The 129776-nt window shown below is 43.3% G+C and overlaps 1 protein-coding gene across 1 annotated transcript; it reads left to right on the top strand.

Annotated features, from left to right (window-relative positions):
* The first annotated feature begins 8484 nt into the window (after nt 1-8484).
* On the top strand, nt 8485-118233 carry sh3yl1 (SH3 and SYLF domain containing 1). The gene is made up of 10 exons (XM_084312614.1): nt 8485-8563; nt 49997-50107; nt 50627-50740; nt 55084-55148; nt 67761-67873; nt 88528-88656; nt 102819-102963; nt 109906-109999; nt 113109-113144; nt 115838-118233. Coding segments are annotated over exons 1-10 (1026 nt in total). The 5' UTR covers nt 8485-8562; the 3' UTR covers nt 116056-118233.
* The last annotated feature ends 11543 nt before the right edge of the window (nt 118234-129776 follow it).

Genomic DNA, 129776 nt, shown 5'->3' with positions numbered 1-129776 from the left:
ACTGAGATGTTTTGGTGAGTTCTTTGTTTTTTTGTGGAAGTAGCCCTTCTTAAAAATGCATGAACATTCACTGATAATTGGTCTGTAGTGGAATCTACAAGGTCTACATTGCCGGACCATGTAGAATCCGGACCTTGTAGACTGACATAATTCTGTGCATAGTTTAGTCTACACAGGCCATATTTCAAATAATCAAAATCTTACTTCATTCATCTTAAACATTCTTGATTTGGGGGATTGGTAGTTCCCATGAAATCTGAAGTTGTTCAAACGACAACAGCGATCCACCTTGAATTAAATCACACTGTGTTGTAGGGGTGGGAATCACCAGTTTCATCATGATACGATACGATATCGATTCTTTGGACAACGATACGATATTTGCCGATATCACAAAGTCTCTCACGATACAATACGATACGATTAGATTCAGGTGCCTGCGATCGATATGAGATGATATCATATGCCCATTTAACACAATCAGTAACATTTAGATCAACAGAAAAAAGGTAATGAAAATATCATTTGACATTTGTATTTTTGAGCTCTTCCAGACATTTAAAGGAAAATCAATCTATTGTTTTTAATACAAATAGACCTCCTGTTCACTGTAAAGTGCCACGTTTTGATATATTGAGCTTTAAACTTTAAGCTACATTTTTTGGAACTCAAAACTCACAACCTCCTTCTCCCAAACCGTTCCTACAACAATTTGTTGATGTTGCATGATCATGTATAGGCCTACATTTATTATGTATTATATTGTTTATGTTTAAATAACATTTAAACATCAAACTCCTCTGACCTCATCTGGTCTTTCCAAAGACTCGCGCACACACACACACACAGAAAGGGAGAATGCTATGCTGTAACATCTACACACACGGAGCTACTGCTGTTGTTCTTGGGCGGATATGAGACTCGCCACAGGATTTTCAAAATAAGAGTATCGATATGAATCGATCTTATTACATCGCATCGATCCGATTCGATTGTTGATAATTACATCGATGTATCGATCTGGATCAATGTATCGTCCCACCCCTACTGTGTTGGCTGCGTCACAGTCACGAAAGGGACTACTTAATTCATTAATCCAATCCACTTTATTTATAGAGCACATTTAAAAACAACAAAGTTTACCAAAGTGCTGTACAAGTCCCACAACATAAGATAAAAAAAAAAAATTATTAATTTTTTTTTATTTGAAGCTTCGAATTAAAATCGAAGCTCGGCCCCGAAGCTTCGATTGCCAAAAATAATTAGAAGGTCAGCCCTAATTGGAACACAGGAGCTGAGCAGAGCGGAAGCTCGACAGATGTACCCGCTGAGGCCCCCCACAACCATCAGAACCGGGGAGGAACCGAGCCCCCTGGACCCTCCTAGAGGGGGACGGGAGGGAATCGGATCCGACTGTGCGAAGAGGGTTTAGCACCTCAAAACGCACAGGGTGAGCAGATCGTGGGACTTACCTTCACACAGAAGGACCCGCGATCACTCAGGCGCGCATCGCACATGCCACCAGGGAACGGACGGGAAGCAAAACACCCCTGTCACAGCCCCCAACATCACGGGGTCAAAGGTCAAGAACCCAACCCCGTGGCAAGGCCGTAGCAGCGGAGCGCAGAGGAGGACCCAGCCCCAGAAACAGCCTGAGGGCCAGGACCCCCCGAAAAAGGGGGCCCGGTGAGGCCAACGATGCCATAGCATTGGGACCCCACCAAACGGTCACTGGTGACACCACCCCCCACATCGCCAGCGTATCGGACAGGGCCCAATCCAAGAGCAGGCCCTTCCCCCCTACGGCATGCTGCCCTGAAGCACTCCACAAGAGGCTACACCCCCACAACACTGTGGGGCCAGTCGGCGCACCGGGGAGACAACCCCCAAAGAGGTTGATCCCTCAATCCAGGCAACAGGCCCCAAGAGCATAACTTGACCTGTGCCCGGAGCACTGCGGACTAGACAGGCGCCTAATGGGTCTACTGTGAGAACAGCACCCCGGCGGAAGGGGCGTTCGGTATGCTGTGCACCATGTCGCAACCTCCACAAACCAGACCCCTCCAGTGAGGTCGAGGTTCAAGAGAAGGCTGACACGATTGGCAGACGTCATGAAAGGTGCGGGGGCACACTCGCGGGCAGACGGGGTCAAGCAGGCCTCAACCCGAGAGTCGACTCTGCTACCAACACACCGGGGAACCAACCACCCCCCTATGTTTAGTTTAACAGGAGGCAGTTGTTCCTTTAACCCACGAAGAAAAAACTCAGAAAGATAACTGCACGTATACACCGGCTATACAGGCAGTACAAGTGTTTCAGTTTTCAAAGGGGTTAACCCAGGCCAACAGGTCGATGAGAACGAGTACGGACCTGGGCCCGGCGGACTGGGACCTACACAGGCATGCCAGAGGGGTTCAATAGAAAAAAGCTCCTCGACAGCCCCCTCCCATCCCTGCCCAGCAGGGGGAGGGAGGGGTGAAAACAAATGGAGAAGGACCAGGCCCCTTAGCACAGCGCAAGGTACAACACAATATGGACCAAGCACATCACTGTGAAGGGCAACTCGTAGTGTCATACGTAGTGTCAACACACACATCCATGATATCAATCCCTGTGACGCCCGGTCATTTTCCCCCCGGAAAAGCACAAAGTCCTTCGGGGTACCAGAACAGCAGATCTGCGCCCCGGCAGACAACAGGTTAACTGACCTGGTCCGGCGCGACCAGAACCAGTCCCGTGTCCTAGTCACGCCGCCATCCCCAGTCCTAAGAGGGGGGTAGGTACGTGTGTCGATCCAAAACATCACAGAGGGCGCCACCAAGATGGTCAGTACGTGAATGCACTGCACCTGGTGGCCCACCCCATGGGCGTGAGACCCCTCCGCCAACGGGTTTTTATACAAGGCTTTAGGCTCATCTGCGAACTCGTCACCCGCATTTTAATACCTTTACCAAGTAAAGAAAAAAACAACAGACGTTAAAGAGAGGGTCCAAAGACCTCGGTACAAGCTACATATGTGATTACTTCTGTAGGCTAACACTCAACCTAGTTGTGGACTCGATGCCATGTTTCCCAAACGTAACAGAATACACACAACCCCCTCAGATAAAAAATTTAAAGTTCACTCTTACTACTGCAAGAAGAACGCCGTCTTTTATGATGAGAGAAGACAAGTCTTTTGACCGAGTGCTAGCCACAGGCCTTGCTAAGCACACATATATATAGCGACCAGAAAACAATTTTCAAAGAAAACTGCCCCACTCCCTAAGCAAGCACACAACCCCACAGCTAGGTGAGGGTTATACATAGTATCCCCAATATATAGTGAATAAACACACGTTTTGTAACAAAAAACAGTCCCTCACCAGGAGGGACTTTTTATTTAATAACAAAATTATATGTTGGGGGGGTAAACAGGGGAGTCACTAGCGCCGCCTGCCGCGTGCAGCGTGCTGTTTGCCCCCACGGGGAGCCGGCCCGGAGGGACGGTGCTGGGGAGGCCCCTGGTCACGTCGATCCCTACCGTACCCTCCGGGCGTGGGACGACTGGCTGCAGCGGTCGCGGCACTCCCTCCACTCCTGGCCTTCTTGGCGGAAGGCCCAGCAGTGGAGGCGGTGACAGAGGCAACGGTCGCGGCCCTCTGCCAGCATTGCTTCTTCCGGACATCACCGGTGGCATCGGGTCGGGGGAAATGGGGCTGGAGCACGGAGCGCTCCTCCTCCATCTCCCTGCAGGCTGCTGTCATCTGCTGCATGGCCGACCCGAATAATCCAGCATCGGAGAGGGGGGCCGTGAGCAGCGGAATCCTCCTCTGGTCCGGCACCCGCGCCTGCTCCAGCCAAAGGTGGCGCTGGATGAGAGTGGCCAGGGCGCGCTCCTTCCCGGCGGCTATCGCCTGCAGCTCGGTAAGGTGCAGGATGGCTCCAGCCACCTGGGCGTGAAGGTATCATTGATGGTCATCCAGTACCGACCCGCCCGCCATCAGCCCCGACATGTAGCGCGCCAGCTGCGCGATGTTGGAGGTCGCAGCCAGGCTCTGTCTCGAGGCGATGTACACCTGGTCACTCCACTATGCCAACTGCCTAGCCGATTTCCCCTGGGGAACTGGCTTCCTTAATGGCTCCCACACAATTTCGGGACAAAGTATGGCTGCCATCGGGCTATCAAGCCGAGGCACCCTGTCCTTAAGCCCCTGGACCAAACCCACCACCCGCGTGACGCCATTAGCGACTGCGGCGGCCGCCATGAGCTCGGGGAACAAGGCAAGCAACTCCCCTTGCATACCATCCTCCACGTCACTCGTGTCCCTCGCGTACGGGAGGCTGCCTCGGCCGCCAACGTCCGACGCGGCAGATAGCTGGGCATCTTGTCTCTGGGTCGGAGGTTCTAACCCAGCCCTGGAGTACAAGGAACCCCAAGGAGACGCAGCACCCCCTGCCACTCCCCGAGGGGGAGAGTGATACGTCTCTACTGGGGCTTCGAACAAGAGAGCTCCCGCCCCCTCCATGTAATCCTCAGTTTACATCGGAAATGGAGAAGAGGCAAGAGAACTCTCGCTCGGCCCCAGCACAACACTAAAACCAGGCCGTTCACCCCTGCTGCTCGCCGCCTTACGACGAGAGCGAGCCGAGGCGAAGAGTCTGCGACGCAAATCCTCGGCCACCAGACTGTCCACTGGCGGGGGAACCAGGGCCGGAACCCGGCCATCTCACAGGAGATGGAGGCTCAATGGCCCCTCGGCGAGGCAAACTCACCACCGGGCGCTGCCCAGGCGCACCTGGCTGCCACGACCACGGAGCCAGAGACGCACGGAGAACGCTGCGATAGTGAAGCGCTGGTGGAGGGTAACGTTGTGAGCGTCTAGACCCTCCGACGGCGGAGACATTATCTCTTAGTTTTTTCGTAAATTTGCGAGAGAGAAAAAACAAATATACAATGTCAACGTAGCTCCTTTCCAACAACTATTTTGGCACTAAACTTAGAGTGGTGTGTTACAGACACTTTTCTGTGGTGAAAATAGGGAAGGAGCTGATGGTGTGGCCACGACCCCGCTTATGTAGAGGAGCGGATGTGGGTGTGGCCAGGCGGATGGGTGTGTGCATGTGGAGAAAATTATTCATTATTAGATTGGATAAAGGGATAGTTCCAATAGAGCAGAGCGTAAGCTATACGATAATATAACTGGGCCTTCTCACAGAGACAGAAGATGACACCTACTGTACATCCTCATCCTATTCATAGTATTCCATTACATCTGGGTAGGCAAACAACAGGTCACAACAGTTTAAATGACAACCATTTACATTTAGTCATTTAGCTGAACGCTTTTACCCAAGTCAGCAGGAGGGGGTACATCTCTGGTGGCAGGGTCAATGGTATTGTTCATCTAGCAGTGCCAAACTAGAGTGCTACACTAGTGGTATAGACATATTTAGCATAGTAAGTAGTATAGATATAGTAGAATAGTACATAGTAGATAGTAGTATAGGCATAGTAGCATAGTAGGTAGTAGTATAGATATAGTATAATAGTACTACATAGTAGATCGTAGTATAGGCATAGTAGCATAGTGGTATTGGTATAGTAGCATAGTACATAGTAGAGATAGTAGCATAGTACATAGTAGAGATAGTAGTATAGGCATAGTAGCATAGTAGTTAGTAGTATAGATATAGTATAATAGTACATAGTAGATCATAGTATAGGCATAGTAGCATAGTGGTATTTGATATAGTAGCATAGTACATAGTAGAGATAGTAGTATAGACCTAGTAGCATAGTAGGTAGTAGTATATGTATAGTAGCATAGTAGGCATATAGTAGCATAGTAGATAGTAGTAGAAGACAGTAAGAACACAAGAACAAACAATATATATATATATATATATTAGGGATGTCCGATATTATCGGCCTACCGATATTATCGGCCGATATTGGCATAAAAATGTGATATCGGAAAATATCGGTATCGGTTTTCAATATATTTTTTTTTAACCTTTATTTACCCAGGCAAGCAAGTAAGAACAAATTATTATTTTATTTATTGTCAAAGTATGCATAATGTTGTGTTAATTACATGACAAGAGATATGTAATGTTAATTACCTGAAATGATTCAGTTTTTGGGGTGGGGGGGGGGGGAAACCCTGCATATATCGGTATCGGTTGATATCGGTATCGGAAATTAAGAGTTGGACAATATCGGTATATCGGTATCGGTAAAAAAGCAAATATCGAGCATCCCTAATATATATATATATTCAGATATAGATTGAAACACTAAGTGTGTTTTAATCAATGGCAGGAAATTGGTAGTAGTATAGGCCTTGTTTATAGGTTAATAGTAGTAGGCCTTGTTTATAGGTTAATAGTAGTAGGCCTTGTTTATAGGTTAATAATAGTAGGCCTTGTTTATAGGTTAATAGTAGTAGGCCTTGTTTATAGGTTAATAGTAGTAGGCCTTGTTTATAGGTTAATAGTAGTAGGCTTTGTTTATAGGTTAATAGTAGTAGGCCTTGTTTATGTTAATAGTAGTAGGCCTTGTTTATAGGAACTTAGGCCTTGTTTATAGGTTAATAGTAGTAGGCCTTGTTTATAGGTTAATAGTAGTAGGCTTTGTTTATAGGTTAATAGTAGTAGGCCTTGTTTATAGGTTAATAGTAGTAGGCCTTGTTTATAGGTTAATAGTAGTAGGCCTTGTTTATAGGTTAATAGTAGGCCTTGTTTATAGGTTAATAGTAGTAGGCCTTGTTTATAGGTTAATAGTAGTAGGCTATCCCCCCTTGGTGGATTTATTTGGTCAAATCAGTTGTGCAATAGTCACTTTTGGTGAGTTGTTTCTATACAATTCAGTTATATGACATTTAGGTATGACACAGGACTACACAAGCATTTTTAGTATAGAAATGTGTCAACAGACTAAAGCAGGGAACCACAATATTTTGCATACGAATTATGCAGAATGTAATATCATAACTGTCTATTACTTTTCTTGCAATTGAGCCAATTTTCCTTAGGTACGGTTTTGAGGTGTGTGTTCAACAGAATGTAGTATCAAAAACACATTCACAAAAAGTATGGGTTACTGAATGCTGAACTGCACTGTTATAATCACTAAGCCATTGTAAGACCTTACCTGTGTCCCTGTATCACTTGTCTCTGCTGCCCTTTGATAAAAAAAAACTTCCCTATGTCCATTTTCCTTTTTTTGGGGCATATTTCAGTTAGTCACAGCAAAAGTCACCTAGTAAAAGTGAGATAATTGACAATATCAAAACATGCTAGGGCTGTACCGAATAGTTTGAAGCTTCGTTCATAATGTTGACATTCAAATTCTAAATCAACATAAAAAATTGTAAAAAAAAAAAAAAAAAAAAAAAAAATTGCCAAGGTATGGCGAGTGCCATACCTTGCCATACCAAATGGACGCCCCTGCATCAGGGTCCCCCATTTTCAATTAATCATAACATATCATGACATACAGATAGACAGTACTGCTACATCTAGACATTTATGACATACCAGATCTACAAATATACAGTAGGCCTACTGTTTATGAGCTGCTCATACACATTCTTAAACAAAGTTAGGATAAACACAATAAAGATAAAAGCTTATTCAATTGTTTTTATTTATTTATTTTTACTAATATAAGTCTCACTGGGGGAGGTAGGCCAGCCTAAACAAGTTCGTTTTGGACTGGAGTTCCTTCTTCTCTCATGTAGTAGGGTACAGACACTCTGCCCAGAAACAGACACGACAAGAAGAGGGAACATTTTGATTGACATACTTTTACGTGCACTTGACAACACTCACCCGAAAGTCCTGCTTCATTCCATGAATGAATGAAAACTTTATTTAACAGATTGCAGAATGGGTACAATACAGTACGGCTCAATACACACAATTGTTAAGGGGATGCAGACCTGAGAAAGACGTTTGTCTTGTTTACATCATCAGGGTCCCCCATTTTCAATTCATAGTGACATTTATGACATACACAACATACACGACATACATGACATTTATGGCATAGGGCATATTACATTTGTGATATATACGATATGCTAATATACAGTACAGTTACCCAGAGATCCTAACAGAAAATATGTATATTATGATGGGGAGGAGACTGTACATTCGTGCCCGCGCCCACCCGGGAATAACAACAACACAACGTGAACGCGCAGCGGGTCCTGGCACCTGGGCTGCTGCGGCGCGTCATCCCTCTCTGGGCTGACCTGGACAATGCCTGTTGAATGGATCACTATACCTATTCAAATGAAGAACTTTCTGTGCTAGTTTGGGCTTTTTTTCTCTCGCAGTTTTTTTCCTGTGTGTGTTGTCGACCTGGACTCGTGTCATCCTGATTTAGGCGTTACCTTGTTTACCTTGTGTGTGTTGGGGTCCTCAGGGCACCCAGCGAGGGAGTCAGGGGGGCGACAGGTGAGTCGGAAGTGTCAGCTGTGATTATGACGCGGAGCAGCTCACCTGTGTGTCTCAGGTCAACCAGCGGACGGACACACAGGCACAGCCAGAAGAAACACGCCTCTTTGAGTGAACAGTAAGTGGGAAATGCTTATATACTTTCTTATTATACTGTAGACACAGAACACGATGTGTTCTAAACACGTTTTCATTGCGTATTTGTTTGTTTCTTTACGCAAACGGCAGTTGCTTGGTTTTTCTTTTTTTCGCTGTGGGAGGGGGGAGGGGGGAGTTTGATTGAATCAATCAAAGGGGAGGGGGGAGGTGATTTCCTCGAGCTGTTTTGATTGATTGAAAATTGTATGAACAGATTGCAGAATGGGTACAGTACAGTACGGCTCAATACATACAAGTGTTAAGCGGATGCAGACCAGAGAAAGACTTTCGTCTTGTTTACATCAGGGTCCCCCATTTTCAATTCATCATAACAATTATGACATACACGACATACAGATACACAGTACTGTTACATCTATACATTTATGACATACCAGATTTACAAATACAGTAGGCCTACTGTTTGTGATACATTTGACATAGAAACTGTACATTGGAGGAGGTTGGGTAGGTGGGGGGGGGGGATGTCAGTGATGATGTCATACTAGAGCAGAGATGAAAGGGAATGTTCTGCTGTTTTATACCAACGCGCCTCTCATTGCACTAATGAAATGGTATCTCTGCCCTGTGTGGGAGTTCACAGGGGGATGAACTCGTAGACTACTGTACTTTTTCCACTAGTGGGGGGGGGGGGGGGGGGGGGGGGGGGTCATTTGCTGGAGAATCACATTATCTGACGTCATATGCTAGGCTATTCTGAGTTAACAGAATATTTGCATTGTCTCTAAAGGAGTATCAAAAGCACTGGAGAAGTAAACAAAAAACAACTCGCCGCCGCCACCGGCTTGTCTATGTGAGTGTAGGCTCGGTTCAGCAGGGAGATGACACAGCATCCAAACCCAACCCCCTACAATGTACAGTTCCCACCCCGCCTACCCCCCACCCAACCACCTCCAATGTACACTTACCCCCCACCCCACCTACCCAACCTCCTCCAATGTTCAGTTTCTTCCCCCTCAAATGTATACTCTCTTTTTAGATTATTTTTGTACTCGTAAACAGTACTGTATATTTGTAGATCTGGTATGACATAAATGTGTAGATGTAGCAGTATTGTCTATCTGTATGTGATGTATGTCATATATGTTATGATGAATTGAAAATGGGGGACCCTGATGTAAACAAGACGAAAGTCTTTCTCTAGTCTGCATCCCCTTAACAATTGTGTGTATTGAGCTGTACTGTATTGTACCCATTCTGCAATCAATACAATCTTCAATCAATCAAATCCTCTACCCCCAGTCGGGGCTGGTAGGCGAACTGGAGTGGGTCTAGGTGGGGTTTAATCACCGGGCGGAGTTGCTCCAGGTCTAACCTCTCCATGGTCTTCAACTCTTCATTATGTGAGAGGTTGTTGTGTCAGGGGGGCGGGAGGCAGAAACTACCCGGTGCCGCCGTGTCAAACCTGTTGCAAAACAGGTTTAGCTCATTAACCCTGTCCATGTCTCCATCCACTCCCCTTCCCCCCCGACGGTTTAATGCCGGTTATGGTCTGCATTCCAGTCCAAACTGATTTGATGTCATTATTCTCGAGTTTCCTCTCCAACTTCCTCCTGTAGTTATCTTTGGCCTCTCTGAGGTTGGTTTTCAGAAGCCCCTGAACTCTTTTGACCTCCTCCCTGTTACCTGCGTTGAAAGCCCTCTTCTTCTCGTTCAGTAGGGCTTTGATGTCCTTAGTGACCCATGGCTTGTTGTTAGGGTAGCAGATAACAGTCCTTGAAGGGACATTGGAGTCCACACACAAATGTATGTAGTCTGTGATGCACTCTGTGAGCCCACCAATGTCCTCTCCATGGGGCTCATAGAGTGCCTGCCAGTCTGTGACCTCAAAGCAGCCCTGTAGTGACCCTTGGGCCTCCTTCGACCCTGTAGCAGTGTAGCACGTTGGGATCCTAGTGAACGAAAAGTGCACTACAAATACTATTGTTCTTGTGGGGCCAGGCCATTTAGGGATTTAAAAACGGTTAAAAGTAATTAAAAATCAATGCGTTGACGGACGGGGAGCCAGTGGAGTGAGGCCAGGACTTGGGTGATGTGCTCACGCTTTTTAGTGCTGGTGAGGAGTCGGGCAGTTTTGGACAAGCTGTAGGCGGCGGAGTGAGTGAATTGTTAAGCAAATTCAGTCTGCAGACTAAATTGATTGATTGATTGAAGTTTATTTCAAATATGCAACAACAAACAAACAACAAGTACAGATATAGCCATATGCCATTCAAATATATAAATGTATTAAAAAAAACGGTAGCACTTTATAATAACACCCTGTTATAATACATTTATAAGGTATTTGTAGATAATGAACTAATCATGAACAAACCATTTATATACATTCATAAATGATTATTTAATCATTTATAACTATATTTGTATAACATTTACAGATTAGTTCTACATTATTTATAACTCATTATCAACATTGTTTGTACTTGATTTGTTCATCATTAAATAATGTTGTTTAATGTGTAGTAACACATTTGTAGATGCTTTGAAAAATAGATATGAAAAAACTACTATAGTGTATCTCCATTTATTTTTCATGTTCAACAAATGATTTGTTAAGACATTCATAAAACATCTATAAATCATTTGCAGATGCTATCGTGGGGGCCAATCTAAAGTGAAGCCTATTCATCATTAACAAGTGTCTAATACAGTTAATTATTTGTTTACTTTTTCATCACATGTTACAAATGTTGTAGGCAGCTTTCGGATACACCCTTCTTTGTGACATCAAACAGTGACAGAATTAGGACTAAAGATAAATGCAATTTTATTAACATATAAAATACATGTGCATGACATATAGTGTAACATCGGGGTGCACTAGGACCCAGGAGTACCCTGGCCAGGTAGAGTATCTAGAGAGGAAGTCTCACGCGAGCGAGACTTGACGTCACGTGTGTTGCCGTCTGTTTGAATGGAAGCACAAGTTATCCGTGCTGCGTCTATACTTTTGCTTTTAATAAGGTATGAGCAGGTTAAACACCTTTTTTTGTTGGTAAATCTATTCCATCATTTCCGACCTACAAACAACTCTTATGTTGTGTAGACGTTCGTGTAGATGTGGTGGCCGCTAACGTTACATTTGTTCCTAATGTGTGCTCAGTGATGATGACACGACACGACACAAATAATTATTACTCTTGTGTGTCGTGTCGAACAAATGTAACATGTATTTTATATGTTAATAAAATTGCATTTATCTTTAGTCCTAATTCTGTCACTGTTTGATGTCACAAAGAAGGGTGTATCCGAAAGCTGCCTACAACATTTGTAACATGTGATGAAAAAGTAAACAAATAATTAACTGTATTAGACACTTGTTAATGATGAATAGGCTTCACTTTAGATTGGCCCCCACGATAGCATCTGCAAATGATTTATAAATGTTTTATGAATGTCTTAACAAATCATTTGTTGAACATGAAAAATAAATGGAGATATACTATAGTCGTTTTTTCATATCCATTTTTCAAAGCATCTACAAATGTGTTACTACACATTAAACAACATTATTTAATGATGAACAAATCAAGTACAAACAATGTTGATAATGAGTTATAAATAATGTAGAACTAATCTGTAAATGTTATACAAATATAGTTATAAATGATTTAATAATCATTTATGAATGTATATAAATGGTTTGTTCATGATTAGTTCATTATCCACTAATGCGTTATAAATACTTTGTAAATGGTATACAAATATAGTTATAAATGATTTAATAATCATTTATGAATGTATATAAATGGTTTGTTCATGATTAGTTCATTATCTACAAATACCTTTATAAATGTATTATAACAGGGTGTTATTATAAAGTGCTACCAAAAAAACACAAGTCTAACTAAATTGTCATTACATATTTGAAAAGGAGTGGGAAGAAGTATACACTTATTTAATCTAGGGCTGTCACGATTCGTCGACCATGTCGACGTAATTGATGATGACATTTTGTCTATTTGCATGTATGCATGATCGATTCATCGTATTGTTGTTACTTGTATGCCTTTTGCAGTGGAAATGGCAGACGTTCAAAGTCATAACATGCGCAGTGTATAATCTTACTAGTGTGCAATGAATCACGTTCAAAATATAAATAACTTCTCTTAAACCACTATTCGTGATTCCGTCTAGAGCCAGGACTCTCATTTGATAACTTCTGTGTTTCACTCCAGCTTTAAGGGAGGGGCTGAGCCTGATACCCCACCTTATTTTAGAAGCTATGATATCTAGCTCTTCAGCCCTGCGTTATACAGCCTGTGATAACTCTGCTTGTGAGTAGTGCTGTTTCCATGTAAACTCCCCAAGCAACGGGTCCAATAAATGCGTCTTAACACGTTTTACATCCTCTCCATTCTTGTATGCCCACGCGTTGCGGTAAAAAAAACACGTAACTAGCGTTAGCTGATAACTAGTGCTGTCGGGCGATTAAAAAAATTGATCTAATTAATTACAGGATTTGTAATTAATTAATCGCATTTTAATCGCATAACTATTTTAGGCCTGATATTTTATATTCTATAATCATATTTCAAATAGCATGTGTCCGGATGGCAGAATTCAGTACTGTATCTACAAAACCTTCTGTTTAATCATCTTCCCTTTATTCATTTGCTTAGATTTTTCAGGTCTGGTACATTTTAGCATGGTGTTATTCACAGTCAAAAAAAAAAGAAAGTTGAATTGATATTCTCATTTGGTTCATTACAATTTACTCAAGCCTAGTAACAGACACAGTATTTCTGACACTGGGAATACATTCCCTGAGATCCATAGATGTGCCTAGAATCAGATACCAAGAACATGCAAATGGACCATTTAAAAAAAGTTTGTAAATGTTTATTCTACGTTCTTATAGAAGTAGTGAGATTAAAATGTTTTACATTTAATAATTTTTTTTTTAATTTTCATAACGCGATGGACATGGATTAGGCTCAGTGTTTCCCCTACCATTGCTTGGCCGGGCGGCCCGCCCCGCTAACGGGACCCCCCGCCCCCCCTGAAAAAAGTATAATAAACAAAAAATGTATTAAAAAAATGATTTATTATAATTTTTTTATATATTTTTTTTATTAAAGTTTGCTTTAATCACAGTAATGTTGGCGAGCTAGCTAAATTATACATTGGTTTTCATATAAATCAATCTTCACTAAGACTTTAAAACGGTGTTTCTATACAATATTTTCCTTTTTTCTGATGTTTCCTACATAAGTTAGTAGAGGGTTGAAATGAATATATCGATGATTTTTTTTTTTTTTTTTTTTTTTTTTTTTTTTTCATTATTTCATCACAGTAAGGGAAGGCGCAAGACCAAAAGCGACATTCTATTGTATTAGAATGAAAATGTTAGATCCTATGGCAATTAGCATAGGAAGATTAGGATTACAAAGCTCAGTTTGGGCAATCCGGTGGCCTAAGGGAGGGAGTCATACGCGGAGGATGTGTTTTTGGAACACAGGTCTGTACGACTCTCTGGGTGAGGGGAAAATAGGGGATTTTTATTTGTATATATATATGTTTTTAAGCTCGGCTCTCACCGGGACCTCAATAATTGGATGTACATCTATTGTAGCTTCGCACTCCAGAAGCATTACCAAAAACTACACAAAAACATGCATAGATTATGGCTAGTTTGAATATAATGATATGGAACACTGGTGGGATAAACAAACAACACAAACGCAAAAGCGTGCTCACACTGATGAAAAAAGAACATGTGGACGTGGCTCTACTAAGCGAAACGCACATTTTAGAGGAAGACATAGATACGTTAGCGGATAACACATACCATAATATTAGTCACTCTTCTTTTTGTACGAGAACTCGAGGTGTAGCCATAGTCGTCAGACGTAAGTTAAATATCGAATTAAAGGGGGTATGGTCGGATGCGGAGGGGCGTATAACTATAGCTAGGATTGTACACAATAACAGGAAAATAGCGTTGGCAGCGGTATATGCCCCAAATTTGTACGAAGAGGGTTTCTTCACTTCACTAACCGATGAAATGTTAAACCATCCCGAGTACTCATTTATAATAGGTGCGGATTTTAATGCCATTTGGAATCCAAGGATGGACAAATCTTACCTTGCCTTTTCCAGCGAACAAAAAAATTCATCTAAAGCAGTGGTTCCCAAAGTCGGGGTCGCGACCCAAAGGTGGGCCGCGAGAAGCCACGGGTGGGCCGCGAGATGATTTAAAAAAAATTAAAAAAAAATTAAAAAAAATTAAAAAAATATATTTTTTTAATTTTTAATTTTTAATTTTTAATTTTTTTTTGTCAGGCCACTGCACTTAGAAGCAGGCCAGGACAGTGTTTCTAGTTGTATTCTAAAATGTGACTATATGGTTTTATATTAACTTAATAAATAAACAAAAACGTAAAATCTACTTATTTCAACGAACATTTCAAACTAAATAACAGATTATGCACATAAAACGCTGAAAACAACCGAAGCAACAATAGTATTTTAATGAGGCTATTATTATTATCATTATTATTTTGCAACAAGTTAGCCCTCTCATAAATAGCACATATAAATGAATAACTAACTTGAACTAACTTAATAGGATTGAAGTGATATTTGGCTTAAAAAATCGGTCGCCTGGCAAAAAAAAAAAAAAAAAGGCCTGACGATGTGCATTGGGCCGCGGCTCTCTGACGCCTTATTTTCTGGGCCCTGGCCTGAAAAGTTTGGGAACCCCTGATCTAAAGCACTAAAGGATTGGTCAAAGACTACAGGGGTAAATGATTTATGGCGTTCACTTAATCCCACGACCCGAAAGTACTCTTGTCGATCGGCGAGACATAACACATTATCCAGAATTGATTATGTCTTTGCATCCCCGAGACTATTTGATAAATATGAAGTGGAAATGATACCCAATGCACTATCAGATCACTGTTATTTACTCCTAAAAGCTACATTTGGTATACTATCTTCCCGGGCCCCAAGATGGCGTTTTAATTCGATGCTGCTTAACAACAAGGAATTCATTACACAACTCAAAGAAGCTCTCACAGTATTCCTACGGGAGAATGCAAACGCGGTGCAAGACCCCAGAATAATATGGATGTCGGTAAAGGGTATGATCAAGGATTTCACTGATAGATTTTCCTCCATAATGCGCAAGAATCAATGCACAAAACTGTCTGAACTGGAAACGCTTTACTCAACGTTATTTAATTCTTTAAAATACAACAGCTCAACTAGACTAGAAAATCAAGTTAACGTACTAAAAACAGAGATCAATGCCATATACAGACAACAATCGGAAATGCAAATATGCAGCACAAGACAACAGCAGTACTCCCAAGGTTCTAAACCTAGTCACCTATTAGCCATGCGATTAAGAATTAATGCAAAATTTGCAGATATAACTGCCATTAGAAAACAACAAGTACTTGTAACAGACCCCAAAATAATAAACGATACATTCAAAGAATTCTACTCCGACTTATATAAATCAGAAACGACCTTTGATCAAAACAAAATGGACACATATCTTAATCAAATTATTCTCCCTAAACTCTCGGAGGATGACGCTAAACAGTTAGAAGCACCGATCACACTAGAGGAACTCAAGAAGGCCATATCCGAAATGAAAAATGGTAAGGCTCCTGGAAGAGACGGTATCCCATCAGAAATGTACCTTTCTTGTTGGGACGTAATTGGACCCTTATTACTAAATATGATCTTATACTCAGTCAAGGAGGGGAGCTTCCATAAACACGACAATATTGCACTCATTTCAGTCCTTCTCAAAAAAGACAAAGACCCCACCGAGTGCGGTAGTTACAGACCCTTAAGCCTCCTCGGAACCGATGTCAAACTGTACTCTAAGGTATTAGCCATCAGATTACAAAAGCATATGACGTCTTTAGTTCATCCGGACCAAACTGGCTTCATAAGAGGTCGCCTGATCAATGATAACATAAGACGAATACTGCACGTACTAGATGCAGACAAAGAAGACACCATACCTAAGGCGATGCTGTCCCTGGATGCTATGAAAGCCTTTGACAGGCTGGAATGGTCGTTTCTATGGGCAGTATTAGAAAGGATGGGGTTAGGAAAAGGATTCATTGATATGATTAAAGTATTATACAAAGACCCATCGGCCATGATTACAACAGGTACATTCATCTCCAAAATCTTTCCGGTATCACGCTCAGCCAGACAGGGTTGCCCTCTTAGTCCCGGACTATTCGATCTATCATTAGAGCCTTTAGCACAATATATAAGACAATCCCAATCCATAGAACCAATCGTAATCAAGGGCACACAACATAAAATTAGTTTATATGTGGACGACGTAATATTGTTCATGCAAAGCCCCAACACCACATTGCCTCATCTACTCAAGCTGATAGAGAACTTTGGTGATTTATCGGGATTTAAAATAAATTGGCCGAAGTCGGCTTTCCTTCCACTTAACACCCATGCAAAAAAAGACACAACCCTCCCAGGTGAGATACCCATGGTAAAACATTTTAGATGCTTGGGTGTGGAAATATTTCCCACCATAAGACAAACGGTGAAGCACAATTACACAAAAATACAGAACAAAATCAAAGACGACCTGGACAGGTGGGCAAAACTTAAAAACTCAGTACAGGCAAGGGTATCAATAGTTAAGATGGATGTACTACCAAGAATCAACTTCATCAGTTCAATGCTACCGTTACCCCCTCCAGAGGGTTACTGGAAAAGATTACACTCCTCCACATACAAATTTATTTGGAATAACAAACCACCTCGCATAAAAAGATCCACCGCACAGAGAAATAAAGCAGACGGTGACATGGCAGTTCCAGATTTTTTCCAATATTTTAAGGCTTACACATTAAGACCATTGACAATATGGTTTGATCCCCAGGCATTGGTATCCTGGAGAAAATTGGAAGAAAACATAGTAGCCCCACAGAGACTGAAGGACATAGCACACACTAAACTACCAATCAAGCACTGTGAGCGGAAATTTGGCCCCATAATTACCCATGCAATCCGGACATGGCGGGAAACACACAAAAAATATCCTAACCCTCAAAAATGGCATAATCACACTCCCATATTCAATAACAATGCACTCTTAATGGAAAAACGTCCTATAAGATTCCCTATATGGGAAGAGCAAGGCATACACTCATTAGGGGATATTTTTAATAACCAGGGTTTTTGTATTTATGGAGAAATATGCACAAAGTTTAACCTCACCGAGTCCACATGGCTTTTTTACATACAGTTACGCCTATGTTTGAGGTCTCACGGTGTTCCATTAGACATACCAGTTGAACACCACAGATACCACAAATTCTTCTATGAAAGAGAAACATTGAGAGGTTTTGTATCAGGTTTTTATTATCAATTACTAACGTCCTCGTATGAAACCCTCCAACTAGACACTGTCTGGAGGAGGGATATACCAGACCTGGAAAGTGACTTTGATTGGCAAGAAGCATGGGCAAATGTCCGTCTTACATCAAGGAACCCGGACCATCAACAAATCAATCTTAACTATATTCACAGGACATACTTGACTCCTATAAGACTGAACAGAATGGGCCTGAAACAAGACTCAAAATGCTCCCAATGTACAAATGGAGACGAAGGGACATTTATGCACATGTATTGGGACTGCCCACCAGTTAAGGCATTCTGGAAAGATGTGACCCATCAATTATCAAAACTCGTATCTTGGAATATACCAGTACACCCCTCTGTATTGCTATTGAATGATGTTTTTGAGTTTGCAGTAAATCCACAGCTAAAGAGATTGGTTTTATCGGGTATCACAGTAGCTAAAAAACTGATCGCATCACGCTGGTTTCAACCGGAAAAAATTTGCCGGAAGGTTTGGTCTCTTACATATCTCGATGTGATTTATCAAGAAATATCTACAGCAAGAATTCTGGGTCTCAACCAATCCAAAATGTCAATGTGGTTAGAAGTGGTGGAGAGAATAAAAGCTAGCTTATAATGGTAGTGTCTGGTTAGGAGTGAGGGATAATGGAGGTACTATCCAAGGAGGGGTCCGGGAGGGGGGGGTTCGAGCTGGAGCATATGTGTGTAGGGTTTTAGAAAATAGGTATTAGGGATATATCCTGTATAAGGCATTTGTATAATTGGTCATTTCGTTGGATATACACTGTATACGGTAAAATATTATTATAGACTTTTTTTTGTTTTCTGTTTCTGTACTTGCATGTAATTTTAGCCACCTTGACTGTTAGTTTCATTATGCATTGTGTGTTGAGTACTGACTTTTAATAATTTTTGTTTTGCAATAATAAAAAAACTAAAAAAAACTGTGGTGCGGCACGGTCTACGGAGACGCAGAAAAAACCTACCAAATCCATTCCGAGACAGACTAGCGTTGCGCGTAACAAGTCGCAGTCTCTCTCTCTCTCTCTCTCTCTCTCTCTCTCTCTCTCTCTCTCTCTCTCTCTCTCTCTCTCTCATTCAACTAACGTTACACTGTCTATAAAAACGAACTCGATAGTTGATTTATGAACTGGATAGCTCATACAAGCCATTCTCCCTTTCTGTGTGTGCGTGCCCGTCCCAACTCTGGTCTTTGGAAAGTTTGATAGTATTTACTGAGGATAAAAGTAAAGTAAAAGTGCGACGTTTATAGCAGCGGAAAACGTTTATTTTGTACATTATCTAACGTTAACACAAACCTAAACTAACGTTACAACTAACCTAAAGTTAGTTTAGGTTCGTGTTAACGTTAGATAATGTACAAAATAAACGCTTTCCGCTGCTATAAACGTCGCACTTTTATTTTGACAACCCCAGAAAGGAAGTCATTATATATGCTTTACCATCCTGATCTGTGTTAGCTCCGGTTAGCTCAGAGCGTCCGGTATAACAATACCAGCCATTGGATTACTGTTTTCTAAATTGGGGAGGCTTTTAATCGTCAAGGTAAGAGGATTTCAAGTCATGGTATCCATAAACTTCAATCGGTTCGGATCCTTTGAATGAATGAGAATGTCAACAATCACGACGACACGTTGAAATCACTGGCTGCGCTCAGAGAGGAGTGGTTGGGCAAAAAATAGTTCAGAGTATTTGCTTATAAAACGTAATTGTCTAATTCAATTATTTTTTATTTCTCCACATGGTGAATACACAGGTCACAACATGTTTACATGAACGTTTTGGAGTTGTATTTGGAGTGTATTCTGCAATCTGTTAATAAACTTTTCAATCAAACTATACACTGTAAGGGAACGCCAGGCTCCGGCCCCGCCTCACTTCCAGTGATGAAGCTAAGCTACAGTATGCTAACGGAGCGACTGTTCCCTAAGCTAAATGCACGCACAGAGACAAAAAAGGTATGTATCTTCTTGTCTAACTCCAGGGAAGATGTTAAATAAGCTAATTTCCCAAAATGTTGGAGTTTTCCTTTAAGGGGATGCAGACCAGAGAAAGACTTTCGTCTTGTTTACATCAGGGTCTCCCATTTTCAATTCATCATGACATACACGACAGACATACATATAGACAGTACTGCTACATCTATCTATTTATGACATACCAGATTTGCAAATACAGTACTGTTTGTGATACAAAAATAGTCTAAAAAAGAGAGTATATACATTTGATGTAGAAACTGTACATTGGAGGAGGGTGGGTGGGTGGGTTGGGTAGGCTGGGTGGGGGAAACTGTACAACTGTACAAGAAAAACTGTACATTGGAATATCGACGAAACCATACTTGGTTCTAAGAAGAGGGTCTCGTGTATTCTTGGGTTAGGTAATTTACTGTACATTGGAGGGGGTTGGGTTGGGTTGCGTGTATATTTCCCCTAACGGAGTTGCACTTCCGTGTTCGGTTTGCGCGATCTGATTTGCCACTGACGTTTTTCTCTGTGCCAATCACGTTACTCCTAACTGGTTAAGCTTGGCGACTCTTTTGAAGTCGCTCTCTTTCGAAGTTGGTTAGGGTTAAGGTTAGGGTTAGTTGGTTAAGGTTAGGGTTAGTTGCGTAAGGTTAGGGTTAGTTGGGTAAGGTTAGGGTTAGGGTAACAGCCTGCTGGCGTGATTGTTAGGAGTAACGCGATTGGCGCTGAAAAAAGGTCAAAGTTGGTTAGGGTTAAGGTTAGGGTTAGTTGGTTAAGGTTAGGGTTAGTTGGGTAAGGTTAGGGTTAGTTGGGTAAGGTTAGGGTTAGGGTAACAGCCTGCTGGCGTGATTGTTAGGAGTAACGCGATTGGCGCTGAAAAAAGGTCAGTGGCCAATCAGATCGCACAAACCGAATGCGGAAGTGCAACTCCGTTAGGGAAAATATACACGCGGTTGGGTTAGGACATTTACAGGGGCCAGTTTCGAATTGCAGTCTCCCGTTAGGTGTTCTTAGAGAGTGGTTTTGAAAGTGGGTAGTGATTCACATTCCTTTACAGCTTTGGGTAGGGCGTTCCACATTGATGTGGCATAATTGCAAAACGTGTTTAGTCCCTTGTTTGAGCCGAATCTGGGTTTAACATGATTTGTGGAGCTCCCTCTGCCGTGTTGTGGTCGTGGTATTCACTGGTTGTGGTCGTGGTATTTATATTACACCCAAATGAGCTTTATATTGCAGCCTTTTCTAGTTCACCCAAATTAGCGTTATATTGCTGCATTTATTTTATAGTACATCCAAATGAGCTTTATAGTTCTTTGCTAGGTTTGATCCATTTGATTTCTCTGCTGAGCAGGAGAGTATCCTCTCCTCTCTGGCTCAGCCTAGTCCTGTGGACAGTTGTCCCCCTATTGTTATCTCTACTGAAGAGGTTCGTCAGGAGTTTAAGCACATAAAGGTTAGAGCCATATGAAATCTGTTTAATTTTTTTCCAAATTCCATTTTATTTTTTTCCAAATTCCGTTGTTTCCGTTTTACTATTTCAGAATTCTGTATTTTGCTTTGTACGCTCATTTTACCATCAGAAATAGTGTCTAATAAGTGGGAATGAATAAATGTCCACAATTTAATAAGATATAACGGTCCATTTAATAGGGCTGTCTTAAATACTTCGAAGCTTCTTTCGATGGGAATTGGATTCGAATATGAAAATAAAATTGTATTAAAAAAATATATATTTATAAATGATATATTTTTTTATTTATTTTGCAAAATCAACTCTGCCTCTCTTTGTTAATTACAACAAGCAATGCTGTTTGTTATTTAAGATGAGGTCGGACTCGGCACTGACAGATTTGTGTTCATTGTGCTGCTTTTATAAAGCCTCAAATGACGGCTTACAATATTTCATGAAAGCAAAGTGTTTTGTTTGTCTAAGATTTTAAAAGGTTTAAACTTTACAGCACTGACAAAGTTAAACAAAGTGCTGTACAAGTCCCACAACATTAAAATAATAATAAAAAAATTATAATAATTTTTTTTCTTCTTTTTTACAGTTGATTCCATTTTTATTGCTCAATTCCGTCCGATTCCGTGAACGCGGATTTCATATGGCTCTAATAAAGGTAAACAAGGGCCCCGGGCCTGATGGTATTTATCCACGCTGCACCCTCAAGGTCTGTGCTGACCAGTTGTGCCATGTTTTTCAATCTCTTTTTTTTCTATCTCTGTCTTCATCTGCTCGTCCTGTAATGTGGTTAACATCATGTATTGTCCCTATTCCTAAAAAGAACAATGTGCGTAAGAGCCGCCTCACTAACCTGAGACCTATTGCTCTGACATGCCACATCATGAAGTGTTTTGAAAGGGTTGTGCTGGGCCACCTCAGGGAGCAGGTGGCACCTTATTTAGCCACCTTGCAATTTGCATACAGAGAGTGTAGGAGTTGACGATGCACTGATTTTTATGATGCACCAAATGTATAGCCACTAGGGCTGACCTTCGAATTATCTTTTGGAATTCGAAGCTTTGGGGCCGAGATTCAATTTTAATTCGAGATAAAAAAATATATATATATATATATTATACATTTATTATTAATATTATTATTTTTATTTTGTGGGACTTGTACAGCACTTTGTTCAACTTTGTCAGTGCTGTAAAGTTTAAACCTTTTTAAATCTTAGACAAACGAAACACTTTGCTTTTATGAAATATTATAAGCCATCATTTGAGGCTTTATAAAAGCAGCACAATGAACACAAATCTGTCAGTGCCGAGTCCGACCTCATCTTAACACTTTCAGTGCCGGGCCGTGTTTTCCTTTTTACCCCGTTGATGCCACGGTCCACGGCCCATGTAACGTTAATATCGCCTAATCTATGTTTTAAATGATGCTATGTGTCTAGTCTGCCCATCGCTTATCAAAGAATCATTTTCCAGTCAACATTGGCAAAGCAGATTGTGTTTTTATCGCTTCGTTTCCTTTTTATAGCATTTTGAAAACCACTCGGTTTCGAAGAAAAAACAACACATTCCATGATAAACGCCTTTTACTGGAATATTCCAGAACGTTTGTCGGTCTATTTATGAATCGTTTTCAAATAAACGCTAGATGGTCGATAGTATATGTGTGCGCACGCACGCTCGTGCCGTGCGCTGATAATCGCTGCTATTATTTCCTCATGGCTTTTACAGTGAAACAGCCATATCACATATAGTGGAAACGCTTATATCTCCATGAAAACGAGTCTGATTATCCTAACACTGATAACATAGATTCCTTACCTGACATCAGATGGTATCCAAATGGTATATTCCAATTCCTGATCACCATTCGAAAAAATCGATAAGTATATTGATCCAACGTGTGTACAGTATAACCCATGATCGCCGCGGCTCAGATGCTCCAGAATGAACTCTGGTAACTCCGGCTGCATCACTGGACTGGAAAATGTGGACTGGAATATTTTTTTCCCCCATCCATTTTCATTGAGTCCATTCCAAAAGGGTGATTTACCATCTGGGAGACGATAGGGGGCGCTTTTTTCACATCTGATCGCCGGCGGCCCCTGGATCTCCAACGGTAGGCTCGCGTGATGCAATATGATTTCAGATCGCTAAAAAAATAAAAATAAAAGAATTCAGAGAAAAGCCGCGACGTGGCTTTCAACGTCACAATCGTAAACCCGAGATTAGCCGTGAGTGGCGCTCAAAGTGTTAACACATTGAGTGCCAACGACGAGATTAGTGATTAGTGCCAATGATGAGTTTTCTAGTTTTTTTCTCGTTTTTGCTTTTATTATCAATATCTTCACTTTTCATCCATCCAGCCTGAAGTTGGGAATGGGTCTGAGCTCGAAAAGGGCAAATACCGCCGCCTATCGTCTCCCGGATGGTATTGCACATCATTGGATTGGGTGGGCATGTGCATCAGAAAAAAAGTCCGGTCCGGGGTTTTCCCTTCTCTGGCAAGCAGTATCAAGTTCAAGTTTCTTTATTAGTTGTCATACAGAAGTACAGAATACTTTTATACAAAATGCTTCTTTCTGTTTTGCTCCAGAGACTGTGCTAGGCAAAAATAGATAAGTATAAAATAAGTATAGCAAGTAAAAAATAGAAGTCAAGTACGTAGACAAAAATTTTCAGTATATACATATATACAATGCTCTATGTAGAGTAGAAGTAGCTGAGTTACCATACAATATACTATACAGTGCAAAGCAGAAATGGGATGAGGTACAATTTAGGTACAATTTACAGTAAGGTGTAATGAGGTATGGGTTGTAGTGCAAATTCTTTACCAATAAATATAAAGTGTGCTTAGGTGTTCTAAAGTGGGTGCTGCAGTGAGTTGTATGTTTAAAGTGCGTGTGGATGTGTGTGCTGTGAGTGCATTTGATGGTTGTTACATAGTGTTATTGTTCGTTGAGCATCCTGATGGCCTGGGGATGGAAGCTTCTTCTGAGTCTCTCTGTGCTGACCGCAGCAGTTCAAAGAGGCAGTTGTTTGGGTGGCTCGAGTCTTTGATAATTCTCTTAGCCTTGCCCATGCACCGCTTGTTGTAAATGCCCTGGAGAGTGGGAAGCCCCCCTCCAATTGTGCGTTCGGCTGAACGGGCCACTCTCTGTAGTCTGCTACGGTCTTGTGCGGTGCTCTCACCACCTGGGGTCTGCCCGTCAGGAAGTCCAAGACCCACTGGCAGAGGTCATAGTTCAAGCCCAGGTCTGTTACCACATTCACTGGGGAGGCTGGGAGCAGCTTTCGATTATGTGTTTTGGACTATAACGTTGGATCAATAAACACGATCAATATTTGGAATGGCGATCAGGAATTGGATTAATCTTTTTGCAGAATGTAGAGTTTCCTGTTCCTTCGCTCTCCATGTTCAATGTAGAGGGTTCTGTTTCTTCGTCATCAGTGTTGTTCAATGTAGAGGGTTCTGTTTCTTCGTCATCATGACTCTTATCTTATCATATGTATTTATCCATACAAAGAACGCCTGATCCGTTTTGTTTCTTTTATGTGAATAGTTTATTTACAATAAGTGAACCAAACTTCTCCTCCATTACAAACACCACAAACACTCCCAGCTGTGACACACCATTTTCACCCCTGTGCGCACTGACAGCTGACTGATGACAGCTGACAGCTAGATATACGTGCTTGGCTTCCCGCCACTGCGTCATACCGTCATGTCTTTACGTACTGCAAGTACAAGAACAAAACACAATACTTAGAATAGAGTTGCACCACATTTCCAATACAACACATGCATATGAACGTCTAGGCTACTCACTACAAAACATAACAACCATAACATATGATCCCATTTTCAACATATGAGAACATATATCTCAACACAGAACATCTGATGTGAGGTAAGGACTCTATTTTACCAGTATTGGGTTAATCAGATGTTTTTTTTCTCAGCCATCGCAGCGTGTCTGTGTGTGTGTGTGTATGACGTTAGCGCTGACCAGCTCATGGATAATAGATTTTTCAGCCCGCTTCTCTAGCGTGCATAAGTACACATATACTATCGATAATCTAGCGTTTATTTGAAAACGATTAATAAATCAGCCGAAAAATTACAACGTGTTTTGTGTATTCCACTAAAGAGCTATTATCGCAGAATTTCTCTGGAATTACTAGAACTCTCAAACTATACTCGTATTCAAAACGGTATAAAACGGAAATGTACCATGAAAAAACAATCAGTTTCGTACATGTTGACTGCAAGCAAGTCATTGATAAGCGAGGGGTGTTTTAGACCCATATGTCAACAATGTTTAAATTCCCTGATTGTCAGTTATATTATCGTATAGCTTACGCTCTGCTCTCTAGTGGAACTATCCCTTTATCCAATCTAATAATGAATACTTTTTCTCCACATGTACACACCCATCCTCCTGGCCAGTGGCCACACCCACATCCGCTCCTCTACATAAGCGGGTCGTGGCCACATTAACAGCTCCTTCCCTATTTTCACCACCGTAAAGTGCCTGTATACACCACTTTAAGTTTAGTGCCGAAATAGTTGTTGGAAAGGAGCTACGTTGACATTGTATCTTTTTATTTTTCTCTCTCGCAATTTTACGGAAAAAAAACGAAGAGATAATGTCTTCACCGTCGGAGGGTCTAGACACTCACAACGTTACCCTCCACCAGCGCTTCACCACGCCCGGAGGGAACGGTAGGGATCGACGTGACCAGGCTGCGTGAATATTAAAGGCAACCAACTTGTGTTCGGCTTTTCTCTGATTGGCCCCGCCCCCACGCGCAGGCAAGCGGCAGCGTCCCACGTCCCAAATGAAATCCAAGGAGCAAGCGGCAGCGCGGGCAACCAACTTGTGTACCAACCAACTTGTGTTCAGCTGCTGTACCAACCAACTTGTGTTCAGCTGCGGTAGCAGTGGAGCGCTGCTGACTGATTATTATATTTCGCGTTTTTAACAACCAACTACCAGATTCACTCGTCACTGTACATCAATTTTTTAGATGAATGATTGTGGATATAATATAGAAAACACATCATTATGATATTGTCAGATGGCGCAAAATACAATGGTGAGTGAGAAATATATCTCCAGTGATAAAACCCAGTGCTCTATGTCTCTATGATACACAGCGTGGATGGGCTTTCAGAGGGAGAGGCATGCATGTACATAATTTCACCATAATCAAATACAGACATAATTGTGTGACTTGACGCAGCAGCGGCGCACGGAAGCCGGGGACAAACCACCGCGTCGCCCCGCTGGCGCTTCAGCAGCCTCCACGGGCGAAATAACATATAACGTTACAGCGTACAGTTCCACACTGATGTACAGTGACACCCAGCAGAGTTTCTAGTTACAGTAGTGACGCGTGAATCGATAGTCCTAACAACAGTGTTTATTATTAAGAGTCAAGATAGTCCGCACAGTGTTTATAGTCCTAACAGTGTTTATTAGTAAGAGTCAGATAGTCCTAACAGTGTTTATTATTAATTAACGTCATAAACCACATATCCTTTGTAGAAGCCCTTCAATGACAGCACTCTCATATTTTGCGAATGCATATACTATATCTTACAACTGTACGCTGTAACGTTATATGTTATTTCGCCCGTGGAGGCTGCTGAAGCGCCAGCGGGGCGACGCGGTGGTTTGTCCCCGGCTTCCGTGCGCCGCCCGCGGCTTGACTCGGTCCAGCTCCAGCAGCAGCAGCGGCCGTGCTCCGTTGTAGGAAGCCCTTCAATGACAGCGCTCTCATATTTTGCGAATGCATAAACTATATCTTAAATTATGGCTATGTGTCTAATATGGCTGTCGCTTATCAATGACTTCGCGACAGCCATATTAGACACATCGCCATAATTTAAGATATAGTTTATGCATTCGCAAATATGAGAGCTCTGTCATTGAAGTGGGTGGTGGCAGCGTTACTAACGGTAGCGATTTTTATTGTTTTGTCATGACCAAACATAATCCCAACATAGATAGGAGGTGTACTGTATGTCAAATGTCGGTCATGTGGTGGAAGAGTTTAGTACAGTCACACAACAGAACACCAGTGTTTCTAGTAGATATGTTTATTAATATAAATAAACACCTCTGTCTGAACTGGTTCGACCAGCGCGTTGGTTCGCACAGCGCGTCTGCCGCGTCTCTCAGCGGATAAGGGCGTGTGCTAGGGCGGTCACGTGGCCGTGTGGCCAATCAGAGAAACGCTGAACGAAAAGCTGAACACAAGTTGGTTGCCTTTAATATTCACGCGACCAGGCTCCCCAGAACCGTTCCTCCGGGCCGGCTCCCCGTGGAGGAAAACAGCGCTCTGCATGCGGCAGGTGCCGCTAGTGACTCCCCTGTTTACCCCTGCCCCCCCCCCCCCCCCCCCCCCCCCCCACATATGGTTTTTGTTATTAAATAAAAAGTCTCTTCTGGTGAGGAACTGTTTTTTGTTACAAAACGTGTGTTCACTATATATTGGGGATACGTTGTATAACCCTCACCTAGCTGTGGGTTGCTTAGGGAGTAGGACAATTTTCTTTGAAAATAGTTTTCTGGTCGCTATATATGTGTGCTTAGCAAGGCCTGTGGCTAGCACTCGGTCGAAAGACTTGTCTTCTCTCAACATGAAGAAGATGGTGTTCTTCTTGCAGTAGTAAGGGAGTTCCCTGGTCCCACACCATATTTGGACAGGTGGGTCATGGAATTTCCCCGGCCATAGAATACGTCACTGGGCGCGTTTCTATTGGTCATGAGAGTTCTTTCAGGCTCCATATTGTGGACCACTGTCATTGTCAAGATTAGGTGATGCGGTGCGTTGGAAACTGTTTGTTTTCTGCTCTGCTCTCTATTTGCATATGTGTTGAGCTTTTGGTCACGTGGCTCAATGTTTACATAGATCTTTTCAATTATTACTCACGTGGGAGGTCTCTCTGGGGGTTCCCTGTCTTCCCTCTTTTATACAGAGTGGTGTTGACAGGGTTTTTTCCCTCGGACGCGTCATATGGGACTAGGGATGGGTACCTTTCACATTTGTACCTGTGAATCGATACCGGTACCCAACGGTACCTTTTTTCTGTACTTTAGTCTCTAAAAATTGTATCTACCTACCTCAGTTGTAAAAAAAAAAATCCAAACTTAATATTTAATAAATAAATAATGTATTATTATTACTTTATTATTATTTACATCTTACTGATGTAAAGTATTTTACAACTGATTAAACAAACAAACAATCTAGCAGCAATGAACTACTCTGCTGCTGATTGAGTATTCTAGCAGTTCTTTTTGCTCCACCCCCGCTTTGGAGAAGAGAAGACCCGCTCTGCGGTGAGTGTGTGGCTTGTTTACCGACGTCACATCCTCTACTCTTCTGTCGTAAGTTGTGCCGGCTTGCACTGTAGCCCTAGGAGCTAACGTTATGTCCGACGGTTAGCTTAGCTAACGTCAGCTTAAGAACGTCAAATGGGTTACAAATATGTGAAACTATGGAATAGGGCTGGGCGATATGGATTTTATTTTTTTATAAACAACATAGATGTATGTTTATTTTGCAGCAATTCTTTGTCATCTTTAGTGTTACATCCCCTCACACTCCAGTTCTCAGGCTGCAACTGGTTTAAAAGCTAAAGTAAACCGGCTTCTCTGCTGGCTGTGGCTCCAGGGGAGTTGAACAGTTCTGGCTCTGCTAGTTTATTTTCGATCTTTTGGCGCTTTTTTGGTGGACAAACCACCGCACATGTGCACCGTGACTCGTAACTGGAGTCTAGTTCTGCTAGCACACATAGCCTACTGTGTACAGACGGTTTCAAACTGTATTTTAAATTAGAAAGCAAACAAAATGAATGGACAAGAGAAAAAAAAATCTCAATTTGGTCAGTATTGTCATTTGGACAAGCAAAGCCATTACTTTAAGTTGCAGGAAAGAAAGACAAGTCTGTCCACTGTCTCTGGTTTTAAAACTGCCCTGTTGCAGGTCACAAAAAAAAAAAAAAAAACGTTTTTTTTTTAATTTCGATATTCGATATCGATTATTAAAATATATCGTGATATTTATCGTTATCGTTATATCGCCCAGCCCTACTATGGAAGGAGTAAGCCGACCGCTAAAAATAAAACCCACGCGGCAGCGCGAGCACAGCAAAATAACGTTTCGAGAGGAGTGGAAGTTTGGAGATAGTGGTGTTTCAAGAGACTGGCTATGTAATATGATGCTGGGCTGTAGTGATCAGTTGTTTGTCATCTGTAGTAAATAAATGAAGCTGGAATCCATTCGTGACCATGAACAGAGCCAGTGTCCCATTGTGTCCCGGATTCAATCTCCTCTCCTCTAAAGATGCTCTGTGGCTAGGCTAACAGCCATGTCAGACAGAGCAGATGTGGAAACTGAGCTACACTTTCTAACAACCTGCCCACTACCAAGATAGATATCAGAGACATATACTCCCCAGTCCCCATGAATTGCAACAAAGAGAGTTTGAAAACATGTATTGTGCCTTAATGTGCGGTTTCGTTTTTGCGGTCAACAAAACGTGACGTCATCGGACTTTTAATTTTTTTGCACATTGTACCGAAAGTTGGCACCAGCGGATCTCACGTGAATCGATACTCGGTAGTACCAACGTGTTTCGGTAGGTACCTTTTTTAAAAGTACCGAATTCAGTACCCATCCCTATATGGGACCCATATCTGTGTCTTTTTGGCCGGCTTTCTGCCGCTCGTCCCAGGCGGCATGGAGGGAACGTTATCTGGTTTCTTGTTAGAATTACCATTGATGTGTTTTGGGCCCTGGGTGCTTTCAGTGTGGAACCACGCCATGGGCTGGCACACCTGGCCATGCTTGCACCTCATGGTACCAAAGCACCTCAAAGGCACTAAAAAACAAATTACAAACATCTCAAAACAAGCTAGTCAGACTACTACTTGACCTGACTCCTAGAACCCACCTCACCCCTGCCCACTTTGACAACCTAGGATGGCTTAGAGTAGACGACAGAGTACAGCAACTTGCAATGGGCCTGGTCTACAAGATACACTACGCGACCAAGGTACCCATGTACATGTCAAAATACTTCCCAAAGGTCAGTGAATACCACGATCACAACACCAGAGGGAGCTCCACAAATCATGTAAAACCCAGATTCGGATCAAACAAGGGACTAAACACGTTTCGCAATTATGCCACATCAATGTGGAACGCCCTGCCTAAAGCTGTAAAGGAATGTGAATCACTACCCACCTTCAAAAACACTCTCAAAAAACACCTACATGAGACTGCAATTCGAAACTGGCCCCTACAAATGTCCTAACCTAGTTGTACAGTAAATGACCAAGTAAGGCTTTGTCAATATTCCAATGTACAGTGTAAAATGTGTGTGTGTCCCCTTCCCAACCCCCCCCCCCCCCACCTCCAATGTACAGCCCTCACCCAACCCACCCAACCCCACCCCACCCAACCAACCTCCTCCAATGTACAGTTTCTATGCCAAATGTATATACACTCCTTTTCTGGACACTTTTGTATCACAAACAGTACTGTATTTGCAAATCTGATATGTCATAAATGTATAGATGTAGCAGTACTGTCTATCTGTATGTCATGTATGTCATATATGTTATGATGAGTTGAAAATGGGGGACCCTGATGTAAACAAGTCGAAAGTCTTTCTCTGGTCTGCATCCCCTTAACAATTGTATGTATTGAGCTGTACTGTACTGTACCCATTCTGCAATCTGTTAATAAACTTTTCAATCAATCAATCAATCAAACCTTGGTTGCTCATTTATAAAAACAGCGTTATCTGGGATGGAGATTTTAACTCTTCCGAGCACCAGTGTACTAGGTTAGTCTCAACGACTCACGCTCATCTCTGGGGGGAGATGACGGAGTAGATCAAAGCATTGGCGGAGGGGTCTCACGTAGGGCTGGGTGATATGGCCTAAATATGATATCACGATATTTTCTGACCTTTCGGCGATACACGATACACATCACAATGTTTTTCCTTTTTTCCCCAAACAATTCATTATGAGGTTTACCAAGACAGTATTTGAGTTTGCAAGCTAACATTAAAGACAAAAGACTCATGCATTTAGCATTTTTATATTATATATTAGATTTAGATTATTGGATTCTTAGATTATATATTTAGCATTTTAGCCTTTCGTTTTTTAGATTATATATTAGATTAGATTAGATTTAGATTATATATTGTAACTATTTATTTATTTATGTATACACAACATTTATTATTTGAACGGCTTAAGGTTATATCTGTACTTGATGTTTGTTTGTTGTGTTGCATACTTGAAATAAACTTCAATCCAATCAAATCAAACCCCCCCCTCTTAAAAACAAAAACCTGTGTTTAACCTAGCCATCTATAAAACATCATGCTAAAACTGTGAAACAAATGTCCTACTCCCCTAAAGAAAGAAATACATAGCAAACATGACTCAGTTATCCAATAGTGCTGCTGCTTTTTATTTTGTTAAAATCTTTTAGTTAATAAGACTAAAAACTACAATATGACTACAACGATTTAATGACGGCTTCCTGTCCTCTCATTCCATTTCCGGTTTTCCAGTTAACGTTACATTTTCAACAACAGATTGCTGCTAATTAAACACTTCATGGAAACGGAGTAACGTTAACGTTATGTTGAGTTCATAGGTGTAGTGTAGTATGAACTCGACATAACGTTAACATTACTCCATGTCCACTGTTGCGTCGCAGATGGATGGTACACTAGTCTGTTAGCTCTGTAGCTAATCCGCTCATAGACTACCAATAGCAGTGCCATTAATAGTTGGGTCAAGAACCAAAATTCCGTGACCATTCTCTGGCTAAGATGTTTTGATGATTTGACTTCTATGGACCTTTTTTATAAAATATTTAGCCCCTGTGTCCCTCCCAAAAATCCCGGCATTTTTTGTCAGATGGCCAAATCCAAAATACCTGCTGACGCCATCTTGAAAAATTTACTTTTGATCCAGAGCACATAGAATCATGTATGAATACACTTTTTTGTGTAAGTCAACCATGACGATTCCAATTCTGACATCAGTTTGACTCTATGACATCAATTTGACCCAGAAATCCAAGATGGCCACCATCTAGTAGAGCGAAAATGTTACTTTTAATGTCAAAACCAATTTTACCATGGTACTGCTGTACTTTAAACAAACTACCTTCATAAGGATCTCAGCAAAATAATTGATGAATGTACAGTATGACAAGATAACTAATTATCCTTCAAAATATGCTCTCTTAAATAGCTGTAACTTGAACAGGTTAACAATGAAACCACTTTAAACATGTCATGATCAGTCCGAATCAGAGCATTCTGCCTCACTAGATTCTGAATCATCAGATTCCAATTAATCACCCCTCCTTCTCCATACATCATCATCTCCCTTCTCATCATCATCCTCCTCACTCTCCTCTTCCTCACTTTCTTCAGCTGGTCCTGGTGCAGGTAGATGTGTTTGGAGAGCAGGTCGTGTGTGGCGGACAAGGCGACAGCGACCACCCACCAGCACCCAGCCATGTCCGAGTGGCGAAGGGTGTCGCTTCAGGGAGGGGTGGCGCACTAGATATGACAAGTAGTTGGCACGGAGGGCAGTGTTGGCGTAGGCTATCTGCATCTGGAGGGAGATGGATGAATGATTTGTTTTTTTTCATTCTCTTCCACTTTGTGGCATGGGCCTCAGCCATGGTGCTACTCTTCTTGTTGCCATAAATAACATGTTGTGTGAACTCGAACAGCTCCGCTAGCACCTCCTCCTCAAGGTCAAGGCTATCTCCACACCGCAAGAGCAGCCGTCGTGCCACAGGGCTCTTTGCCACCTTGTCATACACCGACGACTTACCCTTGCCATAGAAGCCTGAGTTGGTATCACAGCCTGTAATACAGTGTAGCTGCACAATACAATCTGCCATCTCCTCAGTAACCAGGCCACGGCAGAAGACTGTCCTGCTTTCTCTTGATACAGAGCATACCGGGCAGCTGTTGAGAGATGGCCGCTGCCGTGACATAGGCATCGGTGTCGGCTGCATCAATGACAACAGGGCCACTGTAGCCTGACTCACGTAGAACTGTGTAAGCAGAGAAGAAGATAGTGTCAGCCTCAGACTGGTCAAAGCTGTAGTTCTGTTGGTGCAAGTTGGTGCAGTGGGAGCCAACAGAGTAGATGATCTCTGTATCTACACCCTGTGCAACAAGGTCAGTCAGATAGCTGCATATTACTTTTTGTAGCCGCTCCTTGTTGCTGACGCTACACAGCAGTGTTTTGAACTTTCTGGCAGAGGGGAAGGGGTCGCCCAGCTTCATGTAGGTGTTGGGGACATGTACCTTACCTTGTACCCGCAGGTCTCGCTCATCATCTTTAGTTGAGTATGCTGTGTCGTACGGGGTAATTTACACAGAAAATACGGTCCGCATCACCATGGCGGGCAAGGATGATGGATGATACCTTGTGGACATAGTCCAACCACTTGTATGGGGTGCCATCTTGTGTCTGCCGATCTTCTGCTGATGGGGTTGCCATCCTCCAGATCATGCCCATGTCGACAAGAGTGGTGTAGGGTTCTTGCAGATCTACAGATTGGGGAGAGAGCTTCTGAATGAGCTTGCTCTTCTGTGTCTTCCTATATGTGCCGTTGGAGTTGAATAAGGCCACACATTCCTCGACAACACGATGTTCCAGCAACTCAGAGATTCACAAGTTGACTGACCTCAACCAGGTCGATCACTGCCTTGAGAGCACTCCGCTCCATCTCAGCAGCTCTTGCTTTGAGTTCCTCCCCGGGCTTCTCCATGCATGGCCGCTTGGCAAATGTCAAGCGTTTGTTCAGAGGGACGGGTGCATGGAGGGAGGTTTTCTTACTGAACACCCGGTCTCGCAAGAAGCTGGTCAACTTCTCCTCTCCCACAGCATGGGCTGAGTTGAAGTCCATGATGAGTTCATCGGAGGCAGGCATGGCTGACTGTAGGGTGCGGAGGGTGGGTGAGGCTGGATCAAATGGGAAGGAATCAAACTCATGCATGCATGCAACCAGGTCCTGCACGCGCTGCTCCACATTCTATGTGCTTCCTCTTGGCTTTTTTTTTTGGTCAGGGCATTGTGAGCCACCCGGATCTTGGCCAAATTGTTCACATTTCTGGAGTGCACCAGCAGCTGCTTCTCATTCTGGAGGACGGAGAGCCAGCCAGACTTAATTTTGCTGCCCTTGTTCATTGTACACTCGATCCACATGTCCCAGGCCATGTTGGAGTAGGGGTTGCCTGTGATGGACTGAGTGAAGTCAGTACGAAGGAAGGCGACCTGATCAGCAGGAAGAGCTGTCAGTATTGCCCAGAAGTCAGGCAGCCACCTTCCATACCTATTGTTGTCGTACACTACCATCCATGGCAGCATGGCACGCAGAGAGCTGACATACTCATCCCAGTTTCAGATATGTACTGCATGCACATTCTGCATGAGTGCATCTGTCATAGACCGGAAGTCCCTCCAGTAGTCCGCCATGTCACTGGCCTCCACCTGGGTGAATAAATTGGTGATGAGGCTCTCGAGGTCAGTATCATCCTCCAGTGCCGCAGGTGCAGCTGCATGGGGTTCTTGGGAGAGACTCATATCTCTCAGAATTCCAAGGTTCTCCCTTGTCTCATCAGCCAGGTTGGGCATGAGCCTCGCCTTTACCAGCTGACTCATGAGATGAGCCTCAAGCAACGCAGCCCCCTCTTGTAATGCTTGCCTTTCAGTGCACGCTCAACGGAGCCCTCTGCAATAACTCCTCCTGCCACGAGTACATCTCCTAGCTCACTCCCCTTGTAGCACTTGTAGATAGCGCTCATCATCACACACTGTGTATGGAAGGGACCAAGAAAGGGTACAATGTCATCATGGTACTTGTTTGGGTTCTCGGCCTTGAGCAGAGTGATGAGGGCGTACACAGGATCCCACTAAGAAGGCGAAGGGCATGTGCTTAGTGGCGATGATGGTAGACAGCTTCTCCATGATGTCATTCACAACTGACTTGTTGGGCGGTTGATTGTAAGATGTATGAGAATAAGCCTTGCTCTTCCTCTGCTCCATATTCAAGCCAGCGTGAAACCCATTGTATGAAGGGATGCATGTTATTTATGGACAAGACCATGGCTGAGGCCCATGCCACAAAGTGGAAGAGAATGAAGAACAAATCATTCATCCATCTCCCTCCAGATGCAGATAGCCTACGCCAACACTGCCCTCCGTGCCAACTACTTGTCATATCTAGTGCGCCACCCCTCCCTGAAGCGACACCCTTCGCCACTCGGACATGGCTGGGTGCTGGTGGGTGGTCGCTGTCGCCCTGTCCACCACACACAACCTGCTCTCCCAACACATCTACCTGCACCAGGGCCAGCTGGAGAAAGTGAGGAAGAGGAGAGTGAGGAGGATGATGATGAGAAGGGATATGATGATGTATGGAGGAGGAGGGGTGATTCATTGGAATCTGATGATTCAGAATCTAGTGAGGCAGAATGCTCTGATTCGGACTGATCATGACATGTTTAAAGTGGTTTCATTGTTAACCTGTTCAAGTTACAGCTATTTAAGAGAGCATATTTTGAAGGATAATTAGTTATCTTGTCATACTGTACATTCATCAATTATTTTGCTTAGATCCTTATGAAGGTAATTTGTTTAAAGTACAGCAGTACCATGGTAAAATTGGTTTTGACATTAAAAGTTACATTTTCGCTCTACTAGATGGTGGCCATCTTGGATTCATACATGATTCTAGGTGCTCTGGATCAAAAGTAAATTTTTCAAGATGGCGTCAGCAGGTATTTTGGATTTGGCCATCTGACAAAAAATTCTGGAATTTTGGGAGGGACACAGGGGCTAAATATTTTATAAAAGGTCCATAGAAGTCAAATCAATCATCAAAACATCTTAGCCAGAGAATGGTCACGGAATTTTGGTTCTTGACCCAACTATAACGTCGGAGTTTATCAATACTCCTGGGTTTCGGGGGGCATCCCTAGCACCGAGCCACCGCCTCTCTGGCTAGGTGTGTGCGCTTGCGTGCGTGTATGTGCGTGTAGATGACGTAATTTGGGCAAGTGTGTGTGTGACTGACTTTTTTTTCTGCAAGAGGGAGAGGCGAGAGGGAGAGGAAAGCATTTAGCACTGCGCTTGTAAGTCTCATCTCAGCCGCGGCGGCCTCTAACGCGAGGGCAAACCATCACGATATCCACGATACGTTTAAAAAGTGTATCGTTAATGAACTGTACCCAATATTTATATAATATCGTCATATCGCCCAGCCCTAGTCTCACGCCCATGGTGTGGGCCACCGGGTATGGTGCGTTCGTGTTCTGACCGTCTTGGTATGGGACAGATTATGTACACAACAATGGGAAACAACAGGCTCAAACAACCGTTAGCCTGTCTGATATATTGTATTATTGTTTTATGTTCTGTCTTATGTCTGACCCTATGTGATGTCCCCCCCCCCCCCTTTTTTTTATACTTTTATCTTAATTTAAATTTTATTTTGTCCTTGTTTTTATTATTGATTCTTATTTTCGTTTGTCTTTTACTTTATCTTTTATGTTTTCTTCTTCTCTCCTCTCTTTTTGTCACCTCCACCCCTTCCCCTTCCCTCTTTCTCTCCTTCCCCCCTCTTTCCTCCCCAACTTCTGCTCACTCTATGTTACCTGATGTGTACCAAAAAATGTATCTAGTGGCCATTGCCCACTGGTAAAATAAAAAATTTCTAAAAAATTATTTGTCCATTGGTGCAATGCCAATTTCTTGTAACTAAACATCGAAAAAATCAAGGAGTTGGTCATCAACTTGGCCTTCACCTGCACAGTAAGCTGGACTGGAAGCGGAACACAGATTCTGTGTTAAAAAAAGCCCAGTCTCTGCTTTTTTATTTGAGGAAGCTTAGATCCTTCAACATCAGCAGGTCACTTCTTCATGTCTTCTATCAAGGTATCCTGACTAGTGTCCCTTTAATGCTGTTCTCTGCTGGGGGGGCAGCATCACGGTTTCTGACAAAAAACATATAAATAAAATCATTAAAAAGGCTGGCTCAGTGATTAGCCTCCCTCCTGAATCCATGGAGATCATCATAGCCAAGCGAACTAGTACTAAACTGAACACCATTTTATCCTTTGAAGGCCACCCACTGTATTTTTGATGCTCTGCGAAGCTCATTCAGTGATAGGTTGTTGATGCCTCAATGCTCTACTGAGCGATTGAGAAGGTCCTTTGTTCCTGCTGCGGTAAAAAAAAATACCGAACACCGTTAGCACTGTGTTGAGAGGCTCTCTTACTGTGTTGTGTATCCTGTATTGTATCATGTAATTGTTTCTTTCATGTTTGTATATTTGTATTCGCTCTGGTGGCAAACATGTTTCCCCTCAGAGATTAAGAAATAAACCATACCATACCATACCGCAGCATTTTCTAGTATACCAACAAGGGTTAACTTATATTACACCCAAATGAGCTTTATATTGCAGCATTTTCTAGTTTACCCAAATTAGCTTTATATTGCAGCATTTTCTAGTACACCCAAATTAGGTTTATATTACACCCAAATGAGCTTTATATTGCATACTTTTCTAGTACACCCAAACAAGCTTTATATTGCATACTTTTCTAGTACACCCTAATGAGGTTTATTTGCATACTTTTCTAGTACACCCAAATTAGGTTTATATTACACACACTCACTCTCTGTGTTAATTCTGCCAACACTGATCTGCTTGTATTTTTCACATGGTCTCAGTTGGTCTTCACACAGACTTAGGACTGGGGAGCTGGGAGGGTAATCTCTCGCTGAATAATTCAAACCTTTGCGTTCGCACGACATACAGCCCATCTGATTAATGTGCAGGAGTCCAGTGCATGTGTAAAAGAGGCTTTAGTCACACTCTTACTCAGAGAGAGAGAGAGAGAGGGAGACACTTGGTCACGCTCTTACTCAGAGAGAGAGAGACACTTAGTCACACTCTTACTCAGAGAGAGACACTTAGTGTGACTTACTCAGAGAGAGAGAGAGAGAGGGAGACACTTGGTCACACTCTTACTCAGAGAGAGAGAGACACTTAGTGTGACTTACTCAGACTTACTCTGGTCTGCACATCTGGCATCTCCATCAGTAATCTCACCTGCTCCGACCTCACCATCTCTGATCATCTGGCTATCACCATGGACATTCTCATCCCTACTCCCCCAATCAAGCAGATGCGTTCCATAACATTCCGTAATCTCAAATCCATCCACCCCTCCTCTCTCTCCTCCCTACTGACTGACACCATCCCTGATGCCTCCCTCTTACAGCATGGCTCCCCTACAGACCTGGTCAACATCTACAACAACACTCTCTCCTCCTGTCTCAATCAGCTCGCCCCAATCAAAACCAAGTCTGTCTCCTTCATTCACTCCGCCCCCTGGTACACCGATCACCTACACCACCTTAAATCCAAGGGCCGCCAGCTCGAACGGCTATCTAATAAAACCGGTCTCACTGTCCATAAAGAGGCCTACAGACAACATCAACAGCTCTACAAAGACACCCTCAACTCTGCACGCTCCTCCCACTACTCCGCTATCATACAGTCTGGCAGCAACAACCCCAGGACTCTGTTTTCCACCATCAACACACTTCTTAAACCCTCTGACACAATCTCCTGTTCCTTCACTGTCAGTAAATGTGTCTCCTATCTGTCACATCTCCAAACAAAAATTGACAAAATCCACACCCAATTAACAATTGCCTCCGCCAACACTATCTCCCCTCCGGATTCAACCCCCTCTCCACCGCCCAACCCACCTTTTACATCCTTCACTGAAATCACCGCATCGGACCTATCCTCCATTCTCTCTACAATGAAAACTTCTACCTGCATCCTGGACCCTATCCCCTCCATCCTAGTCAAGGCTTGTCTCCCTGCCCTTTCTCCCCTAATCACCTCCATTGTAAACACCTCTCTGACCACTGGCCTATTTCCCCCCGCCCTCAAAATTGCTTCTGTCACCCCCCTACTAAAAAAACCCGGTCTCAACCCTGAAACCCTTGATAATTTCCGCCCCATTTCCAACCTCCCCTTCCTCTCAAAAATAATTGAGCGAGCCATTGCCTCCCAATTAAAATCCTACCTCGACAACAATAACCTTTATGATACATTTCAATCCGGATCCCGCACAAACACAGCACCGAAACTGCTCTTCTAAAGGTCACCAACGACATACTCCTCTCTGTCGACTCTGGTTCCCTCTCCATCCTCATTCTCCTAGACCTCAGCGCTGCTTTTGACACCATCAGTCACCCCATCCTCATCACTCGTCTCCAGTCCTCCGTTGGCATCTCCGGAATCCCCCTCACCTTGCTCCAATCATACCTCTCACACAGGCACCAATTCATCTCTATCAACAACTGCAAATCCCCCACTGCCCCCATCACTCATGGTGTCCCCCAAGGCTCAGTACTTGGTCCCCTGCTCTTCATCCTCTACATCCTTCCACTTGGTCTGATTCTCCGCCAACATGGCCTGCGTTTTCACTGTTATGCAGACGACACTCAGCTCTACCTCTCCACCAAGACTATCACTCCAGCCACTCTCTCCACCCTCAGCACCTGCCTCACAGACATCAAAACATGGATGCAAAATAACTTTCTCAAATTAAACTGCAATAAATCAGAAATCATCATTATCGGTCCAAAATCCCTCACCAGCCACACCCAGGATTTCACCCTAAATATTGATGGTACCATTTGTCACCCCCTCCACTCACGTCCGTAACCTTGGCATCATCCTGGACTCCACCCTTTCTTTCCTCCCCCATGTGAACCACATAACCAAATCTGCCTTCTATCACCTCCGGAACATTGCTCGTCTTCGCCCCTCCCTATCACTCTCCGCTGCTGAAACACTGGTTCATGCATTCATATCATCAAGACTAGATTACTGCAACAGCATCCTCTACGGCTCACCAAACACTATTCTCAATAAACTCCAATATGTCCAAAACTCTGCTGCCCGCATGCTCACCTCCACCCGTCGCTCTGATCACATCACCCCTGTCCTCCACGACCTCCACTGGCTTCCAATCAAATACAGGATACATTTTAAAATACTACTCATCACATTTAAAGCCCTCAACAACCTTGCCCCTCCCTACCTGTCCGACCTCCTCCACCGTCACACGCCCACCCGTCGCCTTAGGTCTGCAGATGCCAACCTCCTAACACCTCCCACGACCAAGCTCCGGACCTGGGGCGACAGGGCCTTTGCTGCTGCTGCCCCCTCCCTCTGGAATGCCCTCCCCAGCCATATCCGTGATGCAAACACCCTGACATCTTTTAAATCAGCCCTCAAAACTCACCTTTTCAATCTTGCTTTTGACCTCTAATTCTGTCGGTTTTATTTTATTTTGTCATGTATTATTTTTGTTCTGTTTTGTTCTGTTTTTTTGTTTTGCCATAGTTTGTCTCTCCTGCCCATGTGAAGCGTCTTTGAGCACCTGGAAAAGCGCTATATAAAATAGATGTATTATTATTATTATTATTATTAGAGAGAGAGACACTTAGTCACACTCTTACTCAGAGAGAGAGACACTTAGTCACACTCTTACTCAGAGAGAGAGAGAGACACTTAGTCACACTCTTACTCAGAGAGAGAGGGAGACACTTAGACACACTCTTACTTGGAGAGAGAGAGACACTTAGTCACGCTGTTACTCAGAGAGAGAGAGAGAGACACTTAGTCTTACTCAGAGAGAGAGACACTTAGTCACGCTCTTACTCAGAGAGAGAGAGAGAGAGAGACACTTGGTCATGCTCTTACTCAGAGAGAGAGAGAGACACTTAGTCTTACTCAGAGAGAGAGAGACACTTAGTCACGCTCTTACTCAGAGAGAGACACTTGGTCATGCTCTTACTCAGAGAGAGAGAGAGACACTTAGTCTTACTCAGAGAGAGAGAGACACTTAGTCACGCTCTTACTCAGAGAGACACTTAGTCACACTCTTACTCAGAGAGAGAGAGACACTTAGACACACTCTTACTCAGAGAGAGAGAGACACTTAGTCACGCTCTTACTCAGAGAGAGAGACACTTAGTCACGCTCTTACTCAGAGAGAGAGAGAGGCATTTAGTCACTTAGAGAGGCATTTAGAGAGACCACGATATATGGTTTATACAGCATCATTGTGTATGCTATCATACAGACTTGTATGGGTCAATTTCAAACTACATTACAATATCACAGTGGTACAATATCGTGACATTACAACATTGTGATATCATAATATCGTGACATTACAATAGTATGATATTACAATACCGTGACACTACAATATCGTGACACCACAATATCGTGATTAGGGCTGACCCCTATTAGTTGAATAGTCGACTAATCGATCGAAAGGAGCCGTAGTCGACTGCCAACCTCTTAGTCGAATACAAAAAAATTAAATAAAAAATTATAATTTCTTTAAAACATTTTTGTAAATATTTTTTTTTGTATCATTCTTTCCAAAAGAAAAGAGGCCTAGAAGCGTGGCTAACGCTAATGGAACGCATACCAGAGGCTAACTGCCTAAGAAAACAGGCACAGAGGCACTGAAAGAGGATTTCCCCCATCTAATGAACACACTAGACTAGACAAATATCAAGATGTATCCGCCTTCCGTCAGACATTAAGCACCCTCACAGCCCAAATGGAATGATACAAAATAAAAATAAATTGTAAATTCTACTTTTTTTTTCTTAATTTTTCTTCTTCTTCATAGTCGACTAGTTGACTATCGGCTAATTTCGGCCAATCATAGTCGACTATCCAAATCCTTAGTCGGGGACAGCCCTAATCGTGATATCACAATATTGTGACATTACAATAGTATGATATTACAATACAGTGACACTACAATATTGTGCCATTACAATAGTATGATATTACAATATTGGGACAATACAATATCCTAACATTACAATATTGTGACATTACAATAGCGTAACATTACAATATTGTGACTCTAGTATCGTGACATTACAATATTGCGACTCTAGTATCGGGACACTACAATATTGTGACTCTAGTATCGTGACATTACAATAGCGTGACTCTAGTATCGTGACATTACAATATAGTGACTCTAGTATCGTGGCATTACAATATAGTGACTCTAGTATCGTGACATTACAATATAGTGACTCTAGTATCGTGGCATTACAATATAGTGACTCTAGCATCGTGACATTACAATATCGTGACGCTAGTATCATGACATTACAATATCGTGACACTAGTATCGTGACATTACAATATCGTGATGCTAGTATCGTGACATTACAATAGTGTGACTCTAGTATCGTGACATTACAATATCGTGACTAGTAGCGCGACATTACAATATTGTGACTCTAGTATCGTGACATTACAATAGCGTGACTCTAGTATCATGACATTACAATATCGTGACTCTAGTAGCGTGACATTAAAATATCGCAACGCTAGTAGCGTGACATTACAATAGCAAGACTCTAGTATCGTGACGGTACAATATTGCGACGCTAGCATCGTGACATTACAATCTGGCGATGTCTCACAGATAATACAACTACAAGTATAATTAATATATATAATATATATATTTTATAAAACCAAAAACTATCTGTATCGGCAGTGTATCGGCCAGAGGACCTGACATGGTCAACACACATAGACACAGTAGTAAAGAAGGCGAAACAGCGCCTCTACCACCTGAGACAGTTAAGGAAGTTCAGAGTATCGGGGAAGATACTCCAGTCCTTCTACTCAGGAGCTGTAGAGAGCATCCTGACCGGAAACATCACTGCCTGGTATGGAAACAGCACGGCACAGGACAAGAAGGCCCTACAGAGAGTGGTGCGCTCAGCCGAGCGTACCACGGGTATTGCACTACCCCCCCTGCAGGTTCTATACAACAAGAGGTGCAAATCCAGAGCCTGCAGGATAATGAAAGACCCTCACCACCCCAATAACAGCCTGTTTCAGCTGCTGAGGTCAGGCAGACGCCTGCGAACCCCAGCTACTAGAATAGAGCGGCTTAGGCTCAGCTTCTTCCCCCAGGCCATCAGAGCCATGAACAATGAACATTGAGTGCTCAGAACATTGAACTATCCACACACAAGCACACATGAACACACACACGACACGCACGCTGTGCACGCTCACACACGAGCAGCCACTTAACACTTTAACATGAGCGGGCACACACTCACACTTAATGTCGCACACACGCACACTTATGGCCAAAGGAAAGGACACTTTAAATTAGAATAACAGGAACAGTGTATTGCACTACCAAAGCTAACTAGCATGTCCCATATGCTCTGTAAATAACTATGTACAGATACCGAGATGTCACTCCATGTTACCTGTTACCTGTTTACTGCACAATGTTGTTTTTAATTTTTTGATTCTATTATATGTTGTACCACTGTATTGCACATCGTTGCGGGCAAGACCACCCGCATTTCATTGTATACCTGTATGCCGTGACAATTAAAACTCTTGACTTGACTTGACTTGAATATGGCTCATAGACGATCGGTATCGGTGGCAAAAAACTTGATCGGGGCATCCCTAATAATAGCCCAACCTCAACACAGACACACTGACAAGACACATGGACACACCTGACGTGCAGGTGTGATTGAGTGATTGAACAATGCTAATGTAATGGCCTAATTTGAAGTATATTAATATCCAATCTGAGATGGGCGTGTGGCGTGTCAGGGCGGGACGCTGCGGGCTATACGGGGAGTGGCCCGGCCGACTGGGAGAGTGATTCCACCCAGAGATACGTGGAGGAACAATGGACGATCAGTCACATAGCCACAGGTTAATCACGGACGTGTGCACATCATGTGTGCCCTGGCTGAGCTGCCTGGAAGACTCTTCTAATGGTGATTTATCTTTGACCGATATTGTGATATATTGTGATATCTGATACGAGTTTTATTCTCTTTCACTGAGAAACATGGTAAAATGATAACGGTGTGTGATTATCGACAGCTGGGCAGAAATAATCATCAGTTCTTCACGTCTGCCCTATTTTGCTCATCGAACCGAATACCAATATATGAGAAAATAGAGATGTGCCTTAGAGATATCTGCCGTAGAGATATCTGCCTTAGAGATATCTGCCGTAGAGATATCTGCCTTAGAGATATCTGCCGTAGAGATATCTGCCTTATAAATATCTTCTGTAGAGATATCTACCATAGAGATATATGCTGTAGAGATATATGCTGTAGAGATATATGCTGTATAGATATCTGCTGTAGAGATACCTGCTGTAGAGATATCTGCCGTAGAGATATCTGCCTTAGAGATATCTGTCGTAGAGATATCTGCCTTAGAGATATCTGCCGTAGAGATATCTGCCTTAGAGATATCTGCCGTAGAGATATCTGCCTTATAAATATCTTCTGTAGAGATATCTACCATAGAGATATATGCTGTAGAGATATATGCTGTAGAGATATATGCTGTATAGATATCTGCTGTAGAGATATCTGCTGTAGAGATACCTGCTGTAGAGATATCTGCCGTAGAGATATCTGCCTTAGAGATATCTGCCGTAGAGATATCTGCCATAGAGATATCTACCTTAGAGATATCTACCTTAGAGATATCTGCCTTAGAGATATCTGCCTTAGAGATATCTGCCGTAGAGATATCTGCCTTAAAGATATCTGCCGTAGAGATGCATTAGAGATATCTGCCGTAGAGATACATTAGAGATATCTGCCGTAGAGATATCTACAGCCCTACTCCCTGGTCTGCAGGCCTTCTCCAAACATTCTAACAGCGGTGTGTTCGCCTGCATGGAGCGATGAGCTCTGGCCACGTCACCTGCTTGGTATGCAGCTACAGTGGCAGACATTAGAGCCATATGAAATCCGTTTTATTATTTTCCAAATTCCATTTTATTTTTTCCCAAATTCCGTTTTTTTCGTTTTAATATTTCAGAATTCTGTATTTTGCTTTTTATGCTCATTTTACCATCAGAAATAGTGTCTAATAAGTGGGAATGAATAAATGTCCACAATTGAATAAGATATAACAGTCCATTTAATGTGTTTAAGTGCTGCAACTCAGAAATACAGTTCAATTTTACACAATATTTTTCAATTAATATTGTGACAAAATAAAAATACACATTTCAAGTGTAAGCAATAGATACAGCTAGCTACTACTGACATTATCACAATGACAATGTTAGCCTAGCTATGTCTATTATATTGTGATGAAATATAGTAATGCATAATTTAGGCACCTTTAGTTTAGTTTTTTTCGTTTATAAAGGACAGTGTATAATGACAATCGTTTGCATTAAACAAATGGATGGGTGCACTAGATTTAGCAAGAAGCTATCATTTCCATCTATAGTCCTATGTACTGTAACGTTTCATAGCTATTTAAGTTTATTTAGATTATAAAGGGCAGTGTATAATGACAATCGTTTGCATTAAACAAATGGATGAGTGCACCAGATTTAGCAAGAAGCTTTCATTTCCATCTATAGTCCTATGTACTGTAACGTTTCATAGCTATTTAAGTTTATTTAGATTATAAAGGGCAGTGTATAATGACAATCGTTTGCATTAAACAAATGGATGGGTGCACTAGATTTAGCTAGAAGCTATCATGTCCTAACGTTATAGCTATTTAATCACAATAGTGTCGCAGGGAACGTTGACAGAATTTGCAAAACACCTTATCACCGGAGGCATAAAAGTCATTAGGATACTGTTCTGCTCTGAATTGAGGGCTTATTGCAGAATTTCTTAGCTTCTTGACGATGTTAACACTGAAGCAGCCAGACGCTTGAGCACCGCTGTGTTGTGTGTAACACGCTATAGCGTCCCCGCCTCCCCGGTCGCGTGTGCACCAAACGTTCCACCCAAAAACGGAATTTCAGTCCAGATTAGGCCAAATTCTGCAATATTCCACGTTTTGCAGTTGATTCCATTTTTATTGGTTAATTCCGCGATTCCGTCCGCGATTCCGTGAACGCGGATTTCATATGGCTCTAGCAGACATGCAGCCAGGCCTGTATGGGGACATGCAGCTACAGTGGCAGACTGCAAGGCCGGCCGGCCGCTCTAAACCACATTTCATGGGTGCATGAGGAAGGATAATTACGATAATCTAGCGCTGAATTCAGGAAGATTCGATAATCAGGCGAAAAATTACAACGTGATAAGTAGGGGTGGGAATCACCTCACGATGGCCTCACGATACGATACTATCACGATACTTGAGTCACGATACGATAGTATTGCGATACTAAATATATTGCGATATGCTGAGTATTGCGATATTAATATTGTGATTTATTACCTTTTTTCAACTGCAAAGTAAAACTGTCAACATGTTTTATCTAATAAAATAAAGTTCAGTCTGTAAATCTCACTTCAATATTTTTTATTGCAGAACATGGTATTTTCTCAAGCACACAGATGTAAACATTAATCTGTGTTGCATGTACCTGACAAACTGAACTGTTTGTATTACAGTCATATTCCAACTTAACTGAATGCACAGGTGTGCATGTGTGTGGACTACTGTACTATTACAGGTATTGAAATGAACAATGCAGCTTCCTTATACAAAAAAAATAATATAATACAATAAAATACAATAAAAAAGAGATTTCTAAATAAATATCGATACTTGGCGTCCCTGTATCGATACAGTATCGCCACGAAAAGTATTGCGATACTACTACGTATCGATATTTTCCCCCACCACTAGTGATAAGTGGATTCCACTAAAACGCTATTTTCGCATATTTTTCCTGGGATTACTCAGAAGCACCCAAACTATATTCATATTCAAAACGGAAATGTACGTTGACCAGAAGCAACTCACTGACAATCGACGGTGTTATTTAGATCCATAGCTATAATATAAAATATAGGTTTAGCTCTACAAACAAGGTGAGCGTTTACATGGGGTTAATGGGCGGCAAGGCCAGATGCACTTCCCGGAAGGGGCATGGCACCCAATGTGTTAAAGTGCTTGATTTTTGAAAAAAAAGAAAGGCAAGGCCTGGAATTCCTTGAAAACAGCAATTCTTTTAACAAGGTGCTTAAAAAGTCCTTGGAATTCAAGTCAACCATTCACATTGAACGTTTTGGGTAACCAATGATAAAATCTTTCTGAATCAAGAAATTAAAATGTATTTAAAGTGTAACTAATTGTCGGAGATTGGTTATAAGTCATAAATATTGGATCAGATTTTTTTTTATATATATAAAAAAGTAAATTGTATCCTTTTAAATGCCCTTTTAAAATGAAAAATAGTGCTTGAAAAAGTACTTGAAAGTCATTGAATTTCATTTTGCAATGTGGGAACCCTGGTTAGCTACTCTATCGGCTCGATCAGCTACAAGGAATGTGAATAGGCTGAAACGGTGATCATCTTTAACCTTTTGAAATCTGCTCTTGTATAATGGAAAGACGGACGTATCCACGTCGAGAGGGATATGCGCGCTTGTCTCTTTTCTATTCTCCCTTTCGATTGTGGTCCTTTTTTTGTTCGGTAGCTCAGTGGGTAACGTAAAAATCAGAACCAATTTAGACGTGACCCTGTCAGTTAAGATGCTGATGAAACAAAAGCTGCACGAGTATATAACATTTTCCAGAAATCGGGGACGGAATCACGGAATCTGCCCCAATTCTGGCATAAATGCAGAAAATTATGCGGTATGAACCGAAACGTGCTGTTCTTTTTGTGGCAGTGGTCACATGGATGGTGAAAGGCCAGAGCATTTGGGCGCATAATAAAATATCTGATGATGGCGCGGTCAAGGCTAGTCGCCGTCTGGTCAGCTCTGCGACGATTGTGCGTACTTTTTGTTATTGTGTTTATTTTTAGTACTTTTTTTATAGAAACTACGCTGGCATGGACAAAATATGATCGCCAGTCACTGATAGACTTAAACTCCGGCCTGAAAGACTGGTTTAACAACACTTTTTGCCAAAACTGGCCACCGGAGATTCGACCAGACGACAACAACAGCAGAGACAATGGCGGTGCGATCAAACGGAAACATAGAGGAAGCGGAATTAGGAAAAGAGTGAAAAGTTCTCCTTACCGGCTGGCGATTCCCTCAATTCGGCTGGCAAACGTCCGTTCGCTGGAGAATAAGATGGACGATCACCGTGCGAGGGTCCGCTTCGATCGAGACGTGAGAGATTGCAACATTATGTGTTTCACGGAGACATGGCTGAAGGCAACAACTCCAGATCACAGCATCTTCCTTCAGAAGATGATCAGATTCCTTCTCCGTCTTCCGAGCGGACCGTACAGAAGAATCTGGTAAGACCATTGGAGGGGGACTCTGTCTTCTGACCAACAACAACTGGGTCAATCCGAAGGAAGTAAAGATACTTTAAACGGGGCTACCGTGGACAGGGTGAGCAGCTTTAAGTACCTGGGGGTCCACATCTCAGAGGACCTGACATGGACAACACACATAGACTCAGTCGTAAAAAAGGCGAAGCAGCGCCTCTACCACCTGAGACAGTTAAGGAAGTTCAGAGTATCGGGGAAGATACTCCAGTCCTTTTACTCCGGAGCTGTAGAGAGCATCTTGACTGGAAACATCACTGTCTGGTATGGAAACCGCAAGGCACAGGACAAGAAGGCCCTACAGAGAGTGGTGCGCTCAGCTGAGCGTACTACGGGTATTGCACTACCACCCCTGCAGGTCTTATATAACAAGGTGCAAATCCAGAGCCTGCAGAATAATGAAAGACCCTCACCACCCCAACAACAGCCTGTTCAAGTTGCTGCGGTCAGGCAGCATATAAATAACGCCTGCACACACCAGCAACTAGGACAGAGAGACTTCGGCTCAGCTTCTTCCCCCAGGCCATCAGAGTCTTGAACACTGAACTCTCCACACACAAGCACATTATGAGCACACACACAACACACATACTGTATACGCTCACACACTAACAGACACTTTAGCACGAACACACACGCTGCACACGCACACACTCAACGGTCACTTTACACAATGAAAAGGTCACTTTAAAAAAAGAACAGGAGTGGTTCTTGTATAGTAAATAGATGGATATAGCAATATAGCATAAGGATATATAGTATAACTGTATATTGTATAGTAGTGTACATAAGACCCTGACCCAGTGCCTCATCTGTAGCTATCGCTGTATTGCACTATCGCAGGACCTTAGCATGTCTTTACCATGCTTTTTGTAAACTTTATGTACATTATACCCGTTATGTCTCATTCTATGTCTTGTTCTTATTTTTATTACTTGTATTATTGCACAATCGCTGCAGGCATGACCACCCGCATTTCACTGTATGCTTGTATGCCGTGACAAATAAAACTCTTGACTTGACTTGATAATATATCAATGCAGTCTTTTTGTAATCGATTCAGTCGGTTTAGTCATGACACCGCTAAATAGAACCCAACATTTGTCTCATAATGTGTGTGTCTCTGTTCCACAGTGAACAACCCCATCCCTTCCAACCTGAGGTCGGAGGCCAAGAAGGCCACCAAGATCCTCAGACAGTTCACCGAGATCTCCAAAAGAAACGGACCAGACAAACTCATCCCAGGTGTGTCTCTATCTCTCTCTCACTCTTTCTCTTTCTCCGTCCAACCTCCTCTTCTCTCCTTCCTTCTGTTTCATCCTCTTCCATCATTCTCCTCTCCCCTCCTTCTCATCTTCCCTTCTTCACCTCCTCTTCCCTCCTTCTCATCTTCCCTCATTCTCCTCTTCCCTCCTTCTCCTCCTCATCTTCCCTTCTCCTCCTCTTCCCTTATTCTCTTCCCTCCTGCTCCTCTTCCCTCCTTCTCCTCCTCTTCCCTCCTTCTCCTCTTCCCTTCTCCTCCCCTTCCCTTCTCCTCTTCTTCCCTCCTTCTCCTCATTTACCTTAAATTTTTTTCTTTTTCAAGTGTTTATGTTTTCTATTTTGCCTGAAGCTTAATTGACTCCCCAATGTTCCCTCTTATCTCTCTCTCCTCTCCCTCTCTCTCTGACATGTGCTTAGTTAGTACAGTACATGTTCTGACTGATGACACATATTTCACGTACAAACCAAGTCTCCTGTGTGCTTGTCGTTCCTCTCGTGCAGCTCATGTCATCGCCAGGGCGCAGGGTCTGGCCATCATCTCCGTCATCAAGGGCGGCTTCCTCATCTCGGCCCGCGGAGGCAGTGGGATTGTCATCGGCAGGATGGCTGACGGACGTAAGCTCCACCCTTCCCTCTGTCTCTCCATCCATCCATCCATCTGTCTGTCTCTCCATCCATCCATCTGTCTCTCCATCCATCCCTCTGTCTCTCTATCCATCCATCCATCTGTCTCCATCCATCCATCCATCTGTCTCTCCATCCATCCCTCTGTCTCTCCATCCATCCCTCTGTCTCCATCCATCCATCTGTCTCTCCATCCATCCATCCATCCATCTGTCTCTCCATCCATCCCTCTGTCTCTCTATACATATACATCCTTTCATCTGTCTCTCTATATATCTGTTTCTCCGTACATACATATATATGGGTGGATGTATGTATGTGTGTGTGTATGTATATATATATATTTACACACGCACATTGCAAATCAATATTGTGCTGTCAGAATGGTATTAATGGTATTAAGTTAAGTTTTTACCTGCCTTGTTTAACAAGCAGGAAATTCCCAGGAGAAAGTTGTATCTATTGTAGTGGAAATCTAGTAATCTGTGCACGAAAACAATTCATTTTGTCAGTGAATCCTCAGTAACAAGATTGCTTCATTTAAAATGATCACTTTGGGGAAACAAGACGAGGCTTTAGTTTTGGGAGAAATGAAGGGATTGTTTAGAGTGGCTCCATGCTCCCCTCTAGTGGTCGGAAAAGTATTTAGGCTTTAACGGAACACGCCAACATTATGGGAAATGCGCTTACTTAACGTTACACAGGTATGTTATGCACGTTAAGCTATGCACGTTTAGTTTGCTAACATTAAGATGGCAGGAGCCGTCGGCCAACAAAGATGTTTTTTCAACAAATGTATTCACAAAATGGATTACCATCCAAACGTTATTGAAGCCCTCCTGTGACCAGTAAGTAGGTACTACTACTTTTAATAACCGCAGCAATATGCGCATATGTTCTATGTTATATGATTAAATGTGCGCCATGTGCCATGTGTTCGAAAAACCCTGCCAAAGTTCGAATCCCCAAAACAGCCTTCGGGGACAGCTCTAATATCACCTTTCATACCAGAATTGCAGTGCTTCACAGCAGTAATATAGACATAAAATGAGCATAACATACATATAGGCATTAATTGAGCATGGAAATGACAGAATAAAAGCAAATGTGTAATGTGCAGACATAAAAATAGACGTACAATTTGTATAGAATAGACAGACTAAAAGTAGTGCAATAAAATGGCTAATTTACAGTACAATAATCATGTTTTTAGCATATAAATAGACATAAGATGAGCATAAAATGGAATAAAGCAGTGCAAATGATTGATTAATGAATTTATTATTTAAAAATGTTTGCGGGTCCAAAATGTATGTTGCATGCATGAATACCCTCCCTACTTCCCATTGCCCCACGTGGAATGTACCTGATTGGATCATTATCAGGACAGTGGTGGCCAATAAGAAGACGCCATATTGGTTGTCATGAAACCTATGAACATTGAACACAAACTTCCTACATATTTTGCTATATACTTTAATATGGAATATGTGTCAGTCTACATCAGGGGAAATTAGTGATGAGATCGTTTGAGAAATGGGAAAGTCCCATCTCTTGATTTATTGCTGATACAACTTGTGTGATCCTCAAGAAATATTGATCTTCGATTGATTCACAGAAAACCGTCCAGCAGTAAAAAAAAAAAAAAAAAAAACACAGGCTTATTACAGCTTCTACAAAATACAAATAAAACTAGGATGTTCGATATTGGCTTTTTTAACGATATCCGATATACCGATATTGTCCAACTCTTAATTTCTGATACCGATATCAACCGATACCGATATATGCTGGCCCGCCCCCCCCCCAAACGGAATAATTTCAGGTAATTTAATTTAATTTAATTTTATTTTATTTTATTTTGTTTCGCACATTAACACTTTCAGAGCCGGTCGTGTTTTCCTTTTTACCCCCTTGAATGCCCATCATCCACTTCAATGTTAGCGTTAATATTGCCTAATCTACCGGTATGTTTTAAATTATGGCTATGTGTCTAATCTGCCCGTCGCTTATCAATGACTCATTTTCCAGTCAACATTGTCGAAGCGGATTGTTTTTTTATCGCTTCATTTCCGTTTTATAGCATCTTGAAAAGCCCTTGTTTTCAAGGAAAATAAAAATATTCCATAATAAACGGAATATTCTAGAATACACCAAAAAAAATCACATTTTCGGCCTATTTATGAATCGTTTTCAAATAAACGCTAGATTATCGATAGTATATGTGTACGTATGCACGCTATATAGGCGATCTGATATCTGATCTGATATATTTCCTGATCGCTTGCACAGCCAAACAGCCATATCACATATAGGGGAAAAGCTTATATCTCCGTGAAAACGGGTCTGATTATCCTAATACTGGTAAAATAGATTCCTTACCTGAGATCAGATCGTATCCAAAAAGATTATTCCAATTCCTGATCGCCATTCCAAAAATCGATCCTTTTATTGATCCAATGCTACATACTGTAAACACATATTCCACGCTGTTCTGATGCTCCACAATGAATCCGATCGGCTCGGGGTACATGCGTGAGAAGCAGGGGCGGAGCTAGGGGGTGGCTACCTGGGCTCAAGCCCCGGATGTATTCCGAAAAGCCCCGAATCTATTTAAAAAAAATTAAAAATACAAAATAAATGTTTTTTTTTTTTTTTTTTTTTTTTTTTACAATTCATCATTGTTACATGAAAATATGTTTGCACCAGATTTAGCAGAAGCTAATTTCCATCTGTGGTCTATCCAGCTGCTAACTGTATTTGAGTGAGTTAAGTCTTGGTGTTATGGTAGACTCAGACCTAAGCTTTAAATCACAATCAACAAGTTGACAAAAACTTAATTCTTCCACCTTAGAAACATAGCTAAAGTACGGCCATTTATAAATCAAAAGGACGCTGAAAACCAGATCCATGCCTGTATCTCAAGCCAACTCGACTACTGTAATGCACTCCTTACCGGCCTCCCGAAAAAATACGATGATAACTATTTTATTGCAATGCACTATTGCATTATTTTATTCTATTTTACTAACTATTTTATTGCACTGCACTATTTTACTTTGTATCAGTGAATCATAGACGCCTGGCCATAAGAGCATTCGGAGCATCTCTGCTCTCCCACTATTGAACTTGGGGGAGCAAAGGTATGATCTTGCTCCACCACTTTTTGATTATATGAAAAATATGATATATCCCCCCCTAGTGATGCACGATATATCGGCCGCCGATATAATATCGGCCGATATGGCCGTTTTTTTACACATCGGTATCGGTCCGATATCAAGATGGGGCCGATATCCGATATTAAAAAAAAATTTTTTTTTTTTTTTTTTTTTTTTTTTTATCTTTTTTTTTCTTTTTACATGTTTTGGCCTTAAATAGTTTCAAAAATCAGTCATTTCTGAAAATAAGTTACAAAAGTAAAAAAATTATGCGTTAAAAAAGTGTTTTCTATACAGAGATATCGACATCGGTAAATATCGGTATCGGCCAGAACAGCAATATTAATATCGGTTATCGGTATCGGCCACAATTTTCACATCGGTGCATCACTATCCCCCCCCAATATATAAATCTAAGGTTAACTGAGTTTTATAGTGAAAAGAGCAGCTTTATTGGTCAAGATTGAAGGCTCTATATTGCAGGAAATTGCACGTACAGGTTCATTAAATTCAAAAAAATTCTGTTGTGGAGGGGGTCGTGTCTGACCCCCTCCAAACCACCCCTTGCCTGCCCCCCCCAAAAAAAAAAAAAAAAAGGGGGCCCATCTGGGCTAAGCCCCGGATCTCCTACAATCCTAAATCCGCCCCTGGTGAGAAGTAAAATGTGGATTCCGGATTTTTTTTGAGTCCATTCCAAAAGGGTGCATTATCATCTGGGAGACGATAGGGGGCGCTTTTTTCACATCTGAGCTCCTGATGGGGCTGGTTTCCCAATGGTAGACTCGGTTGATGAAATATGAATTCAGATCGCTAATAAAAAAAGAAAACTATATTTGTCGTCGTGGGCATTCAGGGGGCGGGCTGATAACACGTGTTATGTCGTCCGTGGCATCCAAAGTGTTAACATTACATATCTCTTGTCGTGGAATTAACACAACATAATGCATACTTTAGACAATAAATAAAATAAGAATTTGTTCTTACTTGCTTCCCTGGGTAAATATTATTATTTTTTCTTTGGAAAACCGATACCGATAATTTCCGGTATTACATTTTAATGCCAATATCTGCCAATAATATCGGACATCCCTACAAATAACCTCTGGGCAGATTTATATTTCATGTTTCTTTCCTCTCTTGTCTAATGTCCTGTCTGACCCGTCTGCTCTGCAGGTTGGTCTGCACCCTCTGCCATGGGAATCGCTGGTCTGGGGGGCGGCTTCGAGATCGGAGTTGAGGTACGTTGGGCGAAATACACATTTGTAACCACACACACACACAGATGCCTTATAGCAAGGTTTCTTAACCCTTTCACTGTCACACTACAGAGGGTTAACCCTTTACTATCACACTACCGACGGTTAACCCTTTGTCGTGTGGCAGTGAAAGGGTTAACCTTCTGTGTTGTCGCAGTGAAAGGGTTAACCATTTGGTAGTGTGGCAGTGAAAGGGTTAAAGGCTCAATGCAGATTTGGCTTGACCATAATGGATGTAGAGTTTATTTAGTTTTGAGTCAAAACTAAATAAACCCTACATCCATATGGTCAAAACTTTTTTTTGTTTATTTAGTTTTGACCATATGGATGTAGGGTTTATTTAGTTTTGACCATATGGATGTAGGGTTTATTTAGTTTTGACCATATGGATGTAGGGTTTATTTAGTTTTGACCATATGGATGTAGAGTTTATTTAGTTTTGACCATATGGATGTAGCGTTTATTTAGTCTTGACCATATTGTCTTGTCAAGTATAGACAGAATGGTGAACTTTGACCCCCCCCCCCCCCAAATAGTCAAGTATAGACGAGAACAACAAGAAAAAAGCTTTTATACCAGAGATTGTGAATATGATCATGTATGCGTTTGTCTCACGGCTCCTTTCCTCTCAAAACGCCTATTTTCATAACCCGCTGTGCTCAAGAGACTGTTTTCTTAAACCGTGTGTGTGTGAGTGTGTGTGTGTGATGTGTTTTCTTTGTCGTGGACTGTATGTCGTTTCCTGACACTCAATCAAGTGAGCGATTTAAGAGGACAGACGTTAAAGGCCCATTCCATGATCCAAATGTAAACGGACAATAGCCCCAACCTAAAAAAAAAATCTACCGCTAGACGGCAGGTAAATGTGTTTTCATTGATGCATCTTGTGGCTATAAAAGGTTTGTTTACGTTGGTGATGTTTGTAAACACTGGTGTAAAATGGACATTCTACTTCATGGTGGGTTAAGAGTTAAGACATTTCCCAGAACAACTTTCCACCAACAATGAACTTATTTTACATCTCCAGATCAAACTCTTCATAATTCAATTCAATAATATCTGAATAAACTGTTCCTCACATTTATATGGTCAAAACACACAAAAAAGCGGCTTGGGGCTTTAAAGCCGACCACCCTATGAGTTGAATGGTGCACTTAAGAGCCTCCCTGTGTGTCTTAAACACTCAGCACTCTGTCTGTCTGTCTCTCTGTCTGTCTCTGTCTCTCTCTCTGTATATCCGTCTGTCTGTCTGTCTGTCTCTCTCTCTGTCTGTCTCTCTCTTCTTTATATCTGTCTCTCTCTGTCTGTCTCTATCTCTCTCTCTCTCTCTCTCTCTGTGTCTATCTCTCTCTGTATATCTCCCTCTCTCTCTCTCCATCTGTCTGTATCTCTGTCTGTTTCTCTCTGTCTGTCTGTCTCTCTCTCTATATATATATCTGTCTGTCTCTCTTAATCTGTCTGTCTCTCTATATATATACATCTCTGTCTGTCTCTCTCTTTCTAACTCTCTCCAACTCTCTGTCTCTCTCTCCAAATCCCTCTCTGTCTCTAGACTCTAGATTAGAGCCCATTGTGATGCACTTTACTGTAGACTAGAGCCCATTGTGATGCACTTTACTGTAGACTAGAGCCCATTGTGTTGCACTTTACTGTAGACTAGAGCCCATTGTGTTGCACTTTACTGTAGACTAGAGCCCATTGTGTTGCACTTTACTGTAGACTAGAGCCCATTGTGTTGCACTTTACTGTAGACTAGAGCCCATTGTGATGTACTTTACTGTAGACTAGAGCCCATTGTGTTGCACTTTACTGTAGACTAGAGCCCATTGTGATGCACTTTACTATAGACTAGAGCCCATTGTGATGCACTTTACTGTAGACTAGAGCCCATTGTGATGCACTTTACTGTAGACTAGAGCCCATTGTGTTGCACTTTACTGTAGACTAGAGCCCATTGTGATGCACTTTACTGTAGACTAGAGCCCATTGTGATGCACTTTACTGTAGACTAGAGCCCATTGTGATGCACTTTACTGTAGACTAGAGCCCATTGTGATGCACTTTACTGTAGACTAGAGCCCATTGTGATGCACTTTACTGTAGACTAGAGCCCATTGTGTTGCACTTTACTGTAGACTAGAGCCCATTGTGATAATAATAATAATAATAATAACTTTATTTGTATAGCACTTTTCATACAGAGGTTGCAGTTCAAAGTGCTTCACAACAGTAAAAAATACAGGCATAAGCGAGCATAAAAAGATAGACGGGTAGAATCACAGTGTTTCACATTAGGATCTAGCATCCCAATAGGCTCTCCGCTTACAGTTTTCAGTAACACAAATAGTAAAAATAGTTTAAAATGATTCAGTTTAAAAATAGTCAAAAAATTATAAAATAGAACGGACATAAAAAATACAGGCATGAGCGAGCATAGCAAGATATGGCAAATCACAGTGTTTCACATTAGGATCTAGCATCCTAATAGGCTCTCTATTCAGTAATACTCCTGTAGTTCATGAACAAATAATCACAGTGTTTCACATTTGGATCTAGCAAATAATAAGAATAAAATGATTCAGTTTAAAAATAGTCATAAATAATCAGTGTTTCACATTTGGATCTAGCAAATAATAAGAATAGTTTAAAATGATTCAGTTTAAAAATAGTCATCAGTAAGAAGTAAAAAGTGCAATAACCGACACATGAATTTGATAGGCAGTGTAAAAGAGTAGGCAGGGTAAGAATAAATACAAGTTGTGTCAGGATATCCCTGATGTTTCCTCTTGCCACTAGGTGGTAGCAGATATCTATCAGTGAAATGCCTGAGCAAAGAGATAGGTTTTAAGCTGTCTTTTAAAGATGTCTAGCGAGTTGGCTTCCCTGATGTTTTGGGGTAGTTTGTTCCATAGTTTTGGGGCATAGTTGATAAAGGCTGCATTACCGATCCTCTTTTGACTGCTTCTGGGAGCCTCTAGTAGTCCAGCAGCTGATGATCGCAGTGTTCTTGCTGGTGTGTAATTTATTAGAGTGTTGGCGATGTAGCTAGGTCCCTGTCCATTTAGAGCTTTGTATGTAAGGAGAAGGACCTTAAAGTCAATTCTAAATGTTACAGGAAGCCAGTGTAAAGCGGCTAGGACTGGACTAATGTGCTCTCTCCTTTTGGTTCTAGTTAGCAGTCGGGCTGCAGAGTTTTGGATTAGCTGAAGCCTCTCTGTGGTTTTCTTAGGGAGACCTGTGAAAAGTGCATTACAGTAGTCTAACCGGCTAGATATGAATGCATGAATTAGCTTCTCAGCATCGTTCTGATTAATAAATGGTCGTACTTTTGCTATATTTCTGAGATGGAAGAACGATGTTTTCGTCACTTTGCTAATATGAGAATTGAAGTTCAGTTCTGAATCTATGATAACCCCAAGACTAGTGACCTCAGATTTGATCCAAGGGGTTAGTCCCCCCAGGTTCTTTATTAATGTTTCTTTTTTAGTTTTGGAGCCGATAATTAGAATTTCAGTTTTGTTCTCGTTTAGTTTCAGGAAGTTCTTACTCATCCATTTATTTATTGCCAGTAAGCAGTCTGTAATGGAGCTAATCGCTGTATCATTTGGTTCAGCAGATATGTACAGTTGTGTATCATCCGCATAGCTATGGAAATCTACATTATGTTCTCTGATGATATCACCCAGCGGTAACATGTAAAGGGAGAAGAGTAAAGGACCTAAGCAACTCCCTTGTGCAACTCCATAGTTGTTGTCGTATATATCAGACATGTGATCTCCTAGTTTAACATAGAATTTCCTCCCTCTGATGTATGTTTTAAACCAGCCCAGCACATGGTCTGAGAAACCGACATGGTTTTCAAGACGATCGATTAGAATATCGTGATCGATTGTATCAAATGCTGCACTGAGATCTAACAGGATAAGGATGGAGATCTTATTCTCGTCAGAGTTTAGTCTGAGGTCACTGATTATTTTGGTGAGGGCAGTTTCAGTGCTGTGATATTTTCTGAATCCTGACTGAAATTCTTCTAAGATGTTGTTTTCTTCAAGAAAGGAATTTATTTGAACTGAAACTATCTTTTCAAGTACTTTACTAATGAATGGTAGGTTGGATATTGGACGATAATTTGCCATTTCATTACTATCCAAGTTAGGTTTTTTTAGTAATGGCTTTACAACTGCTGTTTTAAAGGCATCCGGGAAAATACCAGTCCTAAGGGAAGTGTTTATGATATCTAGCACAGGGCTTGAAACACTATTAAATACCCGTTTGAAGAAAGCTGTAGGTATAGGGTCAATGTCTGAGGTGGAGGAGTTACATTCTGAGACAGTTTTGCAGAGTACATCTAATGTGATGCATGTGAAACTTCTCATGGTTACATTGCACGGTTTGCCGCAATCAACTTTATTTCCATCATGAGTAATGCTGGCCCTGATCAAGGTTATTTTGTTGTTAAAGAATAGTGCAAGTTCTTCACACTTAACCGTTGATGACTGAGGAGGTGTAGGGGCAGTGTTGAGTAGTACATTAATAGTGGAAAAGAGGATTCTGGAGTTTCCAGCATTTTCTGTAATGATTTTAGAGAAGTAATCTTTCCTTGCTAAGCGGATGGTTTTATTATAAGCAGTTAAAGCATCTTTGTATATATCACAGCATATGGTGGTTTTTGTTTTTCTCCATTTTCGCTCCGCTGCACGACATTTCCTTTTTTCTTTGTTGACCGTATTATAGTTTAACCAGGGCGAGGCTCTAGTTTTCTTCTTTTTCGTTTTTAATGGGGCGACAGAATTTAATATAGATGACATTGCATCATTGAGATTTTCTACCATTTCATTTAGAGAGCTGTCATGATTGTGTGGTTCATGTAGTCTGATAAGATCAATGAACTTTGATTCAGCTTTGTCGTTTAGGAGCCTCTTTTTAACTATGATTTCTTTTTTTGTTTTAGTAAGGGTTATTTGAGTATCAAAAAATATACAGTGATGGTCGGAGAGAGGTAATTCAGTTATTGAGATATTTGTTATGCTTAGCCCAGTTGTTGTTATAACTAAGTCTAGTGTATTCCCAAGCCGGTGAGTTGCATTTGTTATATGCTGTATTAGGTCAAAGCTATCCAGTAAATTTTTTAGTTCCATAGTTTTGGAGTCTGTTTTCTTATTAAAATGGATGTTCAGGTCTCCATTTAGGATCACCTTATCATATCCGGTAACACATAGTGAGATCAGTTCAGAGAGCTCCTGTATAAATATTGGTGAGTGTCTAGGCAGGCGGTATATTGTGACAATAATAGTTGATTCTGTTTTTAGTTCAATGGCAAGATATTCCATTGACATGAACTCGCCTAGTTCTGTGATTCTAAACAAGAGTTTTGAGGAGAAGATTGCTGCAACTCCTCCGCCCCTTTTATTTTTTCTGGGTATTTGAAAAAAGTTATAGTCTGGTGGACAAGCTTCTATCATTATTGATGTAGCTGTGTCATTATTTAGCCATGTCTCTACTAGGCAGATGCAATCTAAGTTATTTTCTTTAATCAGATCATTTACTAAGAATGTTTTATTATTCAGTGATCTGACATTTAGGAAAGCTAATTTTATTTGTTGGACTTCTTTAGAGGAGGTCTGCTTTGGTTTGACCGTGATGGCCCTGAGGTTAATAGCAGGTAAACGCATTGGTGGCGTATATTTTTCACCATGCCATTGGCTAGTTATGATTACTTGTATGTTTTTAGAGATGGCATGGTAATTGTGCTATACTGTACCGTACTGACTGCACTGTGCTTTCGGGGACATTTGATCAGACGAGATGGCCTTGTGTGATATGGGGGGGGGGGGGGGGGGACGGGACGTCTTGTGCTGTACTTCGTGGTGAGATTGTGTCCTTCATGACTATCTCTCGTGCTGGTGTGAGCTTAATATTCTTGGAGGCCATCAAGGCATGACGCATGTTTGCTGATAGGAGCTTTGAACCTAAGCGATTTGGGAAGAAGCCATTTCTTTGAAAACGTTCTGGGTTATTCCAGAAAACATTGAAGTTGTCAATGAATTTCAGGCCGTGTACGAGACATGCAGCCCCTAACCATGAATTAAAATTTAGGAGTCGACTGAATGCTTCCTGTCCTCTGCGAAAGCATGCAATTGGTCCACTGATGGACACATCAGTGTTTGTGTACACAGACTGATGTTTGTCTAGTGTGTTCATTAAACGTGTGAAATCGTCTTTCAAAGTCTCTGTGCCAGTCTTCTTTCGCAGGATGTCAAACGATCCAGAGTGAATGACAATTTTTGTTATTCCTGGTCTGATTAGTGTTGGAAGTTTTTCGGCTAGCTCTTTCACAGTTGTATTGTCTAGACAGATATTTTCTGTGTTTGCCATCTCCACATACCTTGTTATGGAATCTCCAATCAGTATGCAGTCTATTTTCTGTGTGAGGTTAGCATTTTTCTTTCCAACAGTTTTGGGGCCGTTTGTTTTTGGGCTAGGCCTAGTCTGCTGGTTCTTTCCACAGTCCTGTGGCCTTGGTGAAGCCTCGTTAGCCTTCATGTTAACGCTGGTCCCGTACCTTCGGCGTTGGCTACCGCAACGTTCTCGGCGCATGATAGTCTCTTCGCTGTTAGCCGTTCGCTCGGTCTGGGTCGTGTTTGCCAGCCGTGTCGCTAGTGGCTCTGTTTTCCTCGTCGTCTCGTCGTTAGCGTGTGCTTCGCTAGCATTAGCGTGAGCTCCGGCATGCCAGCTGTTTGCTTCGCTAGTGTTAGCGTGAGCTCCGGTATTCTTGCTATTAGCGTCGTTAGCGTGAGCTCCGTTACGCTCGCTGTTTTCTTCGTTAGCGTTGTTAGCTACGCTTCTATGTCTCTTTGCCTTGGGTGTTGATATGCGTGTTTCCGAGAGTAGGTTGAAACTATTTCCTGGCGGTACCGGGGGTGAGGTCCTGGATCGTTTATTTCTCCTTTTATCCTTGTCGGTGATCCACTGCTTTGGTCTAGCTCCTTGGTTGTGCCAAGGACCGTCTTTTGGGTGGTGCTGTTCTGTAGTTACTAGCATAGGCCAGTTCTCAATCATGGTATTGTTGGCTATATTTGTAGTAGCTTAATAAATAGAGTCAATGAGTTGCTCATCCTGCTGTATTTGGTACAGGGTAGAAACCCGAGCCTCCAGCTCTACAATCCTCTTTCTCATCTCCAAGCAATTAGTACATTCTGTGGGAGAGCCGAGTCCCGGCATCTTCCTTTATTTCTTTTCAGGTTAGGCTAAGCTGAAGCTAAGCTAGGTACTTAGCTGGTGGTGGTGGTGGTGATGATGATGATGATGATGGTGGTGGTGGTGGTGATGGTGGTGGTGGTGGTGGTGATGGTGGCACGGGGCAGTTCCGTTGCCCTGGAGCTGTGCTATTATTCACACTGTCGTCTTCCGTCTCGTTAAAACTCAAAATAACAAGGAAAACCTTCCTCGTCTTTCATAAATATCCTTGCCTTCCGACATAGTCCTTTGTGTGTAGCTGATAAGACGGCTCGCTATTCCTCCCACGGAGAATCTTGCTACTCCTTTCGACTGTGGTAAAAAATCTGAATAGATAAGAAGATTCACAGTTCTGGAGAAGTACCATAGGAATTGGGAGTTAACGTACAGAGTAATTAAAGTTGAAAGGGCTGTAATAAATCATTATAATAGCGATAGGCAAAAGCAGCGGAGCGGAGCGACAGTAAAAGCAGCAAAAAAAGTGATGCACTTTACTATAGACTAGAGCCCATTGTGTTGCACTTTACTGTAGACTAGAGCCCATTGTGTTGCACTTTACTGTAGACTAGAGCCCATTGTGTTGCACTTTACTGTAGACTAGAGCCCATTGTGTTGCACTTTACTGTAGACTAGAGCCCATTGTGTTGCACTTTACTGTAGACTAGAGCCCATTGTGATGCACTTTACTGTAGACTGCCTGGTTTTTAACTTGTATTGGTGTAGTGTTCCTCTTGGACTGTGGAATAATTGCCCTCTGGGATGATAATAAAGTTGAACTTCAATTGAACTGTCACTTGTTCATAAGAGAGTCTCGCACTGGGAGAGCGGAGGGTAGAACAGGGTTACAATAACATTCACTCTCCTAAAGCTACTTCTGGTTGGTTGATCTCCCCTGTTCAGCTTGGCGTGGCACAATGGGACCAATTAATGTGGCTCTCGAAGAGCGAAAGCCCCGTCCGTCCGTCCAGCGTGCGTGGCTCGAGGCAAACAAACCTTTTTTGAGTGCAGTTCTGACCTTCAGGTCTGCGCGTTCGCCCAGTGTCGCAAAACCCTGTTAGCTCTTCATTTTAAATCTAGATAACGCATGTTAAATGTTCCGGAACGTCCTTTGGGGACGTGGTTATCTGCAGGCATTAGCCCTGAGAAAATACTGATTGTTTAATCACTTTCTTTCAAAGTCATAATGTACATTTGATTGGAAAAACATGTCCGTTAGCTTAGCTGTGATTTAGAGACCTTTTATTCATATCAAATTAACCTGAGTGGAATTGAATTACTCACCGTCAAAGATGAAAACAAATTCAATAAAAAATAAATTATATTCTCCTTTTGGTTCATTACAATCTACTCAAGCCTAGTAACGGACACACTATCTCTGAGAACATGTAGAAGTGGAGCAATCCTCCACTTCTGTATTTTTAGGCAAATTCTCTGAATTGCTCTCGATGAGCAGGCTGGCACCTTGCATGGATCGCCTCAGCCATCTGTGTGGTGAATGTGTGAGTGAGCGGGTCAAATGTGAGGAACAAATTGTAAAGCGCTTTTGGATAAAAGCACTAATATAAATGCATTTCTATACAAGCTATAATCTGGTGATGGTTGGCTGGACAGACCGTTCTTGTAAATAAGGCCTAAAAAAAAGAATGGTTTGTTTCCGGTTGCCGACCGACCCTGCCGATTTAGGTGCGACCCAATATATTTTATGATTTTCTTTTTAAATAATAAAAAATTAAATAAAAATTAAATTTTAAATTTTAAATTTTTTTTTTTTTTATAAAGTTTCATAGAAATCTTAGTCAAACCTTTAGTATTATGGATATTAAACATGCTGGCAGAGTACATGCATCCATGTTGTTGTGAACATTTTAATTAAATAAAGAAATTCCCTATCCATAGTCGCCGTGGGAAAGAATAAAATAAAAAATAAAATAAAATATAAATTCCCTACCTACCCATGGCCTTAACTGACAACCAGCAGGAAACAAACAATATTTTTTGTTATGCCTAAGGAGAAATGCATTGTAGGTAAGGCTGCACGATTCTTGCTAAAATGTGAATCACGATTTTTCTCTCTAGGAATTGAGATCACTATTCTCTCACACGATTCTTATTTTTTCAATAAAATCATTTATTGCACTCTTTCTTCTAAAACTAAATTTTTTAGCGTTTATCGCTTTTCTGGTCAAGCATGACCGACAGAAACAGGTTGAAAATGGGATGTAGAGCAGGGGAAGACATTCTGAGAAATGACGGCGGGTCCGGGAATCGAACTCGTGTCCCCCAGATCCGTGACGAGCACGGTTTTCCCCGACGCAGAAATAGCGCCGAGATATGCGGTGAGCTATTGCACTCTTTCTTAAACAGACAACATAACTTATATCAAAGTGCTTGACTTAAACTTAAACATACCATATATGAAAGTGCTCGACTTAAACTTAAGTCTCTTGTAACATACAAAATAACTCAAGTCAGTATCGTCATCATTTAAAAAAGTTTAAAAAAATAAAGAAAGAAAATGTATAAAGAGATTTTTTTCGTTTTAAATTTTTTTTTAATCTTTTTCCCCCTCCTTTTTCCTCAGTTTTTCTCCCATCCCAATGTTAGTCGTTATGCCAATTCCCAATCCCCTTCCTGGTCGCTGCACACCTACCCCCTACAGTCGGTCTGGGAGAGTGGAGGCTATCACATGCTTCCTCCGACACATGTGTAGCCAATCAACCGCTTCTTTTCACCTGGCAGTGCGGACTCTCACTGAGAGAGTGTAACGTGTGGAAGGATCACACTACCCCCCTTAGATCCTTTCCTTGCTGAGCAGGCGCCCCGACCGACCTGTAGGAGTCGCTGTTTACAACGACCAGGACCCACCCACCGGCGTTCCCACCCTCTAACACTGCCAATTGTGTTAGTACGACGGCCGGCCAAGCCGGAAGCAACGCCGAGAGCTGGGCTCGATACCAGTATCTCCTGCGTTGGTGGCGAGCGCCTTGCCCACTGCGCCACCCAGCCGCCCATATAAAGAGATTTTAATAAAAAGAAATCGTCATTTAGAAATGAAATTGCATAGGTCTATGAATTGAGATCGCGATTTTTTTCCGATTAATCGTGCAGCCCTAATTGTAGGTCTTGGTCTTTTCGACAGCTATGGTGACAACGAGGAAATAACAAAAAATGACACTGGCCCCTTATCCTTTAATAACCAGGTCGTTTTGACAAACAAAAGAGTATGTGTGGACTAGGGTTACATACCAGAAATTGAGAGTGTGTGTGTGTGTGTGTGCAAATACAATGCTGACTTTTTGTTTTGAAAAGCCGCATGGCGTCATCTCTTAATCTCTAATGCAACCTAAGCTCCGACACGTCTCAGTGTTCAGTGTCCCAGTGACCTGCGGAAATAAACGTCTTAATAAACACACGACACAGTTCTGTCAGCCGCGGTGGGTGGGGCCACTCAACCCCTGTGACCGAGCCCCCTCCTGAGGTGGGCGGGGCCACTTGACCCCTGTGACCTAGCCCCCTCCTGAAGTCACTCAGCCCAGTGTGTGTGTACACTAGGCGGGGGCACCACAGAGTCGATGTATTACCCTTTTTCAACTGCAAATTATGGCCCCAATGGAAAAATGTGTCAAACTCTGCAGTGAAAATATATATACATCATTTGTTGTGTCTGATAAGATAACATTTTCATTTATATCATTACATATTTATTATGTGTTACATCATTTCATTGAGCCGCAATAAACACAACACAAGGATTCAGTATCCCCTGATGACATCACAGGAGGAGATGGTCAAACTCGTTCACTCTCAATAACTGTCAAACTAACTGTAAACAAACTAAACTGTTTAGAACCTTGTATTTGTATAGCCCGCGATCACATGGAATTGCCCCCATGGGCTGTACAAGTCGAAAAGAAACATCACAAAAGACAAAAACCACCATAAAATCCAAATATGCAACACTCCCGGGCTTTCCCCAATGAAAATAAGGAACAACTCACTAAAAACTAAAACAAAAATGTGTAATAAATAGAGCTAAGGACAACAACAAAAAAGAAAGCATAGGAAAACTGAGGGAGAGTGGATCCACGCCTGGGGTAGTCGGAACTGGTTTGAGGTAGAATAGCCGCTGCTGTCGACGCTGTTGGCCACATCAAGGACGGCGCAGGGAGGATCACACCACCTTGACCCTCACACCACCTTGACAGGCCCTGCGGGGGGCGGGACCAGAGAGGCAGGGAGACATATTATTATTATATTATGTGCAAATTAAAATAAAAAATATCTTAAATTAATAAATTTTTGGAGAAGTGCCCCTTTTAACTCATTCAGTGCCAGCTATTCGTCTTGGCCTTGTAGCTAACGTGCCAGGTTTCCATTACATATTTTCACTGTGCGTCACTATGTTTGGAGAGCTATAGCTATGGGGACAATACTATGGTCATTTGACAGTGACTTTCTTCCGTCCAAGATGCAAAAAAGAGAAAAAATGTTCATGCATACGTTCGCGCGTTATCCCGTGGTGAATATAAGTATAATTTCAGAGTGATCCGGGATAATTCCTGGGAAGCAAGTTACAGGGCGCAACGTGAATTCTACTATAAGCGTTGGCGTTTCTTGCCTGGACACGCTACTATTTCCAAATCAAATGTATATAATAGGTATTATGTTTCATCATGAATGCATGAAAGGGGGGGTGGGGGTCGTTTTTTTATGCTTTGATGGCCAGTAACGGCATTCGTGTTGAACACTACAGAAGCTGGATGGATATGAAAACATTGTTGGATCAAGCTGAAATTGATGTCAGATAGTCCTTACCTGTGGTCGGTGGTATTCCAAAAATAATATTCCAATTGTCTGATCGCAATTTCCAGTATTGGTGTCCATCTGGTCCCGGACATAATTTGGCACAACTTATGGATCGAGTGTGCCAGATACGTTTAGAAGTGGTCGGATGAAGCGACTTACTCGGCTCTGTCTAAATATAGCACCCGGAGATATTTTAGTGTAACACAGAGTTAGATATAAGGTTTCAAAGGGTGGGCGACACTGCCATTTGGCAGGATGCGGCCGGTATTGCACTTTGGCGATCTCAAAATCCTTTCCTGGGCAACACCGAGGTCAGTGGATGAATAATGAATAAAAATATCAAATAAAATAAAAAACTACCAAAACCTGAGATATCTCGGGTCTGGCGTCCAACGCATTGGCGAGTTAACCCGAGATATCTCGGGTCTGGCAATTAAAGAGTTACGGTCAGGGTAAGGAGTTAGGGACTGAATGTGAGCATATGGAATGTCCCCACAACACATGGAAACCTGTGTGTGTGTGTGTGTGTGTGTGTCTGTCTGTCTACTGTAGGTGTCGGACATGGTGATCATACTGAACCAGAGGAGTGCAGTGGACGCCTTCACCAAGGGAGGTAACCTGACGCTGGGGGGGAACTGCACCGTCGCTGTGGGCCCCCTGGGGAGGTGAGGATACATACATATACACACATACATATACACATATATATACACATACATACACACATATATACACGCACATATACACACATATACACACATACATACATACATACATACATACATACATACATACATACATACATACATACATACATACATACATACATACATACATACATACATACATATATATACACACACATACATACACACATATACACATACATACACACATATACACACATACATACACACATATATACACACACATATACACACATACATACACATACATACATATATACACACATACATACACACATATACACACATACATACACACACATACATACACATACACACATACATACACACACATACATACACACATATATACACATACATATACACACATACATACACACATATACACACATACATATACATATATACACATACATACACGCATATATACACATACATACACGCATATATACACACACATATACACACATACATACACACATACATACATACATACATACATACATACATACATACATACATACATACATACATACATACATACATACATACATACATACATACATACATACATACATACATATATACACACAGGGGTGTAGCTCCAGATTCTGGGCCCCATGAAAGAACGCATTTTTTTTTGGGCAATTTTTTTATTGATGAAAACGCATAATATGGTTTTTACCTATACATTCGGATCAGCAGTTCAGCACCTGCACTGTTGGTGGGTGAGCCTAGTAAAGGATGTCGCATTGCGTTCATCTTCAATGAATGGACCAATGCAATAGTCTACCAAAGCCCCCCCTCTCTCTATATATATCTCACACACACACACACACACACACACACACACACACACACACACACACACACACACACACACACACACACACACACACACACACACACTTCAGAAACAAACATAGTATCAATGAGAGCATCAATAATACACCTGAGTGATGTCTAGTAAAAAAAAAAAAATTTAATCACATAACCATTTTAGGCCTGATATTTTATATTCTATAATCATATTTCAAATTGTGTCCGGATGGCAGAATTCAGTACTGTATCTACAAAACCTTCTGTTTAATCATCTTCCCTTTATTCATTTGCTTAGATTTTTCAGGTCTGGTAAATTTTAGCATGGTGTTAATAAAAAAATAAAATAATTTAATTTATATTCTCATTTGGTTCATTACAATTTACTCAAGCCTAGTAACAGTATTTCTGACACTGGGAATACATTCCCTGAGATCCATAGATGTCCCTAGAATCAGATACCAAGAACATGCAAATGGACCATTTAAAAAAAATAAGTTTGTAAATGTTTATTCTACGTTATTATTGAATGAATGAGATTTTAAAAAATACAATAATAATTCATAAAAAAAATAATAAAAAATAAATTTAGTTTTGAGTAAATTTTCATAACACGATAATTTGCTGTGTAATTAATTAATCTAATTAACACGATAAACTGACAGCCCTAATATATATATATATATACACACACACATACACACACATATACATAGATATATACGCATACACATGGATACATACACACATACATATACACCAGGGCTGTCCCCGACTAAGGATTTGGATAGTCGACTATGATTGGCCAAAATGTGCCGTTAGTCGGCAAATATAATATAATAATATATATATATTTTTGTATCATTCCATTTGGGCTGTGGGGGGTGCTTAATGTCAGAAGGAGTCGACTGAAGGCTTCTTGTCCTCTGCAAAAGCATGCAATTGGTCCACTGATGGATACATCTTGATATTTGTCTAGTCTAGTGTGTTCATTAGATGGGTGAAATCCTCTTTCAGTGCCTCTGTGCCTGTTTTTGTAGGCAGTTAGCCTCTGGTATGCGTGCCATTAGCGTTAGCCACGCTTCTAGGCCTCTTTTCTTTTGGAAAGAATGATACAAAAAAAAAATATATATATATTTTTTTTATAATTTTTATTTAAAATGTTTTGTATTTGACTAAGAGTCGACTACGGCTCCTGACTAATTGACTAATAGGGGTCAGCCCTAATATACACACATGTATATATACACACACACATAATACAGATGTATGCACATGCATATATACTAGGGGTGTAACGGTACACAGAAGCCACGGTTTGGTACGTACCTCGGTATTGGGGTCACGGTTAGGTACAAGTTCGGTACAACAGATTTTTTTTAAATAATTATAATTATTAATATAATATTTATTATTATAATTTTTTTGTATATATATATTATATTTATGATAATTATTATTATTAAATAGAATAATTTTCTATAGGAAAAGTATGTTTTTTTTTTTTTTTTAATCAGCTGTGCCTGTGAGTCCGGCAATGTATGGGGCTGCGGCACTGCAGATTTACCCTACTCGAGTCCGGCGGGGGAGAATGTTGGTGTGTTTGTTGGTGTGTTTCTTTCCATTGGTTTCATTTGGTTAACATTATTGGGCGAACAAGAAAACGAAATAAAACTGTAAAATTGTAATGACCAATGTAACTGTTCCAATGTAAATGTGCCTTTCTCCGTGCACTTTCGCCCGCTCTGAAGTCGGACTCGGCGTGCCCGGCCACGCGCGCTGTTCTCGCACGGACCTCGCGAGTGCCTGCATGTGTGTGTATTGAGCCGTACTGTATTGTACCCATTCTGCAATCTGTTAATAAAATCTTCAATCAATCAAAACACACACCACATTGAAGCAGACGTAAAATACTTGCACCAAGTTGACTTAGGGTTGCATTTGCTATCGACACTGCACTTCCGCGGTACATGGAGCTTATTGATTGTTGATTGTTGACGAGAGCCTTGACGTAAGTGGTTGTAGCTACAGCTGTGAGGGCGCTGGAGCCATGATCCAATAGACTTTTTTTTTTATACGCCCGAGTCTCCTGAACGCAGAGAGACCACAACCCCAAGTCGATCAGCACCTTCTCGGCCGAGGTATTGTCACTTTTCCGCACCTACTCCCCAACTGGTGCGTGCGCAGATTGCCTATAGTCTCTCTTGCGCCCCCCCCCCCCCCCCCCCCCCCCCGCTCTCTCACATGGTCACGTCTTTATGGAGTGTTGCGGTGGTCTATAGACCTCATGTGGTCACGTCTTTATGGAGTGTTGCGGTGGTCTATAGACCTCTCACATGGTCACGTCTTTATGAAGTGTTGCGGTGGTCTATAGACCTCTCACATGGTCACGTCTTTATGAAGTGTTGCGGTGGTCTATAGACCTCTCACGTGGTCACGTCTTTATGAAGTGTTGCGGTGGTCTATAGACCTCTCACGTGGTCACGTCTTTATGAAGTGTTGCGGTGGTCTATAGACCTCTCACGTGGTCACGTCTTTATGAAGTGTTGCGGTGGTCTATAGACCTCTCACGTGGTCACGTCTTTATGAAGTGTTGCGGTGGTCTATAGACCTCTCACGTGGTCACGTCTTTATGAAGTGTTGCGGTGGTCTATAGACCTCTAACATGGTCACGTCTTTATGAAGTGTTGCGGTGGTCTATAGACCTCTCACGTGGTCACGTCTTTATGAAGTGTTGCGGTGGTCTATAGACCTCTCACGTGGTCACGTTTTTATGAAGTGTTGCGGTGGTCTATAGACCTCTCACATGGTCACGTCTTTATGAAGTGTTGCGGTCGTCTATAGACCTCTCACGTGGTCACGTCTTTATGAAGTGTTGCGGTGGTCTATAGACCTCTCACATGGTCACGTCTTTATGAAGTGTTGCGGTGGTCTATAGACCTCTCACATGGTCACGTATTTTTTTTTTTTTTTTCCACTTTTTCTCCCATTTTCTATATTTTTTCCCATCCCAATTTCGTATCATCCAATTCAACCCTCCCCTGTCACGAACACTGTTTCTTGCCTCCCACAAGCCGGCTGCAATGTGGACTAAGTCATACATAGCACAAGTCCCCTCCGGTACTTGAGGTAACAGCAGTCGCATCTTTTCACCTGTGCAGCTCGATCTCTCAGTGGCGAGCAGTAACGCGTGGGAGGCTCACGCTGCCCCCGACACTTCCTGATTCTACTGCGCAGGCGCACCAACCGACCTGTAGGAGTCGCTGTCCACAACGCCCGATCCCCACCCATCAGTTTCCCACCCCCTAATACGGCCAATGTGTATTAGTATGAACGACCAGCTAAACTGAAAGCAATGTGGAGCGCTGGGCTCGAACAGGCAAGCCCAGCGTCTCCGTCATTCGTGGCGAGCGCCTTGCCAACTACGCCACGTAGCCGCCCCACATGGTCACGTCTTTATGAAGTGTTGCGGTGGTCTATAGACCTCTCACATGGTCACGTCTTTATGACTCTCTGGTGCATGTTTTCCCTCCTATGGCAGATTAACTGTTTAAATTAACTGTATTCTCCTTTCCTGTTTACCGTCAGTTTGTCCTTGATGCCTCATGTGGAGTTAATGGGGTAATTGCGTTTCACCAAAGGATTTTATGTAGTGGTGGGACTCTATTTAAAACATTTAATCGAATTAATTGGAGACTTTATAGTTAATTAATCGAAATTAATCTAATTTCAAACGCATATCAATATTTGATCCGAAAAGCGAATTTTTTTTAATTCAAATGGATTTTGGTATACGAGTGAATCAATGAATATACATTATACATACGTTTAAGGAGCAACATCTTGTTTATTAGCTACTACACAGACCAACAGACAGATTAATGCAATTTTTAACAAAGTGCAGCAATTTTAGGAATTATATATATATATATATATATATATATATATATATATATATATATATATATATATCGCAAAGGACCTTTTCTCTTTTGAAAGGTAACATTCCGAAGTTTCTTACACAATGAAGAAAAATCATTTTGAGTGCTAATGAAATAAAGTAACAGAGGTTTGAACACACTGAAGTAAAAGTTGTGTGTACTCTGTTTAGTGATTACCAGATGCCTGTTTTTAAGTTCCAGCTGAGAGGTAGGAGCTGGAAAACATAACTGTTCCATAGCCTGAAGTCTTATAGTTATACAGGTCCAAGGTTTATAAAAATCCCTGGAAAATTAGTATTTCAAAAAGGTGTATCGCAATAATTCAGCGTGATTATCCAAAATGGCCGTCCACTGCCTTTATTTCACCTCTCGAGTCAAAACAAAGGACTTCGTCTTCTTGTGTCACCTTCCCCCACTCTGAGCGCCCGTCTGGAAACGCTCCATGGCTACAACGGTGGTCAATCTTTTTCGCCATCAGCGGTGACTGGTCACTGGTCAGTTCAGGACCATTCACAACTGGACGTGGTCACTCGTCCGAACGGCTTGTCAAATGAAGCTCACCCTGATGTTTCGTCTTCTACAGTAACTCGAGACCCGAAGCACGCAATAGGTTGAATGGGGTGACGATCGAACGGCGGAAAATTCAACTTTCCAACAATAGGGGAGATCTATTAATACTCCATTCATCTTCTTAGAGCTACAGAATCCACAGATTAAGCTAGGAGAGATCTATTAATACTCTATTCATCTTGCTAGAGTTGCAGGAGATTCTGGAGACTATGTGAGAAAATATGTGACCCGTGACTATTGTGGATTGTTTTAATGGGAAACTAGCACTAAGCATTGGGCTGTGCTTTGGAACATCCATTTATTGGCTCATTCTTCCAAACTCACAAAAAAGGGACAAGAACCAGTGATTCATTTTCAGTTCTCATATCAATAATGTTGTTTTGTGTTTATTTATTTACATTCAAGTTTGGAATTCAATTGCAAACAGCAAAAAACTGGTCTAGTCCTGATGCAATTTCCAAATCACAGGAGGCTACAATGTTTGATGAGGGGGAAATGTTGCCTCTTTTTGACGCTTTCTTTCTCTGGTTTCGAATCCAACCATTGAGCACCAAACCCGAGATTTCTCTGGTTTTTATCCTTTTCTCTTTTTTTCAATGTTCCCATTCTAAACACTCGTGCGGACCTGCCTGTGTCTCCCTGGCACCGCTGCCTACGTTAAAATTGCAATGACGATCGAATCCCGACAGGTGGCAGTATCACCTACCTTTTGAACTGGGTCTCTCAGTGCCTCTGTGCCTCGGGCTGCAGGAATCCCCTCCCCCTCAAAGTAAGGCAGCACACAGCCATCTGTCGGAGATTTGCTCGCCTGAAACCGTTAGGTTATGACTATAACCAAGTTCTGTTAGTATAGCGACGCTCGGCATCGCTCTCTGCACTATCTCGCATATGTGCACGCGCACTGAATAAAGACCACAAATGTACCTTTAATCCCAATATTCGTCTGACCACACCCCTATCAGCTTACCCATATAAGCAGGGGTGGGGCCACCCACTCGCCTCCTTCCCAAGCTTTCGCCACAAGGCGAGGTCAAAGGCTGCAGCGGCGTCGGATGCCGAGCGTCGCTATACTAACAGAACTTGGTTATAGTCATAACCTAACGTTCTGTATCGTATACGCTCTCGCTCGGCATCGCTCTCTGCACAAGGGAGGCCGAGCGAGAGCCAACGGCCGACAAATACACCCCGCTGACAGCCCCCCACAACCATCAGAACAGGGAGGGCCGAGCCCCCCCGACCCACCCTAATGGAGGGCACCCCCCCTATTAGGGGCTTCACGGGAGGGCGACGGACCCGACCGTGCGAAGAGGCACTCAAGCAACTCAACGCACAGGGTGAGCAGACCGTGGCTTGACCCCACGACTACACACACGCACAACCCGCATGCCACCCGGGAACGAATGGAGGAACAACCTCGTTACTGCCCCCAGAATCACAGGGTCAAGGGCAAACCCAACCCCGTGGCAAGGCCGTAGCAGCGGAGCGCGAAGGAAGACCCAGACACACCAAAAGGACTGGACTCCCTGGAATGGGGGCCCGGAGAAGTCCATGATGCCAGCATCAAGACCCCACCAGGTGGGCACGTAGTGCCCCGCCCCCCACATCGCCAGCGTATTCGGACAAAGGCCCCTCAGCCGAGCGGGCCCCGTCCCCCCAATAGTACACCGCCTGGCACACTGACCCTGCAACAGGCAGTCAGCATGGCCGTAAGCACACAAAAAAGGTTAACCAACGGAAGCAGGCAGCGCACCGGGGAAAAACCAGGCAACAGGCTATTAACCCTAGCCTGGAGACTGCGGACGAGACAGGCGCCAGAGGGGACAGCTGAACACAGCCGCCCCGGCGGAAGGAGCGTAAGCTGGCGGTGTTGCATGACCAAGCCTCCATTTAAAAACCCCCACCCAGAGGGGTCGAGGCAGAGAAGGCTGACACGATTGGCAGACGTCATGAACGTGCAGGGGCACCCTCAACCGGTGAACCCGGGAGTTGACACTGCACCAACACACCAGGGAATCAACCACCTTGGTGTTACCCAATGCGGCGGTTGTTCCTATAACCCCTCAAGAAAAAACTCAAACACACCTGCGGGTATACACCGGCTATACCGCAGTACAAGTGTTTCAGTTTCCAAAAAAGGGTTAACCCAGGCCTACGGGTCGACGAAACATTACTTCGGGCCTGGCGGTACGGGAAGCACAGGGTCACCAGAGGAGGTCAAAAACCACCCCCACAGGCCCCTCTACGCCATGCGTGAGAGAGGAGCGAAAAAGAATGGAGAACCAACCCCTAAGCACACCGTACTTGGTATTCCCAGGCGGTCTCCCAACCAAGTACTAACCAGGACCAACCTGTGTAGCGGCCGAGATCCGACGAGACCGAGCGCGTACAGAATGGCATGGCCGTAAGCCATTACGACAGTGCTGAGTAAAAAACGTACCCAACCAGGGTCTCCATAGCGCTTAACCCTGTGACACCCGGACCGACCTGGCATTTTTCCCCCTGAAAAAAGCCCAAGTCCCTCAGGGTACCAGAACAGCAGATCTGCATCCCCGGCGGACAACGGGTTCAACTGATCCGGACCAGCGTGACCAGAACCAGTCCCGTGCCCTAACCACGCCGACATGCCTACTCCAGGAGAAAGGGCAGATATGCGTGTCGATCTTAACATGAAAAGAAGGCGCCAGCCAGACGTTCGGGCGAACCGCGCCTGGTGGCCCACCCCAAGGGCGTGAGACCCCTCTACATATGTTCAGATCCATTCCGTCATCATCCCCCAGACATGAACGAGAATCCGTCGAAAACCATCCCAGGTCGTGGGATTTGGTCGTCGGAAGAGGAAAAACCCCCATCTCAGTTGCTTCATAAAAACGCCGTTTTAACCACAAGCAACCAAGGCGCGCCAGTCAGTCGCCTGTTTACAGCGAGCTAGCACTATACGTGCGTCGGGACACACCCCCATCAATGAACAGGCTATTTAGACCTGTCATTGAATCCCCAAGGCGCCCAGGGGAACGACAAGAGGGGTGTGACACTTCCTAACTCCAACACTTTTTGAATAGAAAAGAAGGAAACATCAACAGTATGTATCCCAGTCTACACAGCCGGGGGTAAACATTTTTCACATTTTTACATCCCACCACCCTCCCATAGGAAGGAGACGGGGATCCCCAGAGAGACTTCCCACGCAAGCTGTACAGATTGAAAAGAATATATTGCACCTTGAGCCATGTAAAAAACTGGTTTTAGGGCTCTCCGGGGAAGAGGCACTGAACCCATACACACTCAATAATCGAATTGAATCGAATACACATACAATAGAATAGGACACCTTCCAGAGGGTCCACTCACTTTGACAATCTGAGGAGGAAGGCTCTGTACTCTGATGGAGGCTCCCTCACATGGAAGAAGGAGTCCGAACTCACAGAAGGCCCGAATAGGCGCTTGGTGAGGAGGAGCCCTGACCACCCCCCTGAAACAGATCCATCACATGGACCTGAACAGCACACGAAAGTCCTACCAACAGAGACGCACACGGTGACGTACTCTACGGCGGGGGAATTCCTGCGGTGCACACGCCCAATATACCAGGCCGTGGGACCAGGAAACTCAGGCCTAGCTAAGCACACACGACAGCGACCAAACAACCTTTTCGTTTAGGAAAATAAAGTTTCTCCAGCAGTTTTAGCACAACCTCAGCAATCAAGCTAAGGGTTACATCGCATCCCTACCACACAAAAGACACAATTAGTGCACAACATGTCTGATAGGAGGATGAAAAAGTCCCCAGGGAACCGGGGGGAAACACAATCCTCTTATTTGACCCTCAATACGGCCAGTTAAAACAGGAAAACCTGTTAATGTGTGAACACACTGTTCATTGTCATCACAGGCTGAGAAAAGAACATTATTTTACTCACTTGTCACTAAGCATAGCTTTATAGGTTAGTTACCTTAGTTGTGAGTACACGGTACATATAACACCATGATGTTTCTCACACAACAACCAGATCATTACATCTGTAACAACAACCCGATTTGCACGGAGAAGCTAACTGCCAGTGACAAAAACAGCTCACACATAACTCGCGTCGTATCCTAAATGCATTGCAGCAACACACGTTTTGGGAAAAACATCGTTATTCACAAAACATTTAGAAAAGTAAAACCAGAAGACGTGTTATAAGGTCTGGTCAAACCTTGTCCTACCCGGAACGTAGATCAGCGAAGTGCAGACTCGAGACCCCGTAGACAACACAGCCGATCCTGTGTTGCTCGAACTGGGCAGCGTCGTCGCTCCAACCAGTCACTACAGTCCTCTTTGTTGACGCAGTCCCCGTCCAGGCTCAGGGCAGGGTCGACGAAACATCCCCTGTCAAGGATGACGTCGTAGTCAAGAGTGTAAAACATGTTAAAATCAAAGCACGTTCAACAGAGTAGCATTAAGCTAACGGCCGCTCCAACCGTTCGGGCGCTACTGCCCCTGCTCGCGAGACGCCGAGCTAACGGCGCACGCGACCAGAAGCGCTCGCGGCGGCGCGCGAGGAGCTAAAGCTACCCCGCGCCAGGCCTTGGCCTACAGCAGCAAGCTAACGTTACCTAGTGATCACGACATGCTAGCGCCGCAGCTAACAGCTGACTGGCTAACAGTAGGCCCACCTAAGTAGGCCATGCAGCGATCCCAGCAGGCTAACGCAGCAGCTAACAGCTGACTGGCTAACCGTAAGCTAAGCAGCTATCACCTGAACATGTATACAATGACATAACACTCACCCAGACAGGCCGCCGTTCTGAACCTCTCCTCACTTTTTAAGAGAAAAGAGAAACAAGATGTCAACACTGCTTTACAACGGTGATTTTACCAACACCCGACGGAATCAGCACAATACCAAACTGGCCTGTGTAGCTGACTTGAACATGGATCTGCCGCTATCGCACATCCATGCACATATCTCCTCGTGAAGGAATACTCTCATTTGGATATGAAAGAAGGGGCTTAACACGGGACAGAGAGAATCCACTCGTCCAGAACACACAGGGATCACCAGTGTTAATGGTCGCGGCCCACTAGTTAAAACTACAATGGTCTTCAGACCAAGGCCTTCTGTCGCCTAGGTGGCTGAACAAAGGACCCTAGCCTGGGGCCGGTTTCCATAAACATTGTCAAGTAGCCCCCATAGCACTAACAGACAAGTGAAGCCCACCAGCAACAGTACTCACCCAACCTGAAACCCACCGCTTCTCACAACAGCGGCGCGTCCGACAGTTCAGCTGTGGCCTGACAGGTTTCACCCCAACAAACACAGCAAGGAACTGCAGTTGAGAAGCATGCAGCGGCGTGCTCCCAATACAAAAACCGGTGGAGGGTTTTTAGAATGATCATCATCTTCCAGACACTCCAGTACGAAGACAATATCGCCGTATTTTCTCGAAAATAGTGAGAGAGAAAATAAAGATATGATGTCAACGTATCCTTGTTTCCCAAAGCTGCTCCTAATCCTTTCCATCATGGTGTCAAGTGTGGGGATCTACCGAGGCACTTCTTCCTTGTGGTGAAAGCGAGAAGGAGGCGAGTGGGTTGCCCCACCCCTGCTTATATGGGTAAGCTGATAGGGGTGTGGTCAGACGAATATTGGGATTAAAGGTACATTTGTGGTCTTTATTCAGTGCGCGTGCACATATGCGAGATAGTGCAGAGAGCGATGCCGAGCGAGAGCGTATACGATACAGAACTATTGTTTCCCGTATTCTAGCCAGGCCCAATGCACACCAGTAATGGTGATCGCGATGGAACTACTGGGATTATTCATTTTGGAGTACCTTCTGACTAAGGTAAGGTCTATTTTAGGTCTATTTTACCGAACCTAAAACATGCTTTTGTATTGATCACAGCGTCGTATTTTACCGAACCTAAAACATGCTTTTGGTAATGATCGCAGCTTCGTAAAACGCACAAACAAAAGTATGTAGAAATGAACTGGTTAGTCAGTGTTGGACTATAAATAGTGCCTGTCAAATGAGCCATACTATTGTCTCCATAGCTATAATATAGAATATATGATGGGTCCGCAAACATCGTGAAAATGGTCAATAACGCTGGCGCCAGGGATTAAAGATGGGAAAACAGCGTGGCAGTCAATGAGTTAACCCTTTCACTGCCACACTACCAAACGGTTAACCCTTTCACTGCGACAATGCACAGAAGGTTAACCCTTTCACTGCCACACGACAGCCGGTTAACCCCTGTGATAGTAAAGGGTTAACCTTCTGTCTGTGGCAATGAAAGGGTTAAACATGGTGTCAAAAACAGCATTGTAAATGAAGCACTGAAGTGGAGCTGCAGGGTTGCCCCCGCCTACCAACCGTCTTCTGCAGAGAAAACGTGTGTGTGTGTGTGTGTGTGTGTGTGTGTGTGTGTGTGTGTGTGTGTGTGTGTGTGTGTGTGTGTGTGTGTGTGTGTGTGTGTGTGTGTGTGTGTGTGTGTGTGTGAGTGTGAGTGTGTGTGTGTGTGTGAACTGTGGTGAGTGAGTGTATGTGAACTGTGGTGAGTGAATGTGGTGTGTGTGTGTGGGGTGGAGTGTGTGTGTGAATGCGCACTTTGCCCACTTTGCCAACCTAGGATGGCTTAGAGTAGACGACAAGAGTACAGCAACTTGTAATGGGCCTGGTCTACAAGATACACTACACGACTAAGGTACCCATGTACATGTCAAAATACTTCCCAAAGGTCAGTGAATACCACGACCACAACACCAGAGGGAGCTCCACAAATCATGTTAAACCCAGATTCGGCTCAAACAAGGGACTAAACACATTTCGCAATTATGCCACATCAATGTGCTCCCTACCCAAAGCTGTAAAGGAATGTGAATCACTACCCACTTTCAAAAACACTCTCAAAAAACACCTACGGGAGACTGCAATTCGAAACTGGCCCCTGTAAATGTCCTAACCCAACCCCCTCCAATGTACAGTTACCCCCCCCCCCAACCCCACCTACCCAACCTCCTCCAATATACAGTTTCTTCCCCCTCATGAATGAATGAAAATTTTATTTAACTGATTGCAGAATGGGTACAATACAGTACGGCTCAATACACACAATTGTTAAGGGGATGCAGACCAGAGAAAGACGTTTGTCTTGTTTACATCAGGGTCCCCCATTTTCAATTCATAGTGACATTTATGACATACACAACATATATGACATCATGACATTTATGTCATAGGGACATACATGACATACAGGTATATAGTACTGTTACATTTGTGACATATATGATATGCAAATATACAGTACTGTTACCCATAGATCCTGACAGAGAGTATATACATATGATGGGGATGAGACTGTACATTAGGAGGGGGTGGGTGGGCGGGTGGGAGAGAAATATACATACGGTGGGGAGAGAATATATACATACGGTGGGGAGGGGACTGTATTCGGTGGGGGTGGGTGGGTTTGGGACATTTACGGTGGCCAGTTTCGAATTGCAGCCTCCCGTAGGTGCTCTTTAAGAGCGGTTTTGAATGTGGGTAGGGATTCACATTCCTTTACAGCTTTGGGTAGGGCATTCCACATTGTTGTGGCATAATTGCGAAACGTGTTTAGTCCCTTGTTTGAGCCGAATCTGAGTTTAACATGATTTGTTGAGCTTCCTCTGGTGTTGTGATCGTGGTATTCACTGACCTTTGGGAAGTATTTTGACATGTACATGGGTACCTTAGTGGTGTAGTGTATCTTGTAGACCAGGCCCATTGCAAGTTGCTGTACTCTGTCGTCTACTCTAAGCCATCCTAGGTTGTCAAAGTGGGCAGGGGTGAGGTGGGTTCTAGGAGTAAGGTCAAGTAGTAGTCTGACCAGTTTGTTTTGTGATGTTTGTAATCTTGTTTTTAGCGCCTTTGAGGTGCTTTGGTACCATGTTGTGCACGCATAGTCGTAGTACCCTTGAATGAGTGCTCCTGCCAGAGACGGGTGGGGTCAAATACTCTTTTTAGACTATTTTTGTACTCATAAACAGTACTGTATATTTGTAGATCTAGTATGTCATAAATGTCTAGATGCAACAGTACTGTCTATCTGTATGTCATGTATGTCATAAATGTCACTATGAATTGAAAATGGGGGACCCTGATGTAAACAAGACGAAAGTCTTTCTCTGGTCTGCATTCCCTTAACAATTGTGTGTATTGAGCCGTACTGTACTGTACCCATTCTGCAATCTGTTAATAAAGTTATCAATCAATCAATTTCAATGTGAGTGAATGTGGTGTGTGTATCTGGTGTGTGTGTGAGTGAATGTGAGGCATAAGTTGCAAAGCGCTTTGGATAAAAGCTGTTATATAAATGCAATCCATTCACCATTTACCACCAGTAGCTACTTTTCTACGCTGCCATTTGTGCCGAGTTCAAACTGGAAGTCTCCCACACACTGTGGGCACACACTCACACTCACACTCATGCACACGCAAAAACAGAAGGCCAAATGGTTTATTTTAAAACATACTAAAACACACACACACTGGTTCCCGGCCATCCCTCCCCTCATCTGTAAAAAACATGTGCACACACTCTCACACACTCTCACACACTCTCTCACACACACACACACACACACACACACACACACACACACACACACACACACACACACACGCATACACACAGGGCTAAATGGTTTTCTCAGCCAGTGATGGCGTGCTGAGAGGGAAAAGTCGTTAATGTGTGTTGAAAGAAGTGAGAGTAGTTAACGTTTTATAGACGAGGTGTGTGTGTGTGTAGGTGTAGACAATTGCCCATTGCGGGGGGGGGGGGGGGGGGGGGGAGGAGGTTTGGGTGAAGTGGCTTGGAATGTGTGTGTGTGTGTGTGTGTGTGTGTGTGCGCGTGCACATGTTGGCACAGGTTAATTGTTGTTTATGAGTAGGAGATGGAATGATGCCTTAAGGAGAAACAAATACACACACACACGCTACGTACATACACACACACGCACACACGGTACCTTTATATAGAATTTCATAACAACTCAATGGCAATTAAAGATTGTCAACATCAAAAGCCTGAAGCTGGATGCGTGTGTCTGGGTGTCTATCTACTGTTAATTTTAGCAGCAGCAGCACAGAGCCGTTGGAAGGGGGGAGGGTACAGGTCCTGACGTGTGCGTGCATGCAGGTGTGTGTGAGGGCTGCCGCCCCTCCCCCCCGAATTCCTCGTCTTGGGCTTCGGAGATTCAGCGCCAGTTATGTTTGAAATATTTAACGTCTTCATCCCATGCTGTCATTAGGCTTCATCATAATGGTGATTATTATGCTGTTGAGGGACACCACAGTCTGACTTCAGTTCCTCCTCGTTGACATTTAATTGGCTACAAAATGTGCAATAATGTCCAATTAAATAAACGACAGCCTGCCCTAGTCTATAAAAACGAAACCGCTTGTAGGCGTAATGAAGAAGAGAGAGCCTGTGGAGCCCGTGAAATAAAATATAGAAAATGGGAACCATAAATTGTTGACGGCAGTAGTAATGTCCTATTATACAGGACTAATAATGAAAGTGAAATAGTCTCTTTATACAGGACTAATGAAAGTGAAATAGTCTCTGTATACAGGACTAATGAAAGTGAAATAGTCTCTGTATACAGGATTAATGAAAGTGAAATAGTCTCTTTATACAGGACTAATGAAAGGGAAATACGTCTTTATACAGGACTAATAATGAAAGTGAAATAGTCTCTTTATACAGGACTAATGAAAGTGAAATAGTCTCTTTATACAGGACTAATGAAAATGAAATAGTCTCTATACAGGACTAATAATGAAAGTGAAATAGTATCTTTATCCAGGACTAATGCAAGTGAAATAGTCTCTTTATACAGGACTAATGAACGTGAAATAGTATCTTTATACAGGACTAATGGAAGTGAAATAGTCTCTTTATACAGGACTAATGAAAGTGAAATAGTATCTTTATACAGGACTAATGAAAGTGAAATTGTATCTTTATACAGGACTAATGAAAGTGAAATAGTATCTTTATTAGAGGTGGGCATAGATACATTTTTTTAATCTAGATTAATCTATCTGAAATCCTGGATTTAATCTAGATTAATCTAGATTAAAATGGCTCAAAATAAAAATCTGTCAAAATATGTGTGTTCTACCCAAATAATGACCAGAAGTAAGTCCTTACTTTTTCTTTCATCATGTTTCTCAGGCCAGGTGGCCCATTACACCATGAGCCCATCTCCCGTTTCCAAAATGCATTACAGACTGTTTGAAAAAGCTGTTTTGCTATGATAATTGGTAATGAAATATCAAAATAATGTTCAATAAGATGTACTTGTGTTTAATAAGTTGTTTTATTCAGAAGTTAACACAAATAAATAATATTACCAGTAAGTATCTAGCACACTCTCAGGAGCAAAACAGAAAGAAGCATTTCAAACTTGAACTATGTGACATGGCTTGACTCAATCAGTCCAATCTCTATTTCTCCTTCTTGCACCAGTCACTCAGGCAGACCAGCTTGTGTTATGTAGCGGTGTCTACTTATAGTGCCTATAATATTTTTCCCGTTGGGTGCCAAACCCTGCCAATGCAAATCAACTGCTCCAGTGGAGTTGCTCAGTGGCCAATGGTGTCAACTGTGGTTGTACTGGGCAGCTCCCAGGTGTGAATGGAACTGTGTGAATGTGAAGCAGGGCGTTCCTGAAAAAGAGCATCTGTGCTCAGCGAACCTACCCTGGGTAAATAAAAGTAAAAAAATGCAAAATGCAATTTTTTTTAATTTTTTTAATTTTTTTTTTAACTGCGTCAATTATATTATCGCGCAATACTAGTATCGCGTTAACGCAGCACGTTAACGCCGTTAACGGCCCAGCTCTAATCTTTATACAGGACTAATAAAAGTGAAATAGTCTCTTTATACAGGACTAATGAAATAGTCTCTTTATACAGGACTAATGAAAGTGAAATAGTCTCTTTATACAGGACTATTGAAAGTGAAAGTCTCTTTATACAGGACTAATGAAAGTGAAAGTCTCTTTATACAGGACTAATGAAAGTGAAATCGTCTCTTTATACGGTCATGGTTTCTCCATAGACCTGTTTGCCGCCGACATCATGACAAATATGCACGCGCAGACCCGATGCAGGAAGGAAGGAACGTAATCCTGGTCAGAACAACAGGGCAGACTACAATATATTTGCACCGGTTAGCCATGCTAGCGATCTAAACAATTAATCCATGCCATGCTAGATATGTAAAAGATGAAAGACTCACACTCACAGCCATGCTGATTTGGCAAAATGACATCCAGACGTTTTTCGTTTGTCATGGTTTCTCCATAGAGCTAGCCATCAACACTGAGGAAGGAACATAATTGTTCCGAAACATGTTTGTTTCAGGCTGCCATTAAACAACCAAAATCTGTGAGTGCTGGTCCAAGCGTATTGCTTTCTTTTTCTATTATACTCCACGGGATTACAGCACCCAGTGTTATATTTTGTGAGCGCAGTCTATCTTGACTTCTCCATAGAGCTCCATTATACTTTTAGTCAGGAGAGGGTCATGGTTTCTCCATAGAGCTCCATTATACTTTTAGTCAGGGGAGTGCCATGGATTCGCCGGTATATTTAAATGGTGCATTTATATAGCGCTTTTATTATTTTTGTTCCTCACATTCACCCATTCACACACCAACGGCAGAGGCAACCATGCAAGGTGCCAACCTGCTCATCCGGAGCAGTTAGGGGTTAAGTGGCTTGCTCAAGGACACATCCAGACGACCCCTCTACCCCCTGAGCCACTGTTGCCCAGACACAGTTTATAAACAGGAAACCCGTCTTCGGGTAGATGGGTTTTCTGAAAGTTCTAAATATCCTTGTTTTATAAGAACTGATGAATAATAATAATCATCATAATCATAATGAATAATGTTGGGTTATTATTTCCTATTCCTATTATTGGAGGGGCAAAAAAAGAACAAAAAGAATGTGAACTGATTTTGGTGTCTGTTACCATGACAACTGTTGACGCTTCGAAGCATTCTAGTGTATGTGTGTGTGTGATGACAGGTTAGGGCTGGTATGTGTCGGATGTTTGACACCTTAGGTGACATTTGGAAAATGAACAACAATGTGATCAAGTGGAATCTGGTCCAAGTCTGATCACATAACATATTTGTCCGTCTGTCCCTCCTTCCTTCTGTCTGTCTGTCTATCTGTCTATCTGTCTTTCTGTCTTTCTGTCTGTCTGTCTGTCTGTCTGTCTGTCTGTCTGTCTGTCTGTCTGTCTGTCTGTCTGTCTGTCTGTCTGTCTGTCTGTCTGTCTGTCTGTCTGTCTGTCTGTCTGTCTGTCTGTCTGTCTGTCTGTCTGTCTGTCTGTCTGTCCCTCCCTCTGTCTGTGTGTCTGTCTGTCCCTCCCTCCCTCTATCTGTCTGTCTGTCCCTCCCTCTGTCTGTCTGTCCGTCCCTCTGGCTGTATGTCTGTGTCCCTCCCTCTGTCTGTCTGTCCCTCCCTCTGTCTGTCTGTCCCTCCCTCTGTCTGTCTGTCTGACCCTATCTATTCACCCCCCCGCATCTTATCTGTTTACCTGTATAGCCATCTATCTCTCTTTTTGTCTTTCTCATACTCTATTTGTCTGTCTTTCTATCCACCCGTCTGTCTGTCTGTTAGAGTAATCAGTCAGCCTGTCTGTCTGTTTGTCTCTTAACCCTTTCACTGCCACACTACAGAAGGTTAACCCTTTACTATCACACTACCGATGGTTACCGTCGGTAGTGTGATAGTAAAGGGTTAACCTTCTGTAGTGTGGCAGTGAAAGGGTTAACCTTCTGTGTATTGTCGCAGTGAAAGGGTTAACCGTTTGGTAGTGTGGCAGTGAAAGGGTTAACGCTCCTGACCCGGAGTTAACATGTGGTAGCCGGACTCAGGTTGGGTTCCCTCTTACTATTGGCTTCTCACTGCAGAGAGTCAACAGTAAACGGCTGCTTGACAGTTGATTGATGGCTTTGTGATTAGTCTACCAAGGATGTCTGTTGGTGGAGTGATATGGTTGCCATGACAGCATAATAATATTAAGATATGATATTCCTTTATTGATCCCCCTGGAGATATCCGGGCGTCATAGCAGCATGGGGGGGGGGTACAGGTATGGGCAGGGTAATAGTTGAAAGACATGGAGACAAGACAGTATAAGACAATATAGGCAATAAAATGTTATCTAAATATAAAAATGAGAAAAATACACGGTGTAAACATTATAATTAGCGCGGCGGCCGGGTAGCACAGCGGACTAAGCGTCTGTCTACCACCACAGAGAGACTGGTATCGAATCCGGCTGTCAGCGGTACCTCCGGCTTGGCCGGTCGTCATACTGGCACAATTGGCGGTGTCAGTGGGAGGGAAGTCGAGGGGTGGTAATCTGGTCGTTGTAAACAGCGACTCCTACAGGTCGGTCTGGGCGCCTGCACAGTGAGGGAGGGAAATGGTGGAGGTAGTGTGACGTCCCACGCGTTACACCTCAACAATGAGAGTCCTTGCTGCCAGGTGAAAAGAGGCTGCTGGCTGTCTCCTATGTATCTGAGGAAGCATGTGATAGACTTCAGGGCTCCCTAGACCGACCAGTGGGGGGCACATGCGCTCAACGACCAGGAAGGGGAGGGGGGAATTGGCATAACGACTAAATTGGGATGGGAGGAAAATACAGAAAAATAGGAGGAGAAAAAGTGGATAAAAAAAAAACATTATAATTAACTGAATATAAAAAAAGAAAAACACTATGGTGGCGCTGCCACGTCATAGCAGTCTCCTCTCCTCAGGAACGTGGAGGCAGACGTGGCTGTCTGACCCTTCCTTCTCTTATAGTGTCCTCTCCTCTCCCCAAGAACGTGGAGGCAGACGTGACTGTCTGACCCTTCCTTCTCTTATAGTGTCCTCTGCTGCATTTACAGTAGATTCACTTTTAAAACACATTGGTTGCCAGCCGGATATGGCGATTTATCGTTTGGATGCCACCACGTTAATGAATGGGAGGACAAGCACATTTGCGAATGCATAAACTATATCTTAAATTATGGCTATGTGTCTAATACACCCGTCGCTTATCAATGACTTGCTTGCAGTCAACATGTACGAAACGGATTGTTTTTTCATCAGTACATTTCCGTTTTATACCGTTTTGAATACGAGTATAGTTTAGGAGAGTTCTAGTAATTTCAGAGAAATTCCGCGAAAATAGCCATTTACTGGAATACACTAAACACGTTGTCATTTTCCGGCTGATTTATGAATAGTTTTCAAATAAACGCTAGATTATCGAGAGTATTTGTGTTCTTATGCACGATACAAAAGCGGGCTGAAAAATCTTTTATTCATGCCGCGCCTAACGCCACACACACACACACACTCACACACACACATACACGTTGTGAAATCTGTGAAAAACAACTCTGATTAACCCAAAACTGGTAACATAGATTCCTTACCTCAGATCAGATGTTCTGCAAAAAGATGAATCCAATTCCTGATCGCCATTCCAAATATTGATCGCGTTTATTGATCCAACGTTATAGTCCGAAACGCATGATCCAAGCTGCTGCCAGCCTCGCCAGTGTATCTGGTAACACAACACTGCTTTCCAGAGGTGGGGAAACCCTGGGGCGGAGTTTTTCTCTGATGCACTTTTTCACTCAATCCAATCCAATGATGTGCATTACCATCCGGGAGACGATAGGGGGCGGTATTTGCCCTTTTCGAGCTCAGCCATTCCCAATGATAATGTCAAGCTGGACGGATGAAAAATTAATGGATATCGCTAATAAAATAAATAACGATTAAATACCAACGCATTGTTGGCATGGCGGCCAACAACGTGGCAACCAATGTGTTAAAAATAATCTTAAATTGTATTTAACACTGTAAAGTATTTTGTTTTGTTTTCTGTTTCTGTGCTTGCATGTAATTTTAGCCATCTTAATTGTTAGTTTCATTATGCATTGTCTGTTGAGCACTGACTTTTAATAATTTTGTTTTGCAATAATAATTGTTTTTGTATGTTTTTTTTGTTGTTGTGTGGACCCCAGGAAGACTAGCTGGTTGCTATGGCACCAGCTAATGGGGATCCGTAATACAATTAAATCAAATAAAAAAAAAAAACTCTCCCTAGGAACGTGGAGGCAGATGTGGCTGTCTGACCCTTCCTTCTCTTATCGTGTCCTCTCCTCTCCTCAGGAATGTGGCTGTCTGACCCTTCCTTCTATTATAGTGTCCTCTCCTCTCCTCAGGAACGTGGAAGCAGATGTGGCTCTCCGCAGCACCGCAGCAGTGTTCACCTACTGTAAGTCCAGAGGTCTGTTTGCAGGCGTGTCCTTCGAAGGCTCCTACCTCATCGAGCGCAAGGAAACCAATCGCAAGTACGTGTTTGTGTATATTTGTTTGTGTATATATTTGTGTATATATATTTGTGTGTGTATATATTTGTATGTGTATTTTTATTTTAACTTTTAAGAACAAATACATATTTGTGAGTTGACAAAAGTCATTGAATATTAGTTGACTTTGTCGTGTGTGTTATGATGGATAGAATAGAATAGAAATACTTTATTCATCCCGAGGGAAATTTGGCACTACAAATCGCTCACAGTAGACATTTGGATAGACAAAAACAAAAGTCACGAATAAGAATAAAATAAGCCTAAGTGTAACTGAGGGGTACAATTCCCTGACTGTATTGATAAGTATGGTATCATTAAACCACTACCGCTTTATGTACTTTAATTACTGGCCATACAGTACATGATATATAAATATAATGAACACTTCCCACAATGAACCGGTTCTACACAAAGTTGTCTTTAAGTATTTATTGCAGCAAAAGGTACATAATACTTCTAGATTATACTTTGAATGCACTTGTAAGGCAAAGGAATGTGCGTAGGCAAATCAACAATGAATGTCCATTCTCTGGTTACGCAGGAGGTAATTATACAACCTGAATCTTAGGGAATTATATCTATGGTACACTAGTAATATAGCGGGAGATACTGGAAGGGTCCCCCTGGTTGTAAGCCAGCAGGGGTAGAAGATCTGTCGGTAGTAGAGAGTCTGGTCAACGATGACTAAGGAGACTCCAAGTACAGGAGACGGTGCAATAGCCTCTTGATCCACAGACGAATACAGCTGTTCTCCGTAGACTGTAGCTCCACAGTGAAGAAAGCTAGCCGGCCTCAGGCTCTCTGAGGCGCCGACTCGACTTGGCTCCTCGCGGGGTAAATCCAACACGTGCAGGCGTCGGCGATTCTCCGCTCCATAAATCACAGGACCAAAGCAAATATATTCCAGCCGCAAAGGGCTATGTAGTCGTCGGGTAGATTAATCCAGTGTACATGTCCACACGGTTCTCGTCTAGGTCTCCTCGGGTGAAAGCGCCATGAAAGCAGCCCAGCCTGGATAAGAACTCTAGCTAATACGAGGAAGCGTTGGGGATGCTGGTCACTGTAGAACTTTAGCCGCACGATACACTATACACAAATAAACTATCACTGACTTAATAGAAATATGTCGCGCTCGACGGTATAGCGCCAAACTCTGACAATTCAGTTATTAATTCGCACGCGGTCTCAATGCTCTATTCTGGGGCCAAACAGGCCATACTTCACCGCACGTTGTATCGTGGGTGAGGCTTCAACTTATTGGGTAACTCTTGACTTCTGACTAAGTAAGACTAAGTGCTTCTGTATTCACCTGCGCCGTATTTATATGCACGGTGAACAAACTAGTGCCAATCTCATTTCTGTCGCGTATCCCTGGGCAAGGCCGGGCATGTCCAGACATGTCTTGACGGTGACTTTGAACCTGACTCTGGAGGCTGGTCCCTGGCGCCGGTGGACCGCTGTCCAATAGGAGAATGAAATATTATGATCTGGGCTAAAGGGATATTCCGTGTATATGTACAAGGAATATACAAGGGATATCAAACGATATACAAATACTATGCAATATATATCAATAAATAAATATATATATTCGGTTTAATCTGATCCTTTGTAACAGCCGCCCCCTAATTAGTCCCACCTAATTAGCTAAGCAGAGACAGATTAACCGCACTGTCCACTACTCAATGTCTGTTGTGAGGGGTCGGTCAGTTCACAAAGTCATGGGGTCATGGTCGTCATCGATAGTATCGGGGAGCCTTGGCAGTTCTATTAGCCTCGCCACGGGTCGGGTGTAGATCCGCCCTTGGACGAGCACTTCGGCTGCTCGGACCTTTCCGTCGGCACCGGTGATCACTTTGCTTACGCGGCCAGCCGGCCACATAGCTCGGGGTAGTGACTGGTCGATAATCATGACGACTGTTCCTTCTGTCAAATTGTCTCTCTCTTTCACCCATTTCTGGCGGGTCTGTAGAGACGGTAGATAGTGGAGTAGGAAGCTGTTCCAAAACTTGTCAGCCAATACTTGACTGTACCTCCACATTCTTCGGCCGTTCGCTTCTTCAGGCCTGTACATTGTCTGTGGTAGCGCGGGGTCCAGCCGCCCCATCAAGAGTGTGTTGGGGGTGACTGGGTCGACATCTGCTACATCACTTGAGACGTAACCGAGGGGCTTTGAGTTCAATACTCCCTCGATCTCCGTGAGGACTGTCATTAGGATTTCTTCCGCCACGGTCTGGGCCCCAAGCACGGCGTACAGGGCTGTCTTTATTGAACGTACTTCTCGTTCCCAAGTTCCACCGAAGTGAGGTGCGTTCGGGGGATTAAACTGGAATTCAATCTGGGATGGAGCGAGGTGGGTCTTAAGTTCTGGGCCCATAGCTTGGAAGCTCTCTCTCAGCTCTCTTTCTCCGCCTTTGAAGTTTGTCCCGTGATCAGACAATAATATAGACGGTTTGCCTTTCCGCGATGTGAATCTTCGGAAGGCCATAAGGAATGAGTCTGTGCTCATGGTTGGAAGGAGTTCTATATGCATCGCTCGGGTGGTCATGCATTTGATACAATACCCCACCGCTTCTCGGTTCCTCTTCCTTTCTTTATATACAGCGGGCCGAAACAGTCCATACCGGTGGAGTGAAAAGGCTTGTCGCCGAGTCGGAGGCGACAGGGAGGTAGGTCAGCCATCCGGGGTATACTGGGCTGCGCTCGCCACTTACGACAGTCTAGACAGGTTCGCTGGAAGCGCCGCACTGCTTCTCTCCCTTGCAGTATCCAATAACGACGTCTGATCTCCGCGAAGACTCTCTCTGCCCCGGCGTGATGCACATCCTCGTCGTATTTCTTTATGATCAGCTCTGTGACCTTGTGTCGGCTGTTTAAGACTATCGGGTACTTGACGTCATCCGGTAAGTCTGGAGCTCTCCGCAGACGACCACCCACTCTGATGAGACCATGGGCGTCGCTCTCGGGGGCTAGGTGGAGCAGTCTGCTGTCTGATGGGACGGGCTTTGCTCCCTGTAGACAGTCTAGCTCATCGGGGAACGAGTCTCTCTGGGCTCGTTGTAGTAGAAGAAGTTCTGCTTCTTCGTAGTCAGCTGCTGTAATGTCAGTAGTGAGCTGAACCTCTGGGTGGTGCCACAGGAATGTCTTTAGCTGCGCACTCTCTAGGGTGAGGCAATCGTCTATGTCGGGGTCTGTGGAGACGAGTGTGTTCAATCCACAGAACATAGATTTCTTGTGTTCTGCCTCCTCTTTACTCGCTTCCCGTGGGGTGGGTGTAGGCCACTCTTCTTCCGGGAGCTTGAGGAACTCTGGCCCGTCACTGTATAGGTTGTGACGGGTGAGGTCATCCAGGGACATTCCCCGGGTGATGACGTCAGCTGGGTTGTGTTTTGTGTCCACATACCTCCAGCTTGCTACTTCTGTTAAATCTTGAATCTCTGTGACTCTGACTCCCACGAAGACCTTGTATCTGCACGAATCAGACCGGATCCATGTGAGTACTGTCGTGGAGTCTGACCACAAGATTGTTCTTTGCACCGGAATGGTGAGTTCACGTTGGATTAACGTGGCGAGTTGCGCTCCTGCTAGGGCTGCGCAGAGCTCTAGACGCGGGATAGATTGTTGCTTTCGTGGGGCTATTCTTGAGCGAGCCAGGATGAAAGCAGCATGTATTTCTCCTCCCTCCTCTCGGGCACGCAAGTAGGCCACCGAACCGTAGGCTACTTCGGAGGCGTCGCTGAAGACGTGCAGGTCCATCTGGCACGTCTCCGGCCTCACTGTGGGTGGGAAGTAGCTGTGGCGTATGTTGACACCTGGGAGTGAGCTGAGTTCCGTCTCCCACTCTCTCCATGTGGATGCAAGGTGTTCGGGTATGGGGTCGTCCCAGCCCTGGTCCTTGTCCCATAACGCTCTTACAATCATCTTTGCCCTGGTGGTGTAAGGTAGAATACATCCCAACGGGTCATATTGTCTGGCGAGTGTTCTGTATACACTCCGTCTGGTGGTCGGTAGTGCAGTCGACCTTCCCTGCTCCTTGGTCAGGGGTGTGTGTTTATAATGGAGCGAGTCTGTTTTGAAGCGCCAGACTAGTCCTAATGTCATTTCTTGGGCTTCTCCTGGGATGGTCGCCATCCAGGTCTCGCTGCTTGCTGCCTTGTCCTCGGGGGAGAGGCTGCGCAATACTTGCGGGTCGCTGCTGGCCCACTGCCTGAGATCAAAGCCGCCTTTGATCAGGGAGGCGCGGAGCTTGAGTAGAAGGGCCTCGGCTTCTTCTGGCGTCGAGACGCTTTGCAGACAGTTGTCCACGTAGAAACTATTTCCTACACTTTGTCGGACCTCTTCATCAGCTGCTGGGTCCTCTGCGACGTGTTTTTGCAGTGCAAACGTAGCACAGCATGGGCTGCATGTGGTTCCGAAAGGGAGGACTTCCCATTGATAGATGGCTGGTTGCTCATCCCCGATCCTCTCTCTCCATAGGAACCGCAGCAGGGGCTTGTCCTCTGGGTTGAGGCTGCGCAATACTGGGGGGTCGCTGCTGGCCCGCTGCCGGAGATCAAAGCCGTCTTTGATCAGGGAGGCGCGGAGCAGCGCACGACGTCGCCAGTCAATTTTCTTTGTGTCCCGCTGTGATTCGCTTGTTAATCTCAGCGCGGTACACAGTCTCTTGAGCGGGGTCTCTGGCTAGGCGCCGCTCTGTGTTCAATAGATACCGCTCCGTCGCTTCTTTTGGGGCGTGGAAGGTAGGCATACCCTCTCGCCTCAGGAGTGGAGTTGCGTATCTCATCACTCCGTTGACTTTGACTCTCTTTGTCCCTTGCTCGAGGAGGGCTATAGCGTAAATGTCTTCCTTGGGACGAATGTCTTTCTTTTCGTTCTTAAAGGGCATTGTCTCTAGTGTCCATAGCCTCTCGACATGCTGTAGGAGGGTGGTGTCTTCTTCTGTCACTCTGGAGTGGAGGCAGTTAGTGGCTGCTGTTCGGTTAAGAGACTTAGCGAGGGGGCCTTGTAATGTCCATCCTAGGCGGGTCTCGACTGCTGCAGGACAGCCTCTGGGCCCTGTGTGGACCCGGTCTATCGGGACTATGAGGTCTGCATGGTCGGAGCCTATCAGCAGGGTCGGGGTGGCACCGTCTATGAGCGGGATAGGTAGTTGACGCAGGTGCACATATTTATCCATCAGCTTGGCGATGGGGTAGGTGTACTGCGACAGGCCTATTTCTTGGCTGGTGAAAGCATTAGTAATCCTATACCGTCTCTCTGGCTGCCCGCTTGCTGCGATAGTGAAGGAGACATTCTCGCCCTTTATCGTCTTTAGATCTCTTCTTATTGTCCGAATCGTCATCTGGTTTTCGCTCCCCCGCAGCCCCAGCTGGGCCGCAGCGGACGCGAGGAGAAGGGTCTTCTCTGACCCGTCGTCAAGGACGGCGTAAGTGTCCATGACCTTGTCTTGGTAACTCAGTGTTACGCAAACCACCTTTAAGAGCACCCGGGCGCCCCCGCTGCTGGCGGGGTCAATGTACATAACACTTGCCTTTGTGCTGCTTGAGGGTGCAGGCTTTCTTCTGTTACTGTCGTGTAGGACATCTAGGTGGGCTCCGTCACACCGACTACACCTCTTCTTTAAGCGGCAATCGGCTGCCATGTGACTACGCGCACATCGGTAACAGCGTCGGTTGGACTTTATCCATTGACTCACCTCGTCGGCGGTCATCTTCTTGAACGTGTCACATTGTGACAACCAGTGTTCCTTTTCGCAGTACGGGCACACCATCTTCCACTTCTCTTTCATCGAGGGGGTACTGTGGTTCTTGCTGCTCGGTACTGATTCTGATTGGTGCATGACGGTCACCAATCTTCGGCCATCGTTTGCTCTCCTAGGTCCCTCTCTGGAGCTTGGGGTGCTCCGCATGAACGTATCCAACCGTAGGCTGTTGACTTCTCTCGCCAGGAAGTCGGCTAGGTCTAGGAGGGATGGCTCGGGACCGTTAGGATCACGGTGGTCTCTTTGCCGCCTGAAGCGCTCTTGTCGGGCGGGCGGAAGCTTCTCTAAAATCCTCTCGACATTAGAGTTCGCGTACAGTTCGTGCATACCCTTTTCTCTTTGCGCCCCCAGCATCCCTACCAGGGATTGTACCTTGATAGACAGGTCATCTAGTGAGCGATTGTCTGTGGCTGGGGGTAGGCGGTCAATATGCCTTATCTCTTGTATTACGTAGTCCCATATGCGTCCATATCTTTGGTCGAGTGCTGCTAGAGCCGCTGTGTATGGGGTAGTAGAGGTGGCATAGGCCAGCGCTATATTGTGCGCTCGGGGCACCTTGAGGTGCTTCAGTAGGATAGCATACTTGTACGGTTCATCAGCTACATCGGACATCATTGTCTCTAAGCACATTCGTAGCTCCGTGTACTGTGCTCTGTTCTCGTGGGTGAAGTCCGGAAACGTCGGTGTGCCAATGTATGATGCCATGGATGGCTGGCACATCGGTGAGCGTTGGAAGAGAGGCCTCCTAGGCGAGTCTCCTCTTACGCCTCTTGGTGGGCTGGTACCTGCTGGGTACCATGGCCCGCGTATCCAGGTGCTATTCCTCGGGGCTGGTCGTGCGTCAAGCTCACCCGTGAATTGAGTCGGGGGTCTGTAGCGCAGAGCCGCGGGGGTAGAGCCTGGGCTGTACTGGACCTCCTGGTCCTGTGGAGTACTGTGCTGCTGTCGGGCTTGACTCTCCTCCTCTCCCTCTTCTTCTTCCTCTGACAGGTCCTCTAGATCCTGTAGTCGTCTATTTAGCCTCTCCGCGGTGTAGACCGTTTCTTCCTTGTAGCTGGGTCTCGCGTGGACCGGTCGGGGAAGGAGTTCGGAGGGGGGTATAGGCTCTCTCTGGTGGTCGGGCTCAGGGCCGCTTGATCGGGTAGGGGAGGGTGCCCTTGACCCTTGTCTTGACGAGGCCCTGGAACCTCGTGCGGAGGGAGGGGGTGTTGCCCTGGCGATCAGCTGCTCCATTATCTGCGCTTGTAATCGGTCGCGCTCGGCTTCGCGCTTGGTGAGAGCGAGGTCGCGCTCTGCTTCTCTTTGGGCACCGGCAGCGGCGCGCTGGGCTTCGGCGGCGGCGCGCTCTGCTTCTCTTTGGGCACCGGCAGCGGCGCGCTGGGCTTCGGCCCGGTCTCTCACCATATTCTCTTCCGTCTGAAGGCGTCTAATCTCTAGACGTATACGATCTTCTTCGCTCCGTTGCTGCGCCTGAAGGCGTTCTCTTTCCATGGAAGAATGTTCGCGCTCACTAAGCGTCTGGGCTTGGAGTCGATCGCGCTCTGTTGAGGCTGCTAGGCTGGCGAGGAATGCCTGTGCCAGCATCTTGTCCGCCTCGCTGGGGGAAGACGCTGGTTGAGGTGATCCGCTCCTGGCAGTACTCGTTGGAGATCTGTTCTCCTGTGGCGAGTCCTGGAGATCCATCTCCGGGGTGCTCTCCTCTTCTTGTAGCGGGTAGAGTTCCATCCCTGGAGAGCTGTCTTTATCCTGGAGCTCTCCGGGGACTACTTCTTCGGTCTTGGCGGGGGGTAAAGTCGTGTCAGGTCCCTCCTGGTCCCTACCGTGAGCTTGGTCAGTTACGTTAGAACCCACTAGGGCCTCTATTGGCGGGGTAGCCTGGGCGATAGGGTCGGACATAATTTTACTATCTACTTTTTCCGCGTTTACCGTCTGTAGAAGGCTAGGTAGTATATTGGCAACGTAATCCTCTAAGTACTGAGGTGTCTGCCGTCTACGCTGCGGGCGATCTACTTTAGGAGAACCGTTTTGTGGAGTGTTCATCATAGGCCATGTCAATATTAATACCACTATATTAATATTACACTAGTTACCCTCCGGCTCGAAGGACCAATTGTAACTGAGGGGTACAATTCCCTGACTGTATTGATAAGTATGGTATCATTAAACCACTACCGCTTTATGTACTTTAATTACTGGCCATACAGTACATGATATATAAATATAATGAACACTTCCCACAATGAACCGGTTCTACACAAAGTTGTCTTTAAGTATTTATTGCAGCAAAAGGTACATAATACTTCTAGATTATACTTTGAATGCACTTGTAAGGCAAAGGAATGTGCGTAGGCAAATCAACAATGAATGTCCATTCTCTGGTTACGCAGGAGGTAATTATACAACCTGAATCTTAGGGAATTATATCTATGGTACACTAGTAATATAGCGGGAGATACTGGAAGGGTCCCCCTGGTTGTAAGCCAGCAGGGGTAGAAGATCTGTCGGTAGTAGAGAGTCTGGTCAACGATGACTAAGGAGACTCCAAGTACAGGAGACGGTGCAATAGCCTCTTGATCCACAGACGAATACAGCTGTTCTCCGTAGACTGTAGCTCCACAGTGAAGAAAGCTAGCCGGCCTCAGGCTCTCTGAGGCGCCGACTCGACTTGGCTCCTTGCGGGGTAAATCCAACACGTGCAGGCGTCGGCGATTCTCCGCTCCATAAATCACAGGACCAAAGCAAATATATTCCAGCCGCAAAGGGCTATGTAGTCGTCGGGTAGATTAATCCAGTGTACATGTCCACACGGTTCTCGTCTAGGTCTCCTCGGGTGAAAGCGCCATGAAAGCAGCCCAGCCTGGATAAGAACTCTAGCTAATACGAGGAAGCGTTGGGGATGCTGGTCACTGTAGAACTTTAGCCGCACGATACACTATACACAAATAAACTATCACTGACTTAATAGAAATATGTCGCGCTCGACGGTATAGCGCCAAACTCTGACAATTCAGTTATTAATTCGCACGCGGTCTCAATGCTCTATTCTGGGGCCAAACAGGCCATACTTCACCGCACGTTGTATCGTGGGTGAGGCTTCAACTTATTGGGTAACTCTTGACTTCTGACTAAGTAAGACTAAGTAAGACTAAGTGCTTCTGTATTCACCTGCGGCGTATTTATATGCACGGTGAACAAACTAGTGCCAATCTCATTTCTGTCGCGTATCCCTGGGCAAGGCCGGGCATGTCCAGACATGTCTTGACGGTGACTTTGAACCTGACTCTGGAGGCTGGTCCCTGGCGCCGGTGGACCGCTGTCCAATAGGAGAATGAAATATTATGGTCTGGGCTAAAGGGATATTCTGTGTATATGTACAAGGAATATACAAGGGATATCAAACGATATACAAATACTATGCAATATATATCAATAAATAAATATATATATTCGGTTTAATCTGATCCTTTGTAACACTAAGAATAAAATATGCTCCGGGATATACATTTCATATGTCACATTTCTAATATAAAATATACGTAAGTGTACATTTGTAAAAGTCCAGGAAGGTAGTACTGTCACCCTGTGCTCAGTGATTCATTGTAAAAGCCTGATGGCTGTCGGAATGAAGGACTTCCTGTGCCGTTCAGTGCTGCATCTAGGGAGTCTTAGTCGAGCACTGAATGTGCTCTGAACGTGATGAGGTTGTATTCTATAGTTTCCTCAGCTCATGATGATGGGTGGGAAGACCTTAACACTGTTGATATGCACATGCATTAAAGCATTCCGTCTCCAGACGGATTTCCGTCAATTTGATTGTGGAGATCCGTCCATTTGATTCGCAGTCTGACGGAAGTATTTGCATGATTTGTAGATGCATACAGATTGAAACAAAATTGAGCCAATCAGAGGCGCCAAATATGGAAAAGGGCTTTTTTTTCCTATCGCGCCAAGCAGTCATCATCACTCAGCGACTCGAGAGACAGGTCGCCTTTTTTGCAGCCTCACGCGTCAACTGCTTGTTTACCAACGTCACAGCCACCACGCTGCTTGCACTCGCTGCTATATACCGATTAGCTAACGTTAGCTTAATAGCATCTGTTAAATGGAAGGAGTAAGCCGGCCACTAAAAAGAGAACCCACCGCGGGGTTCTCAGATGAAAAGGATCAGCGGGACCACCTAACAAAAAGTTTCGAGAGGAGAGGACGTTTGAAGAGACTGGCTAGGCAGCGCTACTGGGGGCTGTAGTGGTGAGTTAACTTGTTCCGTGTGCCGCAACGATGTCAAAAAGAAAAACAGAAACAACACGTTTGTCATTGTCGTGTTACTTCACAGTACAATATGTGAGTCCCCTGCTGTGGTTGTGAGTATACGTTTATTAGCTTAACTCCGTAGCAACATCACACAGGTGTATCTGTAGACAGTCTCCTCCCCACCGTATATATTCTCTCTGTCAGGATCTATGGGTAACATTACTGTATATTTGCATATCGTATATGTCACAAATGTAACAGTACTATATACCTGTAGTATGTCCCTATGCCATAAATGTCATGATGTCAATGTCATGCATGTCATAAATGTCACTGAATTGAAAATGGGGGACCCTGATGATGTAAACAAGACAAACGTCTTTCTCTGGTCTGCATCCCCTTAACAATTGTGTGTATTGAGCCATACTGTATTGTACCCATTCTGCAATCGGTTAAATATTGATTGATTGTTATAACGGATTGCAGAATGGGTACAATACAGTACAGCTCAATACACACAATTGTCAAGGGGTTGCAGACCAGAGAAAGACTTTCCTCTTTACATCAGGGTCCCCCATTTTCAATTCATCATAACATATATGACATACATGACATACAGATAGATAATACTGCTACATCTATACATTTATGACGTACCAGATTTACACAGTATTGTTTGTGATACAATAAGAGTCTAAAAAAGAGAGCATATACATTTGACGAAGAAACTGTACATTGGAGGAGGTTGGGTGGAGGGGGGGGGGACTGTACATTGGAGGTGGTTGGGGAGGGAAGGGTTGGGTAGGCGGGGTGGGGGGGTAACTGTACATTGGATTATCGACGAAACCGAAACAAGTAGGCTCCCTTAAAACGCCAACGCTATTAAAAAGAAATACAGTGGAGGTTAAAATAAGAATATGACTTGGCCTGAAAAAAATTTCAGTCAGGAGATTTTTTTTTGCTTTAATCCCTGTATGCACCATGACCTCCGCACCTGGCTGTTTACCCAGGAAAGAGACGTCAGTCGAGACTCGTCTCACATCAGTAACCGCTGCTGGGAGGGGGCGCACAAGGTCTTTGAAGTGCTTAAAGTGCTTGATTTTTTACACACACAAAAACTCGAGGCCATGGAATTCCTTAAACGGCAACTTTTTTTAACAAGGTGCTTAAAAAGTCATTGAAATTCAAATCAACCATTCGCATTGAACGTTTTGTTCATCCATTTTGTTCTGAATCAAGACATTGCATTTTGTTTTATTTAAAGTGTAACTAATTGTCGGAAATTGGTTTTAAGCCATAAATAAAACATTTCTATTAAACTGCATTTAAAAGTATCCTTTTTTAAATGCCCTTTTAAAAAGAAAAATAGTGCTTGGAAAAGTCATTGAAGGTCCTTGAATTTAGTCATTTGTAATATAGACCTTTTCAATACTTCACGTTCATGACATCATAAACGCCCACGGTTATTTCCCGTCGCTGTGTTTGTTCATATCAATATATATATATTTTTTTATCCACTTTTTCTCCCCATTTTCTATTTTTCTCCGATCCCAATTTCGTATTATCCAATTCTTCCCTCCCCTGTCTTGAACATTGCTAGACTATGCCTCCCACTGGTCGGTTGTAGTGAGGACAGAAGCCTTGCATCACGTGTCCAGTGTTTCCCCTGAATTTTTTTATAATTTTTTTTACATTTCGTTAGCCTCATAGCATAATTGCCATTGTCATTTTTCAAGACTTTCGGAAAAGAAGAAAAAAACTAATTTTGGTAAGTCACATGAGTGAGTTAGGCAGAAAGGGATTCTTAAAATAACAAGGTTCTGATTGGCTGAGGACACAGCCACTAAGCCAGGGTGGTGCAGCAGTGTGAGGAGAGTAGAGTTAGGCAGAAATATCAATTTGGCCAAAAAATTACTTAGGCAATTATGCTATGAGGCTAACGATTTTAAAGTTAAATGCATCAATCTGGTGCATTTTGAGAGCAAAATAAGGCTAGATCTATGATGAACTTTGTGCTCAAAACACAAAATGTACTAGACTGCAGTGCTTTCTCCCTGCAGCCTCTTCCTCAGGTCAGTTTTTTACATTAAGCACCCCCCACAGCCCAAATGAAACGATAAAAAGAAATATATATATGTTTAAATATTCTAATTTATTTAAAAAACAAAAAAAATTTAATAGTCAAGTCAAGTCAAGAGTTTTAATTGTCACGGCATACAAGTATACAATGAAATGCGGGTGGTCTTGCCCGCAACGATGTGCAATACAGTGGTACAACATATAATAGAATCCAATAAAAAAAAAAAACATTGTGCAATAAACAGGTAACAGGTAACATGGTCTGACATCTCGGTATCTGTACATAGTTATTTACAGAGCATATATGACATGCTAGGTAGCTTCGGTAGTGCAATACACTGTTCCTGTTATTCTAATTTAAAGTGGCCTTTCCTTTTGGCCATAAGTGTGTGTGTGTGCGGCATGAGTGTGTGCCCGCTCATGTTAAAGTGTTAAGTGGCTGCTAGTGTGTGAGCGTGCACAGCGTGCGTGTCGTGTGTGTGTTCATGTGTGCTTGTGTGTGGATAGTTCAGTGTTCTGTGGCACTCAATGTTCATTGTTCAGGGCTCTGATGGCCTGGGGGAAGAAGCTGAGCCTAAGCCGCTCTGTCCTAGTAGCTGGGGTTCGCAGGCGTCTGCCTGACCTCAGCAGCTGGCACAGGCTGTTATTGGGGTGGTGAGGGTCTTTCATTATCCTGCAGGCTCTGGATTTGCACCTCTTGTTGTATAGAACCTGCAGGGGAGGTAGTGCAAGTCTAGTTGATAGCAGCGGCGGTCCTAATTCAGCAGCGGCGCACCGCGGTAAGTTATCTACGCCAGTTCTGCACGCCCAACTCCGCGGTAAACAGCTGTTTCCGTGTTTCCGCCTATGACTTTATGTGCGCTAATGTGCTGTAAGTTTAAAGTGCTTAGAAATGCCGGTTCATTCATGCTTTGAGGCACAATTCCTGACAGGATTTTATAATATTGTATTTTATAATATTGTAGCTTGACAATTTTAAGAAACAACGCTCTCAGCTGAGCACCTCTGTATTCATGGATTTCATCTGTAGGCCTAGTCTAGACTAGACTCTAGAGTCTAGAGGACTATGAATGCCAATTTCATTTGAATCATCCTGTGTTGGTCCTCAACATAATGCAGGTGCGAGCGGGCTACAGGCTGTTAGTAGAAGAGTTGGGCGTAACAGGCGTAGATAACTTACCAGGGGGCAGAACTAGCGTACGTCAGTGGCCAATCAGATCGCAGAACGCGGAACTGGAAATCCGTTGGTAAAAGAATAGACACCTCCGGTACACGAGGAGGCAGCCTGTCACCGCAGCAGCTCGAGCTCTCAGTGGCAAGGAGTAATGCGTGGGAGGCTCACGCTGCCCCCGCTACTTCCTGCTTCCGCCGCACCGGCGTCACCAAACCGACCTGTAGGAGTCGCTGTCCACAACGTCCAATCCCCACCCACCGGCTTTCCCACCCTCTTAACACTTGCCAATTGTGTTAGTATGAACGACCGGCCAGCCGGTAGCAACGCAGAGAGCTGGGCTGGAACCCAGCGTCTCCTGCATTAGTGGCGAGCGCCTTGCCCACTGCGCCAATCAGCCGCCCTGTTCATATCAATAGTTGACCAGAAATAAATGCCGGCCCAAGCTGTTCCCATAGCAACAGCATTCCATTGGAAACATGTCTATAGTATTATATTATAATATTGTATTCAATTGAAAGGTGTTAGAAATGTTTAGAGGAAGTTGTGAGCTCTCGAGATACGGAACCTGTTGAACATGTAGGTTTTATGTGTAAAACATCTTAAACATCAGCAAAACGCTCTTTTACTTGTCAGATATACTGTGTTATATTATCTCTGTGTGTTGTAGGTTCTACGGTCGGGCATCAGATATACTGTGTTATATTATCTCTGTGTTGTAGGTTCTATGGTCGGGACATCAGATATACTGTGTTATATTATCTCTGTGTTGTAGGTTCTATGGTCGGGACATCAGATATACTGTGTTATATTATCTCTGTGTTGTAGGTTCTATGGTCGGGGCATCAGAGATACTGTGTTATATTGTCTGTGTTCTAGGTTCTATGGTCGGGACATCAGAGCGTCAGCCATATTGAATGGGGACGTAGAACCTCCAGCTGATTGCAGTGACCTGTACCACGTCCTAGCGACCTACACTGAAGCCTACACTACCGACTGGACCGGCAAGAACCTACGACCCAAGGTACATACCTTATCAGTGAAATGATAAGGTAACAGTCCCTATAAGATGAGGTGTTGTGTTAATTACAGATTAATTAAATTATAAGGTAACAGTCCCTATAAGAGAAGATGTTGTGTTAATTACAGTTCAGTGAAATGATAAGGTAGCAGTCCCTATAAGACGAGGTGTTATGTTAATTACAGATTAATTAAATTATAAGGTAACAGTCCCTATAAGACAAGGTGTTGCTATTTTCTCATCCACACCATTGCATTGAGCTGTAATTAACACAACACCTTGTCTTATAGGGACTGCTACCTTATTGCATTGAGCTGTAATTAACACAACACCTTGTCTTATAGGGACTGCTACCTTATCATTTCACTGAGCTGTAATTAACACAACACCTTGTCTTATAGGGACTGCTACCTTATCATTTCACTGAGCTGTAATTAACACACCAAGGATTCAATGGGCCTCATTCAACAATACTCTTCTTATTATTTTTCTTATATTCTTGCTTACCTGTCTGTTAACACATTGGGCGCCATGGGTTATATCCATCAATATACCCAGTCTGCCACCGTTGAAAGCCTATGGAGATGTTTACCTTCTTTGCAGGGCTATAATTTTTAAAATTGTATTGCTATATTGACATTACTATGGCCCATTCAACATCGATTATCTATCGTTCAGGATGTGGGAACATTATATTTTTTCATTCATACATTGTTGTGTTAATACCGTCTAGAATATAAGTATGTTTTTAGACAGTATAGCAGTAATTCCAAAAACGAGAGTTATAGGCCCTGACGCATATGATAGATTATTATGGCGTTTCTTTCCTATACACGCTATATTAAAAAATTCAAATGTATATGATCGGTATACATTATGCTTCATCATGTGTGAAGGAAAGGGGGGGGGTCGTTTATAATTCCTTGATCGTCAGTAACGGCTTTATTTAGTATGGGTTGATATATTGATCAGATGGTTTGCAGTGAAATGAATAAACAATTGGGCTGAAAATAACGTTACTGTCCTCTTACCGTTTGCCGATGAGACTGGAGGAAAAAGATCCCAATTATTTTACGCCGATCTCCTACATCCATTTCCGGTTTGTATGGCGCAATAAACGCCGAAATCATATCGATTATTAAGTTTAGAAAGCGATCCAAATGCACTATAGTGTTTGTCTGGAGCCACGTAACAAGATATCACTGCCGGAGGGGTTTCCTCGACGCACCGATCGGCACTTCCGGTTTTGGCGAGAGTGTAACTCGCCCGACCATCCACCAGGCGGCGGTATTGAGGCGTTGCAATCTCATACAGGGTCCCGCTGGAGTCCGGAGGTTGGCTGGATGAATTATGAATGCCATGGTTGAAAAAATGAAATATTGATCCCAAAAACGGCGTAAGCCGTTCTTGGCGTTCAACGCATGGCGGGCAAAAACGGCGTAACTCGTTCTTGGCGCAGGATGTGTTAAGAGAACAATAAGAAAAGCCACCGCCACATTCATCAAGCCGTTCTTAACGTCGAAATCTGTGCGTACCCAGGAGATTTGCATGATGAATCCCACTCATTCTTAAACTCAAAAGCGTGTTCGCGCTAAATTCATTTGCATACAGACACGCCCACCATCTCCTTATAAGGCGAATGAGGCATGTGTAAAACAGCCGTAGTTCGGCATCTGATCTAACCTCGTTCCCAGTTTTATCCCTGTCTGATATTCAACAGAAAGCGATTTGCAATCTCAAAATGACACACACACATGTCTCACGACTTGCGACTCAGTGCATGTGTGTGTGTTCCTGTGGGTCGCTCATCGCATGTGTGTGTGTGTTAATCTGATGACAAATAAAGACGTATACGACTATACGTACTGTATAGTGCGAAATAAATCGTTCCAGCAAAGTAGGCTTTGTCAATACTGAACGACTGGCTGCGCGCTTGTCAAGAACCAATCGCGGCGCGCAGTATACTGATATATATGCCGCTGATCCATATGCTCTCTCCTTTCAGAGAGAGATGACCAGTGACCTATAGTTCCGAAATACCGGATCTGTCACCTGTCATCTCTCTCTGAAATGTCCGTGGCTAAGACTCCGAGTGCGCTCAGAACTTTAGGTGTGGAGCAGAGTTTTGATTGATTGATTGAAAATTGTATTAACAGATTGCAGAATGGGTACAATACAGTACAGCTCAAGTCTCAATCAAATTTTTTAAATTTTCAAACATGAAACACAACTCACAACATAATAACAATAATAATACATAAAAAGACAACCAAAAACATCAACTCTACACAACAATGACTAGACAATAAATTAGACGGATTGTACAATTAACACCCTAAGCCCCCTCCCTCACCACCCATCACAGCCACGATCCCCAACCTCGAGAGCCCCAAGTCCGGTACCCCGGCGAGCCAGAGCATCACGCCTATTTAACACCCCGACCCGCAGAGGGCCCGAACCAAGGGCCCCCCCCACCCCTAGCCCGTGACCCTCCGACACAATCAAAGGGGGGCCCAGAACACAAACATAATGGGCTTCCTGAGCCCCCTCCATCTACAGGCCCGGCAGCCGCGAACCCCAACGCCGGAGGACCCGGAGTCCGGCGCCCCCGCGAGCCAAAGCATCACGCCTCTTTAATGCCTCGCCCCCGAACTACGCCCCCCCCCAGTCCGAGCCCACAACCACCAGACCCACAGCTAAAGGGGGCCCAGAATATATACATAATAAAAAATTACAATAGAAAACAAAAAGAAAAAACAAGTGGACAATGGCATTCGCTCGCTCTTCACCCCCCCCCCCCCCCCCCCCACACACACACACACTAATACACACAATTGTTAAGGGGATGCAGACCAGAGAAAGACTTTCGTGTTGTTTACATCAGGGTCCCCCATTTTCAATTCATCATAACATATATGACATACAGATAGACAGTCCTGCTACATCTATACAGAGAAGAGGAGAGGAGAGGAGAGGTTGTAAATATGCGTTATATGCGTACGGCCTGGGCAGCCAGCATCTAACTGTTCTAACAGCAATATAAAATCCATTTCAGAAGCAGAACGCACGCAATAAGTTATAATAATAATAATAATAATAATAATAATAATAATAATAATAATAATAATAATAATAATAATAATAATAATAATAATAATAATAATAATTTATTGAAAAGTTCTGCATGGATTTATAAAGTCGTATTTGGGGGTACTGTATTTGGGGGCAATTGACCAATGGTTTGCTTTCAACCCATGAACTCCTTCCTCTCTCACCTTTTTATATATATTATATTTTTATTTGATCTACTAAAACTGTATTGTATTATATTGTTTGTTTTGTAAAGTGTCTGAGAATTAGGAAAAGCGCTATATAAATCGTATATATTATTATTATTATGAATGGTAGGCTTTTTTAAATGTTTCTCATCTGGGTAAGAGTTTCTTATCTGGGTAAGAGTGCTCTCGACCACTCTTATAATTCGGTCTTGCCTGAGAGAAAAGCAACAATAAGAAAACATTGCTGAATCCCAGGTAAGAAGAAAATAAGAGGAAATGCTAGTTAAGAACTAAATCTGTTCTTATATCGCTTTATGAATGAGGCCCAATGTCCTGATGACATCACTGGTGGCCACATTCAAATTCTATAAATCAGCATTGTGTTTTTTGGCAAAGTGCCCCTTTGAGACAGAGTTCTCTTTGATGTGACTTCAGAAGAGCCTCGTGGACGTCTGGTGGAAAAAGCTGCAGAAATACATCAACCTTCTCATAACCACATTTACATTCAATAGTGCTCCTGATTAAGATAAGATAAGATATTCCTTTATTGATCCCCTTGGGGAAAAATTTGGTATCATAGCAGCATGGGGGAGGGGGGAGTACAGGTAGTAGAAGACCTACAGGTACAGGCCACAGAATTATAGTACAGGGGAGAAGTACAAATTTAAATAGAATAAAAAGGCAGTGCAAACAATATACAATTTAATTAACTCTGGACATGCGCATATGGGCAACAAGGTGCGAGATGAGGGTGTGTATGCCCTCTGTTATTTTACCCTACAATAAATATAGTTACAATATATAATCTAAATCTAATATATAATATATAATCTAAAGAAATATTAAAAGTACCTCTAGCAGCCACGTGTGTGTGTGTGTGTGTATGTGCGCGCATGCCAGCTGTTGCGGATCCACGCTTGTGTTGTCTGATATCAAAGAGAAGAGGAATAAATACTTGTCAGATGTTTGACCCCGGGGCGCCTCTTATCCTGTGTTTTCCCTCCCAAGGCACCTGCAGTCATTTTCACGCAGGCGTGCGCCAAGTCCAATCAAGTGCCCTGCGAAGGTTCCCGATGAGGAGAGATAAGCTCCAGTCTGTCGATAAGCAGCAGCGCTATTTTTGAATGGCACTTCAAACGCTCCAGGCCGCGCAGGCAGATATTGGCCCATGTGATCGTTAACCCTTTCACTGCCACTCTACCGAAGGGTTAACCCTTTCACAACCACACTACAGACGGTTAACCGTCTACTGTGGTAGTGAAAGGTTAACCTTCTGTAGTGTGGTAGTGAATAGTTAACCTTCTGTATTGTGGTAGTGAAAAGGTTAACCTTCTGTAGTGTGGTGAAAGGTTAACCGTTTGTAGTGTGGTAGAAAAAGGGTTAACCTTCTGTAGTGAAAGGTTAACCTTCTGTAGTGTGGTAGTGAAAGGTTAACCTTCTGTAGTGTGGTTGTGAAAGGGTTAACCTTATGTAGTGTGGTAGTGAAAGGTTAAGCTTCTGTAGTGTAGTAGTGAAAGGGTTAACCTTCTGTAGTGTGGTAGTGAAAGGTTAACCTTCTGTAGTGTGGTAGTGAAAGGTTAACCGTCTGTAGTGTGGTAGTGAAAGGGTTAACATTCTGTAGTGGTCGTGAAAGGTTAACCTTCTGTAGTGTGGTAGTGAAAGGGTTAACCTTCTGTTTTCTGTTGTCCTGCAGGGGTGGTAGTGCAATACCCGTAGTACGCTCTGCTGAGCACACTACTCTCTGTAGAGCCTTCCTGTCCTGGGCCGTGCAGTTGCCAAACCAGGCAGTGATGTTCCCAGTCAGGATGCTCTCCACAGCCCCACAGTAGAAGGACTGGAGTATCTTCCCTGATACTCTGAATTTCCTGAGTTGTCTCAGGTGGTAGAGGCGCTGCTTCACCTTTTTTAACACGGTGTCTGTCTGTGTAGAGTCGACCATGGCAGGTCCTCTGTGAACTAGTGAGAGCAAGAGGCTTTAACACGTGTCTCTCCTGGGATTAGAATATGTCATCGCATCTGTCTGTAATTTCTGTGATTCATTAATAAGCAGCTGGGTTTTTTCTCTGTTACCTTGTTGTGAGGAAGTGATACTTCCTCATGTTATGTAGCCAGAGGGTTTATCAGCTTCCACCAGACCCATCAACACGACCAGCGGTTACCACGTCTTATCTTATCCTCTCCTCTCCTCTTCTCTCCTGTCCTCCTCTCTCCTCTCATCTAATCTCCTCTCCTGTCCTCCTCTCTCCTCCCCTGTCCTCTTCTCTCCTCTTCTCTCCTCTCCTGTCCTCCTCTCTCCTCTCCTCTCCTGTCCTCCACTCTCCTCTTCTCTCCTCTCCTCTCCTCTCCTCTCCTATCCTCCTCTCTCCTCTCCTCTCCTGTCCTCTTCTCTCCTAACGTTGCTACCTGCTGTACCCGGAGCTGCTAACCGGCTAACATTATGAGAGCTAACGTTGCTACCTACTGTACAAGTGCATTGGTTTAGTGCACGTCCTACTTCCGGTTGCTGCTAAACAAGTACAAGTGCATTGGTTTAGTGCACTTCCTACTTCCGGTTGCTACTGAACGGACGTGTTTGTGCGGACCTGTTCTCCCAAACTTTCTTGACTGTTTTCATTTTTACGTTATTTTTTCTTAAAAAATAAAAAAAATTAAAATGTTAAACACTGATCTTAACTGATCACTGTGACTTTATTGCTTTTATCGTTATATATGCCTATGTTTGTGTACAGCACTTTGAGCTACATGACATGTATGAAAGGTGCTTTATAAATACTTACTTACTTACTTACTTACTTACTTACTTACTTACTTACTTACTTACTTACTTACTTACTTACTTACTTACTTACTTACTTACTTACTTACTTACTTACTTACTTACTTACTTACTTACTTACTTTCTTCTCTGCTTGTCCTCTTCTCTCCTCTTCTCTGCTGTCCTCTTCTCTCCTCTCTCCTCTTCTCTGCTGTCCTCTTCTCTCCTCTCTTCTCTCCTTTCTCCTCTTCTCTGCTGTCCTCTTCTCTCCTCTCTCGTCTTCTCTGCTGTCCTCATCTCCTCTTCTCTCCTCTCCTCTCCTGTCCTACTCTCTTCTCTGCTGTGCTGTCCTCTCCTCTCCTGTCTTCTTCTCTCCTGTCCTCTTCCCTCCTCTCCTCTTCTCTCCTCCTGTCATCTCCTCTTCCCTCCTCTCCTCTTCTCTCCTCCTCTCCTCTCCTCTTCTCTGCTGTCCTCTCCTCCTCCTGTCCTCTTCTCTCCTCCTCCTGTCCTCTTCTCTCCTCCTGTCCTCTTATCTCCTGTCTTCTTCTCTCCTCTTCTCTTCTATTATCTGCTGTCCTCTCCTCTCCTCTTCTATCCTCTTCTCTCCTCTCCTCCTGTCCTCTCCTCTTCTCTGCTGTCCTCTCCTGTCCTGTCCTCTTCTCTCCTCTCCTCCTGTCCTCTTATCTCCTGTCTTCTTCTCTCCTCTTCTCTTCTATTTTCTGCTGTCCTCTCCTGTCCTCTTCTCTCCTCTCCTCCTGCCCTCTCCTCTTCTCTGCTGTCCTCTCCTGTCCTCTTCTCTCCTCTCCTCCTGTCCTCTTATCTCCTGTCTTCTTCTCTCCTCTTCTCTCCTCTTCGCTCCTGTCCTCTTCGCTCCTCTTCTCTTCTCTCCTGTCCTCTTCTCTCCTCTCTTAGTCTAGTAAGCATGCACCTGCAAGACCTCAAGGACCTGCAAGACCTCAAGCTCCAGCAATTCAAAGGCCTTCAAGCACACAGCGAGCTGATTTAGGTAACACACACACACACACACACACACACACACACACACACACACACACACACACACACACACACACACACACACACACACACACACACACACACAGGAACACACACACAGGAACACACACACAGGAACACACACAGTATGATTTTACAAGGTATATGGAGTTATTGGTTATTAATATCTTAGTGAAACCCACTCTGTATCCGAGTACCTCTGCCTTCAAAGCTGACAGCCAGTGTGAGTGACATCCCTCTTCTCCTATTCCTCTCATATTGCCTTTCCCTTCTCCTCCCTTCCTCCTTTCTCCTCTCTTCTCCTCCTCTCCTCCTTTCTTCCTCATCTCCTTTCTCCTCTCTTTCTCTTCCTCCTTTCTCTCCTCCTTTCTCATCTCCTCTCTTCCTCCTTTCTCCTCTTCTCTTCCTCCTCTCCTCCTCTTTTCCTCCTTTCTCCTCTTCTCTTTCTCCTCTCCTCTTCCTCTCCTCTCTTCCTCATCCTCTTCTTCGTCTCAGGTGTGGTCTCTGTCATGTCTGTATAATAGTACCTTAAGTGTAAAGGGATAGTTCAGATGTTTAATGGTGTCATCTTGTAGAATTATTTCTCAACACAAACCATGCTGTTCCTCATGCTAGCTCTGGCTAGTTAGCCACAAACCAATGTAAAGTCAATGGGGTCAAGCTCCTGTCTGTGTGAGCTGACTGAGGCTCACTGACATCTACTTTGTCTGTACTGTGGAGTAGATTTCAGTTGTCTCCAGTCAGCTTGTACAGACGGGAGCTTGGCCCCATTGACTTTGCATTAGCTAACTAGCCAGAGCTAGCACGAGGAACTGCATGGGTTGTGCTCAGAAAGGACTAGGCAGAAACATCATTCTTAAGTAGGAAATAACTTGAACGATCCCTTTAAGACTAGATTTGACTAAATTAACTTTTTTTTTAAAGGTGCTATGCATTATAAATGTCATTTTTCAGTCTCTAGCATTGTATTATAGTAATAGGAGTTCGTATCAATGTGTTTTTGGGCCTAAATACTATATTGGCGAATTCCTCAGCTACAGCCCATCCCCTCTTTGCCTCTAGTAAATCAGGTCATGTTGATTTGACGACCTGGTGCACGTCACAGGGCGCTGTTTATAGCGCACAGTGATGTGATTGGCTCTGTGGTTTTAGTAATGCCCGCCTCCATTCTTGCTACCTGCAGGGTGGAAGGTTTGTCCAGAAGATCACTAATCAGCTGAAGCCTGATGCGGTTCCCTCGGTCTTCGACAGACAGACCGGCGTTAGCTCTCGGGACTCGGGAGCGATCGCTAGCTACTTAGCACCAGCCGGGGCCGGCGTTAGCAACCGGGAGCATCGTTGAGCATTCAGCCTGCTGGCTACCTATATCCACTTCAACCAGCGTCGCGGAGCATTCAGCCTGCTGGCTACACAGCTTGTCGGTGTGCTAATAGCCTCTGCAAGCTAACGGTAGCTGGCTCCAGGCTATTAGCACATCGACAAGCTGCTGGAGCTCCCGACGCTCGGCTGGTTGAAGTGGATCTAGGTAGCCAGCAGGCTGAATGCTCCGCGACGCTCCCGGTTGCTATCATGTGCAGGTCCTCTTCTCAGACCTGTGTGGCAAAGCACTGCACACGCATCATGCAAGCTACACATCGCTGCATGTTGATCAATGGTGGCCCACTCGGTGCATCACAGTGGGCTACTATTGTGCTAACAACAACCGCGGTGTCCGGCTTGTCGGCCGGCATGAGTGCTCGATTTGGGGTGGTTCTCTCCTCCTTGTGTGCCCCCGTTCTCGCGGGTGTCCTGCCGGGGAGCTTGTGGACGCGACAACAGCGGCGGCCGTAGCGTTAGTTAGCTCATAGCTATTGTGTACCACTAGCGTTACGGCGGGCTCGAGCACCCTACGGCTGCCGCCGTTGTCGCGTCCATGGGCTCCCCGGCAGGGTACCCGTGGGGACGGGGGTGTACAGAGAGGAGAGAACCATTTTGTGTCGGGCGTGCATGCCGGCCAGCGAGCCGGACGTCGGGATATGTTGTTAGCACAATAGCTACCAAGCTAAGCTATGTTAGCTTCTAACGGTGTATACACAATATGTACAACGACACAATGATTTACATTATTACAAATATGGTAACGTGGTTGTGGCTTTTACAAATAGTGGTAACATATATATAGATAGACAGTACTGCTACATCTCTATATTTATGACATACCAGATTTGTATTGCTACAGTACTGCTCAGTACTGCTATGATGGAGACCAGAGAAAGACTTTCGTCTTGTTTACATCAGGGTCCCCCAATTTCAATTCATGGTAACATATTATATATATATAGATAGACAGTACTGCTACATCTCTATATTTATGACATACCATATTTGTATGTAACCTGAAACCTAATCTCTGACGGGGAGATGGGCGGAGCTATTTGGTGGGTGGCTGTCACTCAAAGCATTCTGCCAGAATGGGTGGAGCCAAGCCAATAATAGCCTGCTTTCATGAGGCTGAAAAATGCTGGTTTTGAGTACAAGATTAGAAATATAAAACAATGATTATTTTTGGAATAAAAATTACAGATGTGTTACATAGACTCACAGGAAGTGTGTAAAGTTGCCCAAATAGTGCTAGGAATAGCAGTGCATAACCCCTTTAAACTAACACAAATGTGGGATGTGAAGAGTTGGGCTAGACATAGTGTATACTAGTCTATACTGGTACACACACACACACACACACACTTCCATCTCATTGAGATACTGTGTGTGAGGTGTGAGCTCCCTCTAGTGTTCATGTTGAGGTATGATCCATTGAGTTAACCCTTTCACAACCACACTACCAAAGGGTTAACCCTCTCACTGCGACAATACAGAAGGTTAACCCTTTCACTGACACACAACAAAGTGTTAACCCTTTCACTACCACACAACAGAAGGTTAACCCTTTCACTGGTAGTGAAAGGGTTAACCTTCTGCAGTGTGGTTGTGAAAGGGTTAAAGGTGTGAGCTCCCCCTAGTGTTCATGTTGAGGTATGATCCAATGAGTTAATGTGTGTGTGAGGTGTGAGCTCCCCCTAGTGTTCACGTTGAGGTATGGTCTTCTCTCTCTGTTTCAGCCTCCTATGGATTTAAAGGCGTCCAGAATAACTACGGTACTGTATGTTCAATACAGCAGCTGTTCAGAGATCTGTTTCTAAACATATTATACATTGTATAGTACATGTATAGTTGAACATGTGAAAAGACTGAAATCATGGCTTGATGACACACTGGAGCCGTCCTTAGCATAACCCCTCCCCTAACACTCTATAGAAACTAGAGCTCATTAACATAACCCCTCCCCTAACACTATAGAAACTAGCGCTCATTAACATAACCCCTCCCCTAACACTCTATAGACCACCGCAACACTTCCGGGATTCTGAAATCGTGGAGGAGATAGCGGGGGGAGCATATGAATGAATGTGGATGAGAGCCATGATGTAAGTGGTTGCAGCTACGGCTGTGGGGGTGCTAGAGACATGATCGAATAGACTTTTATGCGCCTGAGTTTCCTGAACACGGCGCGACCCATTCCTAATAGATCAGAACTAAATCGGCCGAGATCAAGTCCCTTTTTCAGCACCTACTCCCCATACACATGCGCAGATTGTCAACGGAGTCTGGACGACGCGAGATGACGCACGAATGAATGTGGACTGTTCCATCAGAGGGGGGAGCTTCGGTGGTAGTGTGAGTGGCTACAGACCACTGCACTTAAATATAAACATTAGTCTACCTGGAGACTCAATGAGGTTGTAGATGTCGCCATACGACGCGTCTGGTCATTTAGTGGGATAATTTTTTCATTCTTCTGTTCGGCTTAAAGGACACTGGCCACCGAAGCTCCCCCCTCTGATGGAACAGTCCACATTCATTCGTGCGTCATCTCGCGTCATCCAGACTCCGTTGACAATCTGCGCATGCGTATGGGGAGTAGGTGCTGAAAAAGTGACTAAAGCTCGGCCGATTTTAGTTCTGATCGATTAGGAATGGGTCGCGCCGTGTTCAGGAGATTCAGGCGCATAAAAGTCTATTCGATCATGTCTCTAGCACCCCCACAGCCGTAGCTGCAACCACTTACATCACGGCTCTCATCCACATTCATTCATTTGCTCCCCCCGCTATCTCCTCCCCGATTTCAATGTAACGCGGAAGTGCAGTGGTCTATAGAAACTAGAGCTCATTAACATAACCCCTCCCCTAACACTCTATATAAACTAGAGCTCATTAACATAACCCCTCCCTTAACACTATATAGAAATTAGAGCTCATTAACATAACCCCTCCCTTAACACGATATAGAAACTAGAGCTCATTAACATAACCCCTCCCCTAACAATATATAGAAACTAGAGCTCATTAGCATAACCCCTCCCCTAACACTATATAAACTAGAGCTCATTAACATAACCCTTCCCCCTAGAACTATATAGAAACTAGAGCTCATTAACATAACCCCTCCCCTAACACTATATAGAAACTAGTTAATTAGCAAAAGTGTAGGGAGGTACAGGTATAGGCAGGGTATTTATAGTAGAAAGATATAAATATAGGCAATACAATTTTATTTGAATATAAAAATATGAGAAAAAGAAACGGTGTAGATGAGGGTCTGTATGCCATATCGGTTATATTATACGTTACAATAAATATAGGCAATACAAAGAAAGAATGATCTGAATATATACTATGAGTAAAAGTATAAAGAAGGTGCAGGTGAAGGCCGTTTCTCAGTTCCAGTTTTTGTATATCTGTTTTAAATCAAATGTATTTGTAGAGCCCGAAATCACAACGAATTGCCCCCCATGGGCTTCACAGATCAAGAAGAATCATCACAATAGATCCAGAACAAAAACTACTATAAAATCCACATACGCAACACCCCCAGACTTTCCTAGCAATAGAAGGGGAAAAAGCACCACAGGCTGCGTGGAGGAGAGAAACCTCAGAGCTGTTCAAAGGGGATCCCCCAACTGGATGTCGGTGATAATATAGTGTTGCTATGGATGATAGATGGATGGAGAATAGAACAAGCGAATAATTGGTATGTGTATGTACAGTATATATACATGTAATTACATACATACATACATACATACATACATACATACATACATACATACATACATACATAGTAGCAATAGTATCTAAAGTATATAAGAACATTTGAAAATGTTTAATAATAATAGAGCTAAGAACAGAAAATCATACAAGCGCTGGTATGAAAAACAAGATGAAGGCTCAAAGTATCAGAACCACTCTACCCAGGGGGCAGGAGAACCACACTCCCCAGGGGGCAGGAGAACCACACTCCCCAGGGGGCATGAGAACCACACCCCCCAGGGGGCAGGAGAACCACACCCCCCAGGGGGCAGGAGAACAGGCAGGTTAGACGCTGTAGGTCAACTGAGGGCAACGTAGAGCAGATCCAGCCTGTGGTGCTCAGATCCAGTTTGAGGAAGAACAGCCGCTGCAGTCGGCGCTGTTGGCCACATCAAGGACGGGGCAGAGAGGACCACACCAGGACCAGGGCTGGCTGTATATAGGCTGTGTACCTGTATATCAACACACTGTCACTCGAGACATCCACTCACAGGGAGACAGGGTTAGAAAAGCTCCCGTGTCCGCAATAGGCAGACATGGTTGTGTCTTGTTGTACAAAACGTGTAAGTCGCTTTGGATAAAAGCGTCAGCTAAATGACTAAATGTAAATGTAAAAACATGGGAGCAATAAATACATGTAATATAAACACATATACATTTTACATGCTTACATTTTACTTCGTCGTGTCCCAATCCCTAGGCGCCACTCCGGCCAGTGGGGGGGCCAGCGGGGGGGCCAGCGGGACCCGGGTGGTCACGGCCATTCACCCATACAAGGGCCAGCAGCCCGGAGACCTGAGCTTCGGCCCCGGAGACCGCATCACCGTCATCACCCAGACGGACTCGCAGGACGACTGGTGGGAGGGCCAGCTGGACGACGGCCGAGTGGGCATCTTCCCCGCCAACTACGTCTCCTAGAGGCGGCGGCGTGGATGATTAATTGATTGTTTTGATTAAAATTTGTTGTCATCTCTTCCAACATGGCTGCCTGTAACCATTGGTGACCACAAAGAAATTATATATATATATTATAAATACAAAGGGCCGTCTTTTGCAGTGTTTTACCTGCTCTACCACTGCACAAAAACTAGGCAGAGTAGTTAAACACTGGAAAAGCACCATGTCACTGTTTCACTGTGATGTTTACAAGAACCATTAATTAACACACCAGATTATTACATGTTTGTTTGTTGTGTTTCTTACAAGGCAACCCTTGTTACGCACACGGCAACCGTTGTCTCTTCCAGCATGGAGGAGAAACACACTTTCTAAACATCCTGTGAAAGGCCCAGGCAAGCAGCCCATTGGGATTATTTGGCAGATTTATCATAGTTTTTCTTAAACATGATGATATATCTAATAATTTTTTTTTAAACAAACTACTCCCGATGAGCAGGTTGGCACTTTGCATGTCACCTCTGCCATTGGTGAGTGAGTGAGTGAGTGAGTGAGTGAGTGAGTGAGTGAGTGAGTGAATGAATGTGAGGAACAAGTTGTAAAATGAAAGCTCTACATGAATGCAGTCCATTCACCATTTTTTAAAAGGTAAAATTCAATGAATCTGTTGACTTCTTAACGCATCATGTTAATGAAGAAATACTGGCAGAAATGTGACTTTGTGTTGGACAGCAGGGTGGGAGGTCCTTTTAAAACATTGATTTATAGATGGAACGTGTTCCTTTAAAACATTTATTTATAGATATAATGTTGGCGTGTTCTTTTTAAAACATTGATTTATAGATGGAACGTGTTCCTTTAAAACATTGATTTATAGATATAATGTTGGCGTGTTCCTTTAAAACATTGATTTATAGATATAATGTTGGCGTGTTCCTTTTAAAACATTGATTTATAGATGGAACGTGTTCCTTTAAAACATTGATTTATAGATATAATGTTGGCGTGTTCCTTTTAAAACATTGATTTATAGATGGAACATGTTCCTTTAAAACATTGATTTATAGATATAATGTTGGCGTGTTCCTTTAAAACATTGATTTATAGATATAATGTTGGCGTGTTCCTTTAAAACATTGATTTATAGATATAATGTTGGCGTGTTCCTTTAAAACATTGATTTATAGATGGGTATGTTGGCTAGTCTGTTGGCTAATCTGTTGGTTAGTCTGTTGGCTAGTCTTATCAACAGCTCAACTAGAGGAAACAAACGTCTTCACTCCAACTTTCTACATGTGTTTATGTTTGTATTACAGATGTGAGTCTGCATTAGAAAAGTAGAATAAAATGATGAATCCAAACCTCACATTTCCCAAACTACTGATAATCTTAAACTGCATGATATGGAAAGAGGCATCAAACCAAGACAGATTAGTTGAGGATCTATGACCAACGGTGCCTTATATTGTCTGCCTTAAAGGGACACTTCACTAAAGAACAATGATGATTTATTTTGCACATAATCTCACACACATCCAAAAACTCAAACAGTTTAGCACACATTGATTTAGATGAACAATGCCTCGTATTTGCTGCCACTCGTCTTTTTCATACATGTTTTTTTTCTGTACATAAAAGGTATCATGTTATATAACTTCTGTTCCTTTAATTAAAAAAAATGTTGCACCTTTTCTGGCGTACGGTCTCGCGCATGAGGTTTTGAGAACCGAACATTGTGATGATAACGACGTCACGCCGATCAAACTCAAACAGAAAGACCTGAAAGGGCTCAGCTGGAAATGTGGTCAGAAACCGTGCAGATGTTCCAAACCGACGGGCTTTGATGTGTTCAGACGCGCTGCCGGCCTCACCTGCCCCCCTCCACATGTTACATGTGTTACATCATGTTTCTGTTGTCTTTAGTCGTGACAGGAGGATGTTTCCTTGGCAACAGTGGATAAGTCTGTTACTTTGGATGTCGAAAACACTGGTGAAAGTTGTAATGATCATGTTTGAGGTGCAAATAATATGTACCGCTATTATTCAAAGTGGTGATCATGTAGCTCTATTTTATTTAGGTTATTATGGGGTGTGAAGCTGTTCAGCGTTAAAGTGATAGTTCACATCTCTGGACGCCGGGCAGCTGTTTCTTACTGCTGATGCTGTCCTTCCTCAATGCAATCCTGACCCAAACTCACCGGAATCCAGAGGCGTATTTAGACCACTATCACTAGGGCACGTGCCCTAGTGATGATCATCTGTGCCCCAGTGATGAAAAAAAAATAAAAAAAAATGTTTTTTTTTTTTTTTTTTTTTTTTTAACAAATGTTTTTTATTTTCCCTTTTTTAACATGATCAAATGATCATTTAACATGATCAAATAATTATTATAATATTTTTTACTTCGCTTTGAAATATTATAGTGAAATATTTTGCACTGCATTTATCTTGTTGAAATCCTCCAACAGGCTCTTTTTTGTAAGTTGACTGGTTTGCACACCAATAATACAGTGCAATAATAGAATAGTAGAATAGATAGTAAAATTATGCAATAGAATGGCCAGAGTAAAATAGTGCTACAGTACAATCAACAGCGGGGTGTATTAGAAGGCTATGGTGAAGAGGTACGTTTTTAGCTTATTTCTGAAAATATTAAGAGATCTAGCTTCCCTAATGTCCATAGGTAGTGTGTTCCATAACTTTGGTGCATAGTTAGCAAAGGCTGCATCCCTGATTTTCTTTAGACTGTGGCTTGGAACCTTCAATAGACCAGTAGTAGATGATCACTTACTTGTAACTTCGGGTTTGATCCAAGGAGTAAGTTGCCCCATATTGCTCTGTAACATTTCTCTTTTTGTTATAGGACCGACTAGTAGGATTTCAGTTTTGCCCTCATTTAATTTTAGGAAGTTGTTCGTCATCCATTTGTTTATTGCTAAGAGACAGGCGGAAATGGAGTTTATAGCTGTGTGATCATTTGGTTCAGCGGAGATGTACAATTGTGTGTCATCTGCGTAACTATGGAAACATACATTGTGCTTTCTAATGATGTCTCCTCAATGTTCAATGTTCAATGCAATGTTCAATGCAAGTAAAGCACTTTAAACTTTAAGTATGACTAAATGCTTTATTGACTATATATATAGTAACTGTTCCAAAATGCATAGATTTCTATGTATTTTAGGGGTTTGGGTGGCTAGCTCTTTTTAATTAATATAAATGTCAGATTGTTTTATTTATTTCATAGATTTCTATGCATTTCAGGAGTTTGGGGGGCTGGCTCCCCAAAATAATTAAATAACATAACCCTAACCTAACCATAAAACCGAAATAAAGTTAAAAAAAAATAGTTACAAAATCCACCCATTTTCGCCCACAAACCGGCCAAAACCGGCCAAATTTTTTCCGCGGTCGCGCTACGCGCTCCCGCTTCGTAGTTGTTGGTGCCCTTCTGTGCCCTACTGAAGTGCTGGGTCTAGATACGCCCCTGCCGGAATCTACTTTGTTTTTGCACCGTTTTCTGTGGAGAAAATGATCAATATGAAATTATTTTAATACACTTTTTTTTTTGGTGATAATTATGCAATGTCTTGTGTTGTAATTGGTAAGAAGGCTGTGCTTTGTGGTTTTATATACATGGTGTTTTGGATAATAAATACATTTCCTATTTAAAGTTTCAAGTTTGTTTTTTATTTGTCATAACAAAATATGAAATTAAATGCTTGTTTCTTCTGAGCCCCTGAGAGTGTGCTACATACAGTACAGAGACAGTAAGTTAAACAAATATTAAGAAGTAAAAAGTAGGTCAAGTCAATATACATATATATATGTATATACAATACAGAGTAAAATGAGTACCAGTGAGGTAGTGCAGAGGTACAAAACTTGGGGTAGGGTGCAAATGAGGTATTGAATGTGGTGCAAATCTCTTTAATAATTGATAAATATAAAGTGTCTACAGTGAATAAAGTGAGTGGTAAGGTGAGTGTTTGTTTAAAGTGAGTATGTGTGTGCAGTGTATGTGTAACGGATGGTATCGTGAAGCACAGTCAAGAAGGGCTGGCGTGAGTAGTGGTGCCAGGATGGTATCGTGAAGCACAGTCAAGAAGGGCTGGGGTGAGTAGCGGTGCCAGGATGGTATCGTGAAGCACAGTCACGAAGGGCTGGGGTGAGTAGCGGTGCTATGGGTTAAACTCACTCTCACATCCTCAAAAGACGCATAGACACGGTACAAAAAAGTGAATTCACCTCTTGGTATAGGGGTCTGTGTTGCTGCCCGCGGTGTGGGAGACCAGGGTTCAACTCCCAGTTTGAGGTGACGTTGTCACAACCGTTACGTATATGTAGATGATGGGTTGTTACATAGTGTCATTGTCATTGAGCATCCTGATGGCCTGGGGATAGAAGCTCCTTCTGAGTCGCTGTACTGGCCATGAGGCTGCATGGTTTATTATGCACCCACTGATAGTTTAGTTAAATCTGTGTATTTGACTATAAGAGTACATTTAACACCAGCTCAGTGTGTATTTAACTCTATAAGAATACATTTAACACCAGCTCAGTGTGTATTTGACTCTATAAGAATACATTTAACCTAATAAACTAACCTACACTGTAGCACTCAACACTTTGATGAACATTGTTACTCAGCTGATAGAGTTGTGCTCTTCCTGATGGCTTGTCGTACAGAACTTGTAAGTCGCTTTGGATAAAAGCGTCAGCTAAATGACTAAATGTAAATGTAAATGTAAATTTAACACCAGCTCAGTAATCTGTAATTAAGACATGCCTACCCCTCACACTATGCAGTAGGCTCACCCAGTAGGTAAAAAATCTGTGTGTGTTCTCTCTCTCTCTCTCTCTCTCTCTCTCTCTCTCTCTCTCTCTGTAACTATCTCTCTCTCTCTGTCACTCTCTCGGTTCAGAGTGGTAGTCTCTCTCTCAGGCAGTGTCTCTCTCTCATCTGCTCTCTCTCTCTCAGGCAGTGTCTCTCTCTCACCTGCTCTCTCTCTCTCTCACCTGCTCTCTGTCTCTCTCTCTCACCTGCTCTCTCTCTCTCAGGCAGTGTCTCTTTCAGGCAGTGTCTCTCTCTCTCTCAGGCAGTGTCTCTCTCTCACCTGCTCTCTCTCTCTCTCCCTCTATCTCTCTTTCTCTCTCTCAAAAAGCTTTATTGCCGCCCGGTGGCACTGAAAGGGTTAACCGGCCGGTGGCACTGAAAGGGTTAACCGGCCGTCCGGTGGCACTGAAAGGGTTAACTGGGGTTAATCTGTAGCCTAGCTGTGAGATGGTCTGCTGTATAGCTGTTGGTATGTCAACACTTGAAGGCTTCTTCTAACACACACACGCACGCACACACACACACACACACACAGAGAGGACACACACAGTGGCACTGAAAGGGTAGAGAGAGAGAGAAATTTGATTTTTCAGTTGCCTCTGCTGTTTAGTTCAGCACTGTAGGCAGCGCCAAGCAAGCCACAGCGCCGCTGTCCCAGCTGAAACATGAAACAGATGAAAGGGAACCTGCAGGCTGGTCGCGTGTAGTCTTTTACCAACAAACTTGCAGTTTCGCGTTCGGGTTCTGCGATCTGATTGGCCACTGACGTACGCTCTCTCTACGCCCAAACAGCGCGTTACGCTAGTTCTGCCTCTAACACCGCCGGGGCTGCGATGGGAACAGCTAGGGTGGTCGTCAAGCTGGACCGCATACTCAAATGAGTACACTGCCGTGAAAAGCTGCCCTTGAAACAGCAGCAATACAGCTCTTCCTTGAGCTGAAATGATGACCAAAAAATTACTCAAGTCCAAATTGTCAACGGTTTGCTTTAAATTGTATAAGCATTCCGTGATGGTTGCATAGACATAGCCCAAGATATGGACGTTGAGAAGCTTGTTTTTAACTGTTAAACGGTCGCCGTTTCCCTGCCGATGCAGTGACAATATGAAAACATGCCTATCTGTGTCCTCCCCTGGGACAGGTAACATATCGACAACACGCCGCTGTAGTTTCTGGAATGAAATGATCACACAGAAGCATGTTCCTCTCTGTTATAAATAAAGATCGCCGGTGCCACTGCTGAGTCAGTATAATATATTATATAAGCCCCGCCCAGACGTATGGGGCAGATTTATGCTACTCAATAATAGGAAGAGAGCACTCTTCTGGGGACGGGAGTCACAGTAGGCGTGTTCGAGCCAAGCGCGTTGCATGACGGTTAGAATGTTGTCCGACTTGCTCTGGAAATCTCACGAGGCGAGGCGCGGAACTCTCGCGGGAGCGAGCCACGCACAGCCTTTAGAGCGAGGCTCCACAGTACCTCTCACCCGGGTGCGTGAATGCCTTCTACAACAGAACTGCGTTTCCGCGTTGCTCTGATTGGCCACTGACCCCACGTGACCCTACCCTATTACACGGCCCCTTATCGAGGCGCGCTCTACAGCTCTTTCGCTGACTTCCTCGCAGAACAGCTGTTTCCGTATTTATAATATTGGAAACGCCGCGCTGTGAGCGCTGTGAAGCACCTCTGTATTAAATGCCGACAGCACCTCTGTATTAAATGTTGACTCATCAATCAATCAATAACAACATTACGATAACGTTAACGTTAGCATTAGGCTAACGCCAAGCTGTAATGTTACCAGTCTCGCGTCTATCTGCTAACATTAGCATTATGTAATAACCGGTTTAAAATGGAAGGTGATTACCTCACGTTGTGTCTATTCTGCTAACGCCGACTCATCAATCAATCAATAACAACATTAACCATAACGTTAACGTTAGCATTAGGCTGACGCCAAGCTGTAATGTTACCAGTCTATATCTGCTAACTTTAGCATTAGGTAATAACCGGTTTAAAATGGATGGTGATTACCTCACGTTGTGTCTATTCTGCTAGCATTAACGTTACTAGTAAAAACAATCAAACCAAAACATTGACATCTAATTTATCTTTAGATATTTACTCAACCTCTAATGTCTAACTATGAATGAACACAACACTCTAACTTAACATATTTAGCTAATAAAGTACTCAACCTCTACTGTCTTTAACTATGAACAAACACAACACTCTAACTTACCATCTTTAGATAATAAAGTACTCAACCTCTACTGTCTTTAACTATGAACAAACACAACACTCTAACTTACCATCTTTAGATAATAAAGTACTCAACCTCTACTGTCTAAAAATTGTAAAGTAAATTAACGACTGATGGCTGTTTGTTGTAGAGGGTGAGGTGGCAGACTTTGTCTGATACAGAATGCAGGAAATTAAGTCTATGTAACAAAATAAATCCTGATTATACGTGCCCCATGTAAAATATTTAAAGAACCATTAAGCAGTGTTGGGCAAGTTACTCAGGAAGTATAGGAGTATTTTGTTTTTAGCGCCTTTGAGGTGCTTTGGTACCATGAGGTGCAAGCATATAGTCATAGTACCCTTGAATGAGTGCTCCTGCCAGAGTCTTCAGGGTATTCTTGTTTACCAGAGAGGAGATCCGGTACAAGAATCATGTCAAAAGAGACACTGAAAGGGAGAGTTTTCTTAGGTTTGGACTTAAATGTGCTATAGATAATGAAGTCACAAAGGTCTATGTTCTGGTTCTGATGTGATCAGAACCGGCTTGATCCTACTCTGCGTTGTGAAATTGTGTCTCCTAAAAACCCTTGTACTTTCAAAAGACCAACTGGTCTTGTTCGACAGCAGCTAAGCAGCAGGAGAAATGAAGGAGAGGTTGTAACAGCATCTGTTTTAATTCAAAGTTAAGAGTGTAATTACAATGGTTTTGGTTCAATTACAATAAAGAACACTATAATATTCAAGGTACCGGAGCACTATGCCGCTCGTCCTTCTAAGAAAGCAGATTAAAGAATGATAGTTGTTCCGTTGTTGATGTTCTTTGTTGTCTGGCTGACAAACAAAGAATAGTCTTTTCTCCCTCCAAAAACTATTTTCCGTTGGTTCTCCTCTGCCCGCGCCGTCCTCTGTGTGAAGGTGGGTGTCGTCCTGTGTTGTTCCGTTTCAGAGTCCCTCTACCGTTCCAACACCCCCTCTTATCCCTGAGCCAGACACCCTGGGCGTGACGTCACCAAGTGACCTCCCGCATAGGATTTCCAGCCAATCGAGAGCCTTCACAGAGTATTTGAAAAAGGAGGAGGGCCCTTAAGCAGACCAATTTACTTATGCCTTCTCTTAAGTCAGAGAGTTGAATTGCCTAGACTAACCTTGATATCTGTTAGTATTTACGCTTCAAGATATATCCAATTGATTTGAGATTGATTTTCTAAATACAAACATATTACTTTTAACTAATAGAATCTTTATATGAGATGAGAATCACCGTCTGTTACCATCAAGCCTAGTTTCAAACCTAAGTAAAACTAGTCTTACTATGCTGGGGATTAAGTCTTCAAAACAGTCTTTCTGGCTTACATTGAATAGCTACAAACAGTTTATACTTAGCGTTCATTAATAATATGTTCCCCCATGATTTACCAAGACTCTTTAACCTAGATACCACATTGTTTTGAGTGATTGCCTCTGAGCTAGTATAATCACATCCCAGGCCGCGAGGCAGGAGATAACGAATTCATGTGATGTGGTCATCCTATTATTTTAGCTGCTGGCCCACACCATTCAGCTGTTGGCCCACACCCATGTGTAACCAGTTTCTGTGTTGTCTTGAAGGAAACCTGTTTATTCAGTAAATAACAGAAGAATGTGAACTGTCCCAAACGGCTGACAACACTTGTATGTAAATCTATTCAAGTGAGATTTTATCAATGGTTGAAATAGAATCTCGGACGCTTGCCTTATCCTCCCCCAGCTACTCCCAACCATTTGGCTGGGGCTCCATAAAGCCTTTTGTTCGAATGTTTACCGGCAAGGGGGAAGTTGTCATGTTAAGCCTGTATTTAAATCTAACAGGTTTCCTGTTTGCCCACCTGTGGTTCCCCAGAAAGACAGACCCCCCAGTATCGGCCCTGACCAGAGCGTATCCTAATGGTGAATCTGCCCAACACTTTAACATAGCAGATTTCCATAATAATTGGACAGTTCTGAACAGAGAATTCCACCACAATAACATTCAGCCACTCAATGTTGCACTAGAGCACCAGCATGTAATTTATCCTATTAGGTGTGTTCCACGTGGGGAAATGGGAAGTAGGGAAGGGATACATGCACACAACATGTAAACAACAACATTCATTTAGGATCCGGAATGATTTTTAAATGATACATTCATTCATCAATATATTAATGTGTATCTTGTATCTTGTATATTTTTGGGGGAAAGCAATACTTTTATTCTGCACTTTTCTAAATGGTGTGGCAAAGCACAAGACTATACGTCAGGTAGGATTAGAGCAGTTGTTAAGGGAGCTGAGAAGTGTTTGGGTATTACAGATTTGACTGGAGAAGAAATATTCATTGATTGAAAACTTTATTAAAGCCCATCTTGAAAAATTGTAAAGTCAATTAACGGGCGTGTAATGGCTGTTCTGCGAGGAAGTCAGCGAAAGAGCTGTAGAGCGTCGCATAACGCGCGTCGATAAGGGGGCGTGTAATAGGGTAGGGTCACGTGGGGTCAGTGGCCAATCAGAGCAACGCGGAAACGCAGTTCTGTTGTGTAGAAGGCATTCGCCACCCGGCTGCGTGTATCCTTTCCACAACGGAATTCGGTTTCCGGGTTCCTCTGATTGGCCGCGACCCCCACGTGACCCGCCCCCCTATCCACCGCTCTGCCGCTGCCGTGCGCAGCAGAGCGAGCGGCCGTGTACTCGCTCGCTTCCTCAATTCATACGCATGGAAGTATTGACTGAATGAATGAATGAATGAAAACTTTATTTAACAGATTGCAGAATGGGTACAATACAGTACGGCTCAATACACACAATTGTTAAGGGGATGCAGACCTGAGAAAGACGTTTGTCTTGTTTACATCAGGGTCCCCCATTTTCAATTCATATAGAACGACTACGCCGTAACAAATCATTAAAAAAATATACCGTTAACTGGAATATGTTGTGCCTTTACACATATGTTGGATTATGTAATTGGTTTGTCCCCCTCTCTCCTGGAGCTTAAGGGGGAGCTTAGTATTCCTGCCTCTGAGGAGGTGGCTATAACATCAACACACAGTGACTACATGCAGTCACTGTGTGTTGTTGTAGCCAGCGGGTAAATCGCGATTTTTTTATTTGTTTGTCATGACAAACCAATTACATGATCCAACATATGTGTAAAGGCACAACATATTCCAGTTAACGGTATATACTGATGTAAACAAGACAAACGTCTTTCTCAGGTCTGCATCCCCTTAACAATTGTGTGTATTGAGCCGTACTGTATTGTACCCATTCTGCAATCTGTTAAATAAAGTTTTCATTCATTCATTCATTCAGTCAATACTTCCATGCGTATGAATTGAGGAAGCGAGCGAGTACACGGCCGCTCGCTCTGCTGCGCACGGCAGCGGCAGAGCGGTGGATAGGGGGGCGGGTCACGTGGGGGTCGCGGCCAATCAGAGGAACCCGGAAACCGAATTCCGTTGTGGAAAGGATACACGCAGCCGGGTGGCGAATGCCTTCTACACAACAGAACTGCGTTTCCGCGTTGCTCTGATTGGCCACTGACCCCACGTGACCCTACCCTATTACACGCCCCCTTATCGACGCGCGTTATGCGACGCTCTACAGCTCTTTCGCTGACTTCCTCGCAGAACAGCCATTACACGCCCGTTAATTGACTTTACAATTTTTCAAGATGGGCTTTAATAAAGTTTTCAATCAATGAATATTTCTTCTCCAGTCAAATCTGTAATACCCAAACACTTCTCAGCTCCCTTAACAACTGCTCTAATCCTACCTGACGTATAGTCTTGTGCTTTGCCACACCATTTAGAAAAGTGCAGAATAAAAGTATTGCTTTCCCCCAAAAATATACAAGATACAAGATACACATTAATATATTGATGAATGAATGTATCATTTAAAAATCATTCCGGATCCTAAATGAATGTTGTTGTTTACATGTTGTGTGCATGTATCCCTTCCCTACTTCCCATTTCCCCACGTGGAACACACCTAATAGGATAAATTACATGCTGGTGCTCTAGTGCAACATTGAGTGGCTGAATGTTATTGTGGTGGAATTCTCTGTTCAGAACTGTCCAATTATTATGGAAATCTGCTATGTTAAAGTGTTGGGCAGATTCACCATTAGGATACGCTCTGGTCAGGGCCGATACTGGGGGGTCTGTCTTTCTGGGGAACCACAGGTGGGCAAACAGGAAACCTGTTAGATTTAAATACAGGCTTAACATGACAACTTCCCCCTTGCCGGTAAACATTCGAACAAAAGGCTTTATGGAGCCCCAGCCAAATGGTTGGGAGTAGCTGGGGGAGGATAAGGCAAGCGTCCGAGATTCTATTTCAACCATTGATAAAATCTCACTTGAATAGATTTACATACAAGTGTTGTCAGCCGTTTGGGACAGTTCACATTCTTCTGTTATTTACTGAATAAACAGGTTTCCTTCAAGACAACACAGAAACTGGTTACACATGGGTGTGGGCCAACAGCTGAATGGTGTGGGCCAGCAGCTAAAATAATAGGATGACCACATCACATGAATTCGTTATCTCCTGCCTCGCGGCCTGGGATGTGATTATACTAGCTCAGAGGCAATCACTCAAAACAATGTGGTATCTAGGTTAAAGAGTCTTGGTAAATCATGGGGGAACATATTATTAATGAACGCTAAGTATAAACTGTTTGTAGCTATTCAATGTAAGCCAGAAAGACTGTTTTGAAGACTTAATCCCCAGCATAGTAAGACTAGTTTTACTTAGGTTTGAAACTAGGCTTGATGGTAACAGACGGTGATTCTCATCTCATATAAAGATTCTATTAGTTAAAAGTAATATGTTTGTATTTAGAAAATCAATCTCAAATCAATTGGATATATCTTGAAGCGTAAATACTAACAGATATCAAGGTTAGTCTAGGCAATTCAACTCTCTGACTTAAGAGAAGGCATAAGTAAATTGGTCTGCTTAAGGGCCCTCCTCCTTTTTCAAATACTCTGTGAAGGCTCTCGATTGGCTGGAAATCCTATGCGGGAGGTCACTTGGTGACGTCACGCCCAGGGTGTCTGGCTCAGGGATAAGAGGGGGTGTTGGAACGGTAGAGGGACTCTGAAACGGAACAACACAGGACGACACCTCATTCATTCATTCATTCATTCATTCATTCATTCATTCATTCATTCATTCATTCATTCATTCAGTCAATACTTCCATGCGTATAAATTGAGGAAGCGAGCGAGTCCGCGGCCGCTCGCTCTGCCGCGCGCGGCAGCGGCAGAGCGGTGGATAGGGGGGCGGGTCACGTGGGGGTCGCGGCCAATCAGAGGAACCCGGAAACCGAATTCCGTTGCGGAAAGGATACACGCCACCCGCCTGCTCCACGCAAATGCATGATGGGGAACGACTTGCTGTCTTTGCGCAAAGCGCCTATTGGCTCAGAAAAGTTGTCACCTGGTTGTCACCACCAGCCACGCCCACAAGAGGAAGTTATGAGACGTTTGATTGATTGAAAACTTTATTACTACGGGTCCCGTTCCCGTCTATCAGATATATTTATTATTATTATTATTGGATACAGGAGTTTGGGTACCAAGAGCTTCTTCAAATAAAGTTATCATCATGATGGGGGACCCTGATGTAAACAAGACAAACGTCTTTCTCTGGTCTGCATCCCCTTAACAATTACGTGTGTATTGAGCCATACTGTATTGTACCCATTCTGCAATCTGTTAAATAAAGTTTGCATTCATTCATTCATTCATTCATTCATTCATTCATTCATTCATTCATTCATTCATTCATTCATTCATTCATTCATTCATTCATTCATTCATCATATCATCATGATAAACTTCAAGTTGCGTGTTGTGTGTGTGCGCACTGCGGTGGCCAGGAGCGTGCAACAAGATGGTATACATTATGGTATATGATTTATGAATAGTATATTCCACTATAGCAGTATATGGTGTGCTGTACATTTGAATCTAATCTAATTTTGCACACGGCCATCGCATTATAATGAGCTGGACACAGTGGTGCGTTATTGAAATCATCTGTCCCCTCGCTTGAGCACAGACTAAAGACAGTGCCTAATTGCCTCTACGAATGGAATGTAACACATGTCATTCACAACAAGTTAGGTGTGAATGTATCTGAGAACGTATTTAACACACCTGACGACCTGCGCTATTGATATGCAAATTCTCGAAGACACTCTGATGTCACGAGACCGCCGCCATCTTGGTATAGGGGGACCATACGGATTTCTACCATCAAATGCATGCGTTGAGGTCCGTTTTTATTACATGTTTTATCACATTCTTGTTCATTTCATAACATTTTCATACGATTTGTTTTGAAAATATTGAGGCCAACATGGCATTTCACTATTTCGAAAGCCTTTCTGGTGATTCTAAGGCGAGATATGAGTCAAAGATCTCCCCCTGATTGACATGACATAATGTCCATACAAAACACCTGCAGACATGGCCATCTCTCGAATAACCAAATTGAAGCTGCTGTGTTATGTTTTGTACTAATAACGAACACAGAAATCCAAATCGCAAGTTTTATATAATACCAGCTGATGCATCACGGAGGAAAAAGTGGCTGGTGGCTAACGTTCGGCTAACTCGCTCTGTGTTGTGGT

This window comes from Notolepis coatsorum (assembly GCF_963971535.1).
Source record: "Notolepis coatsorum genome assembly, chromosome: 1".
NCBI lineage: Eukaryota > Metazoa > Chordata > Actinopteri > Aulopiformes > Paralepididae > Notolepis > Notolepis coatsorum.
The sequence above is the reverse complement of the archived record's forward strand: the minus strand, read 5'-3'. Positions and strand labels throughout refer to the sequence as shown.

Coding starts and splice junctions, on each gene's coding strand:
- sh3yl1 (XM_084312614.1), top strand. Junction 102,964..109,905: donor GCAAGAACCTACGACCCAAG/GTACATACCTTA, acceptor CTCCTCTCTTAG/TCTAGTAAGCATGCACCTGC. Junction 113,145..115,837: donor AGGCGTCCAGAATAACTACG/GTACTGTATGTT, acceptor CCCAATCCCTAG/GCGCCACTCCGGCCAGTGGG.